Source organism: Trichosurus vulpecula, chromosome 3 (genome assembly GCF_011100635.1).
Source record: "Trichosurus vulpecula isolate mTriVul1 chromosome 3, mTriVul1.pri, whole genome shotgun sequence".
NCBI classification, from domain to species: Eukaryota; Metazoa; Chordata; class Mammalia; order Diprotodontia; family Phalangeridae; genus Trichosurus; species Trichosurus vulpecula.
Window position 1 is genome coordinate 154,512,248 of NC_050575.1, and position 121,896 is coordinate 154,634,143.

General features: G+C 37.8%; 1 protein-coding gene and 1 pseudogene across 2 annotated transcripts; both read right to left on the bottom strand.

Moving 5' to 3' along the window:
* Positions 1-34,554: 34,554 nt before the first annotated feature.
* Positions 34,555-120,499, bottom strand: LOC118841853 (liver carboxylesterase 1-like). Of its 2 annotated transcripts, none has more exons than XM_036749518.1 (14): positions 120,263-120,499; positions 93,152-93,356; positions 91,738-91,879; positions 84,300-84,433; positions 80,906-81,059; positions 64,202-64,306; positions 62,000-62,104; positions 60,578-60,616; positions 51,347-51,487; positions 49,178-49,258; positions 48,229-48,376; positions 47,380-47,511; positions 44,211-44,280; positions 34,555-35,140 (listed from the first exon to the last, which is right to left on the bottom strand). In XM_036749518.1, the coding sequence occupies exons 1-14, from the start codon at positions 120,339-120,341 to the stop codon at positions 34,963-34,965; spliced, it is 1,713 nt and encodes a 570-aa protein (XP_036605413.1). In that variant the 5' UTR covers positions 120,342-120,499; the 3' UTR covers positions 34,555-34,962. The 2 variants fall into 2 exon arrangements, with proteins under 2 accessions (XP_036605413.1, XP_036605412.1); XM_036749517.1 differs by having other exon boundaries at positions 44,211-44,283.
* On the bottom strand, positions 59,665-60,237 carry LOC118841854 (annotated as a pseudogene).
* Positions 120,500-121,896: the final 1,397 nt, after the last annotated feature.

The window sequence follows — 121,896 nt, forward strand, 5'->3', positions numbered from 1 at the left end:
GGGGAAAGGGGAAAGATAAGAGGGCTTGTGGTCAGAACGGAGGGAAGAAGTAGCAAGGGGAAAAGGGTAAGATAAGGGAGGGGAATCAAGAGGGAGGATGAATTGTGGAAGGTGGTGATCAAAAGCAAAGCTCTTTTAAGTAGTGGAAGGGAGAAGGGAGAAATAAAAGCATAGATGGGGGGAAATAGGATGGAGAAAAAGACAGGTCGCAATCATAACTGTGAATGTTAATGGGATGAACTCTTCCATAAAATGGAAGAGGATAGCAGAAAGGATTAAAAACCATAATCCCACAACATGTTGTTTACAAGAAACACATTTCACACATGGGGATAAACAGAGGGTAAAGCTAAAAGGCTGGAGTAAAATATATTGTGCTTTAGCTAAAGAAAAAAAAAGAGTGAGTAGCAATTTTAATCTCAGACAAAGCAAAAGCAAAGATAGATTTAATTAAAAGAGATTAGGAAGGTCACTACATCCTGCTAAAAGACACCATAAACAATGAATCAATATTATTATTTAACACATATGCACCAAGTGGTATAGAATGCAAATATTTAGAGAAGAAGTTAAAGGAGTTACAAGAAGAAATAGACAGCAAAACCATACTAGTGGGGGACCTCAAACTCCCCCTCTCTGAATTTGATAAATCTAATCTCAACAAAAACAAGAAAGAAATTAAGGAGTTGAATAGAATTTTGGGAAAGGCAGATATGATAGACCTCTGGAGAAAACTGAATGGGGATAAAAAGGAATATATTTTTTTCTCAGCAATACATGGCATATACTCAAATATTGACCATGTACTAGGGCATAAAAACGTCTCAGTCCTGTGTGGAAAGGCAGAAATAGTCAATAAATAATTCTCAGATCATGATGCAATAAAATTATTTATAATAAAAGACCATGGAATGTTAAAGTAAAAATTAATTGGAAACTAAATAATCTAATCCTAAAGAATGAGTGGGCCAAAGAACAAATCATGGAAACAATTAATAACTTCATTCAAGAGAATGACAATAGTAAGACAAAATACCAAAACTTATGGGTTGCAGCAAAAGCAGTTCTTAGGGGAAGTTTTATATCTCTAAATGCTTACACGAATAAAATAGAGAAAAAGGAAATCAACGCAACTGAAAAAGCTAAAAAAAGCTTGAAAATTCCCAATTTGATACCAAATTAGAAATACTGAAAATAAACGGAGAGGTTAATAAATCTGAAATCAAGAAAACTACTGAAGTAATAAACAAAACTAAGAGCTTGTTTTACGAAAAAAAATACAATAAAATTGATAAAACATTGGTCAATGTGATTTAAAAAAAACAAAGAAAACCAAATTACCAGTATCAGAAATTAAAAGAGTGAATTGATGTCCAATGAAGAAGAAATTTGAGCAATAATTAGAAATTATTTTGCCCAATTGTATGACCACAAATTTCACAACCTTAGGGAAATGGATGAATATTTACAAAAATATAAATTGCCCAGGTTAACAGAAGAGGAAAAAAAAATACCTAAATAACTGCATCTCAGAAAAAAAAATTGTGCAAGCCATCAATGAACTTGATAGGAAAAATTCTCCAGGGCCAGATGGCTTCATATGTGAATTTTATCAAACATTTAAAGAACTATTAATTTTCATACTTCAGAGACTATTTGGAGAAATAGGTGAAGAAGGAGTCCTACCAAATTCTTTTTTTATGACACAAATATGGTATTAATACTGAAACCAGGAAGAGTCAAAACAAAGAAAGAAATTGAAAGGCCAATTTCACTACTGAATATTGATGCAAAAATTTTAAATAAAATATAAAATATTAGCAAAAACATTGCAGCAATGTATTAGGAGAATAATACACTACGACCTGGGTAGGAGTTATTCCAGGAACACAAGGTTGGATCAACTTTAGGAAAACTATCTGCATAATTGATCATATCAATAACAAAACTAGAAGAAACCATATAATTATCTCAATAGATGAAGAAAAAGCTTTTGAGAAAACACAACACCCATTCCTATTAAAAACACTAGAAAGCATAGGAATAAATGAAACTTTCCCTAAAATTAAAAATAGCATTTATCTAAAACTAGCAGTGAGCATTATATATGAAGGGGTTAAGCTAGATGCATTCCCAAAAAGATCCAGGCTGAAACAAGTACGCCCATTCTCACCCCTACTATTCAATTTGGTACTAGAAATGTTGGCTTTAGCATTGAGAGAAGATAAAGAAATTGAAAGAATTAAAATAGGAAAAGAAGAAACTAAATTATAACTCTTTGCAGTTGATATGATAATTTACTTAGAGAATCCTAGAAAATCAAGTAAAAAACTACTTGAAATAATAAAAAATACTTTAGGAAAGTTGCAAGATATAAAATTAACCCACATAAATCCTTGCCATTTCTATACATTACTAACAAAGCCCAACAGCAAGAGATAGAGAAATTCCATTTAAAGTTAATGGAGACACTATGCAGTGTTTGGGAGCCTACCAGCCATGATAAACCCAGGGCCTATGTGAGTATAATTACGAAACATTTTTCACACAAATAAAGTCAGATCTAAATAAATAGAATAACATCAGTTGCTAGTGGTTATGCAGAGCTAATATAATAAAAAATGACAATTTTACCTAAAATAGCTTACTTATTCAGTGCCATACCAATCACACTACCAAAAATTACTTTACAGAGCTGGATAAAATAAGAAAAAATATCATCTGGGCTGGTAAACAGGGACTAGAGTGAGCTCCGTACCCGAGTCCCTCCAAAAACCTATAAAAAATGGCTCTGAACCAATTCTAGAATGGCAGAACCCACAGAACAGCAGAGGGAAGCAGGGCTCCAGCCCAGGACAGCCTGGATCGTCTCTGGGTGAGGTCTATTCCACACGGAGCTGGGAGCTGTGAGCTGGGAACGGAGGGGAGCAGAGCCCAGCCTGAGCGGCATGGACCATCCAGACCAGAAGCCTGGCGGAGGGGGCCCTAGCGCCCTGAATATGTGAGCTGCGGCAGTTACCAGACCCCTCGACCCACAAACACCAAAGACCGCAGAGAAGGTTAGTGGGAAAAGCTGCTGGAGTGGAAGGAGTTCGTGGTTCGGCTTCCAGCCCCAGGGGCAGCGGAGGTGGGGTAGCTACAGCTGTTGTTACTTCCGGCTCCAGGCCCACCTGGTGGGAGGAATTAAGTGGCGGATCAGAGCAGGAGTGCAACAGCCTGCTGAAGATCTAAGCCCAGTCTGGACTGGGGGTTCTTGGGGAAGGAGTAGTGCGGGTCTGACAGAGCTGGCACCTCCCCGTCAAACGTGGAACATAGAACTCATTAGTCTACAAGCAGTCATACCCCACTGAAAAACTCAAGGGTCAAGTTAGTTGGTTGGGAATATGGACAGGCAGCGAAAACGCGCCCAGATTCAGTCTCAGACTTTGCATTCTTTCTTTGGTGACAAAGAAGACCAAAACATACAGCCTAAGGAAGACAACAAAGTCATAGAGCCTACAACAAAAGCCTCCAAGAAAAACATGAACTGGCCCCAGGCCATAGAAGAACTCAAAAAGGATTTGGAAAAGCAAGTTAGAGAAGTAGAGGAAAATTGGGAAGAAAAATGAGAAGGATGCGAGAAAACCATGAAAAACAAGTCAAGGACTTGCTAAAGGAGACACAAAAAATACTGAAAAATACACTGAAGAAAACAACACCTTAAAAAACAGACTAACTCAAATGGCAAAAGAGCTCCAAAAAGCCAATGAGGAGAAGAATGCCTTGAAAGGCAGAATTACCCACATGGAAAAGGAGGTCCAAAAGACCACTGAAGAAAATACTACTTTAAAAATTAGATTGGAGCAAGTGGAAGCTAGTGACTTTATGAGAAATCAGGATATTATAAAACAGAACCAAAGGAATGAAAAAATGGAAGACAATGTGAAATATCTCCTTGGAAAAACCACTGACCTGGAAAATAGATCCAGGAGAGATAATTTAAAAATTATTGGACTACCTGAAAGCCATGATCAAAAAAAGAGCCTAGATATCATCTTTCAAGAAATTATCAAGGAGAACTGCCCTGATATTCTAAAGCCACAGGGCAAAATAGAAATTGAAAGAATCCATCGATCGCCTCCTCAAATAGATCCCAAAAAGAAATCTCCTAGGAATATTGTCGCCAAATTCCAGAGCTCCCAGATCAAGGAGAAAATACTGCAAGCAGCCAGAAAGAAACAATTTGAATATTGTGGAAACCCAATCAGAATAACCCAAGATCTGGCAGCTGCTACATTAAGAGATCGAAGGGTTTGGAATGCGATATTCCGGAGGTCAATGGAGCTAGGATTAAAACCTAGAATCACCTACCCAGCAAAACTGAGTATATCATGCTCCAAGGCAAAATATGGATTTTCAATAAAATAGAGGACTTTCAAGCTTTCTCAGTGAAACGACCAGAACTGAGTAGAAAATTTGACTTTCAAACACAAGAATCAAGAGAAGCATGAAAAGGTAATCAAGAAACGGAAATTGCAAGGAACTTACTAAAGTTGAACTGTTTTGTTTACATTCCTACACGGAAAGATGATGTGTATGATTCATGAGACCTTAGTATTAGGGTAGTTGAAGGGAATATGCATATATATATATGTTTATGTATATATATAAGTGAATGTGTATGTATATGTATATCTATGTGTATACGTATGTATGTGTATGTATGTGTATATATATATATGTGTGTTTTTATATATGTGTGTATATATATATATATATGTATGTAAAAGAGAGAGAGCAGACACAGGGTGAGTTGAAGATGAAGGGAAGATATCTAAAAGAAAGAAAATGAAATTAAGGGATGAGAGAGGAACATACTGAGAGAGGGAGATAGGGAGAGATAGAATGGGGTGGATTATCTCACATAAAGTTGGCAAGAGGAAGCAGTTCTGTGGGAGGAGGGGAGAGGGCAGGTGAGGGGGGAATGAGTGAACCTTGCTTCCATCAGATCTGGCCCGAGGGGGAATACCATACATACTCAGCTGAGTATCTTACCCCACAGGAAAGAAGAGGGAGGAAGATAAAAGAAAATAAAAGGGGGGGGGATGATGGAGGGGAGGGCAGATGGGGGTGGAGGTAATCAAAACAAACACTTTGGAAAGGGGACAGGGTCAAGGGAGAAAATTCAATAAAGCGGGATGGGTTGGGAAGGAGCAAAATGTAGTTAGCCTTTCACAACATGAGTATTGTGGAAGGGTTATACATAATGATATATGTGTGGCCTAGGTTGAATTGCTCAACTTCTTAGGGAGGGTGGGTGGGAAGGGAAGAGGGGAGAGAATTTAGAACTCAAAGTTTTAAAATCAGATGTTCAAAAACAAAAAAAGTTTTTGCATGCAACTAAAAAAGAAGATACACAGGCAATGGGGTGTAGAAATTTATCTTGCCCTACAAGAAAGGAAGGGAAAAGGGGATGAGAGGGGAGGGGGGTGATAGAGGGGAGGGCCGACTGGGGAACAGGGCAACCAGAATATAAGCCATCTTGGAGTGGGGGGGAGGGTAGAAATGCGGAGAAAATTTGTAATTGAATCTGTTGTGGAAATCAATGCTGAAAACCAAATATGTTAAATAAATAAATTTAAATTAAAAAAAATAAAATAAAAATTATCAAATTCTAAGAAAAAAAATCATCTGGAAGAACAACAGGTCCAGAATATCAAGGGAATTAATGGAAAGCAATGCGAGGGAAGGTGACCTAGCCATACCAGATATCAAATTGTACTATAAAGCAGCAGTCATCAAAATTACGTGTTACTGCCTAACAAACAGAGTGGCTGGATCAGTGGAATAAGTTGGGTACAAAAGATGCAGTAGTCAATGACCATAGCAATCTAATCTTTGATAAACCCAAATAATCCAGCTGCTGGGCTAGGAATTCACTATTTGGGGGGCAGAGGCAAGATGGCAGCTGGAAAGCAGGGAATTGCGTGAGCTCCCAGTCAGGTCCCTCCAAAAACCAATAAAAATGGCTCTGAACAAATTCTAGAATTGCAGGACCCACAAAATAGCAGAGGGAAGCAGGGCTCTAGCCCAGGACAACCTGGATGGTGGCTGGGTGAGGACTATCATGCATGGAGCTGGGAGCAGAGGGGAGGAGAGCTGAGCGTGGGTGGCAGTAGGACCAACCAAACTAGGAGTCAAGAGGAACAATCCCCAGTGCCCTAAATCAGTGAGCTGTGGCAGTTACCAGATGTCTCAACCCACAAACACGACAATACAGAAGGTTAGTGGGAGAAGCTGCGGGGGACAGACTGGAAGGAGTTTGCAGTTCAGACACTGCCCTTGGGGTGGCAGGGGTGGTGCAACTGCAGAAGTACAGCTGCAGGTGCTTCTGGCCCCAGGACCACCTGGTTGGAAGAATTAAGTGATGGATCAGAGCAGGAGTGCAGAGCCTGCTTAAGATCTGAGTCAGGTCTGGGTTGGTGGTTCTTGTGGAAGAAAGGGTGCTGGTGTGGCAGAGCTGGCTGTATAGAAATAGCTCTGAAAACAATGGCACATCCCCTGAAGCTTGGTACAAAGTAAACTTTAATGTACAAGCAGTCATACCCTGCTGAAAAACTCAAGGGTCAAGTAAGTTGGCTGGGAACATGGCCAGGCAGCAAAAAAGGACTCAGATTCAGTCTCAAACTTTGGAATCTTTCTTTGGTGACAAAGAAGACTAAAACATATAGCCAGAAGAAGTCAACGAAGTCAAAGAGCCTACATCAAAAGCCTCCAAGAAAAACATGAACTGGTCTCAGGCCATGGAAGAGCTCAAAAAGGATTTGGAAAAGTAAGTAAGAGAAGTAGAGGAAAAATTGGAAAGAGAAATGAGAATGATGCAAGAAAACCATGAAAAACAGGTGAATGACTTGCTAAAGGAGAAATAAAAAAGTACTGAAAAAAATACTGAAAAAAACAACACCTTTAAAAATTGACGAACTCAAATGGCAAATGAGCTTCAAAAAGCCAATGAGGAGAAGAATACCTTGGAAGGGATAATTAGCCAAATGGAAAAGGAGGTCCAAAAGACCACTGAAGAAAATACTACCTTAAAAATTAGATTGGAGCAAGTGGAAGCTAGTGACTTTATGAGAAATCAAGACATTGTAAAACAGAACCAAAGGAATGAAAAAGTGGGAGACAATGTGAAACATCTCATAGCAAAAACCACGGACCTGGAAAATAGATCCAGGAGAGATAATTTAAAACTTATTGGACTACCTGAAAGCCATGATCAAAAAAAGAGCTTAGATATCATCTTTCAAGAAATTATCAAGGAGAACTGCCGTGACATTCTAGAGCCAGAGGGCAAAATAGAAATTGAACGAATCCACGGATCATCTCCTGAAAAAGATCCCAAAAAGAAAACTACTAGGAACATTGTCACCAAATTCCCGAGCTCTCAGGTGAAGGAGCAAATACTGCAAGCAGCCAGAAAGAAACAATTTGAGTGTTGTGGAAAAACAATCAAGATAACACAGGATCTAGCTGCTTCCACATTAAGGGACTGAAGGTCTTGGAATATGATATTCTGGAGGTCTATGGAGCTAGGATTCAAACCAAGAATCCCCTATCCAGCAAAACTGAGTATCATGGTCCAAGGTAAAATATGAATTTTCAACAAAATAGAGGACTTTCAAGCTTTATCTGCAAAAAGAACAGAGCTGAATAAAAAATTTGACTTTCAAACACAAGAAACAAGGGAAGCATGAAAAGGTAATCAAGAAAGAGAAATCATAAGGGACTTACTAAAGTTGAACTGTTTTGTTTACATTCCTACATGGAAAGATGATGTGTATGATTCATGAGACCTCAGTATCATAGTAGCTGAAAGGAATATGCATATATGTGTAGGTATATATATATATATATATATATATATATATATATATATACATATGTGTGTGTCTAGGTATGTATATATGTAGGTGTATATATATATATATGTACACACACATATACATATACATATATATATATATATATATAGACAGAGGGTCTACAGGGGGAGTTGAATATGAAGGGATGATACCTAAAAAAATAAAATCAAATTAATGGATAAGAAAGGAATATATTGAGAGAGGGAGAAAGGGAGAGATAGAATGGGATATACTGTCTCACATAAAAGTGGCATGAAAATGTGGTTCTGTCGGAAGGGAAGAGAGGACAGGTGAGGAAGAATGAGTAAATCTTTCTCTCATCGGATTTGACCTGATGAGGGAACACCACACACAGGCAATTGGGTATCTTAGCCACAGGAAAGAGGGAGGAAGAAGATAAAAAAGGGGGGACGATAGAAGGGAGGGCAGACAGGGGGAGGAGGTAATCAAAAGCACTTTCAAAATGGGACAGGGTCAAGGGAGAAAATTCAATAAAGGGGGATAGGTTAGGAAGGAGCAAAACATAGTCAATCTTTCACAACATGAGTATTGTGGAAGGGTTTTACATAATGATATGCATGTAGCCTATGTTGATTTGCTTGCCTTCTTAAGGAGGGTAGGTGGAGATGGAAGAGGGGGGAGAATTTGGAACTCAAAGTTTTAAAAACAGATGTTCAAAAACAACAAAAAAAAATTTGCATGCAACTGGAAAATAAGATACACAGTGTGCCCTCATTGGGGCATAGAAATTTATCTTGCACTATTAGAGAAGGGAAAGGGGATGGGAGGGGAGAGGGGTGACAGAAGGGAGGGCTGAGTGGGGAATGGGGCAACCAGAATATATGCCATCTTGGAGTGGGTGGGAAGGTAGAAATGGGGAGAAAATTCATAATTCAAGCTCTTGTGAAAATCAATGCTGAAAACTAAATATATTAAATAAATTAACTATAAAAAGAAATAACTTGTCAGGTTGAGCATGGTGCATTCAGCTATACAGTAGGGCTTATGGAAAAGAGTAGGGAAAGAAAAGGAAAGCGGGTGAAGGTGGTTTCAAATACATAAATAAAAATTAGGTTGGAGCAAGTGGAAGCTAGTGACTTTATGAGAAATTAAGATATTATAAAACAAAACCAAAGGAAAGAAAAAGTGGAAGACAATGTGAAATATCTCATTGGAAAAACAACTGACCTGGAAAATAGGTCCAGGAGAGATAATTTAAAAATTATTAGACAACCTGAAAGCTATCATCAAAAAAGAGTCTAGATATCATCTTTCAAGAAATTCAAGGAGAACTGCCCTGATATTCTAGAGCCACAGGGCAAAATAGAAATTGAAAGAATCCACAGATTGCCTCCTCAAATAGATCCCAAAAAGAATGTTGCCAAATTCCACAGCTCCCAGATCAAGGAGAAAATACTGCAAGCAGTCAGAAAGAAACAATTTGAGTATTGTGTAAAAACAATCAGGATAATACAAGATCTAGCAGCTTCTACATTAAGGGACTGGATGGCTTGGAATACAATATTCAGGAAGTCAATTGAGGTAGGATTAAAATCAAGAGTCACCTACTCAACAAAACTGAGTATCATGCTCCAAGGAAAAATATGGATTTTCAACAAAATAGAGGACTTTCAAGCTTTCTCAGTGAAAAGACCAGAGCTAAATTGAAAATTTGACTTTCAAACACAAGAATCAAGAGAAGGATGAAAAGATATGAAGAACTGTGTGAAATGCCCAGAAGATGAATATTCAAATAAGGAAAGAAATCGATGCCTCCTGAAGGTTGTGACTTTCCTCGATTTTTCAGAACTTTTACAGATGGCACTAATCTGTGTGACTCTTTCCTTCTCTTTAATGACAGCCTTGGTTCTTTGGATATTTGTGAAGTTTCTAGATACACCCATAGTGAAAGCCAACAACCGAGCTCTCAGCTATAGTCTTCTTATCTCCCTCAACTTCTGTTTCCTCTGCTCATTGCTCTTCATTGGCCATCCTAATTCAGCTGCCTGCCTCTTTAGACAAATGACTTTTGGTATTTTGTTCACTGTAGCTGTGTCCTCCACCTTGGCCAAAACCACCATGGTAGTCCTGGCTTTCAGGCTTACAATGCCAGGGAACAGAGGTAGAATGTGGGTGCGATCCAGGGTGTCCAACTCTGTTGTCATTACCTGTTCTGGGATTCAAGTGATTCTCTGTGGCATCTGTTTGGGAATCTCTCCCCCTTTCCCAGACAGAGATACACACTCTGAACCAGGACAGATCATTATTTGGTGCAATGAAGGTTCTGTCACTGCCTTCTACTCTGTCCTGGGATACATTGGATTTCTGTCATCATGCACCTTCACAGTGGCTTTCCTGGCCAGGAACCTCCCTGACACCTTCAATGAAGCCAGGTTCATCACATTCAGTGTGTTGGTGTTCTGAAGTGTCTGGGTTTCCTTCCTTGCAACATACAAGAGCTCCAAGGGGAAGGCCATGGTTATTGTGGAAATTTTCTCTTTTGGCATCCAGTGCTGGATTACTGAGTTTCTTCTTTATTCCCAAGTGTTACATCATTCTGCTGAGGACAGACAGAAACACTCTGGAAAATATCAACAGTAAAGCACATCACAGGAGCAGGAATTAATCTATATCCTTGCCTTCTATTTTATACCAGAGTCATAATCAATTTTAAGGATATTGGAAGGGCCTGGGATATTCCACTTCTTTCCTTCTATCCAGGATTGCAGAATTCCTCATACTTCCTCCTGTTTGTGTCTGCCTTGAGATGAGCCTTCTGAGCTTTCCCAAGATGTTTAACTTACAATAAAGTCAGAATTGAGAGATGAAAAAAAAAGAATTCACTATTCCACAAAAACCGATGGGGAAATTGGAAAATGGTATGGCAGGAACTGGACATAGACCATTATCTTAAACTGTATAGCAAAATAAAGTTAAAATGGGTTCATGATTTAGAAGTAAAGGCTGATACTATAAGCAATTTGGGAAAGCATGAAATACTTTACCTGTCAGATTTATGGGAAAGGGAAGAATTCATGACACAACAATAGATAGAGAGCATTACAAAATGCAAAATGGATAATTTTGATTATGTTAAACTGAAAAGTTTTTTTCATAAAAAAGGCAATGCAACAAAAATTAGGAGGGAAGCAGGAAATTGGGAGAAAATCTTTATGGCCAGTGTCTCTAATAAAGGCCTCATGCATAAAATATACAAATTTACAAGAATAAAAGCCATTCCCCAATTGAGAAACGGTCAAAGAATATGAACAGGCAGTTTTTAGAAGAAGAAATTAAAGATATCTATAGGCATATGAAAAAATGCTCTGAATCACTATTGATTAGAGAAATGCAAATCAAAACAATTCTTAAGTACTACATCTCTCCTGTCAGATTGGCTAAAATGACAAAACAGCAAAATGATAAATGCTGGAGAGGATATGGGAAAATTGGAACATTAACACATTGTTGGTGGAGTTGTGAATAGATCCATCCATTCTGGAGATCAATTTTGATCTATGCCCAAAGGGCTATAAAAATGTTCTTACCCTTTGACCCAGCAATATTACTCCCAGGGCTATACCCTAAAGAGATCACACAAGTGAAAAGGGACCTGTATGTACTCTTTTTGCGGTAGCAAAGAATTGGAAATCAAGGGATGCCCATCAATTGGGGAATGGCTGAACAAGTTGTTGTATATGAATGTAATGGAATACTATTGTGTTATAAGAAATGGGGAAGATACAGACTTCATAATAACCTGGAAAGACCTACATGATATGATGCTGAGTGAAAGGAGCAGAAGCAGGAGAACATTGTACACAACCATATGCATATTGATTCTATGATGACTAACTTTGATAGACTTGGCTCTTTTCTGCAATACATGGCTCAAAGATAGCTCCAAAGGACTCATGATGGAAAACACTATCTATATCCAGAGAAAGAAGTATGAAGTCTGGATGCAGATTGAGGCAAATTATTTGCTCTCTTTTCTTTCTCTTCTTTTTTGGTTTTGTTACTTCTCTCTTATGATTCATTCCATTGGTTGTAATTCTTATTTACAACTTGACTATTGTGTAAATATGTTTAATGCAAAGATATATATATATATATATATATATATATATATATATATATATATATATATATATATATATATATAATCCATATCAGACTACATGCCATCTTGGGTGGGAAGGGGCAGGGGAATGAAGGGAAGAACATTTGAAACTGTAAAACATGTAGAACTGAATGTTGTAAACTAAAAATAAAAACTCTAATATAAAAAAGAACAACCTGAATCTAATCTGGCCCAAGAGGCTTTTATTACACCAATATGTATGTTTGTAAGACACTGGGCTATGCATTAAGGATTCATAGAGACAATAAAGGGCAAAGCTGAGATGGAGGAGAAAAGGCAGGAAGTACTCTGAGCTCTCCTGTTTCCTTGAAACAATGTTAAATCAAGCCTCTAAATAAATTTTGTAGTAACAAAACCCACAGAAAGGGATGAAACAATTTTCCAGACTAAGATAACTTGGAAGGACTGCAGGAAAGGTCTGTCATGCTTGCATAAAAGGGGAGTGCAGCCCAACATAAACAATGTCTAGGCAAACCAGCAGGAGGTTCTTAGCCATAGCACAGATCATCATTCAAGGTCCTGCCATACTTGCCCAGCAGGCCAACAGCACAGCAGGCCAACTGTGAGGCCTCCAACTCCAGTGCAGCACGCAAACTCTCAGTCTCAGAACCTCCAGCAAACAGGCACAGAGAGTCCAGTCATCCCAGAGCAGAAAGGCAAGTCTCCTGCCCTACAGGTCTTAGTTCAGAAAGCCAGTCACCAGGCTTTTGGTCCCCAGTGCAAGAAACTTGGGACAGTGTCCCCTGTACCACAAGAGCAGAACTCAACTTTAAAAGTCATGAAATGGGTTGAAAAATGAGCACAAAAAGAGCCTTGAATGTAGAAAGCTACTATGGTGACAGGAAAGATCAAAACACAAACTCAGAAGACAGCAATGTCAAAATGCCTACTTGTGAAGCCTCAAAGAAGAATATGAATTGATCTCAAATGAAAAACTCCTCTTGGAAGGCATGAAAAGGACTTTAATACTCACATAAGAGTTGCAGAACCAAGATGGCAGAATAAAGGCAGGGACTCACTAGAGCTCTCCCCCAAATACCTCCAAATGCCTTTAAAAATGACTCTAAACAACTTCTAGAGTAGAAGAACCTACACAAAGATGGAATGAAACAAATTTTCAGTCTAAGACAACTTGGAAGATCTGTGTGAAAGGTTTGTTGTACCTGGGTGAAGGTGGTGCACATTCCCACACAGGTGCCACCAGCACAGCCCCGGCTCTAACCAACCAGGAGCAAAGCTTAGGAGTGACTGAATCAGCAGTGACAGTGGAAGCTGCTATTTTGGAGCTCTCAAACCACAGATAGTAAGGAGATGGAACAACTGGTTAGAAGGAGATTGCAGGGGTCCTTTTGCTAGCACTAAGGCAGGACTCTGTTGCCTTGACCATATTCAGATACAGGTGGCTGTCCTGGGTTTTAGTCCCAGGGTGAGTATGAGAACCAAACGGCAGCAGGGGAGAGTAGGTCCTCCTCACAATTCCAGGGCAAATAAAAAGTCCTCGTCATCACTCATACACTGGAACACAGGCAAGGGCAGGAGTAAACACCTCTCTAGGAAGAACTGGGAACTTATAGGTCCATAGAAAATCTCTGAAAACAGCTGCAGAAAACCCCTGAAGGTTGGGACAGTGCACCATCCACCCTGAAAGCAGAGCCCTACTTTAATAAAGAGTTAAAAGTCAACTAATAGGCTGGGAAAATGAGAAAACAAAGGAAAAAAAAACTCTGAGTACTGGAAATTACTGTGGTGACAAGGAAGATGGAAACACAAACTTAGAAGAAGACAAAAAACGTCAAAGCTCCCACATCCAGAGCTTCCAAGAAAAATATATGAATTACTCTCAGGCCATGGAAGAGGTCAAAAAGGATTTTTAAAATCATGTAAGAGAGGTAGAGGAAAAATTGGGAAGAGAAATGAGAGAGATGAAAGAAAATCATAAAGAATGAGTCAACAGCTTGGTAAAGGAGATCCCAAAAATACTGAATAAAATATATTTTATACCTTAAAAAACAGACTAGGCTAGATGGTAAAAGAAGTCCCAAAAAGCCAATGATGAGAAGAGTGCCTTAAAAGGAATTGGCCAAATGGAAAAGGAGATCCAAAAGCTCACTGAAAAAGATAATTCCTTAAAATGTTGAATGGAGGAAATGGAAAGTAATGACCTTATGAGAAATCAAAAAACAATAAAGCAAACCAAAAGAATGAAAAAAATAGAAGACAATGTGAAATATCCCATTGGAAAAACAATGAACCTAAAATAGATCCAAGAGAGATAATTTAAAAATTATTGGACTACCTCAAAGCCATGATCAAAAAAGAGCCTAGACATCATCTTTCAAGAAATTATCAAGTAAAACTCTCCTGATATTCTAGAACTAGAGAGTAAAATAGAAATCAAAAGAATCCACTAATCACCTCCTGAAAGAGATCCCAAAATAAAAAACTCCAAAGGATATTTTAGCCGAATTCCAAAGCTCACACATAAAGAAGAAAATATTGCAAGCAGCCAGAAACAAAAATTCAAATATTGTAGAAACACAATCAGGATAACACAAGATTTAGCAGATTTTATGTTAAAGAATTAAAGAGCTTGGAACATGATATTTCAGAGGGCAAAGGAGCTAGAATTACAACCGATAATGACCTACCAAGCAATACTGAGTATAATCCTTCAGGGAGAAAAAGATATTCAATATGATACAGGGCTTTCATGCATTTTTCATGAAAATACCAGAACTGAACAGGAAATTTGACTTTCAAGTACAAACTCAAGAGAAATGTAATGAGGTAAACAGGAAAGGGAAATCATAAAGAACTTAACAAGGTTCTCATATTTACTTTCCTACGTGGGAAGATGGTATTTATAACACATAAGACTTTTCTCAATTTTAAGGTAGTTAGAAGTTGTTTATCTGGACAGAGGGCACAGGTGTGAGTTGAATATGAAAGGATGAAATCTAAAAAATAAAATTAATGGGTGAGATAGGAATATTCTTGGAGAAAGAGGAAGGGAGAGGCAGAATGGGATATTTTATCTCATATGAAAGAGTCAAGAAAAAGCTTTCACAATAGAGGGTAGGAGGTGGGAGGGAAGGGAGATTGAGTGAACCTTACTCTCATCAGAATTGGCTCAAAGAGGGAATGACATACACACTCAATTTGGTATAGAAATCTATCTTACCATACAGGAAAGTATGAGGGGAAGTGGTTAAAAGAAGGGGTGCAGGGGTAATGATAGAAAAGAGGGCAAATTGGATGAGTGGGTAGTCAGAAGCAGTACACTTTTGAGGAGGGACAGGGTGAAAGGAGGGAGAGAATAGAATAAATGGGGGGACGGGATGGAGGGAAATACACTTGGCAATAGTAACCATAAAAAAAAGTTGAAGTAGGTTTCTCTGATAAAGGTCTCATTTCACAAACATATGAATAACTGAGTCAAATTTATGAAAATAAGAACCATTCCCCAACTGGAAAATGATCAAAAGATATGATAAGTTTTTAGATGAAGCAATCAAAGCTATCTATAGCCATATGAAAAAAATACTCTAACTCACTATTGGCTGAAGAAATGCAAATTAAAATAATTTTGAAGTACTACCTCATATCTATTAGATTGGCTAATAGGACAGAAAAGATAAATGAAAAATGTTGGAGGAGATGTCAGAAAATGAAACTTTAATGCATTGTGGGTGGAGTTGTGAACTGATTTAACCATTCTGTGGAGCAATTTGGAATTATGCCAAAAGGGCTATAAAACTATGAATAGCTTTTGGTCTAGCAATAGCACTACTAGGTCTGTATCTCAAAAGAGACAAACAAACAAACAAAAAGAAAAACACAAAGAAAAAGGTCCCATATGTACAAAAATATTTATAGCTGCTATTTTCTGGAAGGAAAGAATTAGAAGTTGAGGGGAAGCCCACCAATTGGGGAATGGCTGAAGAAGTTGTGGTATGTGATTATGATAGAATATATTGTATTGTAAGAAATGATGAGCAGGATCTCTCAGAATAACCTGTGAAGATCTGCATGCATTGATGCACAGTGTACTATGTACTTTGCACTACGCACAAAGTAACAGCAATATTGTAAGATGATCAGCTGTGAATGATTTTGCTATTATCAGAAATACAATGATCCAAAACAACTCTGAAGGACTTAAAATTTAAAAAATGCTATACATCCCCAGAGAAACAACTCATGGTGTCTGAATACAGATTGAAGCATACATTTTTTTTTACTTTTTCATTTTTATTAATTTTTAATTTTTATTTTTTTTAAATTTACTTAATATATTAAGTTTTCAGCATTGATTTTCACTTTGAATTATGAATATTCTCCCCATTTCTACCCTCCCACCCACTTCATGATGGCATATATTCTGGTTGCCCCATTCCCCAGTCAGCCCTCCCTTCTGTCACCCCACTCCCCTACCATCCCTTTTTCCCTTACTTTCTTGTAGGGCAAGATAAATTTCTATGCCCCATTACCTGTGTATATTATTTCCTAGTTTCATGCAAAAACCTTTTTTGAACATCTGTTTTTAAAAGTTTGAGTTCCAAATTCTCTCCCCTCTCCCCCCTGCTCACCCAGTTCAACATAGGCCACATGCGTATCATTATTTTTATTTTATTTTTATTGAGTTTTTTTAATCTATGTTTTCTTTCACGACATGACTGTAATGGATATGTTTTGCATGACTACACATATATAATCTATATTGAATTGCTTGCCTTCTCAATGAGAAGGAAGAAGGGTGGGAAGAGAGGAAGGGAGAGAATTTGGAACTCAATATTTTAAAAATGAATGTTAAAATTGTTTTTACATGTAATTGGGGAAAAATACTAAATAAAAGCTAAAAAAAGAAAATAAATCAACTAAGAAAAGTAGAAGAAATTGGGAAAAGAAATGAGAGTGATGCAAGAGAATCCTAAAAAAAGAGTTAACAGCTTGGAAGAAGAAAACAAGTAATTAAAAGCACAATTGGTCAAATGGAAAAGGAAGTACAAAAATCCACAAAAGAAAACAACTCCTTTAAAAAGTAGAATTTGCCAAATGGAAAATGAGGTACAATAGGTAACTGAAGAAAATAATTCTTTTAAAATTAGAATTAGGCAAGTGGAAGCTAATGACTCTATGGGACATCAAGAATCAACCAAATGAGATCAAAAGAATGAAAAACAAACAAGAAGAAAATATAAAATACATCATTGAAAAAGCAACTGACCTGAAAGTAGATAAAGGAGAGATAATTTCAGAATCATTGGACTACCTGAAAGCCATAATAATAAAAAAGAGCCAGGATATGCGAGAAATAATCCATTTGGACCCTTACTTCATGCTCATCAGTATCCATCAATTTGATGTGATTCCATAGGGGTTGTGATTATAAGTTCCATATATTCAGCCCCAGAATTGTGAACTGCGGATTGTAAGATTGTAAGATTGTTTAATCATAGGAAGCTAGGTAGAGGCCCTCCACCCTTGTTTTTCCTTGTCATGGTGACAAACCCAATGTAGCAGAGGTGACTTAATGACATGGAAAATCTTCCAACTTCTTTTTGTACTTTCAGACCATTCTCTGTTGTCCTGCATGAGCATGTCCTGGCTCTTTTTTATTATTTTGGCTTTCAGGTAGTCTAATGATTCTGAAATTATCTCTCCTTTTATCTATTTCCATGTCAGTTGTTTTTTCAATGAAGTTTTTTATATTTTCTTCTTGTTTTTTTTTCATTCTTTTGATCTCATTTGGTTGATTCTTGATGTCCCATAGAGTTATTAGCTTCCACTTGCCTAATTCTAATTTTTAAAGCATTATTTTCTTCAGTTACCTTCATCAGTGGAGATGCCACATGCTTCACCTAACCTATGACTTCCCCCACCACCCCCCCTGCCACCACTCCCCTGGCCAATATGTCCTTTTTTTAAAGATATTTTATTTTTAGTTTACAATACTCAGTTCTGCATGATTTTGAGTTCCAGATTTTCTTCCCCTCCTCCCTGCCTCCCTGCCCAAGAAGGCAAGGAATCTGATATATCTTCTACATATAACTTTGCATTGAACTTATTTACACAATAGTCAAGTTGTAAAGAAGAATTGTGACCAATGGAATGAATCACGAGAAAAAAGAAACAAAATTACAAAAAAAGGACAAAAACAAAACAGAGAAAAAAAGAACAAAAGAAAAAGAAAGGAGAGCAAACAGTTTGCCTCAATCTGAATTCAGTCTCCATAGATCTTTCTCTGGATGAAGATAGCTCTCTCCCTCATGAGTGCTTTGGAGTTGTCTTTGAACCTCGTATTGCTAAGAAGAACGAAGTCTATCAAAGTTACTCATCACAGAATCAATAAGCATGTGGTTGTGTACAATGTCCTCCCGGTTCTGCTTCTCTCACTCAGCGTTATATCATGTAGGTTTTTCCAGGTTATTATGAAGTCCGTATCTTCCCCATTTCTTATAACACAATAGTATTCTATTACATTCATATACCACAACTTGTTCAGCCATTCCCCAATTGATAGACATATCCTTGATTTCCAATTTTTGCTACTACAAAAAGAGCCACTATAAATATTTTTGTACATATGGGTCCTATTCTCACTAATGTGATCTGTTTGGGATACAACCCTAGAAGTGGTATTGCTGGGTCAAAGGTTATGAACATTTTTATAGCCCTTTGGACATAGATCCAAATTACTCTCCAGAATGGCTGGATCAGTTCACAACTCCACCATCAGTGTAAGAGTGTTCCAATTTTCCCACATCCTCTCCAGTATTTATTAATTTCCTGTTTTGTCATTTTAGCCAATCTGACATGAGAGATGTGGTACCTAAAAGTTGTTTTGATTTGCATTTCTCTAATCAGTAGCGATTTTGAACATTTTTTCATATGACTATAGATATCTTTAATTTCTTCCTCTGAAAACTGCCTGTCCATATCCTATGACCGTTTCTGAATTGGGGAATGACTTGCATACCTATAAATTTGGCTCAGTTCCCTGTATATTTTAGAGATGAGGCCTTTATCAGAGATATTGGTTGTAAAGAATTTCTCCCAATTTTCTGCGTCCGTCCTAATTTTTGTTGCATTGGCTTTTTATGGAAAAAACTTTTCAGTGTAACATAATCAAAATTATCCATTTTGCATTTTGTAATGCTCTCTATCTCTTGTTGTATCATGAATTATTTGCTTTTCCATAAATTTGATAAGTAACCTATTACTTGCTCTACCAAATTGCTTATAGTATCAGCCTTTATTCCTAAATCATGAACCCATTTTAACTTTATTTTGGTGTATGGTGCAAGATATTGTTCTATGCCCAGTTTCTGCCATACCATTTTCAAATTTTCCTGGCAGTTTTTTGTGAAATAGTGAATTATTAGACCAGAAGCTGGATTCTTTGGGTTTACCAAAGAGTAGAACTCTTTGACTACTGCATCTTGTGTACCCTACATATTCCACTGATCCATGACTGTTACTTAGCCAGTACCAGGTAGTTTTGATGACTGCTGCTTTATAGTACAGTTTGATATCTGGTATGGCTAGGCCACCTTCTCTCTCATTTCTTTTCATTAATTGCCTAGATATTCTAGACCACTTGTTCTTCCAGATAATTTTTGTTATTATTTTATCCAGCTCTGTAAAATAATTTTTTGGTAGTTTGATGAGTATGGTGCTGAATAAATAAAATAATTTAGGTAAAATTGTCATTTTTATTATATTTGCTCAGCCTACCATGAGCAACTGATATTTTTCCATTTATTTAGATTTGACTTTATTTGTGTGAAAAATGTTTCATAATTATATTCATATAGGCCCTGGGTTTGTCTTGGCAGATAGACTCCCAAATATTTTATAGTGTTTACAGTAACTTTGAATGGAATTGCTCTTTCTATCTCTTCTTGTTGGGCTTTGTTAGTAATGTATAGGAATGCCGAGGATTTATGTGGGTTTATTTTATGTCCTTCAACTTTGCTAAAGTTGTTTATTATTTCAAGTAGTTTTTTACTTGATCCTCCAGGATTCTCTAAGTAAATAATCATATCATCTGCAAAAGTGATAATTTAGTTTTTTCTTTGCCTATTCTAATTCCTTCAATTTATTTTTCTTCTCTTCTTGCTACAGCTAACATTTCTAGTACAAAATTGAATAACAGGGGTGATAATGGACATCCTTGTTTCACTCCTGATCTTATTGGGAATGCATCTATCTTATACCCATTACAAATAATGCTTGTTGATGGTTTTAGGTAGATGTTATGTATAATTTTAAGGAAGGCTCCATTTGTTCCTATGCTTTCTAGTGTTTTTAATAGGAATGTGTGTTGTATTTTGTCGAAGGCTTTTTCTGCATCTATTGAGATGATCATTTGGTTTCTGCTACTTTTCTTGCTGATATGACCAATTATGCTAATAGTTTTCCTAATATTGAACCAGCCTTGCATTCCTGGAATAAATCCTACCTGGTCATAGTGTATGATTCTCTTGAAAAGTTGCTGCAATATTTTTCTAATATTTTATTTAAAATTTTTGCATCAATAGTCATTAGGGAAATTGGTCTATAATTTTCTTTCTCTGTTTTAACTACTCCTGGTTTTGGTATTAGTACCATATTTGTGTCATAAAAAGAATTTGTTAGGACTCCTTGTTCACCTATTTTCCCAAATACTCTAAACAGTATAGGAATTAATTGTTGTTTAAACATTTGATAAAATTCACCTGAAACGGGGGCGGAGCCAAGATGGCGGCTGGTAAGCACGGACTAGAGTGAGCTCCGTACCCGAGTCCCTCCAAAAACCTATAAAAATGGCTCTGAACCAATTCTAGAACGGCAGAACCCACAGAACAGCAGAGGGAAGCAGGGCTCCAGCCCAGGACAGCCTGGATCGTCTCTGGGTGAGGTCTATTCCACATGGAGCTGGGAGCTGGGAACGGAGTGGAGCAGAGCCCAGCCTGAGCGGCATGGACCATCCAGACCAGAAGCCTGGCGGAGGGGGCCCTAGCGCCCTGAGTATGTGAGCTGCGGCCGTTACCAGACCCCTCGACCCACAAACACCAAAGACTGCGGAGAAGGTTAGTGGGAAAAGCTGCAGGAGTGAAAGGAGTTCGCGGTTCGGCTTCCAGCCCCGGGGGCAGCAGAGGTGGGGCAGCTACGGCTGCTGCTGCTTCCGGCTCCAGGCCCACCTGGTGGGAGGAATTAAGTGGCGGATCAGAGCAGGAGTGCAACAGCCTGCTGAAGATCTAAGCCCAGTCTGGACTGGGGGTTCTTGGGGAAGGAGTAGTGCGGATCTGACAGAGCTGGCACCTCCCCCCCAAACGTGGAACATAGAACTCTGTAATCTACAAGCAGTCATACCCCACTGAAAAACTCAAGGGTCAAGTTAGTTGGTTGGGAATATGGCCAGGCAGCGAAAACGTGCCCAGATTCAGTCTCAGACTTTGGATTCTTTCTTTGGTGACAAAGAAGACCAAAACATACTGCCTAAAGAAGACAACAAAGTCATAGGGCCTACAACAAAAGCCTCCAAGAAAAACATGAACTGGCCCCAGGCCATAGAAGAACTCAAAAAGGATTTGGAAAAGCAAGTTAGAGAAGTAGAGGAAAAATTGGGAAGAGAAATGAGAAGGATGCGAGAAAACCATGAAAAACAAGTCAATGACTTGCTAAAGGAGACCCAAAAAAATACTGAAAAATACACTGAAGAAAACAGCACCTTAAAAAACAGACTAACTCAAATGGCAAAAGAGCTCCAAAAAGCCAATGAGGAGAAGAATGCCTTGAAAGGCAGAATTAGCCAAATGGAAAAGGAGGTCCAAAAGACCACTGAAGAAAATACTACTTTAAAAATTAGATTGGAGCAAGTGGAAGCTAGTGACTTTATGAGAAATCAGGATATTATAAAACAGAACCAAAGGAATGAAAAAATGGAAGACAATGTGAAATATCTCCTTGGAAAATTCACCTGAAACACCATCTGGCCTTGGAGATTTTTCCTAGGGAGTTCATTGATAGCTTGCTCAGTTTCTTTTTCTGAGATGGGGTTATTAAAGTATTTTATTTCCTCTTCTGTTAACCTGGGCAATTTATATTTTTGTAGATATTCATCCATATCTCTAAGGCTATCAAATTAATGGGAATACAATTGGGCAAAATAATTCCTAATTATTGTTTTGATTTCCTCTTCATTGGTGGTGAATTCACCTTTTTCATTTTTGATACTGGTAATTTGATTTTCTTCTTTCTTTTTTAAATCAAATTGACCAAAGTTTTATCAATTTTATTGGTTTTTTCATAAAACTAGCTCTTAGTTTTATTTATTAATTTAATAATTTTCTTGATTTCAACTTTATTAATCTCTCCTTTGATCTTCAGTATTTCTAATTTGGTATTTAATTGAGGATTTTCAATTTGTTCTATTTCTAGCTTTTTTAATTGCATGCCCAATTCATTGATCTCCTTTTTCTCTATTTTTTTCATGTAAGCATTTAGAGATATAAAACTTCCCCTAAGAACTGCTGTCGCATACCATAAGTTTTGGTATGCTGTCTCATTATTGTCATTCTCTTGAATGAAGTTATTAATTGTTTCTATGATTTGTCCTTTGACCCACTCATTCTTTTGAGTTAGATTATTTAGTTTACAATTAATTTTTTGCTTATTTTTTCATGATTCTTTATTACAAATAATTTTTATTGCATCATGATCTGAAAAGGATGCTTTGACCACTTCTGCCTTTCTGCACTAGACTGTGAGGTTTTTGTGCCATAGTACATGGTCAATTTTTGAGTATGTTCCATGTACCACTGAGAAAAACTATATTCACTTTTATCCCCATTAATTTTCCCCAGAGGCCTAAATCTGCCTTTTCTAAAGTTCTATTCCCCTTCTTAACTTCTTTCTTGTTTATGTTGAGATTAGATTTTTCAAGTTCATAGAGGGGGAGGTTGAGGTCCCCCACTAGTACGGTTTTGCTGTCTATTTCTTCCCATAACACCCTCAACTTCTCCTCCAAGAATCTGCCTACTATACCACTTGGTGCATATGTGTTAAATAATGATATTGCTTCATTGTTTATGGTGCCTTTTAGCAGGATGTATTGTCCTTCCTTATCTCTTTTGGTTAGATCTATCTTTGCTTTTGCTTTGTCTGAGATTAGGATTGCTACCCCTGCCTTTTTTACTTTACCTGAAGCACAATATATTCTACTCCAGCCTTTTACCTTTACCCTGTGTGTATCCCCCTGTTTCAAATGTGTTTCTTATAAACAGCATATTGTAGGATTATGGTTTTTAATCCGTTCTGCTATCTGTTTCTGTTTTACGGGAGAGTTCATCCCATTCACATTCACAGCTATGATTACTATCTGTACCTTTTTCTCCATCCTATTTCCCCTCTCTTTGTGCTTTTATTTCTCACTTTCCCCTTCCACTCCTCAGGAAAGTTTTGCTTTTGATCCTTGCCTTCCTAAATTTACACTCCCTCTTGATTCCCCTTCCTTATCTTACCCTTGCCCCTTTGCTACTTCTTCCCTCCCTTCTGACCACCCCCCCTTCCTTTTTTTCCTCTTTCCCCTCCTACTGCCTGTAGGACAAGTTAGATTTCTACTCTTATCAGGGTATGTTATTCCCTTCTTGAACCAAATCTGATGAAAGCTGAAATACTGCTCTTCTTCCTCCCTTCTTTCCCTCTACTACAATATGTTTTTCTCCCTCTTCATGTGATGTAATTTAGCCTTTTCTACTACCTCCTTACCTCTTATTCCAGAACCATCCCTTTATATCTCTATAATTACATTTTTATCATTATATCAGTTATATTATACTGATACCCACAGTCTATGAATGTCCCTTTCAGTTGTCATAATAAGCATACCATTCTCAAGATTGACATATCTATATATAAAACAATATAATCCTGTATAAGGATGTAACTAATTAGCCTTATAGATTAACTAGGGGGTGTTTTTCCCCAGTTGACCTTTTTATTTCTCTCTTGAGTTTTGTATTTGGAGATCAATGTTTTCATTGAGCTCTGGCCTTTTCATCAGGAAGTTCTGGAATTCCTTTATTTCATTGATTGTCCATCTCCTTGCCTGGAAAATTATGCTCAGTTTTTCTGGGTAGTTGATCCTTGGTCATAGTCCATGATCCTTTGCTTTTCAGAATATCACATTCCAATTTCTCCCATCATTTAAGGTAGAAGCTGAAAGATCTGCCATGATCCTGACTGTAGTTCTGTGATATTTGAGTTGTTTCTTTCTAGCTGCTTGCAGTATTTCCTCCTTGACCTGGTAGTTCTGGAATTTGGCAACAATATTTCTTGGGGTTTTCAATTTGGGATCTTTTTCAGTGGGTGGTTGATGGATTCTTTCGATGATAATTTTACTCTCTGATTCTAGAACCTCCGCGAAATTTTCCTTAAGGATTTCATGGAAGATACTGTCCAGGCTCTCTTTATTCATCGTAGCTTTCAGGTAGACCAATAATTCTCAGTTTCTCTCTCCTGGATCTATTTCCAGGTCAGTTGTTTTTCCGATCATGTATTTCACATTTTCTGCAATTTTTTCATTCTTTAGATTGTGACTGATTGTTGATATCTCATAGAATCATTAGCTTTTACTTGCCCGATTCTAATTTTTAATGTTTTGTTTTCTTTCTTTATCTTCTCTATCTCCTTTTACATTTCGTTGATTTTACTTTTCAATGAGACATTTTCTTCATTTACATTCTGATTTTCCTTAACCATCTCACCGATTTTACCTTTTAAAGATTTGTTTTCCTCATTGAATTTTTTTTCCACTTTTCCATTTTTTTTTGTTTACCTCCTTAATTTGGTTTTTAAAGTCCTTAATTTTTTTTTCCAGGAAAGCTTTTTGGTCTGGAGACCAGTTCACTTCCCCTTTTGAGCCTTCAGATGTCAGTGTAGTGTCCATACTGTCCTCTTCTGAATTGGTATTTTGGTCTTCCCTGTCTCCTTAATATGAATCAATCATCTTTGGGCTTCTTAACATGTTTTTTCATGTTTTTTTTCCTCCTGTTCTGTTTCTCTGTTTCTGAGGCTCAGAAGGTTCTGTCCCAAGTTTGTTGTGTTGGAATCTGTGGGTATGCTCACTGGCTTTATGTTCTATGGCCTCTGGTTTCATGAGGTACGGGAGAGGGGTGATCTGGCTGCTTGGGTGTCCTCTTCCCCAGGACTGTTCTACAGAATTGGTGGTCTCAACTCTTGTGTGTGCTGGTGTCTGCCACTTCTCCTGGCTGTGCAAAGCCCTGTCTGGGTTCCTGGTGTTGATGATTGTTAGCTCCACCTCCCTGGGGCTTAGTTACTCTCCTTGTTCTGCTGAGGTGAGAGCTGCTGGAACACCTCTCTTCCTGCACTAGTCTCCTTCCACCACCACAGGAAGGGCCCCCTCCCCCACTTCACTTGCTACTGAAACCCCGCTTCTGGCTCCTCTGTTTCTCCTAGGGAATTATTCTCTGGGTTTATTTAAGGGAGGGCTAAGAGCCATTTTACCTGCATATCATGGCTCTCCGAAGTTCAAAAAGGTGAGTTTCAAAACTTTAGACTGTGGCTTAGAGGCCTCCAGGCTAGCTGCTCCTGTGGCCACAGGCTCTGTGCTCTGCTCAGATAGATTCCTGTGCTGGGCTGAGAGGCCTGGGGCTTGATCGCAACTGTAGCCAGTACTTCCACCTTTGGACTGTTCTTGCTCCAGAGTTTTGCTCTCCCAGATCCACATGCTGACTGGATTCCTCTGCTGTTCCTGTTTGGTTTGGTCTGGTGCCGTTTTGTGTGCCCATTGCTCCTACCACTCTCAGTCTCCTGTGGCTTCTAACTCTCTTAAATCTGCTCAGATTCACTTTTTTAGATGTATCTGATAGAATTTGTGAGAGAGCTCTGGTAGTTCCTTCCTTTTACATTGCCATCTTGGCTCTGCGCCCCTCTCCCCCATATGTCATTTTTGATTCTCAAGAGCAGGGTCTATCAACCAATGGGATTCTGTATTTTACCATGCCTCCTTTGCATATTTGGATATTAATCTCTATAAATACAAGGTTCTAGAAGAAGGGGGAATTTCAGATTGTGAGGAATATATGAGATCTATTTCATTAGAGGGGACTATGGACTCTTTAATAAAGTGCTATTGACTCAGAGCTCTGCCTCAATCTCTTTTGTTGTAGGTCGGACAATTTTAATCCTCATGTTAATGGCACCCCGAGATGGAACTGGTCATGCCTGGATGTCAATGTCTTTAAGGTGGCCCTTGCAAGGGAGCCCAAAAAGAAGTGCACCCCAGGTTGAATTTTCACCAACAGCTCCTTCTATCTGCACCCAAACTCTCTGAGCCAAGCTAAGTCTCTTCATGATTGATAAGTCTACCTTGATTTACCCTAAATTCATTTTCTTTAAGAAGGATCCCGAATTGGGCTAAGAACTCATGACTTATCTGTCTAAATTTATAAGCTCCAGAACATTCACATTCTATTTTTATTAAGTTATGTGGCCATAATTTTAACTTTTTTCCACACAGGGTACTGTTTTTTTTTTCTCTCTCCCTTTTCTATACTTTTATTTTGTTAAGACCAGGGATTCAGCAGTAGAATTGCTAGTTCTTCATTTTCAGCCAGCTAGCCACCTAGCTCCTTTTAAAGCTTCCTGTTGGCAGGAATACAGTTTTTTTGCCTTTAAATCCTTGTAACAATGTGTAATTCACTCATTTGTGCCATCAGCAGAGAAATCTCTGAAATTGGTTGAGAGGGAACTTTTGGTGGGTCACAATGGGTGAGTAACCCATCAAGAGGACCTTATTACCAGTCCCTGGATGGGTAGAGCTTGGGAGAGTGATTCCCCACTGAGTGTCTGACACTACTCTGAGAAAGCAGTAATTGAGGCCAGACTGATAGTCTTAAGAGAGTATGCTGTGAAAGCCATGACCATCCTTGGAGCAATCCTGCCCTCTCTTGTTCTGAGAAGAAAGTTCATTATGGTTTTACAGATACAAGGAAATGAAATAGTTATTTTCACTTATATTTGCTTAGGATTAAGTCAGTTATTGATAATCAGGGCTAAATTTTCAGGAATTTTTAAAGGAAAGTAAGTATAAATTTTGCTGAATGTTCACTTATAAAGGACCTTTAGGCCCTAGTTGACTGATCTTAGGAACTTCAATGTTAAGCCCAGAAATTAAGAATTGGACATATTGGAGAATTTGCAAAACAAGCCCCTGAATATTAGAGTGTTATCTGTAGGAAAGATGTCCTTATAGGCAGAACTTGGTTAGTAGATTACCTCCTTCAATTCATAATCGAAGAAGAGTCATCTCTTGTACTTTTGGTTGTGGAACTTCTAAGATGGAATAAGCTGAAAGGTGGGTACCTCAGGGATCTAGTCAAATTCTTTCAGGAGATGTTCCTCCAAATATTGACAACCCTGGTTGGGGATATTCACAGGAGAGATGGGGTCAGACATTAGAGGAGAAATGCATCCTACAGGATCCCCATTGAGACAAGGATGGACTCCTCATTGGGGGATGACTAAAGAAAGAACTATTAAGCTGTGTAAAGTTTGGTTTGATAATACTAAGAGCTTAGGGAATTGTTTTGGCCAAAGCATGGAACTTTTGATTACTTAGAAAGTTATGGAATTTTATGGAACAACCTTTCAAAACCAGCTTAGAACAAATGAACTATTGATATTGCTAAGTTCTTCATCATTCTTGGTTTTTCTTCCTGGGATTATACTTTGGCAAAAAGTCTAGAAGAATGGAGCTTTAACCAGGTCTTCTATCTTTTTGAGATTTATTCTAAATACTAACTGCATTTTAAATGGGTGAACCCAATTGCCAAATTAGGCTACAGCAATTTGTATTGTTACTAAAGGATATATTTTATGGATAAGATTCTTTTTTAATATAAAATGGTATATATTTATTTAAAAATAAATTAATTTTTATTTTTCAATATTCACTTCCATAAGATTTTGAGTTCTAAATTTTCTTCCTCTTCCTCCCCTACCCACTCCCAAAGGCAGTGTGCAAACTGATATAGTCTCTACATACACATTCATATTAAACCTATTTTCACATTAGTCATTTTGTAAAGAAGAATTAGAACCAATGGGAGAAACAATGAGGAAGATGAAAAAGAGAGAGAGAGAGGGAGAGCAAATAGTATGTTTCAATAGGCCACCATCCTTTGCATTTCTTTTCATTAATTGTCTTGATATTATGAACCTTTTGTTCTTCTTGATGAATTTTGTTATTATTTTCCTAGGTCTATATTTTTTTTTATAGTTTGATTGGTATGGCGGTAAATAAGTAAATTAGTTTAGGTAGAATTGCCATTTTTATTATTTTAGCTCAGACTACCCAAGAGTGAGTGATATTATTCCAATTATTTAGATCTGACTTGTATGAAAATTGTTTTGTAATTGTGTTCATATAGTTCCTGGGTTTGTCTTGGCAGATAGAGTCTCAAATATTTTATAATATCTACAGAAACTTTAAATGGAATTTCTCTTTCTGTCTCTTACTCTTTGGCTTAGTTAGTAATATATAGAAATGCCAGTGATTTATGTGTTTTTTTAATATCCTGCCACTTTGCTGAAGTTATTTATTATTTAAAGTGGTTTTTTTACTTGATTCTCTAAGAAAACCGTCATATCACCTGGAAAAATGAGAGCTTTGTTCCTTCTTTGCCTGTTATAACTCCTTCAATTTCTTTTTTTCCTCTTAATGCCAAAGCTAACATTTTTACTACAATATTAAATAACAGTGGTGATAAAGGACATTCTTGTTTCACCCCTGATCTTTTTGGAAATACTTCTACCTTATCCTTATTACATATAACGCTTGCTGATCATTTTGTATATATACTACTTATCATTTTAAGGACGACTCAATTTATTACTATGCTTTCTAGGGTTTTTAATAGGAATGGGTGTTGTATTTTGTCAAAAACTTTTTCTGCATCTATTGAGATAATCATATGATTCCTTTTTAATTTTGTTATTGATATGGTAAGTTATGCTGATGTTTTCATTATATTATACCAGCCCTAAACCCCTGGTATAAATTCTACCTGGTCATTGTGTATTATCTTCATAAGGATTGTAATTTCTTTGCTAATGTTGTATTTAAAATATTTGATTCTCTGTTCAATAGGGAAATTGGTCTACATTTTACTTTCTTTATTTTGGTTCTTTCGAGTTTAGGTATCAGTACCATATTTGTATCGTAAAAAGAATTTGGTAGGACTCCTTCTTCACCTATTTTCCCAAATCATTTATAGAGTATTGAAATTAATTGCTCTTTAAATGTTTGATAGAATTCACTTGTAAATCCCTCTGGCCCTGGAGATTTTTTCCTAGGGAGTTCATTGATGGCTTGCTTAATTTATTTTTCTGAAATGGGGTTAAGTATTTTATTTCTTCTTCTGTTAATCTGAGCAATTTTATTTTTAAAAATATTTTAAAATATTTACCCATTTCACTAAGATTATCAAATTTATTGCCATAAAGTTGGGGAAAATAGCACGTAAGTACTGTTTTGATTTCCTCTTCATCGGTGGTGAATGCAGTCTTTTCGATTTGATAATGGTGATTTTCTTCTTTTTTTAAATCAAATTAAGTAAAGGTTTAATTATTTCATTGTTTTTTCCCATAACACTGGATCTTAGTTTCATTTATTTATTAGTTTGATACTTTAATCAGTTTCAATTGATTAATCTCTCCCTCAGTTTTCAGTATTTCTAACTTGGTACTTATTAGGGATTTTTAAGTTGTTCTTTTTCTAGCTTTTTAATTGTGTGCCAAATTCATTGGTCTTCTCTTTCTATATTTTATTCATGTAAGTATTTAGAGATATTGAATTTCCCCTAAGAACTGCTTTGACCGCATCCCATAAATTTTGGTATGTTGTCTCATTATTGTCATTCTCTTGAATGAAGTTATTAATTGTTTCTATGATTCGTTGTTTGGCCCACTCATTCTTTAGGATTAGATTATTTGGTTTCCAATTGATTTGTAATCCATTTTCCATGGTCCTTTATTACATGTAACCTTCATTGCATCATGATTTGAAAATAATGCATTGAATATATCTACCTTTCTGCATTACATTGTGGGGTTTTTATGCCCTAATACATGGTCAGTTTTTGTGTAGGTGCCATGTACCACTGAAAAAAGATATATTCCTTTCTATTCCCATTCAATTTTCTCCAGAAGTCTACTAAATCTAACTTTTCTAAAATTCTATTTACCAACTTAACTTCTTTCTCATTTATTCTGTAGTTAGATTAATCTGGTTCTGAAAGGGGGAGGTTGAGATTTCCCCATTAGCATAATGATACTATCTATTTTTTTTCTTGTAACTCCCTTAACTTCTCCTCTAAGAATTTGGTTCCTATAACACTTGGTACATGTATGTTTAGTAATGATACTAAATTATAGTAAATGATACTTCATTATCTATGATGCCTTTTAGCAGGATGTCATTTCTTTCCTTAACTCTATTAATTAGATCTATTTTCACTTCTGCTTTGTCTGAGATTGAGATTGCTACCCCTGCTTCTTTTCTTTTCTTTTTTACTTCAAGTGAAGCATAATAATTTCTATTCCAGCCTTTTACCTTCACTCTGTGTGTATCCCTCTGATACAAATTTGTTTCTTGTAAACAACATACTGTAGTATTATGGTTTTTAATCCATCCTGCTCTCTGCTTTCATTTTATGGAATAGTTCATGCCATAGTTACAATTAGTACCTGTTTATTCCCCTCCATTCTATTCTTCCTCTTGTCTGTCCTCTCTATAATTTCACCCTTTCCCTCTTCACTAGTGTTTTGCTTTTATCTACCACATCCCCTAATCTTCCCTCCCTTATGTCATTCCCCAACCCCCACCCACCCCACTTTTACTTGATCTCCTTCCCTCCTACTTCCCTGTCGGGTAACATAAATTTCTATATTCAACTGATTGTGTACGTGATTCCCTCTTTGAGCCAATAATGAAGACAGTAAGGTTCAAGCAATGCCCATCTTCCATCCTCTCATCTTCCTTTGCACTATAATAAGTCTTTTATTCTTCTTCATGAGAAATGAGCTCAGGTCCTAGTGGTTGTGTCTGATTGTACAGAGGCTGAGTGGAGTGTGTAATTCTTGGTTGTAATATGTGCTTTGTTACTCTCCAGATCCAATCGTTTGATAGTTTAATATAGCAGCTGCTAGATCTTGTGCTATCCTCACTGTGCCTCCATGAGTCTTATATTATTTCTTTCTGGCTACCTAAAATATTTTCTCCTTGACTTGGTCTGAAATTTGGCTGTAATATTCCCTGGAGTTTTAATTTTTGGATCTTGCTCAGAAGGTAATTGTCAGATTCTTTCAATTTCTTTTTTTTTGTTTGCTTCTTTTTGTGGGAGAAGGAAGGGCAATTGGGGTTAAGTGACTTGCCCAAGGTCACAGCTAGTAAGTGTGTCAAGTGTCTGAGGCCAGATTTCAACTCAGGTCTTCCTGATTCCAGGGCCAGTGCTCTACTCACTGCACCACCTAGCTGCCCCTTTGAATTTCTATTTTATCCTCTTTCTAGAATATCAGCAGAGTTTTCCTTGACAATTTCTTGAAGGATGATGTTTACTTTAGTCTTTTGAGCAGTGCAAAGTTCTAAAACAACTCCAAAAGCCTCATGATGGAAAATGCTATCCACATCCAAAGAAAGAATTATGGAGACTGAGTGTAGATTGAAGCATATTATTTGTTTTATCTCTTTTTTGATTGTTTTGTTTCTTCTTTCCTGTGGTTCATTCCATTGATTATAATTTTTCTTTACAACATGACTAATGTGGGAAACATGTTTAATATGAATATATATGTAGAGCCTATATCAGATTGCATGTCATCTTGGGGAGAGGTGAGGGGAGTGAAGGAAACAAAATTTAAAACTTAACAGCTTGTGGGACTGAATGTTGAAAACTAAAAATAAATTTAAAAAATATTTAAAAAGAAAGGAAGACATTGTGATGATGGAATATTACCTATGTTATTAGATGATATAGATAAATGCAGCATTTGGTTGGCTGAACTGTTTTGTCTTAGTTACAAGGGAAATCTAGATGGCAGTGGGGATGTAGGAGAGATAAATTCAGAAATTACTATGATGTAAAAACAAACAGCTTCCAATAGAACTTCCTTTTAAGAGAAAAAAAGAAAGATGATGCTTACGATCTTTTATATTGTGGTTTTCAGAAAGTGAAATGATTTATAAATTATCTATTCTGGATCTCTTTTCCAGGTCATTTATTTTACTGGTGAGATATTTCACATTGTCTTCTCTTTTTTCCCCATTTTGATGTGATTTTATTGTTTCTTGATATCTCAGAGGATCTTTGCTTCTATTTGCTCAATTCTAATTTTTAAGGAATTATTTTCTTCAGTGAGGTTTTGTGCCTCCTTTCTATTTGGTTAATTCTATTTTTTAATGAGTTCTTTTCTTAAGTGGATTTTGTATCTTTTTTTTTCATTTGTCTAATTCTGCTTTTTAAGGACTTCTCTTCAAAGGAATTTTTGTATATCTTTTTTTTTCCATTTGGCCAGTTCTCCTTTTCAACGCATTCTTCTCCTCATTAGATTTTTGTACCTGTTTTATCATTTGCCGTAGTCTGCTTTTTTATGATGCTATTTTCTTCAGCATTTTTTGCGACTCCTTTACCAAGATTTTGACTCTTTTTCCATGATTTTTTGCATCATTCTAATTTCCCTTCCGATTTTTCCTCTATGTCTCTTACTTGATTTTAAAAATCCTTTTTTGAGATTTTCCATGGCTTGAGACCAATTCATTTTTTTTTGAGTCTTTGGATGTAGGACTTTTGACTTTGCTGTCTTCTTCTGAGTCTGTGTTTTGATCTTTCTTGTCACCATAGTTATTTTCTATAGTCAGAATATTTTTTTCTGTTGTTTGATCATTTTTCTTCCTATTTCTCGACTTTTAACTCTTCACTAAATTGAGAATCTTCTTTTTGACTGAAGGGTGCATGTCCTAAGATCCAGCAATTATGTGCAGCTGTTTTCAGAGATGGTTCTAGGGACTTGTAATTTTTCAGTTCTTTCAAGGTAGTATGATCTAAGGAGAGGTGTGTTTACTACTTTCTTATCTGTGCTCTGGTCTGTGAGCAACAGAAATTTTTTTTTGTGCCCTGGAGCTGTGACAAGGGACCTCACTCCTCTGTGGCCAAAAGATATGATGCGCTAGTGCTCCTTCTTGCCCTGAGACTACTACCCAGGAAGATGATATAGATCTGAGTATGGGCAAATCAACACAGTCAGGCCTCCAGTGCCAGCAATGAGAACCCTGTAATCTCTTTCTGCCCAGTTGTTTGACCCCCTTTACTATCTGTAAGGTTAGAGCTTGGGAAGCAACCATTGCTGTTGCTGATTCAGTCACTCCCAAGGCTTGCTCCTAATTTCCTGGGTCCTCATCTGTGCTTGTGCAGCCTGCACTGGATTGTGCTTCTGCTCCCCTATCACCCTCTATGACAGATCTTTCCTGCTGAACTTCTAAGCCGTCTTGGGCTGGAAAACTGTTTCATTTAGGTTATGCCTTAGGTTTCTCATTTAGGTTCTGCCACTCCAAAGTCTTCCTGTGCTGGCGAAAAAGTAGCAGTGTATTCCAGGTCAATGTGGTTACTGTTTCACGTAAGTTTACTTTCAAGATGAGGAACTTTCTGGACAACATTATGTCAGAAAAGATGAAATTGCTTCCTTCCTGATGAAATCATATTTTACCGAGGGAGCTACAACCAAAGAGAGTAACTAGCCATGAGCCTTTTACTTTGTTGATTGCCAAGAAAGTCTTCTCAGTGTTGGATCAACAAATATTGAAGAGTAGTGCATCACCTCCAAAGGCTGAAGGGATATCACCTTATCCTTGGGGTCCTTATCAATTTTTAGTAAAGCTCTGGGCACATGCTCTCTAAGATGGAGATGACTTTTGTTACTAGCCATAGCAGCCAAGATAGTTCATGATAAACAGTAGAGTTGAATAAATGTTTATTTTTGATTGAAGAGAAATAAAGAAAAATAGATAAAATGAAAAAAATGTTATAGAAAAGACAAAGAAAGAAATCGAGGAACTAAAGGAATAAGAGGAGTAGTAATAAGAAGCCAAAGAAAAAAGAGAGGAAGAAAGGCAGAAAGCTGAACATCAATGTCCCATGGTGATTATAAGACTTAATTGAGGTATGTGGTATGAGATCTCTGTTTCTGTGATTAGAGGATATGGGGGGATAGGACAGAAAGATCATACAGGGAAACAATGAATACAATAATGTATCATAGACAAGGAATGATCCATATGCCCTCAAGGGACTTAAGTTGGGTTATAAGTAGATGGAACTCTTTGCATCTTTTGACTAAGTTAAGTTACATAGTATGATAAAGATTCTTTGATGTATCTTTGAAAGTCTCAGCTGACATTTTATCCTGTGACCTCAACCCTTGAAAAGTATGTAGTAGAGGTCTTAATTAGAACTCATATATGGACTAAATTTTATTTCAAGCTGGGACTTATTTATCTTTATGAATAAGACTAAAATCTCGGCAAAGGTAACAAGAATCACAACGAGAATTTCATTTACCACAATCGTTGGTCAACTGCACCCAAGGAAAGCTAGTTGTTCAGAGCATTCTGAAAAGAAAGCAATCTTATAATTTCCCATTGTTCAAGAACTATGGGCCACTAACTCCCAGTAATTAACCAACATGTTGATATTTAGCTGGTTCCATTTGTCCCTAGAACAATGTCATCCCCTCCACCTTCATGTAGAAAAGATTCCTCACCACCAAATAACCTGACACCCAGTGGAGGTCTGAAAGATAGTTTCATCAAGTTTCATGGAAGCTTCTTGTGAAAGAGAAATAGATCTTTTCAAATTATAGTTCTGTAATCTCTCTCTTCACTCCCACTGGCTTCTCTGATAAGAGCTCAGTCCAAAATGCCACTTCCTTCTCCTTTAGCTTCTTGCCTGTCTTCATGGTGATATCAATTTGAAGGTACTCTTCATTCTGATCATAGACAGGCCACTTTGGTAGGCCTTCACCATTGGGGTTTCTGGAAAAGTAATAAAATTTAAAAATAAGTGTATTAATCATTTAAACATTGATAATAGTAATGGTTTAAAAAAAGAGGTATGAGATGAAGAAATCATTCATTAATCACACAAAGCCAATTTCCCTGGGATTGGGGCATTATTAAGTTTCTACCTTCTCAATTGTACTTCAAGTTCTCATATAATGCAATAAAGCTATTAATATCAACCATCTGTGCTGATTGAAATACAGAAAAGTAAATTAGTGGAATAGACTACATAAACAAGAATCATAAAGAACTGAACCTAATAACTAAGTATTCGATAAACTCAAGAATATAAATTCATAAATTACTTCAGGATAAATTCATATTTGATAGTAGAAAGGGTTTATCTGTGGAGAAATTGCTTTCTTCTCCACTCTTAGCTTAGTTAAGGCAAGTAAAAATATAATTGCATTGAAAAATTGTTAATATGTTAGCAAGGTTCTAATACCTTGTAATCTGTTTCAAAATGGTGAATACCTGTCTCTAATTGAATTGGAAGAGGCACCTATTGGCTGGGTAAAATTTGGCAGTGTCTCTTAGGTACCTTAAAAGTCTGAACTGCTAGGTCTGCAGTCCCACAAGAAGGAACCTAACCCTTAAGAGGTAATTGAGGTAAAGAGAGTAATTTTTCTATCCTTCCCCACTTCTGATTAGAACTAATTGCTTAGAAAGAGAGACTTTAGCAATTGTAAAAATAACTTCAAGAGATGTGGTGGACTATTTGAGGGGGAGATGAGACATAAACTCTTGGGACAGATACAGAAAAAAAAACATTCATTCAAGGCTGAAAACAATTTTGAAAGCAGAACCTCTGGTAACAAACAAGAGATAGCTGACTATGGATGCAAGAGAGAGCTAGTTCTAAATATTTAAAGCCATTCTTCAGTGAGAGATGGAGACTCTGAAAGGTAGGAAATATTATTATCATGCCAATTTGGCAGAGTAAGGAGGAAATCATATGAACTCTCCCATATTCACCTCTAAACAATGGTAAAATAGCACCCCAAAATGAATTCTGGAATGGGAGAACCAGAAAAAAGACAGGCAGACAAAAAGAAAGAAAGAAAGGAAGGAAGGAAGGAAGGAAAGAAAGAAAGAAAGAAAGAAAGAAAGAAAGAAAGAAAGAAAGAAAGAAAGAAAGAAAGAGAGAAAAAGGAAGGAAGGTCTGTCTCACTCAGGTAAAAAGGGAACACAGTCCAGCATAAGAAGCACCCTGGCAAGCCAGTGGAAGGCACTGAGCCCCAGTGCTATGTCAGGCGACCAGGCACACACCAACACAGACACCCTCCCCCTCCCCACTTCCCTCAGTCCAGTTCGAGGTGAGCATGAAAATGCCAACACCAAATTCTAACATGTCCTTCACCATAGTGCCCAGCAGGCAGGAAGACACCTGCATTCGAGCACCCACATGCCTCGATGCAAGGGCAGACAGAAACACAATGATGCTCCATGTGCCTCACCATAGCACCAGGTGAGCTGCTAGACATTTGTGGCTGACAGCAGTACCAGCCATCCCTCACCCCACCACTTCAGTGTGACACCATGCATGATGGTCCCCTATGGGCCTCAAAGCAGCACCAATACAGCAACAGGCAAACAGCCAGGGCCTATAGACCCCAGCACAAGAATCTTGGAAAAGGGTCCCTTCTTCCCCAGGAGAAGAGTTCTAACTTAACAGTAAGGTAAAAGGCTGGAAAAGATGAGAAAAGAAAAACAAAAAAAAATAAAGAAAAATAATCTGACCGTAGAAAGTTATTATGGTGACAGGGAAGATTAAGAGACAAACTAAAGGACAACAATGTCAAAATGCCTATAGCAAAGCACACAAAGAAAAATGGCAAAAATGTTAAATCCATCCTTTTTGGATGATGATGATGCCATAAAAAATGCATTAAAGAAAGGGCAGTGGAAAGGTAAACTAAAAATTAATTGGGGGGATGGAGCCAAGATGGAGGAGTGAAAGCAGTAACTCACCAGAGCTCTTCCACAAGTTACTTTGGCTCCCTCTAAGAAGTGCATATGAACCAATTTTGAGGTGGTACAATCCACTGGGAGACAGATTGTGGTGGACTTACAGCTCAGAACAGGCCTGGAAGGTTGATGGCAAGGATTTATTGAGCCAATGCCAGGAGATTGAGACTCAGCCACAGCTGAGCAGAAGTGGGGCCCAGTGAACTGAACCACCAACAGCAGCAGCAATTCCCAAAACTCTCAGTGCAGGACAGGAGTCTCTTGGAACAGGGTGAGAGAGAAGTGCAGGGCCTGTGGCAGCAGCAGCAGCAGCTACTCCTGGGGATGTCAGTCCACAGACTAAATGTATGAAAGTCACATATTTGAACTTCTGGGAGTCATGATGGCAGAGAGCATGACTGCTCTCACCCCTGCCTTGTTGACCTTGAAAAACGTAGAGAATATTGCCCCAGGAAAAATACTTGAATAGTGGAACCTAGGGGTACAATAGTCGTTTAGCTCAGGAGGCTAAGGAAATCAACGGGTAGGGTCCCCCTTGCTGTGGCTAAAGGGGTCCAGTGCAGGACCAGAGGCATTCCAGCCAGCCCCACCTGAGCAGACCAGCAGGAGATCCTGAGCCCCAGGGAGGTGGAGCCAGAAAGAGCCAAGACGAGGACCCCAGGCATGCCTCTTCACTGATAGAGGAATCAGCAGACACCAACATGGACATCCACCAGTGGCTGAGCCTATCCAGCCCAGGCAAGGAGGTGACATCCAGTGGATAGGCCACTCCTCTTACACATCTCATGATGCAAGCTTCAGTGTAACCCTGAGAAAACTCAGAAAGACATGGCCTCAGCACACACTAGTCAGCTCCTGCTCAGCACCAGGTGAGTTGCGGCATTACATAGCTTCTAGCTGACAGAAACAGAGGCTACAGCACACAAAGTCAGTGACCAGGACCATAGCTCCAAGCACAAGAGGCATAGGACAGAGTTCCATGTTCCCCAGAAGCAGAGATCCACTTTAAAAGCCGGGAAAAAGGCAACCACCATGAATAAGAAGCAATCTAGAAAAGTAAAGACCATAGAATCTTATTATGGGGACAGGGAAGATCAAAATATGAACTCATAAGAGGACAGCATTGACACTATGCTCACATCTGAAAACTTGAAAGGGAATAAAAACTGGTCTCAAGCCCGAAATGAATACTTAGATGAGCTCAAGAAGGAATTTAAAAGCCAAATTAGAGAGGTAGAAGAAAAAATGGCCAATGATTTTAAAAATACATTTGAAAAAATAAAAAAAAATAATCACTGAAAAAAAACAACTCCTTAAAAAGTAAAATTGGCCAAATGGATAAGGAGGTACAAAGGCTAACTGAAGAAAATAATTTGTTAAAAATTAGAATTGGGCAAGTAGAAGCTAATAACTCTGAGGCATCAAGAATCAGTCAAAGAAAATCAAAAGAATGAAAAAATAGAAGAAAATGCAAAATACATCATTGGAAAAAGAACTGACCTGGAAAATGGATCCAGGAGAGATAATCTAAGAATTATTGGTTTATAGAAAAGCCATGGTGACAAAAAGAGCCTGGGTAGTATGTTCCAAGAAATCATCAAGGAAAATTGCCCTGAAGTACCAGAACCAGAGGGCAAAATAGTCATCAAAAGAATCCACCAATCACCTCCTGAAAGAGATCTCAAATTGCACATACCAAGGAATATTGTAGCCAAATTCCAGAATTATAAGGTCAAAGAAAAAATATTGCAAGCAGCCAAAAAAAACCAAATATCAAGGAACTACAGTAAAAGTCATATAGGATCTTGCAGCTTCTACATTAAAAGATCGGAGTGATTAGAATATGATAGTCCATAAATTAAAGGAGCTTGGACTAAAACCAAGGATCAACTACCCAGCAAAATTGAGCATAATCTTTCAGACAAGGAGATGAACATTCAATGAAATAAGGGATTTCCAGACCTTTTTGATGAAAAGACCAGAGATCAACAGAAAATTTGATCTTCAAATACAAGACTCAGGAGAGGCACAAAAAAATGAACAGAAAAACAAAAACAAAAACAAAAGCCTTGTTATTCAATAGAGCCAAACTGTTTACATTCCTATATGGGAGGATGATATTTGTTAATCCTGAGAACTATATATATTTTACAAAATTTAAATGGGTTAAACATAGATTAAAGGATGTGGGTATAAATTAACTGATGTGATGATAAAAAATCTAACTGAGGGGTGCAAAGGTATTTTAGTGGGAGAAAAGGAAGAGAGGAGGCAGAAAAGGGTAAATTACATCACACTTCATGTGACAGCACAAAATCTATGATAGTAGAAGGAAAGAAGGGAGGGAGATGATCATTGTTTCAACTTTACTCAGTGGATTTGATTCAAGGAGGAAATAACATAGTCCATTAAGTATAGAAATCTAACCTCCCCAAAGGCAGTAGTAGGTGAAAGGGGAAAGAAAGGGAGGGCAGTGGTTAGAAAGGAGTCAAGAAGTAGTGAGGGAAAAGGAAAAGAAAAGGGAGGGGGGCTGATAGAAGAGAGGGAAGACTGAGGGAGGTGGTGGTCAAAAGCAAAACTCTATTGAGGAGGGGAAAGGAGAAAGGAGAAGTTAGTGCATAAATGGGTGGGAAATAGGATGGAGAGAAAGACATTGATAGTAATAACTGTGAATGTGAATGGGATGAATTCTTTCATGAAACAGAGTTGGGTAGTAGGATGGATTAAAAACCGTAATCCTACAATATGTTGTTTACAAGAAACACATTTGAACCGGGGGAATACAAACAGGGTAAAGATAAAAGGCTGGAATAGAAGATATAATCCTTCAGGTAAGTAAAAAATAGCAGGGGAAGCAATCCTAATTCCACACAAAGGAAAAGCAAAAATAGGTTTAATCACAAGAGATAATGGAAGAAACTATATCCTGCCAAAAGGCACCACAGACAATGAAGTAATATCATTACTTAATATACATGCACCAAGTGATATACCATCCAAATTCTTAGAGAAGTTAAGAGAGTTACATGAAGATAGAGACAGAAAAACTATACTAGTGGGGGACCTCAACCTCCCCCTCTCTGAACTTGATAAACATAACCTCAAAATAAACAAGAAAGAAGTTAAAGAGATGAATAGAAATATTACAAAAGGTAGGTATGATAGACATCTGGAGAAAATTGAATGGGGATAGAAAAGAATATACCTTTTCTCATTGGTACATGGCACCTACACAAAAGTTGACCATGGATCAGGGCATAAAAACCTCACAATCCTATGCTGAAAGGCAGAAATATTAAATACATCCTTTTTCAGATCATGATGCCATGAAAAAATTATATGTAATAAAGGACCATGGAAATATGGATTAAAAATTAATTGGAAATTAGATAATGTAATCCTAAAGAATGAATGTGTCAAACAACAAGTCATAGAAACAATCAATAACATCATTCCAGTGAGTGACAACAATGAGACAACATACCAAAACTTATGGGATGCAGCAAAAGTGGTTCTTAGGGGACATTTTATATCTCTGAATGCATACATAAATAAAATAGAGAAGGAGGAGATCATTGAATCAGGCATGCAACTGAAAAAAGTTAGAAAAACAACAAATTGAAAATAATTAAATATCAAATCAGAAAAACTGAAAACCAATGGAGAGATTAATAAAATTGAAATTAAGTAAACTATTGAACTAATAAATAAAACTAAGAGCTGGTTTTATGAAAACAAAAAAAAAAAACAAAACAAAAAACCAAAAAAAATCTATAAACCTTTGGTCAATTTGATTAAAAAAAAGAAAGATGAAAACCAAATAACTATAGCAATCTACTCTTTGATAAACCCAAAGAATCCAGCTTCTGGTCTAAGAATTCACTATTTCACAAAAACTGCTGGGAAAATTGAGAAATGGTATGGCAAAAACTGGGCATAGCTCAACATCTTCTACTGTACACCAAAATAAAGTCAAAATGGTTTCACGGTTGAGGAAAAAAAGGGCTGATAGTATAAGCAATTTAGGAGTGCAAGAAATAGTTTACCGGTCAGATTTATGGGAAAGGGAAGAATTCATGACAAAACAAGAGATAGAGAGAATTACAAAATGCAAAATGGATAATTTTGATTATGTTAAATTGAAAAGTTTTTGTATAAAAAAGCCAATGCGACAAAGATTAGGAGGGATACAGAAAATATGGGAGAAAATCTTTATAATCAGTGTCTCTGATAAAGGCCTCATATCTAAAACATACAGGGAACTGAGCCAAATTTGTAGGAATGCAAGTCATTCCGTGATTGAGAAATGGTCAAAGGATATTGACAGGCAGTTTTCAGAAGAAAAAATTAAAGATATCTATAGTCATATGAAAAAATGCTCTAAATCACTATTGATTAGAGAAATGCTAATCAAAACAACTCTCAGGGACCACATCTCTCCTGTCAGATTGGCTAAAATGACAAAATAGGAAAATGAGAAATGCTGGAGAGGATGTGGGAAAATTGGAACACTGTTACATTGTTGGAGGAGTTGTGAAGTGATCCAACCATTCCGGAGAGCAATTTGGAACTATACCCAAAGGACGAAAAAAATGTTCATACTGTTTGACCCAGCAATACCACTTCTAGGGCTGTATCCCAAAGAGATCCTACAAATGGGAAAAGGACCTATATGTATTAAAAATATTTATAGCAGTTCTTTTTTGGTGGCAAAGAATTGAAAATAAAAGGGAGGCCTATCATTTGGATAGCTATCATATAGACAGAGGTAACAGGGTCAGTTTAATATGAAGGGATAACAGGTAAAAAAATAAATTCACATTAAGGGATGAGAGAGGAATATATTGAGAGAGGGAGAAAGGGAGAGACAGAATGGGGTAAATGATGTCGCATGAAAGTGGCAAGAAATAGCAGTCCTGTTGGAAGGGAAGAGGGGGCAGGTGAGGAGGAATGAGTGGATCTTGCTCTCATCAGATTTGACCTGAGGAGGGAATAACATAAACACTCAGTTTCTTACACCACAGGGAAGAAGGAGGAAGGAGATAAAAAAGGGGGAATGATAGAAGGGAGGGCAGATGGGGGAGGAGGTATTCAAAAGCAAACACTTTCAAAAAGGGACAGGATCAGGGGAGAAATTTGAATAAAGGGGGATAGGATAGGAAGGAACCAAATATAGTTGGTCTTTCACAATATGAGTATTCTGAAAGCGTTTGGCATAATGATATACCCGTGCTTATGTTGAATTGCTTGCCTTCTTAGGGAGGGTGGGTGGGGAGGGAAGAGGGGAGAGAATTTGCAACTCAAAGTTTTAAAAGCAGATATTCAAAAAAAAGAGTTTTTACATGCAACTAGGAAATAAGATATACAGGCAATGGGGCATAGAAATCTACCTTGCCCTATAAGAAATTAAGGGAAAAGTGAATGGGGGGGCGGAGTGGGATGACAGAAGGGAGGGCTAACTGGGGAACAGGGCAATCAGAATATATGCCATCTTGGATTGGGGGGAGGATAGAAATGGGGACAAAATTTGTAATTCAAACTCTTGCGGAAATCAATGCTGAAAACTGAAAATATTAAATAAGTAAATATTAATTTAAAAAACAAGTTTTAGAGTTTATCCCCTCAAATGGTAGAGCCTAGAAGCTAGGAGTAGCAGCTATCATCTGGGGAGACATCTATGAGCAGAAGTTTGGAGGAGGCTTATGAGGGTTGTTTCAATACCAACAACAAAATGTTTATTAAACTGGAAAGCAGGTTGGTAGAAATTATATCTAGAGCAAGAACTTTTTTACTGTATCCTTCACCAACCTCAAAGTGGATGTGTAAACCAAATATTAAATACACTATTAAAAGTAGTGAGCAGAAAAGTTACTGTTCATAATTATGGCTAGAGTGTGAATCTTTCACCAAGGGTGTAAGCAATCAGAAAAGATGAAATAGATTGTATCAGTTACATGGCATTGAAAAGTTTTGCATGAACAAAATCAATGCAAGTAAGATTTTAAGGGAAATTATATCCTAAGAGGGTGAACCTTGTATATACTATCTTTGGTAAGGATCTGACAGTAAAGTTTCATTGGAAAATAATGGAAATATTTAAAACTTGGCTATTCTCCAAAAGATGTCATCAAAAATATGAGCAAATGGTTCTCAAAATAAACTATTAAACATTGAAAAGAGTGCTCCAAGTGAGAAACAAATGTTAAAAACAAAAGAAAAAGTTCTAGACTTCACCTTATACCAAGGAAATATGCAATGGTGACAAAGGATAAGACAGTCAACATTAAAAGGGTTATGAAAAGAAAAGCAAACTAATAATGCAATATCTGTAGAACTAGGAATTGGACTAACCATGGAAAGTAATTTGTAGCTTGGAAAGCACAGTAAAATGTCCCTACCATTTGAACCAGAGAGTTCATTACTAAGCATATACTCCAAGGAAGTCAATAGTAAATTAAGGGCCCTTATATATCAAAATATTTACAATGAACTTTTATGTAGTAATAAAGGTATAGAAATAAAGTAGATGGCCATCAGTTAGGGACTGGCTGAGTCATAACACAGGAATTTAATGGAATATCACTACATTAGAAAAGATGTGAAACACAAATAAATAGAAGCATGGGAGGACTTACGTGAATTGATACAAAATAAACAGAACCAGGAAACCATATACACAATGACTCCAAGAAGAACACCTCTGTAAATGATACAATGCTGTCAAATTGTAATGACCAAGCTTAGCCCCAAAGAAGAAATATGAAAATTTACCTTCTTCCCTTTTTTGTAAATGTTGGGGACAGTGTGTGTAGATCTTGACATATAGTGTCACATTGAACTAATGTGTAGCTTATTCTGTTTAACATTCTCTCCCCAACACACATGCACACACACATATACATATAAACACATATGCACACCCTTTTAAAGTAACTCTTTTACTAAGATTGAAGAATCTCTGGGTGATGGAGAAAAAGAAGGACATATAATGGAAAACATAGGTTGTGGGGGGAAAAGTTATTGATAACATTTGGGGAGGGGGAAATGTTTCCCTTTTCTCTGTTATTAGTCTTACCCATCTCGAGCAAAGTTGGCCCAATATTTCATCATTGTCCTGCTCAGTTGCTTTTCCTCTTCTGGAAAACCTTCTGAAAATAGGAGCAGAAGATAGAATGCAACTAGATGTTAAGGATCAAAACCACAGTTATTCTTCAGGATCCCATACCACTTTTGCCTTCACACTTTATTTCATTTATTGAGCTATCTTCTTCCTAAACTTCCAGTTTTCTACTTTGTATAATGTCCCATTCTTAATGTATTCTCCCTATGCAATGCCCCAATGTTATCCACGAAAATTAACAAGGGTAAAATAACCAGTGATAAGATTTTCATGTAGTCTTCCTCCCAAGAGAATTTGTCTATTATCAAAAGACAGTAACTTAAAGGAATTTCATTCCTAGTGATAGAATTTCAAATACTAACAAGTTTTAGGGAAAGATGATGACAAAAGCTGATAGTTTGGTACTGTTTAGTATCTTAACATTTTATAGCTTGTGGTAGGATCCATCTAGTTGAACCCCTTTATTGTACAGGTTGGGAATTTGAGGGCCAGAGTTAAGTGACCTGAGCAAGATCATATAAGTATAAAAGGGAGAGCTGAGATTTGACCACAGATTCTAGGACCCCAAATCCATTTATTTTTTATTATACCAATCTCTAAATTTATATCTAAAACCTGAGCATCTACAGTCTTAACATTCTACCTGAAGGCCAAAAAATGGGCTCAGTTGTTCTTTCTGAATACTTAGGAAGCTCCGTGAGGCCAGCTAGAACTTACAATGCTTAAACCAAAAAGAAAAAAATAGACAAGCCTGAGTTCCATGATAAAAGAAGGTGAAATCATGGGACTGTAGCTTGAACCACCAGAATACTAATGGATTTTGTGACTTTGATGTACAAAGTCTCTTCCAAAGTATGGCATCTTTTGCTCTTCTAACTTCATTACCAGCATCTTTTAAAATAAGGTAGTCATCAAAGGAAATCAAAGCGCCATACCAAAGTTTTCTGAAATACTTGTGGTATTTTGCCTATAGAAATACACTGATTATATCATATTCTACAATACTTTCTAAATGGATGAACAATCTTAATATCAAAAAAACATACAGTAAAAATCAGAAGAGAAGCAAATAATATGCCTCTCATAGCTATTGGTATAAGATGTATCTTTAACCCAATAAAAGATAGAGGCAATTACAAAAGATAAAATTGGTAATTTTGATTACATGAAACTGAAAAGCTTTGGCACAGACAGAATTAATCAACCCAGAATAAGAAGGGAAGTGATTGACTTAGAAGAAACCTTTGTATTGAATTTCTCTGGTAAGGGTTTGGTATTAAAGATATATAAATACCTAACATATATGTGTATGTGTATGTATGTATGTATGTATCTACATGTGTATGTATGTAAGAGTACTAAAAATTCTCTAATAGATAAGTGGTCAATGGATAAGAATAAGCAATGCTCCAAATCACTAATATTAAGAGAGATAGAAATCAAAGCAATCCTGAGGCTTCATCTCTTATCCTGCCATTTTGCAAAGATAACAAAGAATGCCAATAGTCAGTGCTGGAGGATGATAGGCAAACTATTTTTTGTTGTTGAATCTGTGAATCGTTAAAAACTCCTTTGGAAAGCAATTTGGCATTATGCAAATAAAGTTACCAAAGTGCCCATACCTTTTGACCCAGAGACTCCATTACTATGCATATACTCCAAAGAAGACATCAACAGGAAAAGAAGTCCCTATACATAACAAAATATTCATAGCAATACCTTTGAATTGGAAATGTCCATTTATTAAGTAATGGATAAAAAATGTAGTACGTAGATACAATGGAATACAACTGCTGTAAGAAATGGTGAAGTTCATGAATACAAAGAAACATGAAAAGATCTACATGACCTAATGCAGAATAAAACTAACAGAGCAATAAACAAACAAACAAACAAACAAACAAAAAACAATGTACACATTGCCTACAACAATGTAAGTGCAAAAAATAACCACACAAAATAATCAAGTGAATATGGCAAAATTAAAAAGGTCAAGCAAAACTCAAAAGAAGAGTTATGAGAGGATATTCCTAATACACCCCTTTGTGGAGGTGGGAGGCCCACAGGTTCTGCATATTGTACACGTATTTGGACTTTTTCAATGTACCATCCTGATTTTTCCTTTGTTTCTTTTTTTGGTTTTAAAAATTATATTTGCTATATAGGACAGCTTTCTATGAGGGAAAAGGAAAGGAATACTGGAGAAAACTATGATGATGTAAAAATACATGAATAAAAACATATTTTTTTTAAAAAAACAACAAATAAACTCAGAATCCAAGACTCTCTCAACTGGAAGGGGCCTCAGATAACATCTGTCCAAGTCCACCCTGAACAGCAATAACAGCAATACAACTGCCCTAACCAGTGGTCATATAGCTTTCACTTAAATAGTTAAGTAGTGGGGAACTCATTACCTTAATAGAAAGAACAAGGATACTTTTGAACAGTCAAAATATTACCTTATAAAAGTTTACCTCTATGTAACTTTCATCTATCATTCTGAGTTTCGCCCAGTAAGACCAAGTCTAATCCCAAATGATATTTTATATACTTGAAGATAGGTATTTATCATGGCCCTTCTCTTCATGGTAAACATCCCCAGATCCTTTGACTATTCTCATTCAGCATGGTGTCAATTTCCTTCTCAATCTAGGTACTCTTCCTTCAGTCACTATCACAGGATATTCCACATGTGGTATGATCAAGCCTGACTACAGTAAGAGTATCACCTCCCTTATCCTAAATACTAGACTGCTGATAATGCAGCCTAGCATCACTTCCTATGGGAAATAAGAGACTCTTACTTAGTTTTGGCACCTTGTTGGTATGGTATATTCCTGGAACTGGAAGTCAAATGATGTTTATTCTACTTCTAGCTCTATCACCAAACTTAACCAAATCACGTTGCCTCTCTCGGCCTGTTTCTTCATTTGTAAATTTGATATAATAAAATAACATCTTTTCTATACCACAAGGCTGCTGTAATTATCAAAAGAAATAATGTAGAGGAAGACTGTTTGGTAAGTTAAAATGACTAGGCAAGGGCTAATAATTAATTTCCAGAAGTGGATAGTAGGTGATATTGTTTATGAAGCTTTTATAACAAGCAAAGTTCCATTACCATTTAAGAGTGGAATCCCAAAGACAAATAAAAATTCATCCCCGTGGTCTGCCTTTATTGTCACTGGTTTCAGGTCTCCCCAAAATCTTGGTCTATGCTGAAATTGGTACATATAGGTAGGTGCACCTGAAGCTGAAAGTGAAGAAAATGGTAGAAATTTAGAACTTCAAATGTCTTACCATTGATGGAAATCTTTGGAGATCATTTAAAGAGAAAAGAAAAAAATAAATAAAATAACCTTGTGATCTGAAATATTAAACTCTTTTAAGTAATGGCAGGTCATGGATCTTGGACTCATAAGATATGTAGAGGTGCCAACAGAAGCATGCAGAATAATATTGCACATAATTTATTTTTTCTAAAGTTGTTATTGATATCTAGGGTAATTTAGAAAGATATGTATGCTCTTCCTCCTTAATTATAGAATTTTAGTGATGGCTAGGATATTTGATATTATCTTGCATAATCTCCTATGGCATCCTCAAGATAGAGTCATTAAATCTCTTCTCGATTAAGGTAGGCCATTCTAGATTCCCAGGCAGGCACCTGGTATCATTATGATGCTGTGTGCAGTTAGTCAATGTCCTCTGCTCACAAACTTTCTTCTCTACTGAAATCTTTATATCCTTCCTATTTACATTTAGGAAATATTCAAGCCAGGATTTGAACTCAAGTCTCCTGTCTCCAAGCTCAGCACTATCTTATATATATCTGCAGTTATCTACTCTGCTTCTTGGTAGGACCTGTCTCAAGTAGCTCTGGAATGAGTTAGCATTCTTAGATAAAAAAGTGGGAGGGCTAAATCTGATTGTATCACTACTCTCCTATCTGGTACCCTTGGGAACTCACCTCTGTGAAGACGAGCCACTATTACAGAAGGAATCCCAAACATCAAGTCTCCCATCATGTCCAGAAATAGGCCTTTCTTTTTGATAGGATCTTCTGTTACTCCAAGATACTCCTCAGTTATCACAGGAGTAAGGTCTTTGGGGATTTTCTGAAGGGGATATAAGGCAAGTATTGAAAAGTTATTGGTAATTCATTCATATCTTCCACTATCCATATATATGTCATTTCATCTATTCATTGGATTTATACCCTACAAAAGACTGGCTGAAGCAACATCTTTTCTCTATGACACTGTCAATCTACTGTAACCAAGCTTCACTATAAAATTGCAAAACCTTGCTATAAATTGTTTAGCCAATCACCCATTTATAACATTACTTACAAAGTCTAATTCCTCAATAAAAATGTTGTTTCTCTTAATATCATGCATTTAGAGAACAATTGTGCTGTTCAGTTATTTAATTGTGCTCTACTCTGTGACCCTTTTGGATTTTCTTGGCAAAGGTACTGGAATGCTTTTCTATTTCCTTTTCAAGCTAATTTAACAAATGAGGAAATTGAGGTAAACAGGGTTAAGTGACTTACCAAGGGTCACATAGTTAGTGTCTGAGGCTAGATATGAACTCAGGTCTTGCTGATTCTAGATCAGTACTCTATTCACTGAGAAACTGAGCTGCTCCATGGAGCCATTATAGTTCAGAAGAAAATATGCAAAAGTTAATAATTGGCCCATGTTCTATCACTGAACATCTGTCTAGAGGGAAATCAATTTTCTTTTTTGAAGCCCAGTTTCCCCATTTTTACAATGAAGTTATAGAAACTACATTGATTCTAGTTCTCTTGAGTTCTAACATTGTACATTCTAAACTTCCCCCTCACCCACTCATCTGCCAATTTATATTGTAAGTTGCTTCTCAGCTCTGGCATTCTATGATTTTAGATTCCTTACAACAATTGGGTAGGAGCTCCACAATAGAGCTGTTGCTGTTTCTTGGTCCAGTCTGTCTCCTGATAGAGGATATCCTGTAATCTGCAAAATAAATAGATAATCAGTTATTTATTTAATTAAATGAAAATAAAAATTCACAAAAAAGCAATGGTTATTAACAAAGGAAGTAAAATATTCGATGTGAAATAAGAAAAGAAAACATTCTTATCTTTGTCAATGTAATAAGATTCTCTAAGTTGGGTTATATCAATGAATTCATTTAACCTCTAAAAACCCCAAGAAACTACAAAATAGAATATATATATTTAAAATCATGAAAATAATAATTGCCACACTTTTATCCAACTTATAATAAAATCTACTAAAGCTATTATCCCAATGGGTTTAGAAGGTTGGCCAATAAGTAGCTTCCTGAGATTAAGGCTTATATATCTTTGACCTTGTGCTATATCTCACCTCCCCCACACCCCATATCCAAGCTGTTGCCAAGGGCCTATCTCTTTTACCTTTGTAACATCTCTCAAATATGCCCCCTTTTCTACTCAGATACTGCCACCACTGTGGTACAGGCTGTCGTCAATGCATGTCTGGACTACTCTAATAGCCTGCTGGTGGGTCTACTTGCCTCAAGTCTCCCTCCACTCCAATTCATTCTCCATTTGTCTGCCAAAGTGATTTTTTAAACCATGTGTCCCACCCCCATACTCCCTAATTCAATAAATTCCAGTGACATCCAATCAAATCTAAGATCAAATACAAAATCCTCTGATTGGCATTGAAAGTCCTTCATAACATATCCCCCTTCCCCGGACACACACACACATGGTCTTCGCAGTCTTTCTACATCTTATTCCACACCACATACTTTTTGATCTGGTGACACTGACCTCCGTCTTGTTCCATGAACAAGACATTCCATCTCTTGGCTTTGACCGTTTTCTCTGGCTGTCTCCCATGCCTAGAATGATCCTCCTCCTCATCCCTGTAGCCTAGTTTCTGTGGCTTCCTTCAAGTTCCAAATAAAATCTCATCTTCTACAAGAGTCCTCTCCCAACCTCTCTCAATTATTATGCTTTTACTCTTTTATTTTTTCTGTATATGGCTCTTTTGCACATGTTTGCTTGGTGGTTGTCTCCCCCATTAGACTTTCTTTTGTTTCATTTTGTATTCCCAGTGCTTAGCACAGTTTTGGGCACACAATAGCCACCTAATTGCCTGACTGACTGGTTGACATAGTTATCTAGGCTTAAAGAGACTGCAACTAGAGTCTTTTCTAACTTTAATCACGTAAGTTTCTCAAGCTTGCCTATTCTAATGCCTGAAATTCCACCATTAAAGCTACATTCTTTAAGGTTATATGAGTGCTCCCAGTATAATGCCAATAACATTGGGAGGGCACAGTAACACTCTACCATTTATACGGAATATCTATCATTTGTGTCTGAGTAAGATCATTTTTATAGGATTCAGGGCCAAAAGAACACCTAGAGATCATTTAGCACAACCAACTCATTTTACAGTAAAAACAAAAACAAAAAAACCCTGAAATTCATGAAAATGACTGGCACAAGCTCATATGAGTAGTGAGTTGCAGAGCCAAGATTGCAAGTTACAGTCTCAGATCCCAAATCCATGCTCTTTCCACTATGCCATATTGCCTCCACATTGGTGATATTAGTATAAAATTCAATGCTTCAAACACATTCTATTCAATTTTAACTGGAGAAGCTGGAGACAGCATGAAGGTCCTATGTACTTGGTTGTGGGACTACAACCCAAAAATGGAGAAGGCCTGAGTTTTAATCCTAAGTCTGCCACTAACTAACTCATATGTGAACCCCTGACAATCCCTTCCTTCTTTGGGCCTTGGGTTTTTTTTTTTTCATTTGGCAAATGAGATGTTTAGACTAGATGTTCTCTAAGGTCACTGATCTTTGAGTCAGGGAGTATTAAATGCCACCTTTGTATTGTCAATAACTTGACCACTGCCTAGAGTCATTCCTTGGAAATATAGTCCTATGCTGAGGGGGAAAAAGTACAGGGCTAACTGTATAGAATGGTCCCATCACAATGAAGATAATTTTTTTTTCCTTTACTGAGCCAGTAGGGAATTCCTGGTCCTGGAGACAGAAGAAACACTAGAATAAAGAAGAAACACAATGTTCTTACATTTGGAAAAATCCAGCCAAATTCATCACTGTTGAATCCCACGATATAGGGGATATGATTGAACTGCTTTTCAGCGAGGAGCTCTCTGGGACTTTTGGGGAAAAATATCCCATCCACTACTGCAGGTAAGAACATAATTTTCTGAAAGAAAAAATAGTAATGCAAACATTTTCTCACTCTAACCAGAGAATTAAATGTGTCATTTTTTAAAAAAAATCTTCCTCTGTGGGTTATGGACTGATACATCTTTTGCATTCATTGTTGAGATCAGCAGGGACAAGAACCTGTAACTTTATTTTTAACCACAAAGACTTTTATGGGTATTATTTTTATCTGACCAATGGATTTTTTACGAATCAATTACTTTTGCCTGTTTTACAACTGTTTTGAACATAAGGAACTAGAAAACCAGTTAAGTAAACTTAATTCAGTTAATATGCCCAAATGTGTAGAAAAATATGAGGTTACAAAAACTAATCCCTAATAAAAGGCTGTCCTGGGTGCACAGATTAAAAGCAAGTATTGAATGATGGTATGACTTCCCTATCTTTTTGAGATCATATTCAAATGCTATATTCTCTAAAGACCCTTCCCTGATTATTCTAACCCAGAGGTTCTTACAGTTTTTGTGGCATGGACTCCTCAGAATATTTTAAATGCATGAAATAAAATATGTAGCCTTACAAAAGAAAGCAATGATATTGCAATATGTCAATTTTAAATGAGTCAAAATGAAATATATAAAATTGCTATATTGAGGTATATCAATTATCAAAGTATTTTAAAAATCAAATTTACAGATACAAGGGTAAGAACTCTTTCTCTAGCCATACAGATCTCTCCCTGCTATAAACTTGCATAACATTTATTGGAATGCCAAAAAAAAAAAACCTAGTCACATGGCCAAGAGTGCAAAGGTAAGGTTAAAATTCCCTAGATATATGACTGTAGAAAAGTCACTTACTCTATATTCCTCAGTTAATTTACCCGTAAAATAAGGATAATGATATCTCTTCTATAGGATTATGAAGACAGTGAAACAAACTGGTTGTAATTGTATATGAACCTAGATTAAATCAATTAAAATGTTTATTGTATTCTAATTGTTTTAACTCTGATAGTCCTGTCACAGAATTAAAAATCTCAGAGTTGTAAGGGTGCTTAGATCTCATCTAGTCCAACCCGTAACTGAAAAGGAATCCACTCTACAACGTACCCAAAGAAATGGTCCTCTATCTTTCACCCAAAGACCTGTAATGAAGGGGAACACATTTCTAGGCAGCACATTCCATTTTTGGATAGCTCTAGCTGTTAAGAGTGATTACTTTATGTCAAGCTTAAATCTGCCTTTCTACAATATCCATCCACTATTCCTAGGTCTAGTCTATGGGATCAAAATGAACAAATCTAATTTGCTCTACCACATGACAGCCCCTCATCTACTTGAAGATAATTACAATGTTCTTCTTAAGTTTCTCTAGTTTAAATTCTTTATGTGCTCTTTATATGGTATAAACTGTCAGCATCCTAATTGCTCATCTAACCAGTCTTCTGCTTATTAATGTCCTTACTAAACTGTTACACTGAAAATTTAATATAACACTTTGATTAGGGTAGAATACAGAATCTCCTTATTCAGTAGCCTCCTTGTTCTTGGAAGCCATATTATTTTTAATGCAGCCTAATTTTACATTTGCTTTCTTTTGTCCAGAATGAGAGCTCTACATTTGGAGAAAGCAGATTGCAATGGTTTGGTGGAAGGATAGGTAGGATAATCATAGAAGTAATGACAATAATGGACCAAATTTATATAGCATTTTAAGGTTTTCAAAGCACTGTGTATGTTAGGTCTTTTGATCATCATAGCCCTGTGTGGTAGATACTATTACTATCCCCATTTTACAGGTGAGGAAATTGAGACCAAGAAAAGTTAAGTGACTTGTCTACAGTCAAACTGATAGAAAAGCTTCGAAAAAGAATTTGAACTCAGGTCTTCTTGACTCCAGGTGTAGCCAGCTTACACACTTTTTGATGAACTGCCTCTAGGATTCCATGGACTAAAATTCTTTGGGGACACTCAGTCGAGGAAGGATGAGAATCTCTCAAGAACAAAATTCTAAAGATAGAGAAGCAATGCCAATGAGTAAGGAAACTGAGAGTCCTCTGAAGTGATGGATACTCCACAACAAATTGAAACTTTTTTCAAAGTGATATACAGGAAATGTAAGCAATGTTTCCAAAGGGGGCATCCAGGATGGTGAAGGTCCTTGATTTCATGTCATAAAAATTTATTGAAAGAGCTTGGAATCTATAGTCAAAGACAAAAGACTCAGGGAGATTATGACAGCTGTGTTCAAATACATGAAGACTGTCATGGAGAGTAGAGGTTGGATTTGTTTTCTTTGGCCATGGTAGGTGGAGTAAGGTATGGAAATTACAAAGAAAAATTCAGATTTTAGGAATGGGAAATGGTTTTCAGCAGTCATATAGTGCCACCCATATGTAAAAGAAATCTCTCCTATAGTGTACCTGAAACTTTTTATATCAGTTATCTTCTGATAAAGAGAAACCCACTATCTCTCATTCTACTTTTGGTCCTTCTAATTCTCAAATCCTTTTATTATATGAATAAAGTTATACATAGGTACAGAATTTTCCCACCTACACATCATGCTGACACCCATTATCTCATTTGCTTCTCATAATCTTGTAATAACTCCATTTTACAGAAGAGGAAAATGTGGCTGAAAATCATTATATTCCCTGTTTAGTTTTTAGAGATAGTAGAGACCTTAGGGGTAGTTTGGTCTAACTCTCTTATTCAACAAATATTGATCAAGTGCTTACTGTGGACTAGCCATGGGGGATATAAAGATAAAATTTAAGTAGAACCTATCTTCACCCTTTTCATTTTTATGTATAAAGTAAGTATTTCTACATTTCCTTCACTTAGAGATGAGGAAATTGAGGCTCTTGGAGAAAGTTAAGTGCTCAAAATACAGCAATTTTATTAAGTGAGATGATCAGGACTTATGGACTAATTTCCTATCACCTGACTCTTAATTCAGGGTTCTTTCCACTATACCATGATGTCAATAATGCAAGCTAGACTATAAGACATCAGTTCAATATTACAACTAATGCTGGATATAAAATAAACTCACGTAAATTATTACTATTAACGTATATTACAAATAAAGCCAAACAGCAAGAGATAGAAAGAGAAATTCTATTTGAAGTGACTACAAATAATATAAATATTTGTGAGTGTCCCTACCAAGGAAAACTCAAGAGCTATATGAACACAATTACAAAACACTTTTCACAGAGATGAAGTCAGATCTAAATAACTGAAATAATATCAGTTGCTTATGCGAAGGCCAAGCTATTTTGATAAAAATGCCAGTTTTATCTAAGTTAATTTGCTTATTCAATGCCATACAAATCAAACTACGAAAAGATATTTTACAGAACTAGAAAATATAATACCAAAATTCATCTGGAAGAACAAAATTTTCCAGAATATTAAGGGATTTAATGAAATGAAATGCAAGAGAAAGCAACTCTGTCATACCAGATCTAGAACTGTATTATAAAGCAGCAATTATCAAAACTACTTTGTAGTTGTTAAAAATAGGTGGATCAGTGGAATAGATTAGGTACACAAGACACAGTAGTCAATGACTATAGTAATCAACTGTTTGATAAACCCCAAAACTTCACTCGCTATTTGACAAAAGCTTCTGAGAAAACCGGAAAAGAGCATTGCAGAAACTAGGCAAAGACCAACATCTTATCAAGATAAAGTCAAAATAGATATATACAGATAAATGTTGATACTATAAAGAAATTAGGAGAGCAAGGAATAGTTTACTTGTCAAATCTATGGAAAACAGAAGAATTTAGGGCCAATCAAGAGAGAACATTATAAAATGCAAAATGGATCATTTTGATTATATTGAATTAAAAAAAATTGCACAAACAAAGCCAATGCAACCAAGATTAGAAGGGAAACAGAAAGCTGGGAGACTATTTTTATAGCCAATGTCTCTGAAAAAGGACTCACTTCAAAAACACATAGAGAACTGTGTCACATTTATAAGAATACAAATCAATCCCCAATTGATCGTGGTCAAAAGATATGAATAAGCAGTTTCCAGAGGAAGAAATTAAAGCTATCTATAATCATAGGGAAAAATGCTCTAAATCACTGTTTATTAGAGAAATACAAATTAAGACAATTCTGAGGTACTACGTCATATCTATCAGTTTGGCTAAAATGACAAAAGAGAAAAATGGCAAATGTTGGAGAAAATGTGAGAAAAATGGAATACTAATGCATTGTTGGTAGTGTTGTGAACTGATCCAACCATTCTGAAGAGCAATTTGGAACTATGCCCAATGGACAACCAACCTAAGCATACCCATTGACCCAGCAATACTACTTTTAGGTCTTTATCACAAAGACAGCATACAAGTGGAAAAAGAACACACATGTACAAAAATATTTATAGCAGCTCTTTTTGTGGTGGCTAAGAATTGGAAATTGAGGGATTGACCATCACTTTGGGAATACCTGAACAAATTGTGGTATATGAAAGTAATGGAATACTATTGTTCCATAAGAAATGGTGAGCAGGCAGATTTCAGAAAAACCTGAAAAGACTGAAATGAACTAATGCTAAGTGAAGTGAGCAGAAACAGGAGAACATTGTACACAGTGATAGCAACAATGTGTGATGACTGACTTTGTTAGACTTAGCTCTTCTTAGTAACACAATGATCTAAGACAATTCTCAAAGACTCATGATGGAAAATGCTATCCACATCCAGAGAAGGAACTATGAAAGGGATGGAGCCAAGATGGTGGAGTGAAAGTGGAGATTTATGCGTGCTCTCCCTCAAACCCCTCCAAATACCTGTAAAAATGACTAAACAAATTCTAGACCAGCAGAACCCAGAGACAGAGTGAAACAAGTTTCGAGCTCAAGACAATCTGGATGGTCAGTGGGAAAGGTCTGCTGCACCAGGCTGGGAGAGGAGTGTAGTCCAACCTGTGCCATGCCAGCACAGATGTCTGGCCCCAGAAAACCTGCAGCAGGCCAAAGGGGACTGAACCACTGGCACCTGAGGCAGTTTCCAGACTTATCAACTCACAAATGGCAAAGACAACTTAGAAAGTCAATGGGAAAAGTCTGTTGCACATGGATGAGAGAGGAGCGCAGACCTCAGCACAGCCATGGGGCAGCAGCTGCAGCAGCAGTGGCACAGACAGCAGCTGCTTCCAGAGCTCTCAACCCACAGACTATAAGGGGACAAAACAACTGATCAGAAGGAGATTACAGGGGTCTCCTTGTTGGCATTGAGGCTGGGTTCTACTGCTTTGTCCATACTTGGATCTGGGTTACAATCCTGGTTGGCAGTGCTAGGGTGAGGAAGAGCACTGGAAAGCAGAGCTTGTGGCATCTATGGAAAGAGAACCCTCTTCAGTGTTCCAGGTCAGAAAAGACTATTCACTGACCAGAACACCTTGGAAGAACTGAAAATTTACAGGTCCCTAGAAGTAACCATGAGAACAGAAGCACAAAACTCCTCAAGCTTGGGAAAGTACACCTTCCACACTGGAAGCAGGGATCTTAAGACATAGTTAAAAATCAACTAATTGGCAGGGAAAATGAGCAAACAGTGCAGTCAGGAAACTTTAGACTATAGAATCTTTGGTGACAAAGAACATCAAAACATAAAAGAAGAAGAATACAGCAAAGTCAAAGCTCCTATATCTGATGCCTCCAAGAAAAATATGAATTGGTTCCACGCCATGGAAGACCTCAAAAAGGATTTTGAAAATCAAATAAGTAGAGAAAAATTGGTAAGAAATGAGAGTGATGCAAGAAAATCATGAAAAATGAGTCAACAGCTTGCTAAAGGACACCTCTCCAAAATACTGAAGGAAATAATACTTTACAAAATTGACTAACCCAAAAGGCAAAAGAGGTCCAAAAAGCCAATGAGGAGAAGAATGCCTTAAAAAGCAGAATCAGCCAAATGGAAAAAGGAAGTCCAAAAACTCACTAAAGAAAATAATTCCTTAAAATTTAGAATGGAGCAAATGGAAAGTAATGATTTTATGAGAAATAAAGAAATCATAAAACAATTCCAAAAGAATGAAAAAAATAGATGACAATGTGAAATATCTCAATGGAAAAAACAACTGACATAGAAAATACATCCAGGAGAGATAATCTGAAAATTATTGGTCTACCTGAAAGCCATGATTAAAAAAACTCCTAGACAGTATCTTTCAAGAAGTTATTAAGGAAAACTGCCCTGATATTCTAAAATCAGAAGGAAAAATAAAAATTGAAAGAATACGCTGATCACCTCCTGAAAGATATCCCCAAAGGAAAACTCCTAGGAATATTACAGGACAATTCCAGAGTTCCCAAGTCAAGGAGAAAATATTGCAAGCAACTAGAAATAAACAATTCAGGTATTGTGGAAAAACAATCAGGATAACACAAAATTTAGCAGCTTTTACATTTAGCAATCTGAGGCCTTAGAATATGAAATTCCTGAGGTCAAAGGTGCTAAGATTAAAACTAACTGCTTAGATTCCTACATGGAAGGATGATATTTGTAACTCATGAGACCTTTTTCATTATTAGGGTAGTTGGAGGGAGTATTTATGAAGAGAGGGCACAGGGTGAGTTGAATATAAAGGGTTGATATCTAAAAAAAATAAGGGGTGAGAGGAATGTGCTTGGAGAAGTAGAAAGGGAGAGACAGAATTGGGTAAATTACCTCACAGAAAAGGCCAGAAAAAGCTTTTACAATGGAGGGGAAGAATGGGGAGGTGAATGGGCATGAGTGAACATACCTCTCATCAAAATTGGCTTAAGGGGGGAATAACATGTACACTCAATTGGGTGTGGAAATTTTTCTTATCCTACAGGAAAGTATTGGGGAGAGGAGATAAGAGGAAATGTAACAGAAGGGAGGGCACATTGGAAGAGACAGGAATCAGAAGTAAACACTTTTGAGAAGTGACAGGGCGAAATGAGAGAATAGAATAACTGGGCATGGGACATGACTATTATGGAAATGTTTTGCATGACTACACATGTATAACCTATATTGAATTGCTTGCCTTCTCAACGGGGATGAGTGTGGAGGGAGGAAGGGAGAGACTTTGGACTCAAAGATAAAAAAAATATTAAAAATTATGTTTTACATGCAACTGGGAAATAAGATACACAGGCAATGTGGTATAGAAATCTAGCTTACCCTACAGGAAAATGGAAGGGAAAGGGAATAAGAGAATGTGGAGGACAGAAGGGAGAGCAGATTGGGGGAACCTGTAATTGGAATGCACACGATCATGGGTTGGGGGTGGGGGAAAATGAGGAGAAAATTTGGAACTTAAAATCTTGTGGAAGTGAACGTTGAAAACTAAATTAAATAAATAAATAAATTCATTAAAAAAAGTGGAAAAACAAAAAAAAACACATTTAAAAGTCTTGTTCCATTAATAACCCACCACCAATTTATTAGATGAAAAATACTGAATCTTTGAATAAAATTCTGAAACAACATTATAAAAGAGAAATAATTGTGACATTTGGATGCAGATTGAAGCATACTGTCTTCTCTCTTTTTTGTTCTGTCTTTCTGTTGTTTTTTCCCTTTTATTCTGATTCTTCTTTCACAACATGACTAATGTGGAAACATGTTTAATAGATTGTACATGTATAGCCTATATCAGATTGAATGCTGTCTTTGGTGGGGAGAAAGAGGGAGGGAAATTTAGAACTCAAAATCTTATAAAAGGGAATGTTGAAAACAAACAAAAACAAACAAATAAATGAATGAATGAATGAATGAATGAATGAATAAATGAATGAATGAATAAATGAAAATTTAGAAACATTGAACTAAGGTAAGAGGGAACAGTTATATGTACAAATCAGGGCTCATCGGATGGTGTAAAAACATGGAAAGTTTCAAAAGTCCAAATTTAGAGACAGTGGAGTTGGAAGGAAAATTGTTCTCTTTTGATTAGTCCAATAGGATTTTTTGGAGCAGGTGGGATTTAAGGGACAATTTTAAATAAAAAATTGGCACTAGAGTTTTTACAAATATTTCAGTGGGGACCATCTTTGTAGTGATGATGATTAAAGATATGGGCCTAGGAAGAAAGTTTATTAATTAAAGAACTGAGGGGAAAAAGATTGGAATCTCAAATGGGCCAACTAACCTTTTTACCTAATAATTAGCCCAAAGCAAAGACTTCCATTCACAGTTACAGACATTATCCTCATAGGGTATATAATTCAAGTTTTTTTATTGTTTTTTAGCAGTCATTTATGCCATGAATTCGTAGGGGATTGGTTCCAACAGTTCAGGTTCCTTGCCATTGGTTCTCACAAAGTGTGCTTCTCTGGGTGGAGCAGGCTGGCGTTTCAGTTGAACCCAAGTGCATTTTTCTTTGGCTTCCTTCTTCTTCTGATCATTTTCCTTTACACGCTTCAGGAAGCTATCTCTGCTCTTAGAATGCTTAATATGCTCAATACGCACATTAATTCTCTTGGCTAGAATCTTGCCCTTAACCTGTTTGTTTACAACAATGACTACAGCATGTTGAGTAACATTATAGACTCGTCCAGTCCTGCCATGGTAACATTTGTGGGGCATTCCTTGCTGAACTGTGCCCATACCCTTGATATCTACAATATCACCTTTCTTGTATATTCGCATATACGTAGCCAAAGGGACAACACCATGTTTTCAAAAGGGCCTAGAAAACATGTAGCGTGTCCCTCTCCTTTTTCCTTTTGTGTTCGTCATTTTGGCAACTCACTGGAATATGGTGGAGCTGGCAGAAAGCCATAGGGTATATAATAGGTGGTTGGCATTAACACTCATAGTCTTCCTTGCCTGGAACTTTGACAATGTCTTTTACAACTTCTGAAATAATTTGTAAGCCCAGGTCAGGTGTTTCCATAGGGTCTGTTCTGAAAGGGACAAAGAACAACCTTGGCCTCTTGAAGATGGCATTTTGAATAGTGGTTATTATGGAATATTAACCTGGCAGTTGCCTGAGAATGGGGCAGACTGCTCCTCAGGGGCATAGGATGCTAAAATGACTCCATTCAAATAGGGTTGCCTTCCCTGTGTTTAACTGGAACTTAAAGAAATCCAGAATCAAGAAATTAAGAAGCAAAGATGTCTAACCTGTGTGGGGTCTCCCATGAAATCCATGCTCATTAGCTCCTGTGAAGACAGACAAAATATGTGTAAGTAAGAAAAATTTTCCAAAAAGTGCTTATCTTGTCACTTCACGTCAGGTTCTTTCTCATGCTTTGTCAAGATTATGTTCAGTAATGAAGTGCACAGGACTTCTTATCCCTGCCCTTTACACCCTGAGTAAAGTCAGGCTATGGATACACGAAGAGAGTGACAAAGTCTCTTAGAATTCCAGCTTGGAGCAACCACTTGAGGATCTAGAGTTCTTTGTTCTCCTACCTACCCTTCCCTCAAGCTAGACCTCTGGAAGAAAAGCCTAAAGAGTCATATAGGCCTATGAAAAGGAAAAGGGATGTTGTGCTCCAAATTTTAATCTAATATTAAATTGCATGCATAAAAACTTTTATAATTACCACATAATATTTTGAACACTTCTGAAAGGTTAGGCCCTTGTTCTGAATTTAAGGAATTACTAAATTCTCCAAAAATTAACTACTAGTCCCTAACAAACTGGTTTCAACTGTACAGTGCAATAAATTATAACAATTATGCAAATGATTCTTGGTTCAACAAAAATCTAAATAATTATGCCAAGACTGCGTTTTGTTTTGTACATTTGGAAACTATCTTAGGTCTTAGATTGGCCTCACTGAAAAAGGTAGATAATTCTCTAGGATGGCCTATGCAATGAAGCTTCCTTTCATCAGGCAAAGCAACAAGTTCCCTGTAGTTCCAAGGAATACCTCCCCAACCACCACCACCCCTCTCTGCCAACATCTGAACAGACACCTTCCTCTTCTCTACATGAATAGCTTCCCAGGAGGGACATCAAAAATCCTTCTGCTCCAGGCCCTTGTGTGCTGGCAGGTAGACATCAGAAATGAAACCCTAAAAGCCGTTTACTAGATCATGACTTGGGTGATTTTCAAATCAAAATGAACTGGGAGGACCTTTGTGAAAGTCAAAGCTGTTAGTAAGATGGGGAATTCAGGGGAAATCAAAGCACTAAAGAGATTGCTATCAATACTTGTATCCTTCAAGACCATAGGGACAACTGAATAGCACTGGGTTAACAAAAATAATTAATGTAATGCTTAGTTCCTGTTTACAAGTTCCCTGAGAGCTCTTCCCTGGCCTTCTCACTAGTACCTTCTCACCTCTTTTACTCACACACCCCAGCTCAAAACAAGGCATCCCTCTAGCACTGTTCAAGGAAACATTTTGTGTTGCCTAAAATCAGGTGTAAAAATTGCCTGTTAGGTTTCTGGTGAAAGCAAATGTTCCTTCCCAACTCACTGCTCTGTAGTTCAGCAGGTCAATGTTTCTCATATATGGAAGCTCATCCAGACTGCCTAGGGGAACTAGAGGGTCTGAAGCGATCATGTAAAGTGAATTTTATTAAAGGGATACCATCTTTTGAGTTGTGTTCAAGATCTCTTCTTCTGTCTTCTGCCGCATACAGTGAACCATGCTGGCTGAAGTAGTTGTTTTACATCCAGCAAAGGCTGCAATTTTCTGCAACATAATATAACAGGGACAACCTTATATTCCTGAAGGTTTGACATGGTACATTGGGAAAAGTTCCAGAATGGAAGCCAGAGGAGTGAGATTCAAATAGCCCTGTCCCTTCTTGCATGATTTGTGATTGGGGAAACAGACTAGGTATACTACTTGCTGAAGCAATAAACCCAAAGACCTCAACTATTGGGGCAAAAGTAGTAGAGGAAAAGCAGACAGCAATATGTCAGAAACTTGTTTTCGACCTGATGCGATGTACCAAGATAAATTCTAAATGGATTCATGATCTAGATCAGGGCTGTCCAACCATAGGTTTTTATTGAAACAATAGACAATATGTTTTGATTTGCCATTTTAGTGAGAGCTCTGTGATAACTCAGCTTCCTTTATTAAAGCTTTTATGTAAATTTCTATGTTTGTAGACCAGCCGCATAAATACCACTGCGGGCCCCATGTGGCCCACCGGCCACATTTTGGATAGCGCTGACCTAGATATAAAAGACCATACCATAAACAAAATAGAATATAAGGAAGAAATTGCCTTGATTAATGAATGGGGGCCAACTTGGAGCAACCACTTGAGGATCTAGAGTCCTTTGTTCTCCTACCTACCCTTCCCTCAAGCTAGACCTCTGGAAGAAAAGCCTAAAGAGTTATATAGCCCTACAAAAAGGAAAAGTGATGTTTTTCTCCAAATTTTTGAATAACTCTAATCTAATATTAAATTGCATGCATAAAAACTTTTATAATTACCACATAATATTTTGAACACTTCTGAAAGGTTAGGCCCTTGTTCTGAATTTATGGAATTACAATTCTCCAAAAATTAACTACTAGTCCCTAACAAACTGGTTTCAAGTGTTCATGGCCAAACAAAGAACAGAGAGGATAATAAAATAAATAAATTATTTTGATTATAGAAATATTTTAAAAATTCAAAAAACAAATTCATTTTAAGACTAGAAGAGAAACAGAAAACTAGAGAAAATCTTTGTAGCAAGATTCTTTGATAAAGTCTTCATTTCTAAGACAGTAGTAACTGATTCAGATTTGTAAGAAAACATATCAACAATTGATGAGTTGTTGAATAAGTGAAAAGTTGGTTCTCTAGTAAACAAAATCTAAGCTACTTAAAATTCACTTAAAAAACATTGAAATCACCAATAATTAGAAAAACTAAAATTAAAGCATCTCTGAGGTCACCCACCAGATTGGTGAAATTGACAAATAATAGAAAATTACAAAAGTTGGAAAAGCTGCAGGAGAATGATATTGATACACATTGATGATACTGTCTAATGGTCTAGACACTCTAGAAATTTGTTTGAACCTATTGCTAAAATATTAGTAAACTAGATATATCTTTTGACCTAGTGATAACTCTAGACCTATATGCCCAATATGCCAATCCCCCCCAAAAAAAGGTGCTATATGTATAAAAATACTTAGAGAAGCTTTGGTAAAGGGAAAGAAATAGAGAAGAGGTGACAAATTATGGTATATGAATATAGTGGAATACTATTATGCTCCAGGAAATGAGGAAGGGGATGGTTTCAGAGAAACCTGTGAAGACTTCTATGTACTGAAAACAAAGTAAAGTGAGATGGACTAGGGGAACAACTTGTATAATACGACAGAATTTTAGAAACAAACAATTTTGAAAGATTTAAGAACTCAGATCAACAAAATGATAAATAATGATTCCAATGACTGATGCTGAAGAATGTTGCCTAACTCCTGTGAGAGATGTGATAGACTAATATGCAAAATAAGACAAGCAATTTTCATTTAGCTATTCTGGGAACTTTTGCTTAACTATGTGTATTTGTTATAACACTTTTTGTCTTTTTTTTTTCTTTTCTAGTGGGGAAGTGAACCTGAAGATAAAAATAAAGTCTTGCTAATTGCAAAATAATTAATTAAAAAAACCTTCCAATGCCTTAGACAAGTCATTTCTTTATGCAGAGCCTCCATTATTACCTCCGTAAAATGGGGCATCTTTAAATTATTTCTACTATTCCTTGTAGTTCTAAATCGTATAAGCTTGTGAATTGAATCAAGTTATTGGAGAGTCATATAATTTCAAAAGCCAACCTCAGCTGTTGATTTGATGTTAGAACTGAATAGGCATTCCATAAGAGCAACACCACTCTGGGAAATGGCTTGGTGGAAGAGATTTTTCGTCAAAGGAGAAAGAACCTGAGGGAGAAAAAAAACAGAGGGAGTGAGATTATGATTTAGGACCGGAACTATAACTAGGGTAGGAAAATCATAACTTTGCCTCAGGACATTGGGGGGATACTGACAATACACCTTCACCAACATAAAGACCAAGTCTTAGCACCCTGCTACCAAATAAATAAATAAGTAGATAAACAAACAAATAAATAAATAAAATAATTAGTTAAAATAGAGACAGCAGGACCAGTTGTGGTATGGATAGAGGGCCAGCCTTGAAATTAGGAAACCTGAGTTTAAGTCCTATCACTGACACATACTGGCTGTATAACCTTGGACAACTGACAATTTCTTGGAAACTCTGTTGTTGATTTGCTTTTAAAGAGGGAGTTTTCTCATGAAGAGCTCCCTAAACTATTGAACAAAGGGACGTTTCCTAGAAGAGTTAAAGTTGGAAGGCACTAGAAATCAAAATTCCTTCTCTGGGCTATCACTCCTCAATGAATTCCTCCCAATCTCAGGTTTGTAGAGCTCCCCTCCCCAACCCAATGGAGACTTTCCTAGGAGCAAACTGTTAATTAGATACGTATCTTTTATTTTGTTCTAGTGATATAGAAGCATCTTAAAGCCAGGGATTTTCTTTTTGTCTTCATACTCCCACTGCCTAGTGTTTGAACATGTCTTGTGAATAGTTTTAACTTAACAAATTGTGTGTCCTTCATTCCTGAAGAAGACCATGACACAAGGAAGGTGATGCCATGACTTATAAGTGAAGTGGTTTTAAGTGAGGGAGGGCTGTGCAAAGTCGCCAGCCCCACTTTCTCCTCCAGAGTCATCTGGGTCCAGTGGCAAGATGGCAAGATATAGATCATGACAACTGGAGATGCTCCCCCACCACTTAATAAATACTTGTTGGATGAATGAGTATGCTAAGATTTTTTCCCCACAAACTTTTTGTTTTTAAGTATCTCTCTCTCTCTCTCTCTCTCTCTCTCTCTCTCTCTCTCTCTCTCTCTCTCTCTTTCTCACACACACACACACACACACACACACAAACACACACACACACACGCCACCACCACCAACACCACCGCCACCATGGGTGACACACATAGAGTATCCCCAGCAGTGACTTCTCAGAATTCCTCATCCCTTCTGATAGTTCTAAGTGAGATGCTAATAATCACTGGCAGCTGCTACTCAAACAGAGGGGAATCATTGTTCATAATGCTGTTGACATCGATAAACATGACAGGCAGAGATGACAGAGAAGTAAGCATGTCACACTAACAGCATATGTGGAGATAACTCATTTATCAGGCCCAGGATAAACCTTTCAAAGAAACAGGCTTCTGGGTAGCAGGATGGACAATGTGAAGGCCAGTAGATTAGGAATGTGTTAGAAATCATAAAAAAGTGTTGTACCAGAATTAGCTATTTTTAAGATTTGTCATGGACTAGCTCCATTCCTGTATGGAATAGTAATTAAATACTCTATTTGTCATTTAAGAGGGATACAGAACTCCATTTCAAGCTGATCACAATGCATTATTTATGAATAACAGATTAATAAATAGTCACTTAGGGGGAACTAAGGCACAGAAAAGTCCAATTATGATGGTCCAGATAATTTTCTGAGGAACGAGGCCTTTTGGCACAAGAGGAAATATCCTAAATAAACACACAATAGCAGCTCATTTATTTTTCATAGAAACATAGCATTAGTAAGGGCCATAAAGGTTATCTAGTCATGCATTTCCCAACCTAATCATGAATTCTTCTCACTACTATAGAACTTCTTTTAATAATGTTTATCCAGTCAATGATTAAATACTACAGGAGGGTGATTCTAGTCATCTTGATCTATATCTTGCCACTGGAACCAGAGGAGAGAGTGAGGCTGGGAGCTTTGCACAGCCCTCTCTCACTTAAATACAATTCACTTTCAAGTCATGACATCACCTTCCTGATATCATGGTCCTCTTTGAGAGCAAAGGACAAACAACAATCTGAGAAGTTGTAGCTGCCCCACTAGGGACCCAATTGGCCAATTCCAGTTGCACAATGCAGCTCTTTCCTTTCTTCTCTATTTCCCTCCCTCTTTCCTTCCATATCGCACTCTCTTCTCTCCCTCCTCCTGTCTTTCTTTTTTTTAATTTTTTTTTTATTTTTGGTTTACAACACTCTGTTCCACAAGTTTTTGAGTTCCAAATTTTCTCCCCCTCCCTCCCTGCCCCCCCTTACCCCACAGGACATTATGGAATCCAATATGTGTTCTACATATACCTTCACATTAAATTTATTTACACAATAGTCAAAGTCTAAAGAAGAATTTTTTCCAATGGAATGAATCATAAGAAAAAAGAAACAAAACCAAAAAGGAGGAAAAAAAGGAGAGCAAATAGTTTGCTTCAATCTTCATTCAGACTCCATACTTCTTTCTCTGGATGTTGATAGCTCTTTCCATCATAAATCTTTTGGAGCTGTCTTTGAACCTTGTATTGCTGGGAAGACCCAAGCCTATCAAAGTTAGTTATCACAGATACCATGTGTCTGTAATCATGTATAATGTTCTCCTGGTTCTGCTCCCCTCTCTCGGCATCAGATCACACAGGTCTTCCCAGGTTATTATGAAGTCCATATGTTCCCCATTTCTTATAGCACAATAGTATTCCATTACATTCATATACCACAACTTGTTTAGACATTCCACAGTTGATGGGCATCCCCTTGATTTCCAATTATTTGCTACCACAAAAAGAGCTGCTATAAATATTTTTGTACATATAGGTCCCTTTCCCACTTCTATGATCTCTGGGATACAGCCCTAGAAGTGGTATTGCTGGATCAAAGGGTATACACATTTTTATAGCCCTTTGGGCATAGTTCCAAATTGCTCCCCAGAATGGCTGGATCAGTTTACAACTCCACCAACAATGTAACGGTGTTCCAATTTTCCCACATCCTCTCCAGCATTTATGATTTTCCTGTTTTGTCATGTTGGCTAATCTGACAGGAGAGATGTGGTACTTTAGAATTGTTTTGATTTGCATTTCTCTAATCAATAGTGATCTAGAAAATTTTTTCATATGATTATAGATAGCTTTAAGTTCTTCCTCTGTAAACTACCTGTTCATATCTTTGAACATTTCTCAATTGTGGAATGACTTGTATTCTTATAAATTTTACTCAGTTCTCTAAGTACTTTATAAATGAGGCCTTTGTCAGAGATATTGGTTGCAAAAATTGTTTCCAACCTTTCTGCTTCCCTTCTAATCTTGGTTGCATTGGCTTTGGTTGTGCAAAAAACTTTTCAATTTAATGTAATCAAAATTATCCATTTTGCATTTCAAAATGTTCTCTGTATCTTGTTTGGCCATAAATTCTTCCATTCTCCATAAATCTTACAGGTAAACTATTCCTTGCTCTCCCAAGTTGCTTACAGTATCTGCCTTTATATCTAAATCATATACCCATTTTGACTTCATCTTGGTAAACGTTGTAAGATGTTTGTCTATGCCTAATTTCTATGATACTATTTTCCATTTTCCCAGCAGTTTTTTGTTAAATAGTGAGTTCTTATCCCAGATGTTAAATTCTTTGGGTTTATGAAACAGTGGATTACTACAGTTATTGACTACTGTCTCTCATGTACTTAACCTATTCCACTGATCCACCAGTATTTCTTAGCCAGTACCAAGTAGTTTTGATGATTGCTGCTTAGAAATATAACGTATGTTATAATGTTATAATATATATATATATTATATATATATATATATATAAAATATGTTATAATGTCTGTAGTAACTTTAAATGGGATTTCTCTTTCTATATTTTACTATTTGGCTTTGTTAGTAATATATAGAAATGATTTATGTGTTTTAATTTTATATCCTGCAACTTTGCTAAAGTCATTTATTATTTCAAGCTTATCATCATGTCATCGGCAAAGAGTGATAGCTTTATTTCTTTTTGCATAATCTAATTCTTTTAATTTCTTTTTAATGCTAAAGTTAACACGTAGTACAATATTGAGTAATGGTGCTGATAATGGACATCATTTTTTCATCCTTGATCTTGTTGAAAATGCTTCTACCTTATCTCCAATACATATAATTCTTTTTAATTTTTTTTATTTTACCTGAACAAAAATACATAATAGAGAAAAGAAACAAAAACATGTCATAAATTTAAATATATTGTATATTGACAATGTTGTCCTCTTCTGAATTTGTGTTTTGATCTTCCCTATCCCCATAGAAAGAATCTATGGTCAGTGGTTGTTTCCACTTTTTGCTTATGATGTTTGTCTATTTCCTGGCTTTTAAAGTGGAGCTCTTCTGCTGGAACGCAGTGAGCATTATTCCCAGATTCTTGTGCTTGGGGCCATGGCCTGGTCACTGGCTTTGTGAGCTGTGCCCTCAGGTGCTGGCAGCTGGAGGCCATAGGGGTCTATCAGCTTACCTAGTGCTGAGCTGGGGTTCTAGTGGTAGTGGCTGGCATGTACTGACGCCAAATGGGTTTTTTCTCTATTTCCCCAGAGCCACACTGAAGCTCTGGGGAATGTGGTTGTGGCTGCTGGAGAACACCTGCTCAATAAGGTTATGCTGAAGTGTATAGGGATTTGGCTGCTGGAGGATGCCTGCCCACCTGGAGGTGGGCTGAAACATGGGGAGGTTTGGCTGCTGGAGGATGACTGCCTGCTGGCACACGTGGTGGTTGTCCAAGCTAGAACCTGCCATTTCCCCTGGCTGGGCCAGGGTACATGAGAAATCTGAGTGTTGGTGCTGGCCTGCTTCACCACCCTGGGTTCAGGGTCTCCTGCTAGTTTGCTGAGGTGGGGCTTGCTGGGACATGTCCCGTACTCATTGTACCCCTTCCACCAGTGTGAGAAGAATCTTTCCTATTAATCCTTCAAGCCCCCCAGGCTAAAAGACTGCTGTACTCCATCTTCCTGTTGGCTCAGCTGTTCCAGGATTTGTCCTAAGGTGATACTTTCTGTGTTTTAGAGGTCAATAATATAGAGTAAGAGTGACTTACTTCTTTCCCCACCATCTTGGCCCCTCAAAGTCTGACCTATATTTCTTTTGAAGGAGCATGCCTTTAACTCAAGTAATTTTAGCTTTCTTTTATTGGCCAACAATGGGTCCTATCCCAAGACTCACTTGGCCATTGTTTGGTCTCTGATGGCCTAGAGTAAGTATAGATAAAAATTGTATCTGTTTAAGCCAGAAACCCAGAGGACCTTCCCTTCACAGATTGATTTTTGGTTGTTTGTTGGTTTGTTTTGACTAGTTAAAAAGGCCATTCTTTGCCTCATTTCTTACCCAGCCTTAAGCACAGAATGGGCATTGCCTCCATCAAGCTAAGACCTGGGAAGGAACCTAGCTTAACCAAGGTCTTCCACTGCATCTGAGGCCATCTCCAGTCATCCTCATCTATATTTTCCCACTGGATTCAGATGACTCTGCAGTAGAGAGAGAGGCTGGTGACTTTGCTCAGCTCTCCCTCACATAAATCCAAGTTACTTGCAAGTCATGACATCACCTTCCTGATGTTTTAGAAAATGAAATTGAAACAATGAATGAATGAATGAATGAATGAATGAATGAATGAATGAAATACTAGAGACACAGGGGGCTAACTTGAAGACAAGGTAGCCCTTTTCGTTATTAGAAATCTCTCACGATTCATTGATTGGTAATCTATCCTTTATTTCAGATTGGCAGCTTCTACTCTAACTTTTATTTTGGCTTTTAAATTTACTTATTTATTTAATATATTTAGTTTTCAGCATTGATTTTCACAAGAGTTTGAATTACAAATTTTCTCCCCATTTCTACCCTCCCCCCCACTCCAAGATGGCTCATATTCTGGTTACCCTGTTCCCTAGTCAGCCCTCCCTTCTGTCACCCCATTCCCCTCCCTCCCCTTTTCCCTTCATTTCTTGTAGGGCAAGATAAATTTCTATGCCCCATTGCCTGTGTATCTTATTTTCTAGTTGCATGCAAAAACTTTTATTTTTGTTTTTGAACATCTGCTTTTAAAACTTTGAGTTCCAAATTCGCTCCCCTCTTCCCTTCCTACCCACCCTCCCTAAGAAGTCAAGCAATTCAACATAGGCCACATGCGTATCATTATGTATAACCCTTCCACAATACTCATGTTGTGAAAGACTAACTATATTTTGCTCCTTCCTAACCTATCCCCCTTTATTGAATTTTCTCCCTTGATGCTGTCCCCGTTCAAAAGTGTTTGTTTTTGATTACCTCTACCCCCATCTGCCCTCCCTTCTATCGTTCCCCCCCCTTTTTGTTTATCTTCTTCCTTCTTCTTTCCTGTGGGGTAAGATACCCAATTGAGTATGTATGGCATTCCCTCCTCAGGCCAAATCTGATGAGAGCAAGATTCACTCATTTCCCCCCTCACCTGCCTTCTCTTCTCTTCCTACAAAACTGCTTTTTCTTGCCACTTTTATGTGAGATAATTTGCCCCATTCTATCTCTCCCTATCTCCCTCTCTCAATATATTCCTCTGTCATCCCTTAATTTCATTTTATTTCATTTAGATATCTTCCCTTCATCTTCAACTCACCCTGTGCCCTCTCTCTCTCTCTCTCTCTCTCTCTCTCTCTCTCTCTATATATATATATATATATATATATATATATATATACATATATATATATATGCACACACACACATACATATATATACACACAAACACATACATATGTACATACATACACATTCACCTATACATATATATGCATATATATATATATGCATATTCCCCTCAGCTATCCCAATACTGAGGTCTCATGAATCACACACATCATCTTTTCATGTAGTAATGTAAACAAAACAGTTCAACTCTAGTAAGTGCCTTGCAATTTCTTTTTCTTGTTCTTTTTCTTCATTACCTTTTCATGCTTCTCTTGATTCTTGTGTTTGAAAGTCAAATTTTCTATTCAACTCTGGTCTTTTCACTGAGAAAGCCTGAAAGTCCTCTATTTTATCGAAAATCCGTATTTTGCATTGGAGCACGACACTCACTTTTGCTGGGTAGGTGATTCCCGGCTTCAATCCTAGCTCCATTGATCTCTGGAATATCGCATTCCAAGCCCTTCGATCTCTCAGTGCAGAAGCTGCCAGATCTTGGGCCATTCTGATTATGTTTCCACAACACCCAAACCATTTCTTTGTGGCTGCTTGCAGTATTTTCTCCTGGATCTGGGAGCTCCAGAATTTGGCAACAACACTCCTAGGAGATTTCTTCTTGGGAGCCACCTGAGGAGGCGATCGATGGACTCCTTCAATTTCTATTTTGTCCTGTGTCTCCAGAACTTCAGGGCAGTTGTCCTTGATAATTTCTTGAAAGATGATATCTAGGCTGTCTTTTTGATCATGGCTTTCAGGTAGTCCAATAATTTTTAAATTATCTGTCCTGGATCTATTTTCCAGGTCAGTGGCTTTTCCAATGAGATATTTCACATTGTCTTCCATTCTTTCATTCCTTTGGCTCTGCTCTATAATATCTTGATTTCTCATGAAGTCACTAGCTTCCACTTGCTCCAATTGAATCTCCAAGGTAGTATTTTCTTCAGTGGTCTTTTGGGCCTTCCCTTCCACTTGGGTAATTCTGCCCTCCAAGGCATTCTTCTCCTCATTGGCTTCCCAGAGCTCCCTTGCCATTTGAGTCAGTCTGTTTTTTAAGGTGTTGTTTTCTTCAGTATATCTCCCAGTATTTTTCTGGGTCTCCTTTAGCAAGTCATTGACTTGCTTTTCATGGTTTTCTCGCATCCCTCTCATCTCTCTTCCCAATTTTTCCTCCACTTCTCCAACTTGCTTTTTCAAATCCTTTTTGAGCTCCTCCATGGCCTGGGACCAGTTCATGTCTTTCTTGGAGGCCCCCTCTGTAGGCTCCCTGACCCTGCTAACTTCTTCTGTCTGTATGTTCTGGTCCTCTCTGTCACCAAAGAAAGAATCCAAGGTCTGAGACTGAGTCTGGGCGTGTCCCCGCTGCCCCACCCCCATATTCCCAACCAACCAACCTGACCCCTGAGTTTTTCAGTGGGGCATGACCGCCTGCAGACTAAAGAGTTCCATGTTCCATGCTTGGGGGGAAGAGCCAGCCCCGCTACACCAGCATTCCTCCTTCCCCAAGAACCCCCAAAACAGACTGGACCCAGATCCTCAGCATGCTCTGCACACCTGCTCTGATCCACCACCTAATTCCTCCCATCAGGTGGGCCTGGGGCAGGAAGCAACTGCAGATCCAGTTCTGTAGCTGCCCCACCTTCACCACCCCTGGGGCGGTAGCTGAACTGTGAACTCCTTCCACTCCCGCAGCTTTTCCCACTAACCTTCCCTGTTGTCTTTGGTGCTTGTGGGCTGAGAAGTCCGGCCCACTGACCCAGGGTGCCAGGCCACGCTCCGCCAGCTCCTGGCCTAGTTGGTCCGCGCCACTCAAGCTGGGCTCTGCTGCGCTCTGCTCCCCTCTGCTCCCAGCTCTGTGCGGGATAGACCTCACCCAGAGACCATCCAGGCTGTCCTGGGCTGTAACCCTGCTTCCCTCTGCTGTTTTGTGGGTTCTGCAGTTCTAGAATTGGTTCAGAGCCATTTTTATAGGTTTTTGGAGGGACTCGGTGGGGAGCTCACGCTAGTCTCTGCTTTCCAGCTGCCATCTTGGCTCCGCCCCACTCTTTCTTAAGCTAAGACCTCAGGCATAAAATGAATATATAGGTATAAGGATAGATATAGATATAGACGATAAAGATAAAGATGAAATAGATACAGATAATCTTTTAGACTAATCATGATCTGTTCATTTAAGCCTTCTGTTGCTTAACATGCAGGTCTTAAAGTGCTACGGAGATGTTATCTTTTACTATAATTATCACAGTTTCCACCCCAGATACTTTCTGGATTATCAAAGTCCCTTCTAAATGATGGTGTCCAGTAGTAAGAGTACTGGAGTAGTTGCACTCAAAGGCCTCTTTCTGCTCTCAACCTATGATCGTATGTTGCTATAATTTGCCCATGATAATCCTAATATTGGCTGATCAAAGTCTGACCATTTTTTTCCTTTGGTCCCTACCTCAGAACTTTTCTTACTGAGTCCATTTCTTGCATATGAGTGCAAATATGAACAATGCATCATTGCCCAGGGTTCATCTTTTGGCAACTAGGAAGTACACTATGAGGTGAGGTCCCCTGAAGTGAAAGGCCCTACACAATCTCCTACATCCTTACTAGACTACAAATGAAGCAGCCCATTGGCTGTCAAAGAATAAAGAATGATCTCAAAAGCTCGTCTCATAACCTGTATGTTTATCGTCACTAAATAGGAGTGGTCTAGTAAAGTGAGTAAATCTGCCTTGTCCCTGTTCCAATGTTTCTTAATGGATCCAGCTGCAGATTCTCTACTTACCTAAGGACCTCTCCACACTTCCCTGAAGCAATTCATTTCCTTGAAAATGGATGACTATGAGAGATGCTGAGAAAAAGAATCCTTTTCCAAAGAATTATTGGCACTGCCCACACTTGAGGGAAATGTTTCATATTTAGAAACAAATATGAGAATATTTGGTGCCTGGATCTCTGTTTGAACTTTGTAGGAGTGACTGGAGCAGGGGAAGGGTGTAAAAACGTGCTCTAAAGATGAGCATGTCAAGAACAGTAGTTTCAAAATGTTTTCCCAGTTAGAGAAGTTAGTATGGGCAGCTAGGTGGAGCAGTGGATACAGTGCTGGGTCTGGAATCAGGAAGACTTATCTCCTTGAGTTCAAATCTGGCCTCAAACACTCACCATGACCCTTGTCAAGTCACCCAACCCTGATGCCCTCAGCCTTTTCATCTGCAAAATAATCTGGAGAAGAAAATGGCAAACCACTTCAGTGTCTCCACCAAGAAAATCCCAAATGCAGTCACAAAAAGTCAGACCAAAAACAACTGAACAACAAAAAAGCAAGTGGAGTCATTAACAACATTGTCTAAGACACTGCTCAGCTCTGAAGGCCATGCAAGGAGTGGGGGAGGGGGAAGAGAAACAACACTTTTCATTTCTCATCAAATGATACTGAGAAAACATTGATCTGGACTGATTATTCAATGTTGCAACTTCCATATGCAAAAGTCTAGCATCATGTGGGGAGGGACCATGGCCAAGAGAAATCCTGAGTTAAGCACAAAGCAAACAGGATGAAACATACTCAACAAAACTGATTTCTTAAAAATGGAAAAAAAAACTGAGGAAGGTCCTTAAAAACAGATGATGAAACACAGCTCCTTCCTTGTGTCAGAAGTCGGGACTAATAGGACAGAAGATTGTTTACATTGTCAGATGCAATCACGGTGTCAGATTTTTTTGCTTCATTACTTTATTCACAAGTGAGGCTCAATATAGAGGGGGCTTTAAATTAAGGTAATAGAAAATTAAAAATCATTAATAAAACATTAACAAATAGGTTCTACAAGTCTGACATGCCAACAGCACTAGATGAGTATACATTTTTCTCTACAATGTAACAGTGCCCAATTGACCTGTGATTTATTTGTTTGTTTTGCCTCTTTTCTCTACTTCATGAAGGAAGAGACAATATCTAATATAAATTTTTATAAGTTCCACAGTTCCTAAGGCAATGCTCTATACACAAGAGACACTTAATAAATGTTTCTTGAAAAATTAGAGGGAGTAAGAAAGGAGTAACCTGAGAGGAGAGGAAAGGAAGGGATATGAAGAGGTGAAGGAGATGGGGTCTCAGAATCACACTTTTCTTTCCATGTTTTCCAAGAGTTGACTTTGTGTCAAGAGAAAAGTAGGAGAGAGACTTCAGGGGGTGGAGCCAAGATGGTGGCTGGAAAGCAGGGACTTGCGTGAGCTCCCCACCACGTCCCTCCAAAAAACTATAAAAAGTGGCTCTGAACAAATTCTAGAATGCCAGAACCCACAAAATAGCAGAGGGAATCAGGGATGCAGCCCAGGACACCCTGGATGGTCGCTGGATGAGGTCTATCGTGCAGGGAGTAGAGGGGAGCAGAGCTCAGCGTGGGAGGCAGCGGGACCAACCAGACCAGGAGCCAGGCAGGACAGGCCCTAGCACCCTGAATCAGTGACCTGTGGCAGTTACCAGACTTCTCAACCCACAAACACCAAAGACAACAGAGAAGGTTAGTGGGAAAAGCTGCAGGGGACAGAGTTCGTGGTTCGACCACTGCCCCAGGGGTAGCGGGGGAGGTGCAGCTACAGAACTACAGCAGCAGCTATTTCCGGCCCCAGGCCCACGTGGTGGGAGGAATTAAGTGGCAGATCAGCACACAAGTGCAGAGCCTGCTGAAGATTTGTGTCAGGTCCAGGTTGGTGGTTCTTGAGGAAGGAGGAGTGCCGGGGTGGCAGAGCGGGATGTATAGAAATAGCTCTGAAATCAACGGTGCATACCCTCAATCTTGGAACAAAGTACTCTTTGCTCTACAAGCAGTCATACCCCGACGAAAAACCCAAGAGTCAAGTAAGATGGCTGGGAACATGGCCAGGCAGTGAAAACGCACCCAGATTCAGTCTCAGACTTTGGAATCCTTCTTTGGTGACAAAGAAGACCAAAATATACAGCCTGAAGAAGTCAACAAAGTCCAAGAGCCTACACCAAAAGTCTCGAAGAAAAACATGAACTGGTCTCAGGACATGGAAGAGCTCACAAAGGAGTTGGAAAAGCAAGTTAGAGAAGTAGAGGAAAAATTGGGAAGAGAAATGAGAAGGATGCGAGAAAACCATGAAAAACAAGTCAATGACTTGCTAAAGGAGACCCAAAAAAATACTGAAAAAAATATTGAAGAAAACAACACTTTAAAAATAGACTAACTCAAATTTCAAAAGAGCTCCCAAAAGCCAATGAGGAGAAGAATGCCTTGAAAGGCAGAATTAACCAAACGGAAAAGGAGGTCCAACAGACCACTGAAGAAAATACTACCTTAAAAATGAGATTGGAGCAAGTGGAAGCTAGTGACTTGATGAGAAATCAAGATATTATAAAACAGAACCAAAGGAATGAAAAAATGGAAGACAATGATAAATATCTCTTTGGAAAAACCACTGACGTAGAAAATAGATCCAGGAGAGATAATTTAAAAATTATTGGACTACCTGAAAACTATGATCAAAAAAAGAGCCTAGATATCATCTTTCAAGAAATTATCAAAGAGAACTTCCCTGATATTCTAGAGCCACAGGGAAAATAGAAATTGAAAGAATCCACAGATTGCCTCCTCAAGAAGATCCCCAATGGAAACTCCTAGGAACATTTTCGCCAAATTCCAGAGCTCCCACGACAAGGAGAAAATACTGCAAGCAGCCAGAAAGAAACAATTTGAATATTGTGGAAAAACAATCAAGATAACACAGGATCTGGCAGCTTCCACATTAAGGGACCGAAGGGCTTGGAATATGATATTGCAGAGGTAAGTGGAGCTAGGATTAAAACCAAGAATCACCTACCCAGCAAAACTGGGTATCATGCTTCAAGGCAAAATATGGACTTTCAATGAAATATAGGACTTTCTCAGTGGAAAGACCAGAGCTGAATAGAAAATTTGACTTTCAAACACAAGAATCAAGAGAAGCATGAAAAGGTAGACAAGAAAGAGGAATCATAAGGGACTTACTAAAGTTGAACTGTTTTGTTTACATTCCTACATAGAAAGATGATGTGTGGCAGGCGGAGCCAAGATGGCGGCTGGTAAGCAGGGACTAGTGTGAGCTCCCTACTGAGTCCCTCCAAAAACCTATAAAAAACAGCTCTGAACCAATTCTAGAACAGCAGAACCCACAGAACAGCAGAGGGAAGCAGGGCTGGAGCCTGGATGGTCTCTGGGTGAGGTCTATCCCACATGGAGCTGGGAGCTGGGAGCTGGGAGCTGGGAACGAAGTGGAGCAGAGCCCAGCCTGAGCGGCATGGAACAACCAAACTTGGAGTTGGGCGGATGGGGCCCCTAGTGCCCTGAATATGTGAGCTGCTGCAGTTACCAGACCCCTCGACCCACAAACACCAAAGACAGCAGAGAAGGTTAGTGGGAAAAGCTGCGGGAGTGGAAGGAGTTTGAGGTTCGGCTTCTAGCCCTGGGGCAGCGGAGGTGGGGCAGCTACACTTGCTGCTGCTTCTGGCCCCAGGCCCACCTAGTGGGAGGAATTAAGTGGAGGATCAGAGCAGGAGTGCACGGCCTGCTGAAGATCTAAGCCCTGCCACAGCTGGGGGTGGTTGGAGAAGGAGTAGTGCTGGTGTGACAGAGCTGGCATCTCCCCCCCAAACTTGGAACATAGAACTCGTTAGTCTACAAGCAGTCATACCCCACTGAAAAACTCAAGGGTCAAGTTAGTTGGTTGGGAATATGGCCAGACAGCGAAAGCACACCCAAATTCAGTCTCAGACTTTGGATTCTTTCTTTGGTGACAAAGAAGACCAAAACATACAGCCTAAAGAAGACAACAAAGTCATAGAGCCTACAACAAAAGCCTCCAAGAAAAACATGAACTGGTCTCAGGCCATGGAAGAGCTCAAAAAGGATTTGGAAAAGTGAGTTAGAGAAGTAGAGGAAAAATTGGGAAGAGAAATGAGAAGGATGCAAGAAAACCATGAAAAACAAGTCAATGACTTGCTAAAGGAGACCCAAAAAATACTGAAAAATACACTGAAGAAAACAACACCTTAAAAAATAGATTAACTCAAATAGCAAAAGAGCTCCAAAAAGCCAATGAGGAGAAGAATGCCTTGAAAGGCAGAATTAGCCAAATGGAAAAGGAGGTCCAAAAGACCACTGAAGAAAATACTACTTTAAAAACTAGATTGGAGCAAGTGGAAGCTAGTGACTTTATGAGAAATCAGGATATTATAAAACCGAACCAAAGGAATGAAAAAATGGAAGACAATGTGAAATATCTCATTGGAAAAACCACTGACCCAGAAAATAGATCCAGCAGAGATAACTTAAAAATTACTGGACTACCTGAAAGCCATGATCAAAAAAAGAGCCTAGATATCATCTTTCAAGAAATTATTAAGGAGAACTGCCCTGATATTCTAGAGCCACAGGGCAAAATAGAAATTGAAAGAATCCATCGATCGCCTCCTCAAATAGATCCCCAAAAGAAATCTCCTAGGAATATTGTCGCCAAATTCCTGAGCTCCCAGATTAAGGAGAAAATACTGCAAGCAGCCAGAAAGAAACAATTTGAGTATTGTGGAAACCCAATCAGAATAATCCAAGATCTGGCAGCTGCTACATTAAGAGATCGAAGGACTTGGAATACGATATTTCAGAAGTCAATGGAGCTAGGATTAAAACCTAGAATCACCTACCCAGCAAAACTGAGTATCATGCTCCAAGGCAAAATATGGATTTTCAATAAAATAGAGGACTTTCAAGCTTTCTCAGTGAAAAGACCAGAACTGAATAGAAAATTTGACTTTCAAACACAAGAATCAAGAGAAGCATGAAAAGGTAATCAAGAAACAGAAATTGCAAGGTACTTACTAAAGTTGAACTGTTTTGTTTACATTCCTACATGGAAACATGACATGTATGATTCATGAGACCTCGGTATTAGGGTAGCTGAAGGGAATATGCATATATAAATGTTTATGGATATATATAAGTGAATGTGTACGTGTATATCTATGTGTATATGTATGTATGTGTATGTATGTGTATATATATATGTGTGTATATGTATGTATATATATGTATATATATATATGTAAAAGAGAGAGAGCAGACACAGGGTGAGTTGAAGATGAAGGGAAGATATCTAAAAGAAATAAAACAAAATTAAGGGATGAGAGAGCAACATACTGAGAGAGGGAGATAGGGAGAGATAAAATGGGGTGGATTATCTCGCATAAAGGTGGCAAGAGGAAGCAGTTCTGTGGGAGGAGGGGAGAGGGCAGGTGAGGGGGGAATGAGTGAACCTTGCTCTCATCATATTTGGCCTGAGGAGGGAATACCAGACATACTCAGTTGGGTATCTTACCCCACAGGAAAGAAGAGGGAGAAAGATTAAATAAATAAATAAATAAATAAATAAATAAATATATAGATAGATAGATAGATAGATAGATAGATAGGTAGATAGATAGATAGATAGATAAATAAATAAATGAAAAAAGGGGGGGATGATGGAGGGGAGGGCAGTTGGGAGTGGAGGTAATCAAAACAAACACTTTGGAAAGAGGACAGGGTCAAGGGAGAAAATTCAATAAAGCGGGATGGGTTGGGAAGGAGCAAAATGTAGTTAGTCTTTCACAACATGAGTATTGTGGAAGGGTTATACATAATGATACACATGTGGCCTAGGTTGAATTGCTTCGACCTCTTAGGGAGGGTGGGTGGGAAGGGAAGAAGGGAAGAGAATTTGGAACTCAAAGTTTTAAAAACAGGTGTTCAAAAACAAAAAAAAAGTTTTTGCATGCAACTAAAAAATAAGATACACAGGAAATGGGGCGTAGAAATTTATCTTGCCCTACAAGAAAGGAAGGGAAAAGGGGATGACAGGGGAGGGGGGTGATAGAGGGTAGGGCTGACTTGGGAACAGGGCAAGCAGAATATGTGCCATCTTGGAGTGGGGGGGAGGGTAGAAATGGGGAGAACATTTGTAATTCAAACTTTTGTGAAAATCAATGCTGAAAACTAAATATATTAAATAAATTTAAAAACAACAACAAAAAAAGAAAAATGAAAAGTAGGAGAATGTGGACGTCAGGTATCACAAGAGTTTTCATCCACCCAGAAGAGGCAAGGCTTGCTAAGTGTGCATTGTGATGATGCTTTAAGTCGCTTTGTAGAGTTGCTATGAGAGAGCTAGGTGGCACAGTGAATAGAGTGTTGGACCTGAGGTCAGGGAAACTCATCTTTCTCAGTTCAAATCTGGCCTCAGATACTTTACTAGCTATGTGATCCAGGGCAAGTCACTTAATCCTGATTGTCCCAGTTTCCTCATCAGTAAAATAAGCTGGAGAAGGAAATGGCAAACCACTCCAATATCTTTGCCAAGAAACCCCAAATGGTGTCATAAGGAGTCTGACACAACTGAAAACAACTGAGCAAAAAAGAAATAATGTGAGTGGAAGGAGCATTGGGTCTGGAATCTTAAAACAGAAGTATGAATCCCAGCTAAGATACTTCATAACTGGGTGATCTTAAGCAAGTCACTTCATCACACAGAAATTCAGTTTTCTCATCTGTAGAACTATGAACAATAATGATTTTATTATCTAACTGATAGAGTAGCTATGAGGAAAGTGATTTTAAATTTTTTGTAAATATGAATTATAATAAAATTACATAATTATATAAAAGAAATAGCACAATACAAGACTGAATCCTTCCTTCCTATAGACCTTTGCCAGTACACTTCTACAGTTAGTCTTGGGGCATGGCCAGCTCTACATGCTCATCTTTTCTATTTTATTACCTGATTAGGAAAGAAGCTTGATGCCTAGTCACACATGATTCTGTGGAAGAACGAAAGCAGTTAGCAGTTAATACCAACAACAGCTCCATGTGGTTGGGGCTCACACTCTGTGCCAACAGGCATTGTTAAAAGAGTCCTGAATGCAACCAGGACTTACCAATGCTGAAACACTGACACCTCCTGCTGACACACCAAAAATCGTCACCGAATTTGAGTCTCCTCCAAAGTTGACAATGTTCTTCTGAACCCATTGGAGTGCAGCCACTTGATCTAAGTAACCCCAGTTTCCTCGGGCATGTTCATCTCCAGTGCTACAGGAAGAGAAGAAAGGAGGAACAAGATGGTTCGTTACAAAGGAAGTGACTATTAGTATAACAGTAACAAGAGAGGAAACGGGAGGAAGCATGATGTAGTGAAAAGACTAATAGTCAAGAGATACCCAGATTCCATGAATAAGTCACTTAATCTTTTTCAGCTGATTTCCAATTAATGAAATGGAGATATCAACAGTACTTACCACATATGGTCGTTATTAGGCTCAAATCTTATGAGATGTATAAAGTATAGCAATTACTTTAGAAACAACTGGTGTTATGGGAAATATGGAATAATGCTAAGTTCCCACCTCCTGTGTCTGGCCAATTTTTGTTGATGTTGTTGGTGGTGGTGGTGTTCAGTCATTTTTCAGTCATATCTGACTTTTCATGACTCCTTTGGGATTTTCTTGGCAAAAATATTGGAGTGGTTTGTCATCACTTCTCTAGCCCCCCCCCTTTTTTTTTTACAGATGAAGAAATTGAGTCAAACAGAGGTGAGTCACTTTCCACGGTCACACAGTGAGCAAGTGTCTGAGGACAGATTTTACCTCAGGAAGGTGACTCTTGCTGACTTTAGACCAAGCACTCTAAGCATTGTGCACTTAAATACTGGTCAACTTATCACCTTACTATTGTTAAGTTTATGTGTGGGTCCTGTTTTCTCTTTTAGCTATAATTTGATGAGGGTAGAGATCAGGTCTTCTGTTATCTTCATGGCCCAACCCAGTCCTCAGGCAATTTGGTTGTCCCAAACAGATTTTAGGGGAAATCCCTCTTTCTTTGATACTCATCTTCTTGCTGTCCCTGCCTATCCAATTGGCTCAGTTTCCCTTCTATCTTCTCCAGGAAGTTTGAATGTGATTTAATCCAATCATAATTGCTCTCTACTCTGAACTCTATTATCTAAATATCCTTAGAACCTGTAATACCCATGTGGTACTTGGCATAAAATGTCTTATTAATAATATTCAACTTGGGGAGATATCATTTTCGTACTGAGCAGAGGTAAACAAAAGAGGATCAATTCTGCCCCCTCCCCCCCTGAAAATTTCTATAGTAAAGGAAGGAACATGGCTTAACTGCTTCACTTAGCCTCTTATTTTGACCTAACTGCATTTGTATGTCTCCTTCCCAGTCAATTTGAATCTTGGGAGTGATTGGGGCTTTGTCCACTTAGTCTTTATATAGCTTCTGTGGCATTATTTTCAGTAGAGTTCCTGAAATTGGATTTGGGGATACAATATCCCAACCCAAGACATAATAGAAGTTAAAAGGAAGTTGCTAACTTGCCCACATATTGTCTGGGATTATGGAGTATAAATCTGCCCCAGGAAATGTGCAATTTACTCCATGATGCAGAAATAGCAAATTAATCTTGGCCTATTCATTTTCTACTAGCATCCATGGAATTACAGAGGTTGAAACTATATTTGTAAGAGAGAGGCTTGCTAGCCATCGCATGATAATAGATAAAACCAGAGAGTCTAGCAGATGGTATCAGAGTAAAGCTCAACAATCACAAAAAGAGCAGAAATACATGGGAAAGACAATGTGATGCCTAGCAAAAGGAGGGTAGACCTCACCCAAAAGAGACAATGTTGCATTCAGTAGTGATTTGACATCCAATCAACAAATATTTTAAAGTGCTTACTATATACTAAACACTGAGAATACAAGGATGAGATCCGTGTAATCCATGTCCTCAAAGAGATTGTATTTTGTTAAGTATGGACAGTATGTACACAAAGAATTAAGCATAAACTATGTAGAAAGTAAATACAGGTGAATTTAGAGGAGTTAGGAGGCAATAGCACATGAAGGCTTAAAAAAGTTTTCAAATCAGAGGTAGTGCTTGAAATGAGCTTTGAAGGAAATTAGAGGTTTTAAAAGATGTTAACAAGGAGATAGCATGTTCTAGACACAGGGAACAGCCTATACAAAGGCACAATGATTAAAATGGAAGGTTCTGTGTGTGGAATATAAATTCTTCCTCTTTATTATGTATGTATTTGTGGGAAAGGGTACACAGGTTTATGGGAAGTGGTGATGTCTTATTACTATTTTTGTGATTATGGTTATTTACTTTCAACAAATTCTATAGTCTTGCTAACTAGTAAATAAAAACATTTCAGTGGGGTTCCTGAGATAAGGCCTCAAACAGATACAAACCCATAGAATAGAATAATCACTTCATTCATTTAGAGTTAGAGGCATCCTCAGAGATCATGCAGTACAACCCCTTCTCTTTGAAGCTGAGGGAACTGAGAACCAGAAACACGGACAAAGCTGTCCAAGGATAGTCAAAAAGTAAATTGAGAGGAAGAATATTAGCCCATGTACTCTGACCTCAAATCCAGCACATTTTTCACGGTACTATCTATTCCTACATTGAATCTAGAGTACAAAATGGGTAATATATCAATGCACTACATTTCAAAAAAGCCATGATTTTGAAAGGTGTGGATACTTCTTCTGTCAACACGAATCATAGCCTTTTCTCCTTTCCCTAGACACACACACACACACACACACACACACACACACACACACTACATGAGATAATCTTTCCTGGTCACAAGTCTTTCCAAACTCAGAGTTTAGCCCATGAGTTATAGGCTTATTTAAGGTTAGGCCTATACTTGAAGGCTTTCTACCCTTGTAGCAACTTCCAGAAATTTTGTTTTAGTAGCATTCAATTTATTTTAAGATTATTAAATGCCTATGTAATTTACTTGCCTCCTATCTATCACTTTTGTAGTTCATCATCCATGCTTCTGCTTCAGTAAGTTCCTAACGTACCCTTAGTATCATGTCACTCCACTATTAAAAAACCTTCAGTGTCTCCCTTTTTTCCTAGCAAATAAATTCCTTACCATGGCACTAGAGGCTCTTTACTAATTCTCTCTAAGTCTCCTAAAGGTCTCTGTATCTAAGTTGACTCAGCTTACCTTTGGCTAGCCTTTTCTCTAACTAATAGCTTTCACATAATTCCTGCTTTAATTATTCTTAGTTGTACTATTTTCTCATCCTGACTTTACTAACACATCTCCATATCTTGAATGGACAATTTACCTTATTTACTCTATTACAAATAATGTTGTTTGCCTAGGTCAAATAATTAAATGTATACTTTTAGAACCTTTTAAGAGAAGTGCCACAAAATTATGAAATTTCGGAGTTAAAAGCACCATGGACTACTTTTTGTCAACTAAGTTCCTGTCTTCCAGGTCTTACCTATAGAATCCAAAGATTCCCAGACGATACTGAATGGCCACCACAACAACATTCTCAACAGCTGAGAGGTATGACCCCTCCAAAGTTGAAGCATCACCCACCAATAAACCCCCTCCGTGGATCCACACCATCACCTGGGGAATGAGACAAGAATCTTATTGTTCATAGAGTTCCTAAATTAAAAAGAACTACAGAAAGTACATGTTTAAACCACTTAGCCCAAGTGATTGAACCTACCCATCGTAGAGATCTCTATTGAGATCATAGGGTATAACGGAATGGGAACTGAACTAGAGACCAGAATAACTGAATTCTAATCTGGGTTCTGTATCACTAAGGCAAAATTCATGACCTCAAAGACGACCATGAACATGCCTGTATAATTCATAATCGCAAAGTATAAGAGATTCCCTAGGTAGAAGGCAGAAGAAGTATAATGTTTATTTCAACACCAAAGGATCACATCCTGGAAACCGCAATTCAACATAGCAGTAATTGTATTCCAAAACCAGTAAGTCCACCTCAATGTAACAACAAGGAAATGATAACACAGTATTACAGCAAGGAGCCAAGTCATCCTATAACCTACCCCCCACCCCACCCCACTGCTGGGGCCTTCTGTGTTGGTAACCAAAAATGGGCTCCTTAGCACTTAGTCAACAAGTGCCCTTGAGTAGTTTGGTTTTTTCCCCTAAACTGAATGCTGTTTGTATGTTGGACTGGAGTAAGCTTGTCGGCCCCTTCACCTTGCTTCCCTTGCTTAAGCTGATCGAAAGAACCTGTGCTTTCCTGGTCAACCCCTTCACCTTGCTTAAGCAGATCGAAAGAACCTGTGCTTTCCCAGGTGTACCTTACACCCCCGCAGAAGCTGGATGGTTAAAAACAGCTTCCGTTGGAGCCAGAGGCTGCTATAGCTACAGCCACAGACGAAGCTGAAGCAGGAGCTGCCGGTAGCAGAGCTCACCTACGGGAGGAAGCTGAACAAGGACTTGAGGCCAGTGGGTAATCTTTTTACCATAGAGGGGAAGCATGTATATGATTTTGCTGCACACCATCATGCTTCTCTGTGGCCTCCTGGTTACTCTTGTGTGGCGTACTTATTGGGCCTGGAAGCTTTTGATCAATATGTCAAAATGGGGATGCTGGTTCATGGGTTGGTTACTGTGAAGCCTAAATATATGCTTTGATTCTTCTGCCTCTTATCTTGAGAATTTCTTATATCCAGCGGTTCCGAACCTTTCAGACATATATATATATGATCCTCTTTGAGATTATAAACTCTGCCCTCCTAATACACCTTCCCATAAACACTCACAAATCCCAACTGTCTGCTTGCCGGCATTCTCTACCCCACTCAGTTCTCTGGTCTCTGCAGCTCTCTGGTCTCCACTCTCCCCACTCTCTGCTCTGCATTCTCTCTGCAGCTGTATTGTCTCAGAGTTCTTACTTTTGGGCTGAATTCTGAATTCTGACTTTACAATGGCTATCTTCTGGTTATACATACTCCTTTTAGGACTGAAGGGCTTCATTCCCAATCAGGTAAAGGGTGTAGGCCTGGGCTTAGCACTTAGTAAGTAAACAGTATAGGCCTGGGGCTTAGTACTTAGTAATTAAAGGGTGTAGGCCTGCCTGCAAACAAACCTCTAATCAAGTTTCCCTTAACTAGCCCCACCTGAGACCTATTGAATGGGTGGGAAAGATCTTTTAATCCCTGATTGGCAGGCTCTGCCACTAACTTGCTGTGTGAATTAAGGAAACTCACTTCTATTATCTTTTATTAATAAGTTAATATATTCATTTTTAATTCTCTACATTCACTTCCATAAGTTTTAAATTTTCTCCCCCTTCCTCTCTTTCTCCTACCCAAGATAGCATGAAACCTGATATAGGCTCTATATATAGTTTCACATGAGTCATGTTGTATAGAAGAATTAGAATATATGGGAGTAACCAAGAGAAAGAAAAGGTATACAACAACAAAAGAAAACAAAAAAAGAAAATAGTTTGCTCTGATCTGCATTCAGTCTCCATATTTCTTTTTCTGGATGTGGATGGCATTTTCCATCATGAGTCTTTTGGAATTGTTTTAGGTCCTTGCATTGCTAAGTCCATCAAAGTCAGTTTTTGGACACTGTGGCTGTTATGGTGTACACTGTTCTCTTGGTTCTGCTGATTTCACTCATCAGTTCATATAGGTCTTTCTAGGTTTTTCTAAAGTCTGCTTATTCATTATTTCTTATAGCAAAATAATATTGTATTACATTCATATACCACAACTTGTACAGCCATTCTCCAATTGATGTATATTACCTCAAATTCCAGTTCTTGGCCACCACAAAAAGAGCTGCAGTAAATATTTTTGTACATATGGGTCCTTTTCCCATTTTTATGATCTCTTTGGGATACAGCCCTAGGAGTGATATTGCTTGGTCAAAGGTTATGCATATTTTTATAGTCCTTTGGGCATAGTTCCAAACTGCTCTCCAGAATGGTGGGATCAGTTCACAACTCCACCAACAATGAATTAGTGTTCTGATTTTCCTACATCTTCTACCACATTTATTATTTTCCTGTTTTGTCATGTTAGTCAATCTGATAGCTGTGACATGGTACCTCAGAGTTGTTTTGATTTGCATTTCTCTAATCAATAGTAATTTAGAGCATTTTTTCATATGACTATAGCTAGCTTTAATTTCTTCCTCTGAAAACTGCCTGTTCATATCCTTTGACCATTTATCAATTGGAGAATGACTTATATTCTTGTAAATTTAACTCAGTTCTCTCTCTCTCTCTCTCTCTCTCTCTCTCTCTCTCTCTCTCTCTCTCCATATATATACACACATCTATATATATATATATAGATGTGTGTGTATATATATGTACATATATGTATGTATATACACATATTATAAATGAGGCTTTTAACTGAGACACTAGTTGTAAAAATTCTTTCCCAGTTTTCTGTTTCCCTCCTAATCTTGGATGCATTAGCTTTGTTTATGTAAAAACTTTTCAATTTAATATAATCAAAATTATCCTTTTTGCATTTCATAATGTTTTCTATCTCTTGTTTGGTTATACATTCCTTTGTTCTCCATAAATCTGATAAACTACTCATTGCTCCCCTAATTTGTTTATATTATCTGTCTTTATATCTATAATTTATACCCCCTAGCTAAAGACCACCACCTAAGGCTTGAAATAATATTGACTATAAATGTAATTTGCCCAAAGTGCATCAGGCACCATACTTGCCACAATTTTTGAACCCAAAGAGACTACGTTATGGAAACATATACTGAAGGAAAAAAAAAGAAAGAAAAATATTGTCAGCCTGGGTCAGATAATTAAATGTATGCTTTTAGACCCTCTTAAGAGAAGTGCTTAGAGGTATGACCCCTCCAAAATTTATGTATCACCCACCAATACACCCCCTTCATGGATCTGCACCATCACCTGGAGAATGAGACAAGAATCTTATTGGTCATAGAATCCACAAATTAAAAGGAACTTTTAAAAGTACATACTTAAACCATTCAGCCCAAGTAGTCTCTATTCTAGAGATCTCTTTGGACGTGATAGGGTATAATGGAAGAGGAACTGGACTAGAGGCCAGAAGAATTGAATTCTAATCTGGATTCTACAACTAATTTGCTGTATGAACTGAGGAAAAACTTCTATTTTCTAAGTCTTAAGTTACCCACCTGTCTAAAAGGAAGAGTTTGGACTAGATAATCTTAAGGTCCTTTCTAGTTCTGATTTTATGACTCTGTGTTTCCTCTGATAGAGTCCCACACGTAAGGAGGAGGGAAGTCAGGATGGATGAGGCTGCTTAAGGGAGTCATCAAATTCTCCCTGAGCCTCTATCCTTTAGGCTAAACTACTCTATGACAGTTCTACTCCACTGTCATTGTCATATAAACAAACCAGACAAATAATGCAGAATTCAGTGCTCTAACCATGAAAAATCTATTGTTGATGAGAGGAAAAAGGAAATAAATCTGAACTTCCCATGTTTGAATCAGTTAAATAAAGTAGGTATGTTTAAGCCAGCAAAGAGAAGACTTTGGTGGAACATGATAGGTTATCCTAAAGTATTTGAAGGGCTGTCATGCAAAAGAAACTTTGGACTCATTTGGTTTGGCCCTCGGGGCCAACAGTTAGAATTCTCAAAAAAAAATGGTTTAAGAGGGAGTTCTTACACACACATGCACAAATGCACACACACGCCCAAACATACCCCATCACCATTCTTCAAGTAGATGGTGAGTCATTACTTATCTGGTATGTTACAGGGTGATTCCTGTGCAAGCATGAATTGTATTATATGTTTTGAGGTCTTCCCATCTTTGAGAAAATGTACTTACACAATTAATAAAGAGTTCTTAACCTTTTTTGTGAATCATGGACTTCATTGAGAGTTTGCAAAAGCCCATGGAACCCTTCTCAGAATAACATTTTTAAAAGCATAATGTAAAACTCATAAAATTACCCCCCCCAAAAAATCAATGATATTGAAATGTTGATATATTTCCCTCTGGTAAAGACTCCCTGACAATTTATTCATGGATTCCTTGTGAGGGAGGAAGGGAAAGCATCCTACAATAGAAGAAAGTGACCAACTTTTCTATGAGGATTGATTGAAGGAAGATTACTTAAGTTGGAGAAGGAGGACTCAAGCTCTGAGCCAAGATGGCAAAGAGATTTAAGCATTTCTGTTGAGATCTCCTAAACCAATTCTTTACTCAACTTTTAAAAATGTTTCAAATCATATTTGGAATAGGATAAGCAAAAAAAGTCATAGTACCTTATTTTTTCCAGTCCAGGACAGCCATAGGAGGACTGAAAAAGATGGCTGACTACAGACTCTGGGATGGGGGCTGACATAGAACTTGAGGTGTGAGGCCTAGAGGTTGTGGCAGAAGCAACAGTAGCACTAAAGACAGTATGGGGATCATGCACTTGGTTAGAAAAATAATGCTGGAGATGGGAGCAAAGCCACACACCATTTGGCAGCTCCTTCTCCCATTACCCAATTGCAAATTTCAGTTGCATGAATAAGAGAAGTGATTACAGTTTGGTCTCAAGGAATAGAGACCCTACCTAGGTTAAGGACAAGAACATGGACCAGTAGGATAGTGGCTAGAACTCTTTCCAGGTCACAACACCTTGGAAGCACCAAAAACCTACAGGATATAGATCATATCTAGTCATATGCTAGACTTATACCTATGCCTTCTGTCCATGTAGAATGCTTCAATCTGCCTTAATAATGATAAAATTCTTAGGAATTACAAGAAACAATCAAGATAGTGGTGGTGATGGAGCATTCCAGCCAAACTCTTCCACAATTTCCTTCCAAAAAACTTTAAAATGACTTGTCAAGTTGAATTATGGAATGGCTTAGTCAACAAAAAACTGGGTTTCTGAGGCATTTTTCTACCCCAAGATAACATAGGAGGTCAGTTGGAGAGGTCTGTGATAAAGAGGTGGGGCTTGTCTGGAGTATAGTGTAGCAACAACACCAGCTCTGGGCCTTGAGGCTGTAGCAATGATTACAGCAGCAATTTGGGGAACCCTCACCACTTAGAGATGGTAAAGAGATATGACAACTGGTCAGAAAGAAAATGCAGGAGGTCCCTTATTTGGCACTGGGCACAGGACTGGACATTGTTTCATAATTCTCTTGTTCATTATTGAGTTCTGAGTCACAGTTTTGGGGCAGAAAGGAGTGTTTCTGGTTTTAAGAAAGTCAGGTCCCTACTTAAGTAAGCACCAGAGCACAGACCAGTAGAGCAGCGACCACATCTCTTCCCAGGTCTCCCCAGATCTCACCAAGTTGGAAGAACCAAAAAATCTTATGGATTCCCCCGCCAAAAACTAATTGTGAAAACAACAGAGTAAAAATAGCTGGAAGGTTGGGACAGTGATTGTTCACTCATCCAAAGGAGCAAGGCCCAATTCTAACATGAAGTTCAAAGTAAAAATAAAAAAAAGTAGTCTAGTAAAATGAGTAAAAAACAAGAAAAGGAATCTTACCATAAAAAGCTACTTTGGTGACAGTGAATCTCAAGACACATATTTGGAAAAAGAAAACAACATGAAAACATCTACAAGTAAAGCATGAAAGAAAAATACAGATTGAACAAAAGCCCAATAGAAATTCTTATACAAGCTAGAGAAAGCAATAAAAAGGAACAAAAAGAATAATTCTTAAATATCAAGTAAAAAATGGGAAAATTATGAAAAGAAAATTAATAAGTAGGTAAAGATATATAAACTTTCACTGATGAAAATAACTCCTTAAAAGGCAGACATTCAAATGGAAAAAAGAGGTACAAAATCTCACTGAAATAAACAATTCCTTAAAAATTGGAATTGTGCAAGTGGAACCTAATAACTCCAAGAGACATAACAAACAATAATACCAAACCAAAATAATGAAAAAAAAATAAGAAACTGTGAAATATCTTACTGGAAAAACAACTGACTTGGAAAATTAATTGAGGAAAGAGAAAATTTATTGAACTTTCTGAAAGCTCCCAGGAATGTTGTCACCAAATTTTAGAGCTCCTAAATTAAGGAGAAAATAATAAAAGCAGAGAGGAAGAAATCCCTGAAATATCATGGAAGCACAGTCACGATCATACATGATTTAGCAGCTTCCATAATAAAGAAGTGTAAGGCTTAGAATACAATATTCCAGAAAGCAAAGGAGCTAGGATTACAACCAACAATAACCCATCTAGCAAAATGGAATCTAACCCATGAGGGGGAAAATGAAGTTTAATGAAATAGATGACTTTAAAACATTCCTGGTGAAAATACCAGAGATGAATAAAAAAAAATTGACTTTCAAACACAAGAATTAATAAAAGCCTAAAAACTAAAATGTGAAAGAGAAACCATAAAGGAATTAATAAGATTAAACTGTTTACATTCCTTTATGGGAAGATGATACATCTAAGTCCTAAAAACCTTCTCATTATTAGGACCCTTATTAGGAGTCCCCATAGTCATGGGTGTGATTCAATTATGTTAGGATAATCTCAAAGAAAAGATGTAGAAAAGTAAGAAGGGGGATTGGGAGGAGGAAGAAATAAGATGACTAAAAGACATGTAAGGAAGAGTTTTTATAGTGGAGAGGGGCAGGCAATGTCTGAAGATAGATACATAGACAGACAGAGATAGATAGATAGATAGATAGATAGATAGATAGATAGATAGATAGATAGATAGATAAAAACATAGTTATAAATCTTACCTAAGGGGGAAGTAGGAGGGGAAGGGGCTAAGAGAAAGGAAGCACCGATAAGAGGAAAGAAGGATTAAAGGAAGTAAAATGAATTCTGTTTTTCCTTCTCTGCTATAGATACAAGAAGGAACCACAACTCAACAAATCCAAAGTACTTGACAACTCAAACCAGAAACTCCTTACAGGTAACTTAGTCTTTGTTGCCAGGTCAGCTGAGGTGTAAATATTCAGGTACAAACAGTCTTCAGAATTTTTCAAGGAAATTCCATTCATATTCCCAGTAAGTTTTGACATAAACTCCTCTGCAATTGGATTCTGGGTACACCTGTGCAATGAAATAAGGGAAATCACTTATTTTTAACAGCATCTCAGGAAAGCATATTTGGGGTCACAAGATCACTGCTCAGAGGTTTTAGAGGCGGTAGGATTCTTAGAAATGCCCTAGTCAAATACATTCATTTTACATATGAGGAAACTGAGGCCCAGAAAAGGAAAGTGACTTGCCCAAAGTCGCATAGGTAATAAGTAACACACTCTGGATTCCAACTCAGATCTTTTGACTCCTCCACGCCAATCCTCATGTTCTCCTTCTTCAGACTCTCTACTTCACCTGAGGGTGAATTGACAAATAACTTTGAAAGCCTTTTTAATTTTCCTTTAAGGTTATAGAATGTCCCACCTGTTTTCTGTTTGAGTGTGTCCGTTCTTCCCTAAAAGCCTCAATTTTCTCCTCCAGAAAATGGGGGATAGAACTGGATAGTCTTTAAATACTCTTTCAGTTCTCACTTCCTGTGAATGAACTGCTTATTGTTCTTAGGACAAATAGAATGGAAACAAGGGGGAAAGTTATAGTAAGGCAGATGGTCTGTGGAAATTTTTGTGATTTGTGAAACCTTGGCGTTCCTTCAGGGACAGCCAAATGCAAAGCTATTTCACTCTCTGCACCTTCTACTTGTAGGACAAATAGAATAGCCATCCTTGTACCCTCCAAACAATGAGAAAAAACAGAAAAATAGTGAATACCCTAAAATCAGAATAATGAAATAGGAGAGTCTTGGCTGAAATCATGATTATTCCAAGGCCATTTCTCACAGACCATTTATTTTAAAATTACTGAGCCTGTGTATGTCAATAGAGAGGCTGCTTTGTAATTAGATGTGGTCTTGGTATGAGTGAAAAATACAGGCAAAGGAAAACTGCCATTTTACCAGGCAATGTGTTCCAGGGATTTGTTTGATTGTAATCAAGCAAAGAAAGCACCCCAGCACCTATGTAAGGTGGGGCTGCAGCAGATCCTTTATTTGTCCATTGTAGGTAAGGTTTCTAAGACTCAGGACCATTTAACTGTGCAAACTTAAGATGTTCTCCTCCAACCTAATATAGGTTAAATGATTGGGTTAGGAGTGAGAAAAAAAGAGGAGTGTTTCTGGGGTAAGGAGCAGATAGGCGAAACAGAGCTATGGAAAGATTTCAGGGTTCTGGAATAGCAAAAAGCCAATAAAAATTAGGAGATAATTTTCTCAATTAGGCAATTATGATTTTCTTTACTTGAAGCCTTCCCCTTTCCAGAAAAAAATACTAAAAACTGATGACTTACATGGGTGGGTACGTAGTAGTGTTCTTCACATCGTCCCAGGGCTCAGGGGGCTGGGGTGGAGCAAACCTCAAGGGTCCGAGAGGGGCTTTGGCAAAAGGAACTCCCAGGAAAACATTGACTGATTTGTCAAATTCTTGTAGAATCACTTGTTTGCCCTGGACTTTCCCATATTCAGTATCCACTACAGGTGCTGAGGACTGTGGCTCTGTGGAACATTGAGAGAGGGAAAGGCAATTTCACTTGAGGAGGCAACGTGGCAGAACAGAATCAGCATTGAACTAGGAATCAGTATTTCTGGGTATTTATGTATACCTGCCTCTGATCCATACTAACTGGGTGACCTTAGAAAAATAATGAAAGTTTTCTGGACTTTCTACTCTTAACCTATAAATGGGAAATAATAATAGCTCCCTATAGGATTGTTTTGAATATCAAATGAGAGAATGTAAATTAAATTGCTCCACAGATATTATAATAATAGTAAATCACATTTCTATAGGACTTCCTTGTTTACAAAAATACTTTGTCAGAAGTGAATAAGATTAATAGTAATATTATCCAAATTTTATATATAGGAAACAGAGGAACATAGAAGAGACTTAAAGTCACACAATTAATGTGTCCCTTTTTAAAATGAATTTATATTGACATCCTTCATTTTGCCATCATCAGACGTTTTCCCAGAATCCTTTCTCTATTTCTTCCCAGTCATCTCATATAATAAGTATTTTAAATATAATATAGTAAAAGAAAAAAGAATAAATCAACCAACACATTGAAAAAGCCTCAAAATATAGGAACAGTACCAATCTCACGGGCCTGTTACATATGCAAAACAATAGTGTAGGGGTATCTTCTCATATTTCTACTTTGGAGTCATGCTGGTTATTGGTAATTTTGCAACACCCACTTTTGATTTTTTCTTAGTGCTTGTTCTTTCCATTTACACTGCTTTTATTGATTCTATATATTATTTTCTTGGGTCTTTAATTCACACTGCATCAGATTGCACAAATCTTTCCATGTGTCTCTGTATTTAGCATTTTCATAATTTTTTAATTTTAAAAATAATTTCAATTTATTAACAACCCACTAACTTCTAATTGGCCTGAAAATGTTAGGCAGCTCCTTTCTTAGCAACATGGTCCTTTATAAAAATAATATTTTATTTTTCCAATTTACATGTAATTTTCAATTACATGTAAAAATAATGTTTAACATTCCTTTAAAAAAATTGAAGGTCCAAATTCTCTCCCTTCTCTCCTGCCTCCTCCCCTACCTTGATATAGTCTATACATGTGCAATCATGCAAAACATCTTTGCATATTAGTCATGTTGTGGAAAAAAGACAAAAAATGAAAAAAGTGAAAAAGAGTATGCTTTGATCTACATTCAGACTCTCAGTTCTTTCTCTGGAAGTGAATAGAATTTCTCATCATGAGTTCTTTGGAATTGTCTTAGGTCATTTGATTGCTGAGAAAAGCTAAGTCATTCACAGTTGATCATTATGTAATGTTGCTGTTACTATGTAGAATATTCTCCTGGTTCTGTTCACTTCATTTTGCATTGATTCATGTATAGCTTTCCATGTTTTTTCTGAAATCATCCTGCTTATCATTTCTTATATTACAATAGGCTAGAATGACAATTATGTAGCATAACTTGTTCAGCCATTCCCCAATTGATGGGCATTCCATCAATTTCTAATTCTTTGCTATCACTAAAAGAGCTTCCAGAAACCTTTTATTATTATTATTTTTTTTAATTTTGGCTTTCTTTGGGATACAGACCTAGTAGTGGTATTGCTAGTCAAAAGAATGTGCACACTTTTATAGTCCTTTGGGCATCATTCCAAATTGCTGTCTAGTATGGTTAGATAAGTTCACAACTCCACCAATAGTGTATTAGAATTTTCCTGTATTTTCTCTAATACTTACTATTTTCTTTTTCTGTCATCTTAGTCAATCTGAGATGTGTGCATTTTTCACTATAGATAGCTTTTATCTTAATCTAAAATTTTATCTTAATCTAAAAATTAAGAAATCTTAATCTAAAAGCTGGCTGTTCATAACTTTTGACCACTTATCAACTGGGTGATGACTTGTAATCTTCTCAATTTGACTCAGTTCTCTAAATATTTGAGAAACAAGGCCTTTATCAGAGTTACTTGCTGTACCAAAAAAGCCTAGCTTTTTGCTTTCCTTCTACTCTTTGTTGCATTGTTTTTCTTTGCACAAAACAATATTAATTTAATGTAATCAAAATTATTCATTTTACATCTCATAATGCTCTCTATCTATTCTACTACTTGGCCCTTTTTGAGTGGTTCCATGAAATCTTTCTTCTCTTCCACAGTCTTGAACAAGCCATGGTCAAATTTGGAGGAGGCATCACTAAGCTTCAAGTCAATCTTAGTCTGTAAATGACATTTAGCGTGTATCAGAAGAGGCTTTTACATGGTGATGATATGGTCTTAATCCCAAGGACACAATTTTTGAGCATGGTACAGATATTGTGCACTTTGCCATAGTGGACAAAGCCTCCCAGAAGATTTACACTCTTGTCAGACAGGTCATAATCAGTGGATGAGTTATTTTTTTATCAGTTTCCCATCCTTAATCTGGTAGCCCTGGCCAATCTTGTTTTTTTGAACTTGGTACAATGGTGATAGCTTTTCTGACCAATCTGAGCTGCAGTGACGGCCACACAGTCAGTATGCCAACTCCAATACATGCCACCTTAGTCAGTCATCTGGGAATTTGTCAGGACAATTTCTTTATGTACAAGCAGCTAGTGACATTTCTGTAACCCTTACCCTTGGACAGTCAGTGACATCAATCACTTCATCCTGCCCAAATGCAAGGGACATGGGAACTCACTGCTTTAGCTTCTTCTAGGCACCATCCATTTTCTCAAATATACTACTGCCAATAACCTGAATCTCTATCAAGTAAGACTTCTTCTTCCTCAGAGAGAGCAGGTGCATCTGGGTGCAGGCAATGATTTAGATCATCTGGCAGTATTTCTTCATGCTGGTGAAATCTTTCTCCAACAGCTTCTTCCCGTCATTGTCTTGCCACTTCTTGCAGTAGTTAGTGAAGACCTTTGTCTTAGATTTATGCCAGTTTTTATAGAATCACCCCTTGCAATCAACAATGTAGACTATTTTGAAGGTCTGGATGCCTCAGGGGTTTGCACTGGCCCATGATGCATACAATGACCTTAAGGTTATCTCCACAATGGTGTTTACTTCAACTTCTTCCTTTCTTAACTTTGAGCCAGCCCTATCTAACTCTCCTTTGATGTAGCTTTATAGCCCAGAAGGCTATAAGTGGGGTCATCTTTGGGGAACTTGTTTTGCTTCTGAGGCAAGCAGCCCAGAGGCCCATGCCTAGGAGCAGAGAATTTCCAGTGGTATATGCTGCTGCTGTTGCTCCTATCCCTGTGGCTGCTGATGAGATAAAATGGGAGACAGCCATATTCATCATTTCTTATAGCACATTAATATGCCATTATATTTGTGAATGATAATTTGGTTAGCTCTTAGCCAGCTGATGGATATCTACCTTCATTACATTTTTTTACTATCACAAAAAGTGCTGCTATTAATATTGTGGTATATAGTAAAACTTTATTTATGTCAATAACCTACTTGGTATATGTCATGATGGAAATAATGGTAGACAGAGGCAGCAAAGATCTCAGAATGATTAATTTGTTAGCTAGGCTAGCAGTAGCCAATAAATGAGGTCAATGCCTGTTCTGTAGTCAAAGATGTCTAGTTAGGGATGATAGGATTTTGTAAAGTGATTAAGAAAATAGAGCAAAATCTTGAACAACACAAGTGTCTTCTGATTGACTAGATGTTATGAAAGGGTAGCATAACTGTCATCTCAACTCCTCCCCACTACATCATTGGCAAGTGAGGTCAGTTCTAAGGTGATGTCCTCAAGTGATGGGATCAGTCTGTATGCATGGGAGTCGTTACAACAGATTTACATTAACAAGATTTAGGTTAATAAAATATTTGTTTTAAAATGGGTGAGTGGTGGTACAAGTCACAATGTAAGAGTGGACTGAGGTAAGCATAGCCAAGATGATAGAAAGAAGTCAGGAAATTTCCTGAGCTCTCCCCCATTTCCCTCATAAACAAGGCTAAACAATCCTTTAAAAGAATTCTGGAGTGACATGAGCAAGAACTTAGGAGGACATCAGGAAAAGTCTGTCTCACTTGGGTAAAAGGGGAGCAAAGCCCAGCATAGGCAGTATCTAGGCAAGCCAGCAAGAGTGTCTTAGCCACAGCACTGATCAGCAACCCCATGGCCCTGGCTCAGCAGGCCAGTAGCACGGTAGGTCAGCTGTGAGGCCTCTAGCCCCAGCTCAGCAGGCAAATTGCCAGTCTCAAAACCCAGGGTACAACAGGTGTGATTATGCTAGGCTACCCCATCATAGTGGGCTACAAGTCAGCACAGATGGGGCTACAGCAGTCCTCAGGGGATTCAATCATTGGCAGCTGTGGTGGTTTCCAACCCACAAAGGCCAAAGACAATGTAGAAAGTCAGTGGGAAAACTCTGCCACACCTGGGTGAGAGAGGAATGCAGTCCTATCTCAGCCCCATGTTGGCAGACGTCATGGTAGTGGCTGTGGCAGCAGTGGTGGCAGCAGCAGCACAGTGGTGGCAGCAGCAGCATTAGCCAATACTGCTCTGGACCCACAGAAAGAGGGGGAATCAAGCACCATATCAGACGTGGATTGCAGGGATCTCTTTGTTGGCATGAGGCAGGATTCTCTTGCTTTGCCCTGCTTGGATCTGGGTCACAGTCCTGGGATGAGGAGGAATGCTGCTAGGGGAGATCTTGTGGCAGCTGTGGAGAAGCAATCGTCTTCACAGTTCCAAGGCAGAAAAGAGTACTTGAGGTCACTCACAGACCAGAGGACAGGCCATGAGAAGAGTAAACACCTCTTCTTTAATTATACCACCTTGGAAGAACTAAAGTTTACAGGTTCTTAGAAGTATCTCTCAAAACAGCTGCCCCAAAGCCCTGAAGCTTGGATAGTGCACTCTCCATTATGGAATCAAAGTCTTACCTTGACAAAGAGATCGAAAGTCAAGTAATTGGCTGGGAAAATCAGCAAAGAGTGGGAAAAATCAGACAATAGAATCTTACTTTGATGACAAAGAAGATTGAAACATACAACCAGGAGACAACAAAGTCAAAGCTTCTACAGTGAAAGCCTCCAAGAAAAATAAATTGGTGTCAGGCCATGGAAGAGCTCAAAAATATTTTGAAAATCAAATAAGAGAAATAGAGGAAAAACTGGGAACAGAAATGGGAGTGATACAAAAAAATCATGAAAAACAAACCAATAGCTTGCTAAAGGAGATCCCCCAAAACAGTGAAGAAAACAATAGCTTAAAAATAGACTAACCCAAATGGCAAAAAAAGTAAAGAAAAAAGCCAATGAGGAGAAGAATGCCTTAAAAAGCAAAATTGGCCAAATGGAAAAGCAGGTCCAAAAACTCACTGAAGAAATTATTTCCTTAAAAATTAAAATGGAGCAAATGGATGTTAATGAATTTATGAGAAATGAAGAAATTATAAAACAGAACCAAAAGAATGAAAAAAAATAGAAGACAATGTGTAATATCTCATTGGAAAACCACTGACCTGTAAAATAGACCAAGGAGAGATAATTTAAAAAATATTGGACTATCTGAAAGCCATGAAAAAAAGAGCCTACACATCATCTTTCAGGACAGCATCAAGGAAAACTGCCCTGATATTCTCGAACTGGAGGGGGAAATAGAAATGGAAAGAATCCACTGATCATCTCTTGAAAAAGATCCCAAAAGGAAAACTCCTGGAAATATTATAGCTGAATTCCAGAATTAATAGGTCAAGGAGAAAATATTGCAAGCATCCAGAAAGAAACAAATCAAATATTGTAGAAAGACAATCAGCATAGCACAAGATCTAGCAACTTCTACATTAAGAGATCGAAGGGCTTGGAATGTGATATTTTGGAGGTCCAGGGAGGAAGGATTAAAACCAAGAATCAGCTATCGAGCAAAACTGAGTATAATCCTTCAGGGGAAAATGGATATTCAATGGAATAGAAGACTTTCAAGCATTCTTGATGAAATGACCAGAGCTGAATAGAAAATCTGACTTTCAAACAGAAGAATCAAGAGAAGTATGAAAAGGTAAACAGGAAAGAGAAATCATAAGGGACTTATTAAAGTTGAACTGTTTACATTCCTACATGGAAAGATGATATTTATAACTCATGAGACTGAGACCTTTCTCAGTATTAGGGTAGTTGGAGGGAAGACACACACACACACACACACACACACACACACACACACACACACACAGACAGAGGGCACAGGGTGTATTGAATATGAAGGGATGATATCTAAAAAATACAATTAAGGGGTGAGAGAAAAACATATTGGGAGAAGCATAAAGGGAGAGATATAATGAGATAAATTATCTCACATAAAAAAAGTTAAGAAAACATTTTTACAATGGATGGGAAGAGGGGGCAAGGTGAAGGGAATAACATGCACACTCAATTGGCTATCTTACCCTAGAGAAAAGTAGGGAGGAAGGGGATAACAGGAGGGATAATAGAAGGGAAGGAAGATTGGGGAGGGGGTAGTCAGAAGGAAATACTTTTGAAAAGGGACAGAGTCAAAGGAGAAAATTGAATAAATGGGGGGTATAGGATGGAGAGAAATATAATCTTTCACAACATGACTATTATGGAAGTGTTTTGCACAATTACACATGTATAACCTATATTGAATTGCTTACCCTCTCATTAAGGCTCGGTGGGGAGGGAAGAAGAGAGAGAATTTGGAACTCAAAGTTTTAAAAACAATTGTTAAAAATTGTTTTTACCTGCAACTGGGAAATAAGATATACAGGCAACGGGGTATAGAAATCTATCTTGCCCTACAAGAAAGTAAGGTGGAAAGTGATAAGGTGGGGGTGGGGAGAGGAAGATAGAAGGGAGGGCAGACTGGGAGAAGGGGTGATCAGAATGCATGCCATCTTGGGGTGTGGTAGAGGGGACAGATGGGGAGAAAATGTGGAACTCAAAATCTTGTGGAAATGAATGTTGAAAACTAAAAATCAATTAATTAATAAAAATAGAATTGCCTAAATACAAAAAGGTATACAAAAAGCTAATTGAAGAAAAGGATTTCTTTAAAACTGTAATTGAACAAGTGCAAACTAAAGACTCTATGAGACAACAAGAATCAGGGAAGCAAAATCAAAAGAATGAAAAAATAGAAGAAAATGTAAAATACTGTGTTGGAAAAACAACTGACCTGGAAAATAGAACCAGGAGAGATAATTTAAAAATTATTGGACCACCTGAAAGCCATCATCAGAAAAAGAGCCTGGATAGCATCTTGTCCTTCTTTATAGTTCTTCTATGTACCTCAATAATGAAGAAGGTCTTATAAGTTACAAATATCATCTTCCCATGAATGAATCTTATTAAGTCCCTTATGATTTCCCTTTTCTGTTTACCTTTTAATGCCTTTCTTGAGTCTTGTATTTGAAAATCAATTTTCTATGCTTTTTGTCAAGAATGCTTGAAAGTCCTCTATCTCATTCAATGCCTATTTTTTCCCCTGAAGGATTATACTCAGTTTTGCTGGATTGGTGATTCTTGGTCCTTATCCTAGCTCTTTTGCCCTCCAGAATATCATATTACAAGCCTTCCAATCTCTTAATGTAGAAGCTGCTAAATCTTATATTATTCTGATTATGTTTCCACACTACTTGAATTGTTTGTTTCTGGGTGCTCGCAATATTTTCTCTTGTGATTTCTGGGATTTGGCTATAACATTCTTAGGGGTTTTTATTTTGGGGTATCTTTCAAGAAGTGATTGGTGGATTCTGTCCTTTGCTACTTTACCTTTTGGTTCTAGAATATCAGAGCAGTTTTCCTTGATAATTCCTCAAAAAAGGATGTCCAGGCTCTTTTTTATCATGATTTTCAGATAGTCCAATAGTTTTTCCATTATCTCTCCTGGATCTTTTTTCCAGTTCAGTTGTTTTTTTCAATGAGGTATTTCACACTGTCTTCTATTTTTCATTCCTTTGGTTTTGTTTGATTGTTTCTTAATTTCTCGTAAAGTCATTAGCTTCCATTTGCTCCATTCAAATTTTTAAGGCATTATTTTCTTCAGTGAGCTTTTGTACCTCCTTTTCCATTTAACTAATTCTGCTTTTTAAGACATTCTTCTCCTCATTGACTTTTTGGACCTCTTTTGCCATTTGGCCTAGTCTGTTTTTTTTTAAGGTGTTATTTTCTTTTTTTTTTATGTGTCTCCTTTATCAAGCTGTTGACTCATTTTTTTTTATTTTCTTGCATCGTTTTCATTTCTCTTCCTATTTTTTTCTCTACCTCTCTTACTTGATTTTCCAAATCCTTTTTGAGCTCCTCCATGGCCTAAGGACAAATCATATTTTTCTTGGAGGCTTTGAATGTAGGAGCTTTTACTTTGTGTCTTCTTGTGAGTGTGTGTTTTGATCTTTCTTATCACCATAGTAACTTTCTATAGTCAGAGATGTTTTTTCCATTGTTTCTTCATTTTACCAGCCTATTACTTGACTTTTAACTATTTGTTAAATTAGGGTTCTGCATCCAGGGTGGAGAGTACACTGTTCCAAGCTCCAGGGGTTGTGTGCATTTGTTTTCAGAGTTATTTCTAGAGATGTGTAAGTTTTCAGTTCTTCCAAGATGATATTATCTGAGGCAGGCCTGCGCAACATAGGGCCTATGGGCCAGATATTGTGCAGACCTATTTTGCATTTTCTACAATTTCCACAGGCTGCCTGAAATCCTTTGGTGGACTGCTCTGAGGCCAATCAGTAAGTGAAAGATCTTTCCTGCCCATTCAATAAGTCTCAGCTGGGGACCACAAAAGAAGGTTTGATTAGATGCAGGCAACACCTTTGTGATGTCAATCAGGGATTAAAGACCTTTCCCATCCACTCAGCAGACCTCAGATGGGGCCAATTAAGTGAAGCTTCATTAGAAGTTTGTTTGTAGGTGTGCCTAATCCCTTTACTTACTAGGCACTAAGCCTCAGGCCCACACCCTTTTGCTGATTGGGCAAGAAGCCCAAAAGGTACCCAGAAGGTAGCCATTGGGAACTGAGAATTCAGAAGTCAGAAGAGAAACGAGAATTCAGAATTCAGCCCAAGGAGAAGGAGTAGACAGAGCTGCTGAAAAGAGAGTGGAACCCAGGGAGCTTCGGAGACCAGAGAACTGAGAGGGGAGAAAATGCAGGCAAGCAGACAGTTAGGATTTGTGAGTGATTGTTTACAAGAAGGCCTTTGCAGGGGGAGGTGGTGGGGCACAGGATGACTTGGTTCCTTGCTATAATATTATGTTATAATTTCCTGGTTGCTACATTTTTTTTTTGGGCAGGGCAATTGGGGCTAAGTGACTTGCCCAAGGTCACACAGCTAGTACAAGTGTCAAGTGTCTGAGGCCGGATTTGAACTCAGGTCCTCCTGACTCCAGGGCCGGTGCTCTACTCACTGCGCCACCTAGCTGCCCCTCCTGGTTCCTACATTGAGATGGACTTACTGCTTTTAGAATATAACTACTGCTACAACAAATTGGAGTGATTGGTCTTGGGATTTTATCCTCTGGAGTCTAAATAAATGTACTACTTCCTCTACCTTCTACATAGAGAGTTTTTCATACTTTGTGATTCTTTTTTTTTCCATTTTATTTTTTCTTTTTATTTTTAGTTTGCAACACACAGTTCTACATAATTTTGAGGTCCTGATTTTCTTCCCTCCCTCCCCAAGATGGCATGGAATCCCATATAACTTCTATGTATAGCTTTGCATTGAATTAATTTACACACTAGTCAAGTTGTGCAGAAGAATTATGACCAATGGAATGAATCATGAGTAAGAAGAAACAGAACCAAAAAAAACACCCCAAAAACAAATACAAAAGAAAGGAAAAAAAGGGGGAAAAAAGGCGAGCATGAAGTGTGCCCAATCTGCGTTCATAATTCATAGTTCTTTCTCTGGATGTAGATAGCATTCTCCATCATGAGTCCTTTGGAGTTGTGCCTGCACCTTGTGTTGCTGAGAAGAGCAAAGTCTGTCAGGGTTAGTGCTCACAGAATCCATATATCTGTGGTTGTGTATAATGTTCTCCTGGCTCTGCTCCATTCACTCACCATTATGTTGTGTAGGTTTTTCCAGGTTGTTATGAAAGATAAATTTAGGTAAAATTGTCATTTTTATTATATTAGCTCGGCCTTACCATGAGCAACTGATATTTTTCCACTTATTTAGATGTGACTTTATTTGCATGGAAAGTGTTTCATAATTATGTTCATTGGGGGAGGAGCCAAGATGGCAACATGAGGGCAGAGTCTTACCGCAGCTCTCTCACAAGGTCTGTCAGATTCCTATAAAAAAGTGAATTTGAGCAGATTTGAGAGAGTCAGAAACCGTGAGCACTCTGCATGGGGCAAATTTCTGAGCTGGGAGAGTCTGAAAGGCCGAAGGCATGAATCCGTAGGCTCGTATAGTGCTCAGTGTGGGGCGTATGGAGCTGCTCCAGACAGGACCAAAGTGGAAGCAGCCAGCTGGGAAATCTACGTGGGAGACAGGCTGGGAGAAAGCTGGGTGCCCGAAAGCTCAGGAGGTGCCCGGGCCTCCCAACACAGGACAGCAGTCTGTGGAAGCAAGGAGAGGCAGTGCAATGCCGCTGGCCGGGAAACACCGAGCCCTGAGGCTTGCAGCCCAAAGGAATTGATCACGGCTTCTTGAGCTTCCTGGAGACATAATGGCCAGGTAAAAGGCTCTAATCCCTCCCCTCCTCACCCACAGAATTCCTCGGGAAAAAAAAATGAACGCTGGAACAGAGCAGGAAGAAGTGGGTCTTCAGTGGTCAAATAGTAGAAGTTCATCAGTCCCAGAGGGGCAGAGTCGGCAGGGGTCAATGCCAGGAGCCCAGACGTAATCTTGCTCCCCCAGGGGAAGTGCTAGACATCAGCTCAAACAACAAAGAGCTGAGACCATTGATGAAAAACAACACTGCTGGAGAGCACCCATAGGGATTGAGAAATCAGGGAGCCATATCCCTCCCCCACACCTCAGGAAACTGAAGGCTATAATTCTACACTCACAATCCCCAGAATAAGAAAGCCAGGGCAGAGAGCCCTGAACCCTAAAGGCAGAAATTTGTTGTAAAGCAGGAAAAGGCAAACCAACAAACATGAAGAGGAACACAAAAAAACCGAGGACAATAGATTCTTCTTATGGAGACAGGCAGGATCAAAGTACCAACATAGAAGAGTGCAGCAATGACATTGTAGATACATCGGATACCTCAAAAGGTAATATGAACTGGTCTCCAGCCCAAAAAGCATTGCTCGAAGAGCTAAAGGAGGATTTTAAAAAACAAATTAGGGAACTAAAATACAAAATGGAAAAAATGGAAAAAAACCCACTGATGAAATCAAGTCCCTAAAGAATAAGATTGGCGAAATGGCTATGGAAATTCAGAATCTAGAGAGAGAAAATGACACCCTGAGAGGCAAAATCAACCAATTGGAAAAGGATACTCAAAAGCAAAATGAAAACAATAACTCATTAAAAATTAGAGTTGAGCAAGTGGAAGCTAATGAATCTATGAGGCACCAAGAAGTAGTAAAACAAAATGTAAAGAATGAAAAAATAGAAAAAATGTGAAATATCTGATTGGGAAAACAACTGACCTGGAAAATAGATCCAGGAGACACAATTTAAGAGTTATTGGTCTACCAGAAATCCATGATGAAAAAAAGAGCCTTGACATTATCTTCGAAGAAATTATCAAAGACAACTGCCCAGAGGTCCTACAACAAGAGGGCAAAATAGTCATTGAAAGAATTCAGCGATCACCCCCTGAAAGAGATCCCAAACTGAAAACACCAAGAAATATTATAGCCAAATTTCAGAAGTATAAACTGAAGGATAAAATACTGCAAGCAGCCAAAATGAAGCAATTCAAATATCGTGGAACTACAGTCAGGATCATGCAGGATCTCTCAGCTTCCACATTAAAAGACAGGAGAAATTGGAATATGATATTCCGAAGGGCAAAGGAGCTGGGACTACAACCAAGGATCAACTACTCAGCAAAACTAAGCATAATTTTTCAGGCAAGGCAATGGACATTCAATGAAATAAGGGAATTCCAGACCTTCCTGATGAAAAGGTCAGAACTCAACGGAAAATTTGATCTCCAAATACAAAACTCAAGAGAGACATAAAATGGTAACCAGGGGGGGAAACCCCCACAAACTTTATTAACCAATAAGGGTAGGTTGTCTGTATCTTTATGTGAGATTATATCATCATATGTATGTTTCATATATATACATATAAATGTCAGTCTTGAGAATGGTACAGATATTATGACAACGGAAAGGGATACACATAGATTGTGAATGCCTGTATAAATTAACTGATGTAAAGATAAAAAACATAAGTAAGAGATGTTAAGGGAGGGCTATGAGAAAAGAGGTAAGGAGGTAGTAGAAAGGGTTAATTACATCAAATGAAGAGGCACAAAAACATATTATAGTAGAGGGAAAGAAGGGAGGGATAAGAGCATTATTTGAGCATCACTGTCATCTGATCTAGTTCAAGAAGGGAATAACATACCCTGATAAGTTTAGAAATCTAACTTAACCTACAGGAAGTAGGAGGGGAAGGGGGGAAAAAGGGAGGGGGGTGGTCAGAAGGGAGGGGAGAAGTAGCAAGTGGGAAATGGTAAGATAAGAGAGGGGAATAAAGAGGGAGGGTAAACCGAGGAAAGCGGCGGTGAAAAGCAAAACTTTGTTGAGGAGGAGAAGGGGAAAGGGAGAAATAAAAGCATAAACAGGGGGGAATAGGATGGAGAAAAAGACACAGATAGAAATCATAACTCTGAACATGAAGGGGATGAACTCTCTCATAAAAGAGAAGCGGATAGCAGAATGGATTAAAAACCATAATCCTATAATATGCTGTTTACAAGAAACACATTTGAAACAGGGGGAGACACACAGGGTAAAGATAAAAGGCTGGAGTAAAATATATTGCGCCTCAGCTAAAGTAAAAGAAGCAGGTGTAGCAATCCTAATCTCATACAAAGCAAAAGTAAAGATAGATTTAATTAAAAGAGATAAGGAAGGACACTATATCCTGCTAAAAGGCACAATAAACAATGAAGCAATATCATTGTTTAACATATATGCACCAAGTGGTAAGGCATACAAATTCTTAGAGGAGTTTAAGGGAGTTACAGGAAGAAACAGACAGGAAAACTATAATATTGGGAGACCTCAACGTCCCCCTTTATGAACTTGATAAATCTAACCTCAAAATAAATACGAAAAAAGTTAAGGAGGTAAACAGAATTTTAGAAAAGGCAGATGTGATAGACCTCTGGAGAAAACTAAATCGGGATAAAAAGGAATATACAATCTCAGCGGTACATGGCACATACTCAAAAATTGACCATGGACTAGGGCATAAAACCCTCACAATGAAGTGCAGAAAGGCAGAAGTAGTCGAAGCATCCTTTTCAGGTCATGATGCAATCAGAATCATTTTCCACAAAGAACCATGGTTAAATAAGCTAAAAACTAATTGGAAACTAAATAATCTAATTCTAAAGAATGAGTGGGCCAAAGACCAAATCAGAGAAACAATTAATAACTTCATTCAAGAGAATAACAATAATGAGACAACATACCAAAACTTATGGGATGCAGCAAAAGCAGTTCTTAGTGGAAGTTTTATATCCCTAAATGCTTACATGAATAAAATAGGGGGAAAGGAGATAAATGATCTGGGCATACAGCTGAAAAAGCTAGAAAAAGAGCAAATTGAAAATCCCCATTTAAATACCAAATTAGAAATACTGAAAATCAAAAGAGAGATTAATAAAATTGAAACCAAGAAAACTATTGAATTAATAAATAAAACAAACATCTGGTTTTATGAAAAAACAATAAAATTGATAAACCTTTGGTCAATTTAATTAAAAAAAGAAAGAAGAAAATGAAATTACCAGTATCAAAAATGAAAAGGGTGAGTTCACCTCTAATGAAGAGGAAATCAAAACAATAATTATGAATTATTTTGCCCAATTGTATGCCCATGAATTTGACAACCTTAGAGATATGGATGAATATCTACAAAAACATAAACTGCCCAGGTTAACAGAAAAAGAAGTAAAATTTCTAAATAACCCCATCTCAGAAAAAGAAATTGAGCATGCCAATCTGGCCCTAGGAAAAAATCTCCAGGGCCAGATGGTTTTACATGTGAATTCTATCAAACAGTTAAAGAACAACTAATTCCAATACTTTTTAGACTATTTGGGAAAATAGGTGAAGAAGGAGTCCTACCAAATTCTTTTCATGACACAAATATGGTACTAATACCCAAACCAGCTAGAGTCAAAACAGAGAAAGAAAATTATAGACCAATTTCCCTAATGAATATTGATGCAAAAATTTTAAATAAAATATTAGCAAAAAGATTGAAGCAACTCATCATGAGAATAATACACTATGACCAGGTAGGCTTTATTCCAGGAATGCAAGGCTGATTCAATATTAGGAAAACTATTAGCACAATTGACCATATCAACAACAAAACTAGCAGAAACAATATGATCATCTCAATAGACGCAGAAAAAGCCTTTGACAAAATACAACACCCATTCCTATTAAAAACACTTCAAAGCATAGGAATAAATGGAACCTTCCTCAAAATTATAAATAGTATCTACCTAAAGCCATCAACAAGCATTATTTGTAATGGGGATAAGCTAGATGCATTCCCAATAAGATCAGGGGTGAAACAAGGATATCCATTATCACCCCCACTATTCAATTTGGTACTAGAAACGTTAGCTGTAGCAATAAGAGAAGAGAACAAAATTGAAGGAATTAGAATAGGAAAAGAAGAAACTAAATTATCACTTATTTTTCCATGGTTATTTGTTACAAATAATTCTTATTGCATCATGATCTGAAAAGTACGATTTGACTATTTCTGCCTTTCTGCACTGGATTGTGAGGTTTTTATGCCCTAATACATGGTCAATTTTTGAGTATGTGCCACCTACCACTGAGAAAAATGTATATTCCTTTTTATCCCGATTTAGTTTTCTCCAGAAGTCTATCATCTCTGTCTTTTCTAAAATTCTGTTCACTTCCTTAACTTCTTTCTTATTTATTTTGAGGTTAGATTTATGAAGTTCATGAAGTGGAAGGTTGCAGTCTCCCAATATTATAGTTTTGTTGCCTATTTTTTCCAGTAACTCCCTTAACCTCTCCTCTAAGAATTTGTATACCTTACCATTTGGTGCATAAATGTGAAACAATGATATTGCTTCATTGTTTATGGTGCCTTTTAGCAGGATGTAGTGTCCTTCCTTATCTCTTTTAATCAAATCTATTTTTACATTTGCTTTATCTGAGATTAGGATTACTACACCTGCTTTTTTTTACTTTAGCTGAGGCTCAATATATTTTACTCCAGCCTTTTACCTTTACTCTGTATGTATCCCCCTGTTTCAAATGTCTTTCTTGTAAACAGCATATTGTAGGACTATGGTTTTTAATCCATTCTGCTATCTGCTTCTGTTTTATGGGAGAGTTCATCTCATTCACATTCACAGTTATGATTTCTATCTGTGTCTTTTTCTCCATCCTATTTCCCCCTGTTTATGCTTTTATTTCTCCCTTTTACCTTCCACTCCTCAACAAAGTTTGGCTTTTAACCATTGCCTTCCTCAGTTTACCTTCCCTCTTTATTCCCCTCCCTTGTCTTACCATTTCCCACTTGCTACTTCTCCCCTCCCTTCTGACTACCCCCCTCCCTTTTTTCTCCCTTTCCCCTCCTATTTCCTGTGGGATGAGTTAGATTTATATACTTATCAGAGTATGTTATTGCCTTCTAGAACAAGATCAGATGATAGTAAAGCTCAAATACTGCTCTTCTCCCTCCCTTCTTTACCTCTACTACAATGTGTTTTTGTGCCTTTTCATTTGGTGTAATTTACCCTTATCTACTATCTCCTAACCTCTTCTCTCAAAGCCCTACCTTTACATCTCTTAATTATGTTTTTTATGCTCATATTAGTTATTTTATACAGACATTCACAGTCTGTATGTATCCCTTTCAATTGTCATGATAACTGTACTATTCACAAGATTGACATATATATGTATACATATAAAAAATACATAAGATGATATAATCCTATATAAATATGCAAATAATTTGCCCTTATTGATTAATAAGGTTTGTGCAGGGTTTTCCCCTAGTTTACCTGTCTCTCTTCTGTTTTGTATTTGGAAATCAAATTTTCCATAGAGTTCTGGCCTTTTTTTCAGGAAGGTCTGGAATTCCCTTATTTCATTGAATGCCCATCTCCTTCCCTGAAAAACTATGCTTAATTTTGCTGGGTAGTTGATCCTTGGTTGTAGTCCCAGCTCCTTTGCGCTTCAGAATATCATATTCAAGTTTCTCCTGTCTTTTAAAGTGGAAGCTGAAAGAACCTGTGTGATCCTGACTGTAGTTCCACGATATTTGAATTGTTTCTTTTTGGCTGCTTGCAGTATTTTTTCCTTGATTTTGTAATTCTGAAATTTGGCTATAATATTTCTTGGTGTTTTCAGTTTGGGATCTCTTTCAGGGGGTGATCGGTGAATTCTTTCAATGATTATTTTGCCCTCTGGTTCTAGGACCTCTGGGCAGTTATCTTTGATAATTTCTTTGAAGATACTGTCAAGGCTCTTTTTTTCATCATGGACCTCTGATCGACCAATAACTCTTAAATTGTGTCTCCTGGATCTATTTTCCAGGTAAGTTGTTTTCCCAATCAGATAGTTCTCTTTTTTTTATTCTTTCATTCTTTACATTTTGTTTTACTACTTCTTGATGTCTCATAGAGTCATTAGCTTCCACTTGCTCAACTCTAATTTTTAATGAGTTATTGTTTTCATTTTGCTTTTGAGTCTCCTTTTCCAATTGGTTTATTTTACTTCTCAGGGTATCATTTTCTCTATTTAGATTCTGAATCTCCGTAGCCATTCACCAGTCTTATTCTTTAGGGTCTTGAGTTCGTCAGTGGATTTTTTTCCATTTTTTTCCATTTTTTCTTTTACCTCCCTAATTTGGTTTTTAAAATCCTCCTTGAGCTCTTCCAGTAATGCTTTTTGGCCTTGAAACCAGTTCACACTACCTTTTGAGGTATCAGATGTGGGTATAGTGTCATTGTTACCCTCTTCCAAATTGGTATTTTGATCATGCCTGTCTCCATAAAAAGAATCAATGGTCCTCGGTTTTTTGTGTTCTTCATGTTGGTTAGCCTTTTCCTGGCTTTACAATAAATTTTTGCTTTTGGGGCTCAGGGTTCTCTGTCCCAGCTTTCTTATTCTGGGGATTGTGAGTCTAGTTGTTGGCTTCGTGAATTATAGCCTTCAGTTTCCTGAGGTGTGGAGGAGGAGGTCTGGCTGCCTGAAATGTTCTCTTCTCCTGGGGTTGCTCTCCAGCACTGTTGCTCTTCAGCGATGGTCTCAGCTCTTTGTTGTTTGAGCTGGGTGTCTGGCAATTCCCCTGGGGGGGGCGGCAAGAGTATGTCTGGGCTCCTGGTGTTGATCCCTGCTGGCTCTGCCCCTCTGGGACTCAGGTACTCCCACTATTCAGCCACTGAAACCCCACTTCTGTCTCCTCTATTCCAGCATGTTTTTTTTTTCCCCTGAGGCACTCTCTGGGTGGGGAAGGGAGGGATTAGAGCCATTTACCTAGCCATTATGTCTCCTGGAAGTTCAAGAATCCGGATTTCATACCTTTGGGCTGCAAGCCTCAGGAGTTGATATCTCTCCACCGGTGGCATTGTGCTGCCTCTTGTTGCTTCCACGGACTGCCATCCTGTGTTGGGAGGCCTGGGGTTCTCCACTGGTTTCGTGTGCCCAGCTTTCTCCCAGTCCATCTCCCATGTGGATTTCCTGGCCGGCTACTTCTGCTTTGGTGCTGTCTGGAGCATCTCCGCATGCCGATTGTTCTCCTAGTCAGCAGATTCGTTCCTTTGGCCTTTCAGACTCTCCTGGCTGGGAAATTTGCCCCACTCAGACTGCTCGCGGTTTCTAACTCTCTCAAATCTGCTCGAATTCACTTTTTTATAGGAATCTGACAGAAGTTGTGAGAGAGCTCCGGTAAGATGCTGTTTTCATTTGGCCATCTAGTCTCTGCCCCCATATACTTCATGATTCTGAACCATATAGGCATGTTCATGGTCATCCTTGAGGTCATGAATCTTACCTTACTGATACAGCAACCCATGGGCAGTATGTTGTGCAGGTCTGCCTAAGGGGACTTTGTGTAGTTAGTTTAGCTGATGGATTTCCATTTTCACTGGCCACCTGAAATCCTTTGATGTGCTGCAAGCAGCTCTCAGAGCTGCCCACAGTGGTTTATAGGCCTCATCTAAGGAGAGTATTTACTACTCTCCTGACCTGTGCTCCAGTATTTGTGTGACCACAAGCACTCTTTTCTGCCCTGAAACTGTAAGAAGGAGCCCCCTTTCACTGCTTCTGTAAGCTCTGCAATGCTAGTGCTTCTCCTCACCCTATTCAGTCCTCCTCAGTCCTACTGCCTCCCAGGACTATGCCCCAGATCTGATTATGAGTAAAGTAACAGAATCCTGCCTCAGTGTTAACGAAAAGGCCCCTGTAATCTCCTTCTGACTAGTTGTTCAACCCTCTTACCATCTCTGGGCTGAGAGGCCCAGAAATAGCTGCTGTCACTCCTGATTCAATCACTCCCAAGGCCTGCTCCTGTTTTGCTGGGACCAGGACTGTGCTGGCATAGCCTAGACTGGACTGTGCTCCAATCTCACCCTGTTGCAACAAACCATTCTTGCTGATTTTCCAAGTTGGTTTGGGCTGGAAATTTGTTTCACTTTTCTTTTTGTGGGTTATGCTCTTCTAGAAATTTTTTTAGAGTCATTTTTTAAAGGTACATGCAGGTTTTTGGGTGGAGAGCTCAGGTGAGCCCCTGCCTTTACTCCACCATCTTGGCTTTGCCTCTTGTCATTCTCTTTAATAAAATTATTGATTGTTTCTATGATTTTTAATTTGTCCCACTCATTCTTTAGGATTAGATTATTTAGTTTTCAATTAATTTTTTAATTTTTATCACACTAGCCTTTTGTGAATGTAATTTTTATTCCATTTTGATCCAAAAAAGAATATATTTAATATTTCTGGCTTTTTATTATCAATTTTAATGCTTTTATGCCTTATTACATGGTCAATTTTTGTGTGGGTGCCATGTGCTGTTGAGAAAAAGGTATATTCGTTTTTATTCCTATTCAGTTTTTTTTAGTAAAGGTTTGTCATATCTAACTTTTCTAAAATCCTATTCATTTCCTTAGTTTCTTTCTTGTTTATTTTTTGGTTGGATTTATTGAGTTGTGGTCCCCCACTAGTATAGTTTTCTCTCTATTTATTCCTATAATTCACTTAACTTTTCCTTTAAGAATGTGGATGCTACACCACTTGGTGTGTATGCTTGATATTTATATTACTTCACTGTCTATGGTAACTTTTAGCAAGATGTAATTTCCTTCCTTATCTCTTTTAATTAGGTGTACTTTTGCTTTTATTTTGTCTGAGATCTGACTACCCCTACTGTTTTTTATTCAGATGAAAAATAATAGATTCTGCTCCAGCCCCTTATCTTTATTGTGTGTATGTCCCTATACTTCAAATGTGTTTCTTTTTTTTGAGAGGGGAAGGGAGGGCAATAGGGGTTAAGTGACTTACCCAAGGTCACACAGCTAGAAAGTGTGCCAAGTGTCATAGGCTGGATTTGAACTCAAGTCCTCCTGACTCCAGGGTTGGTGCTCTACTCACTATGCCACCTAGCTGCCCCAAATGTGTTTCTTATAAACCACATATTGCATAATTCTGTCTTTTTTTTATCTACCCTGCTCTCTGTTTCCCTTTTATGGGAGAGTTCATCCCATTCACATTCACATTTATGATTGCTTCTTGAATATTTCCCCCCATACTATTCTTCCTCATGTTTCTACTCTCTCTCCTTTCACTCTTTCACTCCTTTCCAGTGTTTTGTTTCTGTCTACCGCCACCCATAATCGACCCTCTCTCCTGTCAGTCTCCACCCTCCCACGTCCTTTACTTAATTTCCCCTCCAACTCCCCTGTCAGGTAAGATAGATTTCTATATTCAACTGATTGTGTATGTCATTCCCTCTTTGAGCCAATACTGATGACAGTAAGGTTAAAGTAATGCTCATCACCTACCCATTCATCTTCCCCTCCATTGTAATAGGTCTTTTGCACCTCTTCATGTGAAATAATTTACCCTATTCTGCCTCTTCCTTCCTTCTTCCCCCAGTGTACGCCTCTTTCTCATCACTCAGGTTTTTTTAATGTCATTCCCTCAAATTCACCACTGGCTATGTATATATGGTCTAGTTCTACTATTAGTGATACAATTTTTAAGAATTACAAGTATCATCTTTCCCATGTAGGGATGTCAACAGTTTAGTTCTATTGAATCCCTTATGTTTTCATTTCCCTTTTTAGGCTTCTCTTGGGTCTTTATACTGAAGATCAAAATTTTGGTTTAATTCTGATCTTCTCCTTATGTAAGCTTGAAATCCTTCTATTTGAATGGCCATTTTATCCTTTGATGTTTAATGATTAACTTGCCAGGTAAGTGATTCTTGGCTGTAGTCCCAGATTCTTTGCCTTCTAAAATATCATGCTCCATGATCCTCCTTTTTAATGTTACAGCAGCTAAGTCCTGTGTAATTCTGAATGTAGCTCCCCAATATATGAATTGTTTCTTTCTGGCCACTTATAAAAATTTTTCCTTGAGCTGATGGTTCTGAGATTTGACTATAATGATCTTTGGAGTGTTTATTTTGAGATCTTTTTCCTTAGGACATTGGTGGATTCTTTGAATGCCTATTTTCCTTTCTGCTTCTAAGACATCAGGGCAGTTTTTATTGATAATTTCTTGAAAGATGCTGTCCAGGTCCTCTTTTTGATTATAGCTTTCAGGTAGTCCAGTGATTCTGCAATTGTTTCCCTGGATCTATTTTCCAGGTCAGATGTTTTTCCCATGAGATATTTTACTTTTTTATCCATTTTTTTTGAATTAGATTGATTCTTGATGTCTCATATAGTTATTAGGTTCCTCTTGCCTAATTATAACATTTAAGATGTCATTTTTGTACATTCTTTTCCATTTGGCTAATTTTATTCTTTGAGGAGCTGATTTTTTTTTCCACCTTTTTTTGTAACTCCTTTTCCATCTGGGCAATTCTACTTTTTGAGCAGTATTCCAAGTTTCTGAGTCTTTTTTTCCCTATCTTTTGTATCACTCTCATTTCTCTTACTATTTTTCTTTTTCCTGTCATACAATTTTGAAAGTCCTTGAGCTCTTCAATGAGTGGTTTCTGGGTTTGTGGCCACTTGCCATTTTTGTTTGGGATTTTGCCTATAGGTGTTTTGACATCGTTTTCCTCTTATGAGTTTGTCTCTTGATATTCCCTGTCACCTTAATTACTTTCTATGGTCATATCCCCTTTTTTGGCTTTTTTCCTTTCTTTCAAATTTGAGCTCTGTACCTGGCATGGAAGGGGCACTGTTTCAGACTTTTTGTGACATGAGCTGCAAGTCCTTGCTGTTTACCTGGGATTGCACTAATGTTGCCCTGAAGACATTGAACCTCATGTCTAGTGCTGCACTGAGGGTTGGGTAGGGGGTGACTGGTATTGCTGGAGGCCATAGGGTTCTAGCAGCTTGCATAGTACTGAAAATAAGTTCTAGTCGTTTTGTCTGGCAGGTGCTGGGGCTGGTGGGATATATCTGTGTTTTTCCAATGCTACACTGAAGCATATGGTCATCTGATTGCTGGCAGCTACCTGTTTACTTAGGCACCCACGGGGTTGGCATTTACCTGGCTGCTTGAGACTAACATTGAAGCAGGGAGAATATAGCCCCTTGAGTTTGCTTCTTTCCCACAGCCTGTGCTGAAAGTCACTGGAGGTTGCCTCTTTGACCTGGGCTATGCTGGAGCATTTGGCAGTTCTAAGAGCTGGACTCTGCCCATTCCCCTGGCTATGCTGAGGCACTTAGGAGGTTGTAGTCTTGATGTTTGCCTGCTCCACTGCACTGAGGCTCAGGATCTCCTGGTAGTTTGCTGAAGTGGGCTTGCTGGGATGCTGCCTGTCCTGGATTGCATTCCTCTTTTACACAAGTGAGACAGATCTTGTTTATATTTCAAGTTCCTTGGGCTAAAAGTTTGTTTGCTCTGTCTTTTTGCTGGTTTTGCTGTTCCAGGATTTGTGTTCTGGCACTATTTTATGGTTGTTTGCAGTTGAATGTGGGAGGGTTATGGTGATTTACTGCATTCTCTAATATTTTGGGTCCCTGAAGTCTTCTTCTCCAATATTGATTATTAAAATATTCTATCATCTTTGGGGGTGGAGCCACGATGGTGGCTGGAAAGCAGGGACTTGTGTAAGCTCACAGCCAGGTCCCTCCAAAAACCTATAAAAATGGCTCTGAACAAATTCTAGAGCTGCAGAAACCACAAAATAGCAGAGGGAAGCAGGGATCCAGCCCAGGACAGCCTGGATGGTTCCTGGGTGAGGTCTATCGAGCACTGAAGCTGGGCACAGAGGAGAGCAGAGCCCACCGTGGTTGGTGGCAGGACCAACCAGACCAGGAACTGGGCGGAACCGGCCCTAGCACCCTGAATCAGCGAGCTGTGGCAGTTATCAGACTTCTCAACCCGCAAACACCAAAGACAACAGAGAAGGTTAGTGGGAAAAGCTTCGGGGGACAGAGTGGAAGGAGTTCATGGTTGAGCTGCCGCACCAGAGGCAGCAGGGGAGGGGCAGCTACAGAACTACATCTACAGTTGCTTCTGGCCCCAGGCCCACCTGGTGGGAGGAATTAAGTGGCAGATAAGAGTGGGAGTGCACAGCCTGCTTAAGATCCCAGTCAGGTACTGGCTCTTTGGAGAAGGAAAAATGCTGGTGTGGCAGAGCTGGCTGTATAGAAATAGCTCTGAAAACAACAGTGCAGCCCTCAAGCTTGGAACAAAGTATTCTTTACTCTACAAGCAGTCATACCCTGACAAAAAACTCAAGGGTCAAGTAAATTGGCTGTGAACATGGCCAGGCAGTGAAAACACTCTCAGATTCAGACTTTGGAATCTTTCTTTGGTGACAAAGAAGACCAAAATATACAGCCTCAAGAAGTCAACAAAGTCAAAGAGCCTACATCAAAAGCCTCCAAGAAAAACATTAACTGGTCTCAGGCCACAGAAGAGCTCAAAAAGGATTTCGAAAAGCAAGTTAAAGAAGTAGAGGAAAAATTGGGAAGAGAAATGAGAATGATGTGAGAAAACCATGAAAAACAAGTCAATGACTTGCTAAAGGAGACCCAAAATATACTGAAAAAAATATTGAAGAAAACAACACTTAAAAATAGACTAACTCAAATGGCAAAAGAGCTCCAAAAAGCCAATGAGGAGAGGAATGCCTTGATAAGCAGAATTAGCAAAATGGAAAAGGAGGTCCCAAAGACCACTGGAGAAAATACTACTTTAAAAATTAGATTGGAGCAAGTGGAAGCTAGTGACTTTATGAGAAATCAAGATGTTATAAAACAGAACCAAAGGAATGAAAAAGTGGAAGACAATGTCAAATATCTCATTAGAAAAACCATTGACCTGGAAAATAGATCCAGGAGAGATAATTTAAAAATTATTGGACTACCTGAAAGCCATGATCAAAAAAAGAGCCTAGATATCATCTTTCAAGAGATTATCAAGGAGAACTGCCCTGATATTCTAGAGCCAGAGGGTAAAATAGAAATTGAAATAATCCACAGATCACCTACTGCCAAAGATACCAAAAAGAAAACTCCTAGGAATATTGTCACCAAATTCCAGAGCTCCCAGGTCGAGGAGAAGATACTGCAAGCAGCCAGAAAAAAAATTGAGTATTGTGGAAAAACAATCAGGAATAACACAGGATCTAGCAGCTGCTGCTTTAAGGGACTGAAGGGCTTGGAATATGATATTCCAGAGGTCAATGGAGCTAGGATTAAAACCAAGAATCACCTACCCAGCAAAACTGAGTATCATGCTCCAAGGCAAAATATGGATTTTCAGTAAAAGAGAGGACTTTCAAGCTTTCTCAGTGAAAAGACCAGAGCTGAACAGAAAATTTAACTTTCAAACACAAGAATCAAAAGAAGCATGTAAAGGTAAACAAGAAAGAGAAATCATAAGGGACTTACTAAAGTTGAACTGTTTTGTTTACATTCCCACATGGAAAGATGATGTGTATGATCTATGAGACCTCAGTATTAGAGTAGCTGAAAGGAATATGCATATATATGTTTGTATGTAAATATATACATATGTGTGTATGTATGTATATATGTAGGTGTATATATATATGTGTGTCTATGTGTATAGACATATATATATACACACACACATATATATATATATATATATATGTATATAGAGAGAGACAGAGGGTACAGGGGGAGTTGAATATGAACGGATGATATCAAAAAAAATAAAATCAAATTAAGGGATAAGAGAGGAATACATTGACGGAGGGAGAAAGGGAGAGATAGAATGGGGTAAATCATCTTACATAAAAGTGGCAAGAAAAAGCAGTTCTGTAGGAAGGGAAGAGGGAGCAGATGAGGAGGAATGAGTAAATCCTGCTCTCATTGGATTTGACCTGAGGAGGGAATACCATACACACTCAGTTGGGTATCTTACCCCACAGGAAAGAAGGAGGAAGAAGATAAAAAAGGGGGGACAATAGAAGGGAGCACAGATAGGGGGATGAGGTAATCAAAAACAAACACTTTCAAAAAGGGACAGGGTCAAGGGAGAAAAATCAATAAAGGGGGATAGGTTAGGAAGGAGCAAAACATGTTAATCTTTCACAACATGAGTACTGTGCAAGGGTTTTACATAATAATCCACATGTGCCCTATGTTGAATTGCTTGCCTTCTTAGGGAGGGTGGGTGGGGAGCAAAGAGGGAAGAGAATCTGGAACCCAAAGTTTTAAAAACAGACGTTCAAAAACAAACCAACAAAAAAAGGTTTTTGCACGCAACTAGGAAATAAGATACACAGGCAACGGGGGGTAGAAATTTATCTTGCCCTACAAGAGCAGAAGGGAAAGGGGGATGGGAGTGGAGTGGGATGACAGAAGGGTGGGCTGACTGGGGAACATGGCAGCCAGAATATATGCTAACTTGGAGTGGGCAGGAGGGTAGAAATGGGGAAAAAATTCATAATTCAAACTCTTGTGAAAATCAATCCTGAAAACTAAATATATTAAATAAATTAAATTAAAGAAAAAAATAAATAAACATTAAAAAATATATTTTATCATCTTTGCTAATTGGTTGGGTATGAAGTAAACTTCAGAGCTGTTTTTATTTGAATTTCTTTCATTTGGTGTTTTCCTTCTTTTATTTTTAATAATTTTCAGTCCTTCTTTTGAGAAATACACATTCATTTCCTTTGACCACTATTTTTTTGGTAAATGTTATTATTTATTGTAAACTTAAATAAAAATGAGAAAAGAAAAAAAATTGCATTGTACACAGAAGAACATAAGAAAGAAGTCAATATAAATCAATAAATTTCCATTTCAAGAAAACCTATATAATAGATACTACACATTGTTTTCACAGCTATCCAGCTTTGCTTTCTTTCCTTGTAGGTTTTTTTTGGTTCTTTGCTGTGCACTTTTTACTTTTTTTTTCCTTTCCCTCCCCCTTCTCCCCCTATGTGCATGTGTGTATGGGTATACATATACAGACACCCTATATATATGCACGCTATATATGTATATATAATATATATATATATATATACACACTCACATTATATACTATATATACACATTTATATATTCATATGTAATAGAATATATTATGTGTAATATATTATATATCACATATATGAATACATACACATGTATACATATACATGTATGTACATGTATGTGTATGTATAAATATCTAGCTATCCATACACACATATATACATGTACACATATACACATATGTATATATACACTTATATATGCACATGTGCATTTATATACATATATACATAAATCTATATGTGTATGTGTATATATTTGCATATACACATATAGATAGGTATCTATAAACATATACACATATACACATATACCCTCATGCACATATATGTAAGACCATTCCATGCTTATTGGCACTTGTTATCTGTTTCTCTGAAGATGGATAGCATCTTATTTCATAAGAACAAATCTTCCCATATTTTTCCTAAATCTACCAGCTCATCATTTCACACACCATAACAATAGTCCAATCCAATCACATTCTATCTAAGATTGTCTATGAAAGTTTCTCCCTCCCAACCTGTTTTATGCATTCCCCCTATTCTTGGCTGCACAGCTTTTATTTGTACAAGAACATTTTAATTTAAAATAAAATTATACATTCTATTCTTCAACAATGCTCTCATCTTATATTATGGTTTATGATCTGATACTGCTGAATCTCTTCCATTCCGTCTGTTCCCCTTCGTTTTCTTGAAATCTCTGACCTTTTTCTTCCATATGAAATTTGTTATTATTTTTTTAATTCAATAAGATAATTTTTTTAGTAATTTAATTGGGGTGGTATTGAATAAATAGATTAGTCCTTTGTTCACTATTGAGGAATATATATTTTTTTAATTTTTTTATATAGCTGTAGTGCAAAGATTATTTTCCCCCATTTTCCCATTTCACTTCTTATTCTACATGCATTATTTGTTGATAATTTATTTCATAATAACGTTTTATTTTTTCCCCAAAATATAGACCAGACCTTGCTGAATTTTTGCCTGAGATAATACCAAAATCTCTCAGTACCTTTTATGGTTAGAGTTTTCTGCTTTTTTTTGTTTGTTTCTGAAAGAAGAAAAGAATATACACCAAAATCTTACCCTGAGTTGCGAATGCAATAAAGTAGCAAAAAATCAGGGAAATCAGCCACATCTTGTTGGGAGCAGTTCTCTGCCACATGCCAAGTATGGGACTCTGACCTGTGTTTAAGGGTTGAGGTTGCTTCTGTGGTGTATGGGTGTAGACTGGTTGAGTGACTCACTCCTGTACCCAATCAGACAAAGCAAAATCAATCAAAAACAACTCTCTTGATGACAGCCAGATGTAATGTCTTGAGTCTCCACTCACAATTAACTCACAGTCCTTTTTATTGCAGAAATTTAATCATTAATCACTTTATTACAAAATTGAATACCAAAGTCAGTAACAGGGTCAAGGTTAGTGAAGGTGTACTTTCACCCTGAAAGCACACTGAATTTTCTCCCTCTCTCCAAGACACACTAAGTCAGTCACACAATGTGGTATAATGAGGGCCTTTGGGGTCTGGTGGGCAAACTATGGTCTTGGTGACTTAACTGACTGCATCCTTGGGTATCCTCGAAGAACTTCCCCAATTTCTTCTTACATCTATTTTCTCACCAGAGCAAAACACATTAGAAGTCTTAATTCTTTAGAGAAAAAGAAAATCTCTAACTTTTCCCCTGCCAATTGTAGACTGGGTATATGCTATATGGGTTGATTGGAAGGAAAGAAAAGATGAAGTGCTTAAACTAAAGGAAGGTAAAGTTTACTGATAAAAACACAGACCCACTTTGGGAAACAAATAGAAATAATAATAGGGTAAGAAAAATAATAAGCCACATTTCTCTAACACTGAAAGTTTTACAAAAAAACCACTTTCCCTACCACTCTTTAAAATATGCAGGGAAAATATTATTACACCTATTTTATAGATGAAGAAACTGCTTATAAGAAAGGTTATCCTTTACTCACACTCATGGAAAATATCAGGACCAAGATTTTAATTCAGATCTCTTGATTTGAATCAAGAATTTTTTCTTCTTCTTCAATGTATAGCCAGTATAAGGGGAAATGATGAAGTGGATTTGGACGTCAATTCCAGCTTCCCTTTCTGTACCCTTTGTTTTTCTTTTTTTTTTTTATAAATTTCTTTATTTATTTTTAGTTTACTACACACGGTTCTACATGGTTTTGAGTTCCAGTTTTTCTGCCCTCCCTCCCCCCTCCCTCCCCAAGATGGCATGAAGTCTCATATAACTGTCATGTATAACGTCGCATTGAATTAATTTATGCACTAGTGAAGTTGTGGAGAAGAATTTTGACCAATGGAATGAATCATGAGAAAGAAGAAACAGAACCAAAAAAAAAAAACCCCAAAAACAAAAACAAAAGAGAAGCAGAAAAGGCGAGCATGTAGTGTGCCTCAGTCTGTATTCAAACTTCGCAGTTCTTTGTCTCGATGAAGATAGCATTCTCCATCGTGAGTCCCCTGGAGTTGTCCTTGCCCCTTAGGTTGCTGAGAAAAGCGCAGTATGTCAGGGTTGGTCCTCACGGAATCCATATATCTGTGGCTGTGCACAACGTTCTCCTGGCTCTGCTCCGCTCACTCAGCATTATGTCGTGTAGGTTTTTCCAGGTTGTTATGAAGTCTACATCATCCCCATTTCTTATGGCACAATAGTATTCCATCACCTTCATATACCACAGCTTGTTC

Bases quoted from the DNA above. Each gene is read 5' to 3' on its own strand.
- LOC118841853 (XM_036749517.1), bottom strand. From the start codon at position 120,341: ATGTGGCAGAGAACTGCTCCCAACAAGATGTGGCTGATTTCCCTGATT. The intron at 64,307-80,905 runs GTAAGTCCTGGT...TTTCTCCCTCAG, and splicing joins GTGTCAGTGTTTCAGCATTG to GTTCTTTCTCCTTTGACGAA. The intron at 44,284-47,379 runs GTAATGGAACTT...TCCTATTTTCAG, and splicing joins TGGGATTCCACTCTTAAATG to AAGGTTTTCCAGAAGAGGAA.